General features: G+C 35.0%; 2 protein-coding genes across 3 annotated transcripts in view; both read right to left on the bottom strand.

Moving 5' to 3' along the window:
* The window catches only part of LOC149782047 (rap1 GTPase-activating protein 1-like), a 435,320-nt gene extending 426,913 nt beyond the window's left edge, over window positions 1-8,407 (bottom strand). The window contains exon 1 of the mRNA XM_089933464.1: window positions 8,283-8,407. The gene's annotated coding sequence lies outside the window, so the exon portion shown is untranslated. The remainder of the gene's footprint in view (window positions 1-8,282) is intronic.
* A 38,320-nt stretch (window positions 8,408-46,727) lies between these two features.
* On the bottom strand, window positions 46,728-139,743 carry LOC149782046 (uncharacterized). 2 transcript variants are annotated; one of them, XM_089933456.1, is made up of 17 exons: window positions 139,398-139,743; window positions 125,663-126,005; window positions 114,786-116,011; window positions 78,270-78,418; window positions 75,850-75,990; window positions 74,331-74,391; window positions 72,671-72,755; window positions 68,929-69,034; window positions 67,271-67,331; window positions 61,848-61,981; window positions 60,693-60,810; window positions 56,869-56,932; window positions 56,048-56,110; window positions 54,997-55,054; window positions 54,449-54,504; window positions 52,686-52,802; window positions 46,728-47,064 (listed from the first exon to the last, which is right to left on the bottom strand). In XM_089933456.1, exons 1-17 carry the CDS (start codon window positions 139,434-139,436, stop codon window positions 46,979-46,981), a joined length of 2,907 nt encoding a protein of 968 aa, XP_089789582.1. In that variant the 5' UTR covers window positions 139,437-139,743; the 3' UTR covers window positions 46,728-46,978. The 2 variants fall into 2 exon arrangements, with proteins under 2 accessions (XP_089789582.1, XP_089789581.1); XM_089933455.1 differs by having other exon boundaries at window positions 139,505-139,743.
* Between the last annotated feature and the right edge of the window lie 4,436 nt (window positions 139,744-144,179).

Here is a 144,179-nt window from a genome sequence, read left to right as displayed (position 1 = left end):
AAAAATAGGATTTGTAAATGTTATGCAAGATTTTCACATTTTTCATTTCATTTGTGCATAACTCTTTTCAAAATCAGCTGAATTCCACAATTATGTTTCATAGAATAGACAACTCACCCAATTATATGATAAAAAAAGAAAAATGAAAGAGAGCAAAAAGGCAGTAAGAACAGAATATCATTGAAACATAAATAGCCCTGTTAATCACATGAACAGTACAACTGTCAAAGAAATATATTTTAATTTTAGACTTTTCTTAAATGTGTTCATTTTTGGTACAAATACATCAGGCCTATGTACATTTATTTTCAAAAAATGCTTTCTTCCTGTAAGCTATTAGCAACCAGATTTCCGATTTTATGAATGTAACAAGATTTTCTTCATCATACCAATTTTGAAACACGTGTAGTACAGTCACACCCTATAAGCCCTTCTACTTGACAAGTCATTTAGATTCAACCCGGGGTGGCAGGATCAATGCGGACACAAGTTATTACTGCATAACTTCTTTTAAAAACCGATTAATTTTTTCCGTTTCTCGAACTCATAATAATGCTAAAATATTCTTGATTTACATCATGACAAAGGATGTGAAAATGTGCCCCATTTTTTAGTTATCAAGTGAGTTTCCTCATCTTTTGCCATCCACTGTGACACCATCAGTTTATTATGAAAGCCACAATATTGTATATTTATATTTATATGTACATATGTAAAGTGAACAACATGTACAGTATTCCTTCCTCTCTTCTGAGGTACAGTCTAAACAACATATCAAACTGTTCACAGAAAATAATAGTCTTTTAAATTCTCCAATTTCAATCCAGTCACAAGACAAATATCAAATCTGCTAACAAATCTTAATTAATGCAGCAAAAAAATTATCAGATCAATCAATCATCTCTTGTATCAAATATCCCAAATTTTTCAAATCAATGCAAAATCCAACTATCTACAATAGATGATACTGGTATCAACACAAGCTATTAATAACCCCAATCAAATGCATGAATTCCCCATTAATTGAATCAATAATTTATTTTGAAATATAATTTCCATTATTTCACATTCACAGGGCCTTTCATTTGAAACCAATGTAGGGCAGAGGGCAATATAATGTATACACATCTCAGGATCTTGTAACGATTTGCAACAGGGTCTTTTAATGATTTTTACCTCAATTCTTTTGATAATGAATTCCAGGGCCTCCTTTTATCAATTAACTGGCCGCTGTATCATATGGATTTACACTTTGTCCTTGAGGCATATGAAAAATCTCTTTTTCAGTCCCACAGTTGGAATGGGGTTACTGTACAATGCTAATGGCTGCCATCAATCTGCATTGGACTAAAAATAAATATGCATTTCCTCTTTCTGGCAAAAAAATAAACAATAGGGTCAGTAGGTATGAGAATCACATTTTTAAAGAATGGTTGTTGTTGTTGTTGTTGTTCTAGGGTTTAACGCCATTTTTCAGCACAAGACAAGCTATACATGGCAGCCAGTATAACTGGTAGAGGAAGAACCCTGGAAAACCCAGGGAAGAACCATCAACCCACGAGAAGCTACTGGCAGGCTTTCCCATGTACCCATGCTAGCCGAGCCTTGGAATCGAACCCACGCAGACAGATGTGAGATGGCAGTGATCCGGAACGGTGAGCACTTTAGACCACTCGGCCACTCAGGGCCCCACAAAAGAATGGAAAGAAAAGATTACTATCACATTTCTGCATCTTGAGGCAAGTAACTGCTGTAAAAATTTCCATTTCTAGAACAAAGTTTCTGGAGTGAGTGGAAATTTTGCACAATTTTTAAAGATTTCTCAATAGGATAGGGACCTAATCATGACCCCTAAGAAAAAAACTGGAATTCAAATTAAGACTTCTTTTTAACTGCAGAGTGTTGAAATGGATGTGAGATCTCCATATTCATTTATGAAAAACTAGACACTATTTTACGATTTGTTATTAAAACCGCATTCCAATATGATCATCCATTTGGGAGAATTAGTTATAAGATTTCGATATGTTCATTGTGGCAGCCATATTCAAGGTCAGATCGGCTCTATTTTCATTTAGGACCTATTTTATGTCATGATTTAGTTTTCTGATGAAAACTCCATCACTTTCCATATGGGAACAGTATCAATAACACAAATGTCAAGATGGCTGCCAAGCTTATAAAGGGGGCACTCACCAGTTAATATGTGCTTTTGAGAGAGTGACATATGTAAGGTGAAGTTGTTCGCATTTAAAACATGCACAATGGAGAGAATCTTGGCATACCTCTATGCTACATTAATGTAATGTGGATGATATTTCTTTGGATATTGTACTTTTGGAAATTTTTACATGATTTAAGCACACTGCTAACTAAAATGACTGCTCCCTTGTGTTAAAAAATCAGCCCGAATTAGTCTAAAGTACACTATACATAGCAGCTATTAAAATAGGGAAAATGAATTTTGCCAGACAAGACAATACCAGCTTGTGAAAGTGCAATGAATGAATTGCCAAATATATAAAATGTAAAAAAAGTTATCGGCTCTTTTTTATACAATTTACCTCTGAAGTTCAGGAAGTGAAAATGAAAGGTGCACATCTGAAGTAAGGCCAAGCTGTATACTCTATAACCCAAAGTACACCCATCAATCATACATGAAAATAAAGGGAATTAAAGGTTCTTTGATGTATACCTAAGATATACAAGGACTGTTTTAAATAGCCAGTATAACCAGTGAGGAAAGGCGGGGAAATTCTTTTTAAAATTCTAACCCTATGCAAAATATGAAACTGTAGAGCGGCAAAAAAACACTTTAAACTCGGGAAGAGCATCTCTCTGACATTGATTCAGTGAAGGCATGAGATCAGTCCTGATTCATGTTCCACTATCATCCTCATTCACTCAATATCTGTCACCACCTTGTATCTAAAATATTTCTGAATTTCTTCAGCATAGAATACTTTTTTATGTTGGAAGTACAGAGTTTTATAAATGTTCATGCATCAAGTGTAGGACATTTGCATGAGTTTGAAGAAGATACCAATAGAAGGATCATATTTGTTCGTCCAATCTTTTTTCCTGAGTCAGTTTATTCATTCTTTTACAAGTCTGAAACATTACGCCTGTTAATGGCATGGAGTTTTGTTTTGATATTATGTGGCTTCAAAGGTAGATGGGTATGTCCTCAACTAAGATGTACTCCAAAACTGTTTCATGCGATACGAGGCAAAAGTTGAGTCAAATGAGTCTTTATCCCGGATTTACCCAATGACATTATCCCACAAATGATCAAAGACTCACCTACAAAGTCAGGAGAACATAAGAGATAAACTTGTCCACTTGAAAGCCCTTGTCACATGCTCTGTTTAACATGGATAGCAACTTTGTGATCCCTTTTCAAAAGGAAGAAAATGCAAACTTCAAAAAACATGATCTTTCCACACAAAAGAGAAAAATGGCACCTAAAGGCAGATTGCTATATGTATTCCTGCTCCATTACCTTGACTCTGTGACTCATTATTAATGAAGATAGCTTGAACTCAATGATGCATCTCCTTTATTGATTGTAATTTCATAGTGTTTAACAACTTGGCTATTCAGCGTAAAATCAACAAATGATGACATTGGCCCTGGGCAATGAGGTGAGAAAGCATTTTACAAAAAAAACAATCAATACAGACTTTTCATCTATTTTTCCATCGAAATATGCACTAATGATGTTTACTACAACTGCATTTGGTACTAATGCTGAACCTTCAGAGTAATCAACCATCCTTCAAATTATTACTTCCCTTTATTTTTAATTTCTGAAAGAACATGGCTGATTGATAGCTGAATGATCGAATTGCCCAACTAAATGCACTACCGTATTTATACACATAAAATGTGCATGGGCTAAGATGAGTCACTGCATTGTAATATTTTCATTTTTACCTGTATTTTCCATTCAGATATCAGAGACAACAATTCTACCTTATGCATCAGTGATGGATGGAAAAATGCCCTCGTCAATATTAAAATTGGGTGTCAGACACTTCACATCCAGTACTGATGCATATGAAGGACTATAAATCATGTACATGAGAAATGTCGTATAACACCTCAAACAAAATTTAGAACCCAAGGATATGACTGCATGTACACAAGTCACAATTTGATTAGGTTCCATGGGAAAGGAAGGGGATCAGGAAAGGAGGATAACAAATGAACAAATGTACTGTGTGTGTGTGTGATTTAGATTTTTAATGTAGCTTTAAAAAAAAATCAGTCATATTTCTACGATGTCTGCAGTGTGGCAGTTTAAAGTGCTGTCTAGCACTAGGGCATCATGCCACAGACAATTAGCATCATGTCCCACCCAGTCACATTATTCTGACACCAGACAGACCAGTCCCAGCACTAACCTCCTAATGCTGAGTGCCTAGCGAGGCAGCTGCAAGTATCATTTTTTATAAGTCTTTGGTATGACTCGAACAGGTTTCAAACCCGCAACCTCCCACATTCAAGGCGGACGCTCCAACCATTAGTGATCAAATGTACTGTAAAATGCTTTTTATATGGCTGTCCCATGCTTAACTGTCCTCTATGCAGAATAACTGAAATTTTTGTGCTGAAACATTTTCTTTTTGAATCAGTGACCTTGACCTGTTGACCCCAAAATGTATAGGCTTTACCTTACCAAGAGTAAGCCATCCACAAAGATTTCTCCAGATCTTTGATGTAGAATTCATTGTGGAAACCAGACCATTTCATCTTAAAATTAATAGGTTCCTTTCTTACCCCATTTACAAACAATTAACAAAGTTTGAGGTATGTGATGTAGAAATGATTTTATTATGCAGAAACCATTTTTATTCAGTAACCTTGACACCTGACTTCTTTTAATTCCACAATTGAATAATATTTGCCCACCCCAAGTACAAGCCATTAAGAGAAGTTAACTAGATGTAAATGGTGGAGAAATCAAGTAATTGTGTTGAAACTATATTTCTTCTTTCAGTCAGTGATGATTACCTTTGACCTTTTGATCCTAAGCTCTATAGGATTCTTTCTTATCCCAAGTGCAAGCCATCCACACATTTTAATAATAGTACATAGTAAGCAACTCAAGTTATTAAAAAAGAAACCAATTTGGTAACAGACAGGCTGAAGGACAAATAGCTGGATGGATAACATAACATAATAGACTCCATCTTATCAAGCAGATAAAATCAAGATGACGACGCTCTGCAATAGGTTTCTTCCTCTTGATCTTTTTAATGCAATTTATACCTTTTTAATGCAATTTATACCTTTTTGATGCAATATATACCTTTTTGATGCAATTTATACCTTTTTAACGCAATTTATACCTTTTTGATGCAATTTATACCTTTTTAATGTAATTTATACCTTTTTAATGCAATTTATACCTTTTTGATGCAATTTATACCTTTTTAATTCACAATATTTAGTATAAACCAATCCCCATTATTGAAAAGAATACAAGTTTTTTGTTGTGGGCTTGATGCCATTTTGTCAGCAAACAACAGGATATGCATGGCAGCCATTTTTACTGGTGGAGAAAAGAACCTGGGAAAACTTTTGTAAGAAGCAACGACCCACGTGATGCTATTGGCAAGTTTTCTCCTGTACCCACTTTGGCTGAGCCTACGACTCGAACATACATGGACAGAGGTGAGAAATGGCAGTGATTGATAAAGGTAAGTGCTTTAGACCACTCTGCCAACCAAGGCCCAGGAAAGAATGCAAGGGCTAAAGTACTGAAACAAAATAAATGAATGGATGAATGAATTAATAAATGAATAATTGAAAGAAAGAAAATAACATGCATGATTAATAAGGTAAACAAATGACAACTGTCAAGCTTTCAGTGTTAATGCAGGCAGCAGGAGTAAAGAACCTTCCACAAAGACATATCATAACAAGCAACCTGGGCTGATTCAGACAGAATTCAAACCCAAAACCTCTGAATTTCAAGATCAAATCTAAACCACCACCACCCCTGTCCCAATTTCAATTCAATGCATAATAAAGCAAACAATCACTTCCACCCTCCCCAGCAACAACAACTTAAATGCCCAAAAATACACATTCCAAATCCTCTCCGTGAAAAATCAATTCTTCCCAAGGGTGATATTGACCATTCAAAGAATGTAATCGTCATCGACTGATAGGTTTTTATGTTGATTATAAAGAGTCAATGAAAACTAACAAAATATTTCTTTCAATCTTCAGAAAATATTTTAAAATGTACACAAGTGCTGAAAACAAGCTTTCTGCCCATGTATGTTTCATCAGTGCTATCTTATCTCTGTACAGACTGTTCAAAAATGTAAATTTTTAGTTAACTGGTAGAGAAATAGCTTCTACCTTTTCCCTAACTGTTTTGCATTGTTATCTTTAAATCTGGAACATTACGTTAGTCTGTATTATATAGCCAGGAAGTGACGTACCATAGAGAACAATACGGAAGCCTACTTAGGCTTTATGCTAATAATTGTATAAATTAAACCAATGGGATTGATGCAATTCCAGTGGTACTTTACCTTTTCATATGGTATACGGTTCAGGTCATATATTTACTACATTTATCCTCTATGTTGTAGAAGTGTGCATTTAACCAAGTAATACATCATTATTTCAAATGAAGAAACATGCAATGACAGGAGTTATTGAAAAAAAATACAAATAAAATTTAGATTTAAAAGGACAGTTTTAACACGCAGAGATCAAAATGGGGGTCAGTATGGAAGAAGCAAATAATAGCAGTGATCTGCTTTCCAAATCAGTTGAAAATAGACAACTGTGTTATGAAATCTGACATTTTAGGCTGGTGAGATCATGATAAAAACTGGTTAAATGAAAATTTTATTTCAAACACAAGTTTTAATGTGCGGAGATCAACATGGCAGACAGTGGTGAAACAGCAAATGATGGCAGTAATGTGGATGCCAATTTTGATGAAAAAATGGACAATTTTGTGGAATTAAATTTAAGTTTTAGACAGTGCAGATTGTGATTTTGACATTAATGAAACTGGACAGAAAAGATGATAAATGGTCAACAGAAACTTTGATTTCAAAACTGAATTTTAAGATGCAGAGATGAAAATGCCAAACAGTACTGAATGGTAACTGACGGCCATCGCATGGATGCTGATTTTGATGAAAATATAGACAATTCTATGGGGGAATTTGATATTTAGGCAATGGAGATCGTGATCTTGACTACATTGAATGAACTTAGTGGATGATAACTAGATAAATGCTAATTTTTTTTGATGATGAAGAATCTGAAGCTTTTCATGCTGACTGCTCATAAAGTTTACCCACATACCAATGTTGGACATTTGAATATTATTAACTGCATTCCTTGAAATGGACAAAACAAACCCAACAAAACTGTGATGCATTTACCTTAAAATTTATTACTGAATAAAAAATACTAAAACAAAATGAAGAGCTTTGTTAACTTTCCAATAAGGAGCTTTTCTGCTTTCTTTCCAATTCTCAAGCACGTAAATTAATAAAAATTATAAAAACCTTGGGCAAACTTGATGGATTTTTACTATTTTTTTCATGATCTAAATCAGCATAAAATTCCCCCCAGTTTAAAGGAGGTAAAATGTATACTACAGATAGAAAAATTGGATTGAAAGCAAGTTATAAAAAAATTAAGCATTTTGTAATTTACCTATCTTTACTTTGAACATAGTTTTGTACATCTAAACATTTTGAATAAAAAAGATAATGACCTGAAAGAAAATGTATTGCTTTTTAAAATGGCATACGACTTTAAAGAACTATAACTTGTCCTGTAAAACAAGTTTGGCAAATATCAATACATTCTCTAATGCTGATAAATGAATAAACAACTTTCAGATTCTAAAAAAGTTTGCCTGTGTGATTGGCCTTCAGTATGAAATGCTGTTGTTGTTGTTGTCGTAGGGTTTAACATTTTTCAGCACACAATAGGCTATACATGGCGGACAGTATTAATGGTGGAGGAAGAACCCGGGAAATCCCCGGAAAGAATCACCGACCCACAAGAAGCTACTGGCAAGCTTTCTCATATACCCACATTAACAGAATCCAAGACTCAAACTTACGCAGACAGAGATGAAATGGCAGTGATCCGTAACGGAGAGAGCTTTAGACCACTCGGGACCCTAGTATGCAATGTATTGGACTGATACAGAAAAATCAATTATGAGAACGTGATCAATCAAAATGACCACATTATCAAGAAAAAAAGGCAGAAAAACATAATTCACTTACTTGCAATCCTTACTTGTAAAAAATCTCAAGAAACTGGGCACTCTTTGAAATACTTCTCCAATCTATTCAATGTGCCCTGAAATAAAAGAATTTAAACCTGCCACGATTTCTCACTGGTAACAAAGCACCTGACAATAATGCTGTTACATGAAAGCATCAACTGGTCTGATATACAGGTTATTATCAAGGTCAGACAATCTTTACAGTGCCAGATTTAATTTAATAACCTCACATACATCAAACAAATACTTAACTAAATATTAGTTGTTCACAAACTAATTTGTCAGTGGGACATAATTTTGGGGAGGATTTTTGACAGTTCATTGTTTTAGAATTTTTTATATCAGTGTAATATATCTGTAATGAAAAAGGAAATATTTTGGGTCTTTAAAAATCCTTTGTTTTATCAAACAGTTTGTTGTTATACATTTTATTAAAAATAAGTCTTACTTTATATATTTTATAAATGGCAGGTAATCTTTGCTAACTAATGGGTATACAAAATATACTGTTTTCATGTACTTTACACAATTACAAAAAGTTAGCATGCTCATTTACAGCAAACCTCCCCATGGTAATCTTGGCACTCTTGGGGCTGATAGGAAGCTTCGAAGCTTTACCTGTAATCAACTTAACAGGAAAATAATGCCAGGATTCAAGCAACATAATTTGATAATTCATGACAGTACTCTTCAATTCACTAATCTGATGTGAATAAATCTGGAGAAAAAAACAGCCCAACTTTATTTACTTTGTAACAAAAAGCAATGTCACCTGGTACAAAGAATAAAAATTATGTCTGCTCACACAAACACAAATGAATGTAAAGATTTAGTCACAATTAATTTTATTATCAGTACAAATCATCCAAAATGGAGTGATTCAAAACTGTATTCCTTTTTCCAGGATTTTCACACTAAAGGAAAATATCATTGGTGTGCAGATTTTACATGGGAGGTGGGGGGGGGGTACACAAGACCTCAACCTAAGAACAGATGCCTAATAGTTTAAATAAAGGAATTTGCAATAAATAACTTTTAAAAAATAAATATAAAACTTGAAGTAGCTTATCCTCCCCATCTGTACAGTACCAGTGATCATGCCATGACAATGGTACTACATTGTATGCATTAGAACTTCATGTCATGACAATGGCACTACACTGTATGCATTAGAACTTCATGTCATGACAATGGCACTACACTGTATGCATTAGAACTTCATGTCATGACAATGGCACTACACTAAATGCATTAGAACATGTCATGTCATGACAATGGCACTACACTGTATGCATTAGAACTTTATGTCATGATAATGGTACTACACTGCATGCATTAGAACTTCATGTCATGACAATGGTACTACACTGCATGCATTAGAACTTCATGTCATGACAATGGCACTACACTGAATGCATTAGAACTTCATGTCATGACAATGGCACTACACTGAATGCATTAGAACTTCATGTCATGACAATGGCACTACACTGAATGCATTAGAACTTCATGTCATGACAATGGCACTACACTGTATGCATTAGAACTTCATGTCATGACAATGGCACTACACTGTATGCATTAGAACTTCATGTCATGACAATGCCACTACACTGTATGCATTAGAACTTCATGTCATGACAATGGCACTACACTGTATGCATTAGAACTTCATGTCATGACAATGCCACTACAATGTATGCATTAGAACTTCATGTCATGACAATGGCACTACACTGTATGCATTAGAACTTCATGTCATGACAATGGCACTACACTGTATGCATTAGAACTTCATGTCATGACAATGGCACTACACTGTATGCATTAGAACTTCATGTCATGACAATGCCACTACACTGTATGCATTAGAACTTCATGTCATGACAATGGCACTACACTGTATGCATTAGAACTTCATGTCATGACAATGCCACTACACTGTATGCATTAGAACTTCATGTCATGACAATGGCACTACACTGTATGCATTAGAACTTTATGTCATGATAATGGTACTACACTGTATGCATTAGAACTTCATGTCATGACAATGGCACTACACTGTATGCATTAGAACTTCATGTCATGACAATGGCACTACACTGTATGCATTAGAACTTCATGTCATGACAATGCCACTACAATGTATGCATTAGAACTTCATGTCATGACAATGCCACTACACTGTATGCATTAGAACTTCATGTCATGACAATGCCACTACACTGTATGCATTAGAACTTCATGTCATGATAATGGCACTACACTGTATGCATTAGAACTTCATGTCATGACAATGCCACTATACTGTATGCATTAGAACTTCATGTCATGATAATGGCACTATACTGTATGCATTAGAACTTCATGTCATGACAATGGCACTACACTGTATGGATTAGAACTTCATGTCATGACAATGCCACTACACTGTATGCATTAGAACTTCATGTCATGATAATGGCATTACACTGTATGCATTAGAACTGCACATCATCCATTGGACCAAGTGTAGTTAGAAAATACTATTAATTAATAACAATGTAATCAATGAAAGCATCTTGCTGCTCGAGTTACAAAAGGTCACTAAGTACGCATTTGATTATGGTTGTTTATATAGATGTACTTACATGACAGATAGAGCTTTGTCAATATTAAAAAATTCTTATGCTTCTGTAAAAAATAAATTGTGTGAAATTTTCATGTGCTTCCTCTTTCTCCGAGATTCACTAACTAGGACTGGAGACAGAAATCATGCAAGCATCATGGAGACACATGATTGCAAGATTCTTTTTTTTCTATTCATTAATTCAACCTTTCTGCAATGAAAGGGCAACTGCACAATTTTCTTTTGTCAATAACTGCTTCAATGAATCATTGAATCACATGTAAAAGGGGCATAGATGTATATCAGGTTAGTTTTGGAAAAATAAATTTATTACTGCAATACTCATCTTGCAGTAAAGTTTAAGCTGCCCATAAATTAAATCTTTATTTACCTTTCATTATTTCATAGTGACCTTGCAATTTTCAAGCATCTCATGACAAACGGACAAACATTACCAATTCAAGATGTCCCTTCTGCATGCTGTGAGGGAATAAAACTGAATTTGTTCAGTTTTTCATGCTTCTCAGGATGGTGGATTATTATAATGAGAGGTGGAGATCACCAGGTGGTTTTACTGGCAGTGATTTTTTTCTCATTTCTGTATTTTTTCTTTACTTATCCAATAGTAAACAGAATTTTATTTCCAACTAATCCAACCAATGCTTGATTAAATGCACTGTTACCAAATAAAGCTCAAACTAGCATGTTTTCTAGCATCTCTTGACCTTTTGAAATTAAAACCTCAGGTCACAGGTAACCCATTTAGTTCAGTCATAAAGTATTATTACTTTTCTAGGTAAATCTATTCTGTCTTCATGTACCTCCACTCTGATATTTACCTGTAACAACCTTAGGTATTACCTATATTACTAAGGTATTCATTTACACCACTATGCTCTGGGATGTAGAATGAGCCTGATGCACTATCGTGAATGTCATAACATGTGACTAATAACGGAGATGGTACACAATGTACCTCGGTGGTTAGTGGACTGGTCTCATAACAAGACATGTGACTAATAATGGAGATGGTACACATTGTACCTCGGTGGTTAGTGGACTGGTCTCATAACATGACAAGAGACAAAATTTTAACTTAGGTTGTATAAAGTTTACAACATGTAGGCATACAAGAAAAAGAATATAAAATAGTGTGATTTTTTTTAAAATAATGCTTACAACAGAAAACACAATCTAAAAACCTGCATATATTTTTCAAGAATTGCACACTACATTCTATCTGTATTCATTCATTAACTGATTATATTTATAAACGTTAATAATGGAAGTGTGAAACTGAGGAATAAAATTTTGTCTTTCAGCTTGAAAATAAGGACATGATAGAAGATGGTGCAATATTTTTTGCTAGCCAATCTACCAGTTTCAATGGGAAACCTATGACTGGCAGTTCTAAACTTAATTAAGTTTTTAGATACATAATATACATGTATTTTGGTAACGAGAAATAAATCTTTTCTAAATCCAAACTAGTATTTAAAAACCTGTAATTAAGACCTTTAGATGACATATTGATGTTAGCTACCCAAGTTTGTTATGTACTGATCTGTTAGTTGTTGTTCAATAGATTTTGCTAACAAAACTTTGATTTTTCCATAGGAAGCTTAACTCAACATATTTAATATAGAATTGACTTCAAATAACTATTTATTGTCGTAAGAATTATCATCATAGTAAGAGAATAAATACAATATTTTTTCTCCATAAACAAAAACCAATCTAGACCAACAGTTTATCGTTTGACTTTGAAAAAGAGTACAGGTATGAATTCCAACACTGGATTACCCCAGGTAGGTTACCATGCCATGCCCTTGGGAAAGGTGCTTTACTATGATTGCTTTGTCACTAGATAACCTACCCAAGTTGCTGCGCTGTAAAACACCAAACCAAACTTGTAATGTTGGCATCTGTTTTTCATTTCATAAACTGTGTATTATCTATCTACAAGAAATCTTAATAAAAAGTTGTAGTTGTGTTTTATGGCACCTAATGACAAAACTGGTCATATGGTGCTGAAAAACAGTTAGGTTCAAAAGCTTAAAAATTTAACTGCACACATATTTTAGAAATATAAAACCCTTCCAAATAAATAGAGACATCAATTACAACAAAGTAAAATATAAAATTCTGTACAATGCATACAAAATAACTGATAAAAGTAACACATGTAATCCTTAAAATAAAGTCAAAATGTGGTGTATAAACTGCATTTCCTCAAAAAAGTCCAAGATTTTCCCTCTAGGTACATTATACCATTGCTTCATGCTGTTCAAAACAGCCAATTAGCATTTTGTAAGCAGGTATTTACAAATTTTCACTGATAATTAGAGATGCAAAATAAAGCTGGTTGGTTGCAAGATAAAGCTATTTCAATCCGTCATTTTACTTTAAAGAAATGTTTAAAATCAAAATCCTCATAAAAATCTGAAAACCGATTCCAAGTTTTAACAGTCATCATATGTACAGTCATTGTTCCATAATTCATTGAGATTATTGTTTCCCTGATAAAATGATGCTGTTCTGGATTTTAATACCGTTTCTCACTGCAAGATATACATGTCAGCCAATATAACTTGTGGAGGAAGAATCCAGGAAAGCTCCAGTAAGAACTACTGATCCACGGGAAGCTACTAGCAGCTTTCTCACATACCCACACTGACCAACCCTAAGAATCAAAATCATGCGGATAGAAGTGAGATGGTAGTCATCAGTAAAGATGAGCTCTTTTAGACCAAGTGGCTACCCGAGGCCCCCATCCTGGTAAGGTAAAACTTCTACAAGCCAAAACCTCAGTAAACTGAAATCAATTTACTTTGAAAACCAAACTGTCTCAAATGTTTTCTTTCACACTAAAATAAACCCTGTAACAGTAAAATTTAATCTGAGCACATAAATAGTGAAAAGTATTTAAACATCACACAGTAAAATAAAAGCAAACATAAAAATGTATAAAATCCTTATTATTGCTCAACTCAACTTTTAAGATGGACTGGTTTATGAAAATATCCTTGTATCTGATTATGAAATTATCAAACCAGTGTAAATGAAACTTTCTCTGTCGACAATGCATGTTAAGATGCACCACCCAATACCATCTGCGATGTTATTTTAAACAAACTTTAGGTTGTTTTTCTCTTAACTGATTAAGTTTCTCCTTTCTTTAACAAATTTAAAAATGTATAAATGCTGATAGTTATGAATATATAAGTGAACAGTGGTTAGTTTCAAATGCATGATGGTTCATTCTACATCCTTACCATACCAAAAAACTGTTGGCAGGTCTGCCACACAGAACTAATCAACATCGACATAATGTTCTCATACTTAAGTGCTGTCTACTACCAGTTTACAATGTACTGCAAAGGTATCTACTGTTTCCTGCCTCTAGACTGGTTCCATGCATTTACTGTTCCCTGCCTCTAGTCATTCCTTTTTGCTCTCAATAAAGACCAGTATTTCTAGCCACTTACTAAAGGATCTATTCCCAATATCTCTGATAATCCTACCTAACTTGGCTGCCATATTAGGAAGTAAGTGTCAAGACCTACCAAAATGACATTATGCTACCTCTCGATAATTATCTAAAAAGGACAAACAAAAATTGACGCAAATAATTCAGCACATACTAAAATCAATGATACAACAAAACTTTTCACATAGATCAAGTTTCACTTTGTAAATGTTGACAGAAAACTATCCATATCAATCACGCCAGATCTCTGAAGGGATGGTCAAACAATGAGACCAGCTCTAAATTGCAATAGAAGTATGCTCCCAATGCATGCCAAATCTTTGAAGGGATGGTCAATGGGATCAGCTCTAAATTGCAATAGAAGTATGCTCCCAATGCAAAATTTTAACCTTTTTTTTTTTGTTGCATCTTTGTAAGACATAATTATGTGATTAAATTTGGAATGTAACTGATGAATATTCTAGTGAAATTTGTGCCAATGTATATGAAGATTGGTGCTGAATTAAAGGTGCCTTTGCTAGCCAAGGTTCCAATATCATAATCCTATCTACGCCTTGGCAGATCTAACAGATATATATTAGTGCTTTGTCCAAGCAACATCTATTGGATTTCACAAAGCACAGAAATATCTGCTCGATATGCCAAAGTGATAGAGTTATCACATCGGAACCTTGGCTAGCGAAGATGAACTAAAGGTAAATACAGCTTAACTAATTTTTGAAACATGGATTTACCATTTATATTTTGCATATACGGTCAAACTTGTTCCAGCATTCACCTTTAGTCAGCAGTCACCCGTTCACAATGACCATTTTAGTTTCCCTGAGCAAAAGTTCCTATATAAATGTCCCGTATGCAACAATCACCCGATTTCTGCAGACAGCAGCCAGGTGTTTCCTAACCATAGAATAGTTTCACCCTGACTTTATCAGTCACAAAAGCATATCTACATTAAACATTCAGTCTATGCAAACTGAAGGTTTGCTTCATAAGGCATTGATTAGATAAAGGATTAGTATGTGAATTGATATGCAAACATTGCTCTATCTCGCTTATACCTCCAGTCACATCAACAGTGTAAAAAGGTGACAATATGTCAAATTCATAAGTGAGGGGATAGACGATTAAATCAATTCATCTGCTGGACGGTGAGAAAAGCAACTATGTTGTGATCGCGGAAATGGAAGTCACCTTTTGTGCCAGCATGACAGTTGTAGTTCGATATCTTCATCTTTCTGCCTTTAAATTAAAGCTATATCTGAAGAAACAATTTTGTCCTTGAAAAGAGATACATGTTACATCCCTAATCACTAGGGTCCGAGGTCACTCAATGTGCAAAATGTGTCTATAACGGCAGATCACAAGGAATAACAATATATGGCTTCTTTTAATTTTCTGTTATCACATATTTCTCACATAAACCAACTGCCTTTTGATCAAGTTGAACAAATGACTAATTGAAATCTTGTTTTTCAAGCGTGAACAAATTAAGATTGTCATGTATTTTTTAGTCGGTAATCATTTAGTTTAGCGGATGGATTAAACTGAACAGGACACATTTATCTTATGTGGACAACAAAATACATGTATACCCATAATTTTGATTTTCTTGTACACAAAACAATCTTGACAACAACAACAACAATAATAATAATACTGATGACAACGCTATTCAGTGCAATGTATTTGTTCTAAAACCTATTTTAAAAGGTGTACCTGTGCATAGCAGTCACCTATGCAATAGCCAAATTTGCCTTTCCCCATAATGATATTACGTGCATGGTATTTAATCTAAAACCAATTTTAAAAGATGAACCTGTGCATAACAGTCACCTGTGTGCAATGGCCAATTTTGCCTGTCCCCATAAGTGGCCAATAGTGACATGTTTGACTGTACAATCAATTCACATCCATGCAACAGTTTTAAATCACTCTTAACTGATGTGACATTATTAATTTTAAAAATAAACCTATTCATGAGAAAATGTGGCTTTTAAAACCCCAGGGCACAATATGTGTGGAGTACTCTCCCCTTATCAGAACTCGTAATGACAAGATATGCCAGTGCCAGGTAAAATTTCATTAACTGAGTGATTAAAATATTTTATTCCATACAAATATTTGCATCTATTATATTGTATTACACAATTTTTCACTTGTGTAATTACTAAATTTAATGCAAATTATTATTCAGCCGTGTTTTAAAATAATCTTAAAACTGGTGTAAAATAAAAATTATCAACAATTTAAGAAAAGGTTCAAAAGCTGCAGCAGATCCTGGAAGATCCTAAAGGGGTGGGGAGCATAACCAAATAGTCAAGAGGTCTTTAAAATAAAGAGGTGGGGTGTGCCTCCTTATATGTTCTTGATTTAATGTTTGCACCATGATCAACATCAGATTATTCCGTATACGTGTTTCTCAATTAGAGAAATTACATGGCTAATAATGTAATGTCGAAATTATCTGGGTTTAATGAAACTCAACGTTGTTTTGGAACAATATCTTTCAAGATCCAATATAATTCAGCTGATCTGGCGTATACGACTAACGGCGGCGTTGGGGATTCAAGTGCGTTAGAACCGAGCACAGGCCAAGATGCGTAGTCTAAGCAACTCTTTACTATGGAAGAGTGTGTCAAATAGGCAGTGCCGACGTAATCTTACACTTGCAGAATAAACCATAATAAGAATACAATTTATGCAACACTTTTTGAGTTTGAAGGCACTTTTCCACCAGGTTAATTCGCCGACGTTTATATATTTGAACATCCATACGAACAAACATATGTACGCCATTGTGCACGCGCTCTATCTAGTTATCTAGTGCCAAGTAGGAGCACATGATCTGCAGTCTGTCGCGAAATCTCTCAGAATATAGGAAGCCGGAATCAGGTCACAATTAGTACTTCCAACGAATGTAGTTCTAGCCTATTTTCAGAAAAATTTTTTTTTTTTTTTTTTTTTGCTCTCTCATTTTGGTGGTGATAGAAGAGTTACATTTATGCATTTTTGTAGGGATTTAAAGGTAATTGTTTATTCTTGAGAATATGAGCTCAGGGTGTGGTTTTCCGTGTGTATTTAGGCGACAGTGCACAGTGAGTAAGAAGGCCTTGGTGATGATCCGGAAGTGAAATCTGTGTTCTGTTTACATGTTGCTCTGTTGACAGTCCAGCCTCTCAAAAATTGCAGGTCAACCTTTGACAAGCATTCACTGTGAAGTCATCTTTGAAGGTAGTTTAGATTAACATATGATTTGTATTGATTGTCACTCAGTGGAAAGGTCAGTATTGAGAAACAAATGCAGAGAACATATAATAAAATTAATTGTGTTCTATGTCCAGCCAACAATTTAATTTTCGGGTGTGAACAAGTATTTTCAGGAGAGTATACAAGTTTCTTACAGTATTTTATGTGCAAGAAAAATAAACAAATGTCCTTTCCCCATCCCCAAATATAAGTAAATAACGAAGTTAGAAACAACAAACAAATGTCTTTTGCTTCTTTTTACATCTATTTTAAGCAAATATATTTGAGCAAACAACTAGAATAAATAGTAGATTTCAATAAAATCTGACAGCTACGATCATGGAAAAGACGTAGGCCTAATTCTTCGTTATATTTTATTTTTTTCGAGGACTAATTAGTTCTTTGGCTGGGCGGGGGGGGGGGGGGCTCGTCCTCATCTTTGGGAATAATTATCACAACAATAACAACAACAACAACAAAAACAACACCGCATGTATTCATTCCCTGAAAAAGCATCAAGCAGGTGTGTCCATCATGTTGTTGTAAGTGTTGCACACTATTTAATTTTTTCTGCAATTAAAATACTTCTCACCTTGGGTTAATTTTAAGAATGTAGAGAGACAGAAAGACAGACAGACAGACAGAGACTGAGATTATATGTTTGCTGGTTGATAGCTTTTGTGCATCTTATTAGTATTGTTGTCGTCATAATTACATGTTATAATACAACAGGATGTCACTGGTTGGTACTTAACTGGTTTGAATGCAAATACGTTTATCTGTGCTAACGCGGGTCAACATATAAAATCAAATTGTATACACTGTAGATTTTTTTTTTAGCGACCCTGACCCCACCCACCAAAATTCGTGGTCTCTCAAGACAGGTGGTCTCTCATAGCAGCGGTGTTTCAAGACGGGTTTTACTGACTTTCCAATATGTCCCCCTCCATATGCCAGTGTTTTAAGTCTTTACGTCACTGATGCGTTCAGCGCCAGTGCATTCTCAGAGCGCATAAACTAGCGAGCGAACGGTTTTCCAAAATCCCTACATCCGCACGATTTTGGAACCAAACCTGAACGAAACCCTTTACGTGCGCGCGACCAGCGACGACATGGGTACGCAAATCGTGACTCTTACATTTGATATTAGAGACGCGCGCGCATTTACTGAATTTTTGTCGCAAGTAAATTGATTCCGTGTTTGGTTCTGCTGAGAATGCACTAGCGCTCAGGTTCTTTATTTGTGCAAGTGGTCGTCTGAAGTTTACTATTTTCACCAAAAGTAATCTCGAACTCCGCCATGGTAATGGTTTTATCTTCACCTGCCACCGAGTATAACTTATTAATTGTACTGAGACTGCTTTGAGTGGCCGCAAAATTTCTGATCAAGCATGCACTCGATTTAAAGAAAATTATTGTTTCAGCAACCTGAGACACTGTTCGCTATCGATGTAGCACTGACAGCAAATCCTATCGGCGTGCCTATAAGAATCTCCTTGGCTGCGATACACCGAGGTCAATAGTTGCTACAACTCAAATCTGCGACAACACATGCATGCGCGTTTGTATTTTTTACTTTTTTTTTTTTTCAAGTATGGAAGACTTTTTTGGGCGATTTCATCTCGCAACTGTTGTTCAGCTTCCATTATTTTATGCGTTGGCATCTTTGAGGGTCTATCATTATTCTGTTAATTAACTGCTCAACAAGCTGGTCTTGCCCAGTCGCATCACGGTTATATGCAGACATACACGCACTTCCAACTATGCATTTTTCTTCACTGGTAAAACTACCATGTAATCATAGAAAATATTCAAGGGAAATAGTTATGTTTCCTGCGATCGTGCGTTCCGGGTGCTGTACACAACGTTCGTCTAAAACGCCATTAATTATGCTCTTGTATGGTACAATAAATGATCTTTCTCGCCCTTGAACTGTTACATGGACAAGTGATTTGAAACCTGAAGATGTATTCAGCGACCGGACGTTTTTGCTTGCATGTCAGATAAATTGGTACATCAGTATGGCCCATAAGCTGATTTCTGTTTGGTCTTAGCAAGATCGTATTCAGTGCATTCGAGGGTTGGTTAACAACAATCTGACGCAGATATTCACCGGCAAGTACAACAAAATCACCATCGATATTGGTACGCTCTCCCAGCTGATCTAGTAAATAATGATACAACATCATCGCGAGGCTCTTCAGGATCCATCACGTGTATATGAAGATAAATCTTAAACACAAACGCCAAAGACAGTTCAGAACCCTTTTAGATGGATGTTAAGTTCTTCGAAATAGCTTAAAACTCCGTCGACTAATGGTAAAACTGCTGTAAATATTAACTTTTCTTGAACATTGTTTTCTGTGATGGACTCGTCCAAAATTTACGATTATTTATCAATATTGCCCTTGTACACCGCCTGCCTCATGACCCGGTTAAGACAAGCAAGTACGATCCCGATGAGCATACCTTTAAGATGTAAGATTTGAGCTTGTCAGTATCATCTGGGGACCCCGAGTGGCCGAGTGGTCTAAAGCGCTCACCGTTAAGGATCACTGCCATCTCAACTCTGCGTGGGTTCGAGTCTCGGGTTTCGCCAATCTGGATATGTGAGAAAGCTTGCCAGTAGCTTTTCGTCGGTCGGTGGATCTTTCTGGGGTTTTCCAGGGGTCTTCCTCCACCATTTATACTGGCCGCCATGAATAGCCTATCTTGTGCTGAAAAAAATGGCGTTAAACCTTACAACAACAACAATTCATCACTGACAGCATTGTAAATAGTTTGCTAATTGCTAAGTCATCACCCCACCCCCACCCCATCTTTCGCTGGTTAATATTTAACTGAATGCACCCGATGAATTTTACTATGCATATTGCTTGGATTAACTATGAACTGATAGCACACCAGCGGTCTTAACGGTCGCGTATTCTTTCGTTGCAGCATCAGCATCGTCGATAGGTTCTTGTATTTATCGGATTCAATTTTCATTCATAGGTTTGGATAAATTACAACAGCACGTCAGAGTTTATGATCCCATGATTCTCGGTGATTTCGGTCAGGTTTTTCGCGATTGCGCCTCGCAGCTTCGAGAGGAAGTGGGATTTACAATATTTATAATGGCATATTCTGCCACAAATTTCACATCGGCAATGACATACGCCTTTGCACTTGTTACGTCCCTGCGCCTTATATATATATATATATATATATATATATATATATATATATATATATATATATATATATATATATATATATATATACACACACACACACGGGGATTCAATTAGATTTTGGGAAGCTCCTTTTTTATCAGTCTTCTTCGTTTTATTGCCTCGAGTGCAAACAACATTATCTGAACCTGGGGATGACAATCTAGATGTTAGGTTAGAATTTTTCGAAGTCTATAAAGCGACATACAACTGTTTAGTGTTATATAAATTCGAAATTGTAAATCAGTATTCTGTAAATAAAAAGGCATGGGTCCTTTTCCATAACCATCATAGAATATATTATTAAATCTAAATAAAAATTGTCCTCAAGTCGGACTCGGCCCAAAAGAGTTAATATTTTCTCTAATCGGCTATTGCACCAATTCGAATACAGCGGAACTTTGCACATTTGTGTTCAACAATATCGAACATCCAATAGCGCTGGTATATTTCAGATATGACTCTTTTTGTATTCATCAGACTCAGCAATGACTTCGGAGAATTTCGCTCATTGCCAGCACGACTCCACTTCAGCGGCGTTGTACATTATTTCGTATACCTCAAGAAAATAACAAATTTAATCAGAACAAATTAATAACTGCAATTCCAATTCAAGTTAGATTATATCAATAGAATTTAACAGGTGTGTCAAATTTGGATTTATTTCATCATCATCATAACGAGAGGTGAAAAGAGCGCAATGTCCACGACCGATTTGCATCACCTTCCTGTCTGGACCGTATATCAACATCTCCTAGTCCATCCTTCATAAGCCGTATGCTTTGCCCCTTCATGGATTTCCTGGTCCTTTTATTCTGACCTCGTCACTCTTTTCCCTCGGATTTCTGTCTTCAGACTGTCTAGTCTTTCTCTCAGAAAGCTGTTTCTTACTGCTGTTCTCTTTCAGAACTTGTGCGTCATAGCACTAAAACATGTCTTTATTTTTACAAGACGACCACCTGGTCCCTTTCTTGTTTCACGAGGAAAGCACTGTTCTCTTCAGGCTCCCCGGAGTTGACAAAGTTTCCTCTTCCGGGAAATTTTCAGACTAAAGAATTTCGACTAAGGTCGTCACTTTAAAGTATAATTGTTCTAAAGTGTACACCCTAATTTATTCTGCCCAATCGTAGGCAGCGGTCCCTAATTTTTCCCAAAGAAATAATTTCTATCATCAGATTTAGACAGCTCAGAATCTGTGAATGACAGTGCGTAACAATTTCCTTTTGAAAAATGATAAGTGGACTTAGGTTCCTACCAAGCGGTAAGGGTTGGTAGCTCAAATGTTTACTTTCTAAGAACCGTGTTAAGATACCCCGTTCAATTTCACTGAGCTGGAATGCTGCCCCTTTGAAGTTTACACTGACATGGGGGGGTGGTGACTGAAGAAAGGTCGAAGTGACCATTCACAAAGACTTTTCTGGCTTAAATGCGATAAAATTTGAATTCTCAATGCATTCAACTCTAAAATTTTCTGCAATTCAAAATTCGACACTTCACAGATAGGTATAATAAAGCAACATATAAGAATATCGTTCACTTGACCTGACAAACATCAGTGGCAATTCATAGATGCACCCCACCCCAAAATGTATGCATGCATTTTTCATGTCCGAAGGCCATTATTTAGAACACTTGATTCTGACAGTGCAAACATAAGCCCTTTCCATGGGTGATAATTTTGAAAAACACTGTACTTAATAGCTTGATGCTATTTAAAAGAGTTGCCATCCAGGCAGTTTTGGAGATATTCTACTTGCCTTGAACCAGCCGACAATTGGTATTTCACTAACTACATGCTGTGAAGTGACTACATGGGGTGTACATGCGTAACATCAGTTTCAAAAACACCAAAAGCCGGAAAGACCAAAGTCACAAATCTTTAATTATTACACAATAATAGCTCAAAAAAGTTACAACATAGCCCTAGATTAAGAGATTTGCCAGGGGACAATATACGATACTGTCCCTACGACTTTGGACATGGCTCTTTACCTTAATTGTCTCGGCACTAAATAACTCACCTGTGCTGTTGTACCGTAAAGCACCAAGTCGAACCAAACCGATATTACAGTATAATTATATTTTTAATACGAAATAGTCACTTACCTCGCAAAATTTGCATTAAATTCTTCTACGAGTATCATATACAACGGCAGATTATTAGATTTACCATAATTCACACGAGAATTTCACAGTCAAGTATCAGGTGCAGCACGCACACAAAAAAAAACACACACACACACACACGAATGTTAATTGCAAGCATGCATGTGCAATGCGGGTGTGAAACAAATATTGACTTGTTTTGCTCACAGTATTGTGACCTTACTGAGTATTTCTGGCTTAGCGTAGAATCCACCGAGGATTATTGTTTTCCAAATCCGCATAACAGAATGAAATTAATAAAATATACACGTGGAAATGGAAATGTGTAGCTTATTGTGCTAAGACCTCTTACTTGCATTGTATTTTGTAACACGGGTCGGTGGGGCCAAAATGACTGAATAAAGTCTGTCTGTCTGTCTGTCTGTCTGTTTATCTACCTATCTATCTATGCTTCATCAAGTTAAATTATGTACGTGATCACCATTTTTTAACGATCGTACAAAGTATTTATGGTTAATTAAACTTCAGAATTTACCTAATTAGTAAAGAGCCATTTATGTATAATGAAATGACTTTAAAAATAAACACTACAGCTAATTAACACAACTAAATAATTGGTGCATTTTCTTTATGCAGACAATATTAGAAAATAACTTGATAGCGTTCTGCAGGTGGTCGTACATAGGAAAAAGAATGGCTTTGCATTTAACCTTAAATGTGTATTCGTCATTTTTTAACAAGCTGTGCCACCCACCCACACCTGTGTCCATCATTGTCCGTTTAGAATCATCCATCTTCTCTAGCCAAGGTCCCGATATGTTAACCCTATAAACACCTTGTTGGATCGAGAATATATTTTTGTGTTTCGGGTCTGTGAATTCAATCAAAATTAAGTTGTTCAGATTGAACTGGAATGATTCATCAATAAGCGGTTTTCGACTGCCGGTCCATGTTTGTACAAATACCTTTCACTCAAATACACCTGTAATGGCTTCTCTCTGGTAAGTAGTCATACTTTCGATGTTAAACTTACAAAAGTATCCTTGTGAAGTCAATCGCTTCACCATTTTCGGCCGGTGTACAATGCACCGCTGTTACACGCTATTGGTTAGATGGCTTTACATGCTAAGGGAGCAACTCATGAAATCCAATAGATGTCGCTAGGACAAAAATATCTGCTCGATCCGCCAATGTGTAGATAGGGTTAACATATCGGAACCTTGGCTAGCGAAGATGAGAAACATCTGCTACCGAGAAATTCAGGCGTGAAAATGAATGAGATAAAAACTGATGTTTCATTAACAAATGTATCTTAGCATAGTTGTCAATATCCCTGTTCCTCTTTTTTAACGTCGAAGTAACATCCCTACCTCTGGCGTCCACCAAAGAGAGACACGGTGGCCGACTGATAAACGTGCTGGACTCGCGACCACAGCATCCTGCTCACACCACGCTGGGTCATCGGCTGTGGTATGCCTCTGGAAAAAACACTTTTATTTTCGTCGGCATCTTGTAACATGCATGTGTTGATGTGCCGTCAAACACTAATGTTCCATGAATTCGATAATATCGAATCTGCTAACCGACGAGAACATGATCTTTAATTACTATCTGAAATGCAAAGCTTTGTGACACCGTACAAAGCCAGTCAATATAAATAAGTTACATTTGGTATAAAAAATATGACCATGATTGTACTACACACGATATCCTTCTATCACGTACACTATTTCAAGGACGCTGTAGTATTTCACATAAATTTGTATTCTCATTGGCAAACAGAAGTAATGGGGGCTCTATACTTGACAAAACTGATCAGTGAATGGAGTCAACAAATCCGGATAATTTATTATTATTATTATTATTATTATTATTATTATTATTATTTAGTAGTAGTAGTATCCTTAGCAATATAAAGATGGGAACAGTATGGATAATAAATTATGCAGTTTTTTCGAAGATTTTACGATTTTGTCCACCTCAAAGACCATCTCATAAAATGATGAAATAATGTTCCATGGCAATTTCTGTGATCGAATTGAATCGAATCCTGTTCTGTACCATTTTAGACTGCATGTTATTTCAATGGGAAATTGCAGTAAAATTCATTGCTTCGCCATTTCAGACTGCAAGCTGTTTGAACCGAATGTTACTAGATTATCAGTCGATCCTGGAGAAGTTAGCAGAAAATGACCAGCGATTAGAAATTCCGCCTGATTCACCACGTCAGCACAGTTTAACGTTTTACCTGTAGAAAGAGAAGATGCTACAATCCACAACTCAGTTTAAAAAAAAAAGAAAGGGCAAAGAAAAACCGAACGGCACGTTCTTTTCGGCGATTTTAGTAGTCAGCTTACAAATCACACTGCGTAGCTTCTCGTGGGTCGGTGGTTCTTTCCGGGGTTTTCCGGGTTCTTCCTCCACCATTAATACTGGCCGCCATGTATAGCCTATCGTGCTGAAAAATGGCGTTAAACCCCACAACAACAACAACAACAACAACAAATCACACTGCAAGCAACTTACGGCTCATTGCATACTCGCATCTAACATCTTGACCCCTCCCTGTACAAGTGCGTACTTTTTTACAACAACAACAACACCCACCCACCTCGCGTAAGTACATTTGACGCAGACTCCGCCTCCCAATTCTATAGAACGGTCTATATTTAATCCACGCAGAAACGATTAAGGATTAATAATATTAACGTGTTTAATAAAACAGTCCACCGACGTTGAATGTCTGACTGCATCAAAGAAATATGCTGTGTAACGTTAAAAAGTTTGTCAAGTGTCCGCTAAAATTCAAACGCCGACTGAACCCAGTCGAATAGGTTATGTATTAGACAAATTATTATCGCGGTTTCACCCCCCCCCCCACTCCATTTCCTATGCGTACTACATTATCATTAAACACCCGCCCCATACGCAAGCGTATGCATTTGGGTTACCCCCTCCCCTATGCGTACGTACTAAATGGACGGCCCCATAGTTCTCAATAGTAATTTTTTGTACACAGAGTCGGCCTAAGGCCGATTAGACCGATTTGACTCAATTTGGACCCGCGCACACGGTGTCCCCGCGCGTTAATAATTTAAAAAAAAAAAAAATATCTATACAGATAAAGTAATTTGAAAGCGATGGAAGCTAAATTAAAGTTCAATAGCACATAAAACTTGTTTAAAACTTTATTTCCAAATGCCGTGCTCACAAGGGTTCCCGCGCGTAAATTCAAGGGGACCCACAAAAATGATCCAAATCGGGCCCCGCGTTTGCTAAGGCCGTTCCTGCATATCCGATTTGTTCTATCTTCGCCACTTTTATGTGCTCACAGGTTGGGTGAAATCATTAGCAGACGTTCACCAGTGCTGGTTAAATATATATGCACACTTGTGCAAGAAAATACTTCATTTTAAATACAATGATATAATAACGAGCACGTGGAACAAAGCAATATATATATATATATATATATATATATATATATATATATATATATATATATATATATATATATATATATATATATATATATATATATATATATATATATTAATCGCAGGCGATATAATGTGAATATGGTCGATCGTACCAGGTCAAGCGCCTGCACGATAATGTTAATGAGATGGTGCAGCATTATCAATATGTGAACTGTGGGCAAAATAATGCGAATGAGTTGGTTGAGTATCATCAATATGTCAACTGCTGTTAACATAATGTGTGTGTGTGTGTGTGTGTGTGTGTGTGTGTGTGTGTGTTGGATTTTTAACGTAGCTTTAACAATTGTGTCATACCTCTACGACGTCTGCAGTGTGACAGTTTATCGTGATGTCTAGCACTGGGACACCATCCGCAGACATACAGCATGATGTCAGACCCAGTCACATTATCCTGACGTCAGGTCGACCAGTCCTAACAATTAACCTCCTAATGCTGAGCCCTCAGCGAGGCAGCTGCTAGTATCATTTATGAGTCTTTGGTATGACTTGTCCGAGGTTCGAACCCACGACTTCTACCTTTTAAAATAGTGCCAATGAGTAAGTGGTGCATCGTTATTATGTCAATTACTGTCAAAATAGTGCCAATGAGTAAGTGGTGCATCGTTATTATGTCAATTACTGTCAAAATAGGACCAATGAGTAAGTGGAATATCATCAATATGTCGGTTGCAGGCAAGACAGTGACAAAGAGTACGCGGGACATCGTAATGTCAACTGCTGTTAAGGTAGTGCCAACGAGTAAGTGGGACATCATCAACATGTCAATTGCTGCTAAGGCAGTGACACTGAGTAAATGGGACATCATCGATGTGTAAATTGCAGGCAGAATAATACTAATAAGTAAGTAGAACGCCATCAATGTCAACTGTAGGCAAGATGGTGATAATGGGTAGTGGAATGCTTTGAATATGTCAACTGCAGGCAAGATGACGATAAGGAGTAGTGGAATGCCTTGAATAGGTCAACTGCATACAAGTTAACGATAAGGAGTAGTGGAATGCTTTGAATAAGTCAACTGCAGACAAGACGAGGATACTGAGTAGTGGAATGTCTCGAATAGGTAAACTGAAGGCAAGTTAACGATAACAAGTACTGGAATGCCTTTAACAGGTCAACTGCAGGCAAGATGACGATAATGAGTAGTGGAATGCCTTCAACAAGTCAACAAGTTAACGCAAGATGACGAGTATTGTACTGCCTTCAATAGGTCAATAGGTGGCAAGATGGTTGGTAATAATGAATAGTGGAATACTTTCAATATGCCAACTGCAGGCAAGATGACGCTAAGGGATAAGAGGAGCATCATCAACATGTCAACTAGAGGCAACATACTGCTAAAGGTCAAGGTCAGGGTGAACCCTTCCCAGGTATGTCTTCAATGCGCGCAGATTTTGGCCCATATGATCACAAAAAGATTCTAAGCAGCATTAAATAGTGCTCAGAATATAAATTGGATTGGGATACTGCCAGGATTCCTACACATATCTATATGTACATGACAAATTTCTGACCTCCCATGGGTCAATTAATTCATGTTTGCGATGAAAAGGCTGGGACGTCTGATCTGTACACAAGAATCAATAGCATTATTTATTAACTTGTAAGAAAGATAGCCACATAATAAGTTATTTATTTCAAGCTCATCTTTCCGCCTTGCTACAGCCATCCGATCCACACACAGTCTGTAACACTACAGACCGACAAGCAAGTAAATGGAGGTATTGTAAATATTTAGCCCTGTTTCATTAATTTTCCATTGCTTTCCATGACAACTATTTTCCATCACTTTTCCATTACATTCAATGACAATTTTTTTCCAGGACAAAATCTGCTTTTATAATTGTTTTTATGAGGATTTACCATGAATGTGTGAACCCTCTCTAACAAAGCCACGCTTTTAGGATTTTTATTTTGAATTGAATTTAAATTAAATCATGATACTAAGTTATGGTCACATAGTTAGATTTTTAAAAAAAATACACGATTCAAATGATTTAGGAGGTTACTCACATCACCTGGAAAAATAACAGAAATAAAAAGTATAGTACTGCATCAATCAACTTGCCTTTCACCAAATTCCGTCAACTAAATTGTTTTAAAAGAATTAAATGTATCTTACTATAATTTTATATGGAATTTATATAAGACATAACAATAAAAGAAATGTCTTTGTAGAACATTATAGGGAAAGAGAAATAAAAACAGTGAATATAAACTTGCGTGAAATTCTATTAAAATGGATTTGATTAAAGAGGTGTTTAACAAACGATTCGTAATGACTATAAATATCTTGTTAGATTCCTCCGCTTGTGTTGGAGATGTTGCCCTTTTTGGATTAGATTAGTACAAATTATCACGTAAACAAACAAAGTCGAGATAGATGTGCAATCTGCTTATCTCAGTTATTAGGTAAATCTAAAGTAGTTGACAAAGCTCTTCTTCAAAAATAAAGTGTGATACAATCCAAATATTAAAATAGGAGAAACCATTATATTATATTTGCAATGGTTTCGACGTGATTAAAATTATATCTCCACTGTTCTACGTGAAGATCTGTAGCGACCAGTTAGGGGTCATATTCTGATGACCTGTGTTATTACCATAATTGTTAATTGCTTCAGCTAATCAGATGAAATCTTATATCTTCACGTTTGGGAGTACGGCTGAAAAGGTAGCCTATTGAAAAGGAACAACGTGTGCCTATCGATTTGATTCACTTTCAAATTTCAAGAAAGCTGCATTTCCATCGGCTGATTCAAAGGTCACCAAAACATGACCCCTAAGCGGTCGCTGTCAGATCGTCACGTCGGACAGCGGATATCTATTTTAATCAGATTGCATTGATTTGAGAAGTGAATTTCGTCTTTTAATCATTTCGTTTTAAATAAAAATTGGGTTTCAGATGACAGTTTTACGAATAAGTCCAAAATCAAACAAATGTTGTAGTATCTAAGTATGAATAATTATGTTAAAGCTTACCGCGATAAATGTAATAAACTGATAGTAAATGACACTCTCTAGTCAAAAGATTAGTTGCTGTAAAATTTTAATGCTAACTACCTTGAAAGCCATATTGACTGTTCGTTCGGCACCGTTCGTTTTCATTTAGGACCCAAAAGATGTCACATGTCTGTTAGTGAAAACTATATTTAAAGGACCAGTCATTGATGAGTAGCGATACAAAGATATTAAATATGGCCACTATAGTGTCAATATTGCATGTCTGAGTGGTACAAATTTCCGTTAGGATTAGCTGGGATGAATGTGTGCGTCAAGTTTCATGACAATTCTTCAAGCACTAACAATAACTAATTTGTACTAAGAGACATGTGTATGGACAAACTGACAAAAGGTCATTTCATAAGTTCTTCCGTTCTATGACCAGTAGAGTTAAAAATTCTCAGTCTACTTATTTCTAAGGTCAAATGGCATCTTGAATTTGATAACATACCAGAAGTTGAGTGAGTAAAGTTTTTTTATTTGTCATTTGGGGTCAAAAATTATAAAACAAAATAAGGTGAATTCTCTTTACACAGAATTATCTCCATTTTTTTTTTCTACAAAAGTAAGACAGTATTTTAGAATGTATTGCAAATATGCAATATAAATGTGCGCCATATTTGTGGGGATTGCTCTAAAACAAGTATCTTTTTTCACAAAAGCTTTATATTGGAAAAAGATTGGATATTATCATCTGTTTCATTTGACCTTTACAAATGAGAAGCTTTTTGAATCTGGAATTATCAATGAGAAATAATCAAATGATGTTAATTATGCACTTTGGTACTGAAACAATAGAGGTTGTGGCTCCTTTCTTACTGAAACAATAGAGTTAAGGTTGTGTCTCCTTTCTTACTGAAACAATAGAGTCAAGGATGTGGCTCCTTTGTCACTGAAACAATGGAGTTATGGTTGTGGCTCTTTTCTTACTGAAACAAAAAAGTTAAGGATGTAGCTCCTTTGTCACTGAAACAATATAGTTAATGTTGTGGCTTCCTTCTTACTGAAACAATAGACTTAAGGATGTGGCTCCTTTGTCACTGAAACAATAGAGTTGAGGATGTGGCTCCTTTGTCACCGAAACAACAGAGTTAAGGATGTGGCTCCTTTGTCACTTAAAAATAGATTTAAGGATGTGGCTCCTTTGTCACCGAAACAATAGAGTTAATGATGTGGCTGCTTTGTCACCAAAACAATAGAGCTAAGGATATGGCTTCTTTGTCACTGAAACAATATAGTTAAGGATGTGGCTCCTTTGTCACTGAAACAATAAAGTTAAGGATGTGGCTCCTTTCTGACTAAAACAAAAGAGTTATAGTTGTGGAACCTTTCTTACTGAAACAATAGAGTTAAGGATGTAGCTCCCTTGTCACTGAAACAATATAGTTAAAGATGTGGCTCTTTTTTATTGAAACAATAGAGTTAAGAATGTGGCTCCTTTCTTACTGAAACAATAGAATGAAGGATGTGGCTCCTTTGTCATTCAAACAATAGATTTAAGGATATGACTTTTTTGAATGAACTACGTTACATTGTTATATTTTCTATCAGAAAAGTACTCTGCTTATCTTGATAGCAAAGGACAACATTTCAATAAACATGAGTCCCTCGAAGGGACTGTTGCTCTACCTTCTGATAGAACTACTGATTCTTTTTAACTGCTGGGTGTTGAAACCATCCGATATTCATTAGCTAAAATATTTTCAAACTGTCCACCGCGAGAGACATATTGGGTATAAGATTGGCACCATTTTCATTTAGGAAAAACAAACCACATTAGAAGGCTTTTTATGAAAACTGCATACTAGTATGACCACCCATACATGCACATCGTTGACAATATTTTCTACATTTTCATCGTGGATGTCTACAGGGTACCGTTTTCACTTAATACCAACCATATATCATAAGTATATTGGTGAAAACCGTATGTCGATATGACTGTCAATTTCGGAGTAGAAGCAGAGAACAGGATCTTGTGTGTGTGTCTGATTTAAATTTTTAACGTAACTTTAACAATTGTTTCAGTCATATCGCTACGATGTCTGCAGTGTGTCAGTTTATAGTGATATCTAGCACTGGGGCAACATGCCGCAGACATGTAGCATGATGTCCTATCCTGACACCAGACCAACCAGTGCTAACACATTATCCTGACACCAGACCAACCAGTGCTAACACTAACCTCTTAATGCTGCGCGCCAAGCGAGGCAACTGTTAGTACCATTTTTCGAAGTCTTTGGTATGATTCGGCCTGGATTCGAACCTCCGACTACCCGCATCCAATGCGTACGCTCTAACCACTAGGAAACCGGAGCGGTCGAGAACAGGATTTTCAAGATAGCCACCAGGGTGGCATACTGGATATCAGATTGTCATGCATTATTTTCACTTAGAACCAGCTGTAGACAATAATTCTTGAATATATTTGTTGTTGTTGTGGCGTAAACCTTATTTCGGTATGGCCCTTCACTTAGTAGCAACTAAATAATTTTCAAGATGGCTCTAAGTGTGTCCCTAGTTAAGTTCATATCAGCACCATTTTCGTTCAAGACCAACTAGATACCATTACAAGTCTTCTGGTGAAAACCCAATGTCAATATAACTTTCCTCTAAGGAACCATATCAGAAACAAGATTTCTGAGATGACTGCTATGATGTCCATATTCGATATCAGATCAGCACCATTTTTATCTAATACCAACAAGACATCATAATAAGTCCTCTTTTAAAAACCCAAGTTCGATATGACATTCCAACTAGGAGGAGTAGCAATAAACATATTCACGATGGCAACTGTGGTGGCGATATTGGAGTTCACAATTTTGACGACCAAGTAGACACCATTAAGAGAGTCTTTCAGTGCCCCCCCCCCCTCCCATGCTGATGTGACTTTGCCATTTAGGACAAGTAGCCTCTCAAGATGGCTGTCGTGTTACCCATTCCGAATTTCAGACTGATGCCATTTTTATTTTGGACCAACTATACATAAACAAAATCTTCAGTTTAAATCCCTATGCCGATATGACTATTCATTCAAGAGGAGCAGCAATAAAAAGATTTTAAAGATGGCTGTTGTGATAGTCGTAATTTGTCCATGTATCACCCTTTCATTTAGGACCAACATGACATCAATAAATTCTGGTGAAAATTCCATTCCAATACGAATTCTTGTTCAGGAGGTGCAGTTATAAGTTTCAAGATGGTTGCCATGGTGCCCATATTAGATGTCAGATCGGCACCATTTTCACTGAGCAATAACTAGACATTAAAAAAGTCTTTCAGTTAAAATCCATGTTGATATGACCATCTATTTAGAAGTAGTAGTGATACGATTTTCAGACTGTCTGCTGTGGCTACATTTTCATGTAGGACAAAATGGAGTATTCACACACCATCCCGTTTGTTTTTAAATCCCTACCGATTTATAAACAAAAGGCTTAAAGGCATATATGATGCAAAAAACATACTTATTCATTAACTGGTGTATAAATTCTACCCCGATTGTCGCCAGGAGGATCAAACACCACCAGCTTGTTGGCGTTTCCAATCAAACAGTCAATTTTTTAGCTATACCTTATTTAACCCAAGTGGACGAGTTCCACCTTTTTATTTATTCATTTAAAAACAAGAAATAATAAACTTGACATTGTAAATATTGGACGAAGACATTATTTTTTATATATATACTGAAATGGACTGCTTTAGAAACCAGAAAAAGACCGAGCAGTCAGTCTGCCTGTTTACATAGCTTCCGTTTGTTTTGAAACGTCATTAAATCAACAGTGTTTTGGACCCATTGGCGACAGTCAAGTTAGAAATTATAAATCGATGAAAGAAATCACTATGTTTTGTGCATTTTATATATATCCGTGATGCTTTTCATTTTTAAACTCGGTCGTGGGGCATACACAAACGGGAGGGTCTGCGAATACTATAGACGTTGGGATGAATGTGTATGTGTGTGTACGTGTATAGTTTTCATGGCATCACTCCTTCACGTATTTGAGGCGTTGAGGTAATAAACTTGTGCTAACGTACAGATAGATGTCTTATGATGGGCAACAGACAGAACTAACAAATGGTCTAGGGACCAGTACATGCTAAAAATGATTTCTGTACAACATCCTTTTGATTTAATATAATGGATGTTCCGTATCAATATTTTTATGGAAAGCTGAGTGAGAGATAGAGAGTGTATAGATCATGAAATTACATATGCAGATATATTCATGTCCACCAGATAGATAGTAAAGAGGTAGAGAAACACTATTTGATACAATACTTTTATTTGAGGACAACTAAATATCTAATAGTTTTTTTCAAAACAATAATTATGAAATCGTTTTTTTTTTGTTGCTACATTTGAAATCTTAGACAACAGCTGATGCAGATTTGATGAATTAGAATCAATTATTTTTATAACCGACATAATAAAATGCAGTAGTCATTCTAAACATTCATTTTTTTTGGTTGTAAATGGTAAGCCCAAGGCTTCCCAACCTTTGCCCCATTATGTCTAGAGAAATAAATAAATAAAAAGTGATATAAATAAAATATAAGAATGATAACACATAGACGGACTGTAATAAAAAAGGCCAATTAGCAACAGCTCTAAACCTTATAATGGGGAATCATAAATAAAGATAAGACGAAGATGATAACAAAATACATGCACTTTAATGTTTCATGCCATCTTTAAAGATACAATACATACCATGCAATTCATATATAGCTAAAACTTCTGTAGTCAAAAGATCTTAGGATTATAAGAGTATCATAAAACGGCCAACTTTTGACTTGGCTTCAATTACCATAATTCTCTAATGACAAGTCCACATCAAAGGTAGAGCACATTCACTGCTAATACAAACACTGCATTAATTCTTATCCCCGTCACCCACCCAGCTACAAATAATAATAATAAGATGGATACCTGGGCTTACAACCGAAAAATTATTGTACACAGCAATTTGACTGCTTTCTCGGCAATCAAAACATTCGTGCTCAAGAAATTTCTGGGTGCTGTTGTTACGGACTAGGATTCTTCTTTCTGGGCCCAGGACACAAGTACATGACCAATACATCTTTAATTTTTCTTAACTGAATTCTAGGACAGTCCATCTCAGCAAATAACTGCGACAAAATAGATAGCAGATATAACCCCGGGTTCAAGAACGCAAGCAAAAACGATGAAAAATACTTTTTGAAAACTCGAAGATTTTCCTTAGATGCAAAACTGCAAGCAGACTCGTGAGATGCTACAGAAGAGCTCACGTTCTGCACCTAAGCAAGGCCGAATGCCCCAGAGAGAGAGACGGGGGGGGGGGGGGGGGCTGAAAAATGACATTAACTCCGAAAAAATACAAAGAAATAAATGAATACTTGGAAAAGATGCGTCTAAAACCACAAAAATCGCCATAACATCTTATATTCAGAAAGGTCTTACTCTGCAATGCTTGCGACAATAAAGTGATATTACAGAAGAAAACAAGTATTTAAAAAAAACGTACTTCTAGTCCATGAATCTGAATAGCAGAAATGTAAAAAAAAAGTATTAGCCATGTATTACCAATGAACAGTCAGATCAATTAAATATAATTATATGAATGATGTTTTCAGTTTCTGAGCAGCAGTGTTTTAAAGGGCTCACAGTAATGAGTTTCACTTTAAACCTGCACCAAGAGTGAAAACAAAAACTATGCAAGTACCCGACAGATGGTATACGACTTTCATACTATATTACGTGTATAGAGCTCTTCCAACTCCAACCAGCATACTCAGATCACATTATGTATCACCAACTATGGGTCTACACCGCTTGCCTTTTGGTACAAGCCATAAAGAAATACATGTATATAATTTCTAGGAAAGTTCATATTCATTTAACCAATTTGAATCCAAACAATTGATCAGACAGGGTCTCCTGTCAACATGTCATTAGAAATGGTGCTTTGCTGCAATTGCCATGGCACTCAATAAATGACGAGTGTTGCCGTGTTGTAAAACATTAAAACAATGCAAACCAGTAATCCTTCCAAATGAATGTGGGAAAAAATGTTGCCCTGATGCAAACCAGTAATCCTTCCAAATGGATGTGGGGAAAAAATGTTGCCCTGAGGCAAACCAGTAATCCTTCCAAATGGATGTGGGGGGAAAATGTTGCCCTGATGCAAATCAGTAATCCTTCCAAATGGATGTGGGGAAAAAAATGTTGCCCTGAAGCATAAGTATTGACCTGGACAGTAAAACCCCCAAAATAGATAACGAAAGCATACCCCCACTTTGTGTTCTGTGCCACAACACAATAGACTGATACTCTTAACACCATGTATATAAATCCTTGTGACTCACACCATGTTGTTCAATAACACTTTTAACACCCGATTAGCTACATCATACTGAGAAAATGCAAATTGGAGCTATGTCTCGCTCTCTAGTACACAGTGAGGCAGGCGACCCTAGACTACAAGTGTCATGCTCCATTAAGTGCACTACTCCCAATTCTTACCTTGAAAGCAGTCAATTATCTGTATCATCAAACAGAACCAGATTTGTACGATTTCTTTCACCGTGGCAAAGATCTGCAACTCATTGTGAATGTATTTTAAACAGAAAATTAGATCTCATTTAATTTTCTAAAACAGAGTCGACCAAAAGTTTGCATGGATCATGCAATAGCAGCTATGCCATAGCATTGATTACAAAAATTGACATTAATTAGATATTTATTCAAAGACTTAATTCCACCACTCCAATAAGAAAATTTCATACCAAATTCTGGGTTCATAGAATAACGTAAAAAATACAGAGAAAGTAACCACATTACAAGGGAAAATTTAAATTATTTTTCTCAATCATTTCTACTATGATTTACAATGAGAAATAATATCCAATGAAATAGAGGAAAGGATATAGAGTTTTGACTATTCATTATTAATTCTGTACAAGACTGTTCCATGACTCTTCTACCATACACATCATCATTGGAAGACAGCCAATAAAATTCTACCATAATTAACAGAAAAACCAGTCTACAACTGAATGAAAACTAGCCACTTTTATATTTTATGTCATGATTAAGTCGTTTCCTTTAATCACACAAATGGCACAATAAGAAAAGAAAAAAAACAAAAACAAAATAAATAATAGTCAAAAAATTTCATAATGAACATTTTCAAAGACTTGTACATACACATTTTACAAACATATATGAACCATTACCACACAACAACAAACAAAGTGCACCAATTATTTACTGTTAATTACTTTAAAAATTGTTAAATTTATTTATGACTGAAACACTGTATCAAAATGTGTAGTTATGCAAAAACAGTTACAAAAATGATAACAGAATTATGTGAAAATGCAAAATTTGGACCGATACCCCAAAAATGAAGTTGCCATTGATTTAAACCTCTTGAATTTATATATTCTCCAAATCTTACACTAAATAAAAGTAGAATTACTTAAATTGCAAAAGTACATTTTGGAGTTGGAGTTCAAATTCAGTTTTGTATCAACTACTTTGACTACTGAGCCAAGCACCTATTTAAAGAATTAAGCTCATTTTTTTGTCTTCATGACAGGAGAATTTGATTTTCAAATAAGCCAAGCACCCATCTGAAGAATTAAGATCATTTTCATGTCTTAATGACTAGATAATTTGGTTATCTAATGGGCCAAGCACTTGTCTGAAAAATTAAAATCATTTTCATATCTTTTTTATGACTAGAGAATTCGGTTATCTAAAAGGCAAACTTCAAAACTCGTAGGCCAATACAAATGCTAAACATATGCCACTGACATCAAATATATTTCAGACCAGTTGATAAAAGTCTTGTAGATGCAAATGATCTGCATTTGGAATGATTTCATACAGCAAATTTAACTTTAAATGTACAACTTTCAAAAATAACAATGAAACTAATAACTGACTAGAGGAAATGTTTTCGTTAATAAAACATATATACAAAACCCATAACTTCTGACCAAATTTTGAAAAATTTGTCTATCAAATAGAAATGGCAAGTATTTTTTTTCAGTGGTCACAAATTGCACGAATTGTTACCACCGAGTCCATGTTGTGATAATAATTTGGCATTATTTAATACAAGCACTACAACTTTGTCACTGATGCTAACATCAAATGTACAATATGTTATCAAATGCGCATTGAATACTTACAAAAACTGTATTTAAAAAACCCATACAATTAATGATATATATGAATATTTAATCTCAAGAAAGAACCCTTCACCACAGGTGAACCATAAACCAAAATTAGGCACAGTATCTGTTCAAAGGAAGTGACAGCTCCATCAAGCAAACTAACAGTCACTTTGCCATCAAAACTGTATTATTTTGGTCACACCCACTCTAATAGTAAGTAGTGTTTAATATTTTCTGATCAAATTTTTTTTTACCCCATGTTTCGTTCACTAATGATAATAAATAATGATGAATATATATATGAACTAAACATGTAAAATAAAAATGGGATTTAGACTGATTAACAATTAAGGTAAAATGTTACTGCTAATACAGACCAGATATAGATATGAATGTTTTTACATGTAAATTTATTTGTATGTGATTATCTTCAGATAAAATTTTTTTAAAAATGCACTTCACTCTTCATCAAATTTAAATTAAAGGCGCATTCGCCTGGAAGGCATGCATATTTAGTGCACTTCACTGTTTGATTTACTTCTTATTTATAGACAACTAATTACATTTTAAAGCTCTTTCTGTATTATCATGTTATAGTATGTTGAAAGTAAATAAATAAATGTAAAAAGACTAGTTAACAAGTACACAATTTTTAACCTTGACTTTCAAACTAATTTGCACAGTATCATTTTATAATGTCACATCCATACACTGTCTCTATTCTTGGAGTGGAGCTACCAAATAACAATTTTTTGTTGTTTTTTTTATATAATTTTTTTAAAGCAAGAGTTACATCCCCTGAACAGGTATTGTACCTTACTAATTCAATACACGTTAAATAGTTTCTATAAATCTCAACCTTTAAATGCTGTTATAATATAATATTAACGTAACTATGGCAATGGTAATAATTATTATTACAATAAACTCATACAGAGTAATACTGAACTATGGTATGACAAGTTTTTGGCACATAATATACACAGTACAAATATCTGTTGAACACTCGATGTCTCAGAACTTTTCCATACACAAAAGTTACATAAACATAAAATATACATGTCAGTGAGACAGATAAATGAATATTTTCAACCTTTTTATATCTAAAATGAACATATTTTATAAACTTGCCTTTCACTTCATCCACACACCAAAAGTTAGCCCCCTTCTTCCTCCTTGGGCAGTCAAAAGACTTGCTCATGGTTGTCAAAACTGAATTTTTCACCAATAAAAGAGGGCAGAAATCTATCTGAGTGAAGTGAAACAGAAAATCTAACACCCTTGAACCAACAAATATGGCAAGACATTATGGCAATATGGCTAAGAAGAAGATGCAGTTTTCTGATCTTACTTTTGGACTTAATTAGAATGGGGACAATAATATTGAATGCATCCATCAGTCACTGGCCTCACAACTGTTTATGGCAATTCATTTTTAATTCACACCTGGATGCATCTTTTTAAAATCTACTGGACTTTTAAACACACTACTCTACTAATCTTAACCACCTTCAAAGAGACTTTCGACTACTGTGAGAAGAAAAAAAAACTCCCTTAAAGCCATGTATAAAACCCTTTTCATGGTTAAAAACCTCCTACTAAAGAGTTAATAAAAATGGTTGCAGATTTCCCTTAAAATCCAGTGCAAGTGTATGAATTAAAAAAATCAAATGTCAGAAGTAATGTAATGGCAATATCAAGCACAAAAGAATACCTAACACAATTTCATCTAAATTTCCACATAAAAAACAAACATTTTGAATGTGTTTAAGGCAACCATTTTGGAAAAAATGACCTTAGTCCAGGAAGGCTGCCTTGCTGAAATACTTGTCTAATAACTGAAATAAAAATGATTAATCTGTATCCCAGCTCTGTTTTTTGGTAATGACACAGTGAAGTGGTCTTCTAACAACCCCAAAAAGTGTGAAAAACCCACACCTATCATATAGACAGGTAAAACCTGTTCTAACGCGATGCTCAGGGTCCAAAGAATGTGTCAAAATCCCACACCTATCACACAGACAGGTAAAACCTGTTCCAACGCGATGCTCAGGGTCCAAAGAATGTGTGAAAATCCCACACCTATCACATAGACAGGTAAAACCAATTCTAACGCGATGCTCAGGGTCCAAAGAATGTGTGAAAGTCCCACACCTATCATATAGACAGGTAAAACCTGTTCTAACACGATACTCAGGGTCCAAAGAATGTGTGAAAGTCCCACACCTATCATATAGACAGGTAAAACCTGTTCTAACACGATACTCAGGGTCCAAAGAATGTGTGAAAGTCCCACACCTATCATATAGACAGGTAAAACCTGTTCTAACACGATACTCAGGGTCCAAAGAATAACATCATAACATAAGAAGGATCTTGTTAACAATTTTTTCGAAAAACTTTCCCACAGAAAATGTGCATTGAAATTTCAATGTCATCAGTTTTAACTAACCTCTAGATCATATACTGTTTGTTTTATTCGCCGGGTTTCATCAGACATCAAATATACTTCAGTTTTTAATTGTAAACATGTGAATATTGCAGAAACGGTCCACGGTGAAGTTAAGGCAACATTAAATGCAGTGCTGGGATTAGAAATCTGCATGGGATACGAATAATATTTAGGATGTTAAAAAAAGGAAGTCACCTTAAATTAAAAAATGGGAGCCATGCTGCCATTGCATTATAAGCTGTATTGCATTATAACGAATCATGTTATTAACGGGTTTTACCTGTAGTTATTCTTGCATTATCAAAGTTTGTTTTCTTTTGTGTGTTTATTATCATTTTTCAGCACAAGCCAAGCAATGCATGGTGTTAGTATAACTGACAGAGAGAGAAGACGGTGAGAACCGACAACCCATTGGAAGCTACCTCCTCACATACCTACACTGGCCAACCTAAGACTTAAACCCATGTGAACAGAGGTGAAATGTGAGTGACCTGTAATGCTACGTGCCTTAGACTACTCGGCCATCTGTGGCACCTTGCACTATTGGAAATGAACAAGCATGCATGACTGGCAGAATGTCAAATGTAAGATTAGAATAATTCTTTTCAACAATATATTACATCTCTATGTATACAACATGCCATAATAATGAACATAATGTATCTAATAATAAAACACTTTTCTTGAAAACAAGACTAGAGATTCTATAAAATCCGAGAAACAGCTAAAATCTTGATGACAAAGTTCAACAGAAATGTCAAAATTACACTGACTATTGACTAGTTTGTACATTCAAAGATAAACTCTACTTTTACAAGGAGCTATGGCAATAAATTATAAAGCACCTGTCAAAATATTTTTTCAAATTGCACAGTCATTTGTGTTAATGTCAATGAAGAATTCAATTTAACAAATTGCATTTTAACATGTGCATTTGATATCCACCAAAACAACTTACCAAAATGAAATTTTAAAATACTGTTATTGCTATTAGCTGTCTCAAAAGTAAAACCATATTAGCACTGAGTGGAAGAATAAATATGATGTACAGAAAATTAGATATATTCATGGGTGATGAATACTCAAAGATTTTAAAGTTGCTACAAAGCACAAATTTTAAATGTCCAACAAATGAAACTTACTGCCAAATAAAAGTGACTTCACAGGACATCAGCAAAAAGGGGTCTGATTTGGTGGTGCTTATAAAACTGGTGCATGATGACAGTTCAAAGAACACTATTAAAAAAAGAGCTGAAAACAAGATGCCCAAGTGCTTGACATAGCTCATCTGAATAATTGACACAAGTCAACTTGTGAATGCAAATTCCCCAATACTGAAACAGTGGTAAAAGTTAAAAGCACACAGTTATTACACTGTGTATTAATGTTACTGCCTTTTTCCTTCGTTCTTGACCACCTGATTGCTTTTTCCCCCAAGGACAGGTAATTTATACAACCCATGGATCTCTGGTCATATTCATATCTCGGAAACGGTTCAAGGCCTCAAAGTTAAAATACATATACTTACTTCCCACTGTAATGGGAGTTAATCTGTGCAGTCAGCATGGATTACTGTATCATCTTTACCTGCCTTCTGCCCCCCCCCCCCCCGACCAAGCATTGTACTCAATGGCAATGCAGTGGCTCCAATGTGGACTCGAGACCAGAAGGTTGCAGGCTGAATTCCCACTATCTGATCAGCCTGAATCCTTGTTAATATACGTGGATCTCACTCATAACTGAACTTGTATGGGAGCTTGATGATACAAGCTTACATACCAAATTAGATCGCAATCTGATCAGACATGTGGCATCCAGAGTATTCACAAACTAAGTCAATCAGACATGTGGCATCCAGAGTATTCACAAACTAAGTCAATCAGATGTGTGGCATCCAGAGTACTCACAAACTAAGTCAATCAGACATGTGGCATCCAGAGTATTCACAAACTAAGTCAATCAGATGTGTGGCATCCAGAGTACTCACAAACTAAGTCAATCAGACATGTGGCATCCAGAGTATTCACAAACTAAGTCAATCAGATGTGTGGCATCCAGAGTACTCACAAACTAAGTCAATTAGACATGTGGCATCAAGAGTATTCACAAACTAGGTCAATCAGACATGTGGCATCCAGAGTACTCACAAACTAAGTCAATTAGACATGTGGCAACCAGAGTATTCACAAACTAAGTCAATCAGATGTGTGGCATCCAGAGTACTCACAAACTAAGTCAATAGGACATGTGGCATAAAGAGTATTCACAAACTAGGTCAATCAGACATGTGGCATCAAGAGTATTCACAAACTAAGTCAATCAGATGTGTGGCATCCAGAGTACTCACAAACTAAGTCAATTAGACATGTGGCATCCAGAGTATTCACAAACTAAGTCAATCAGATGTGTGGCATCCAGAGTACTCACAAACTAAGTCAATCAGACATGTGGCATCCAGAGTATTCACAAACTAAGTCAATCAGATGTGTGGCATCCAGAGTACTCACAAACTAAGTCAATCAGACATGTGGCATCAAGAGTATTCACAAACTAGGTCAATCAGACATGTGGCATCCAGAGTACTCACAAACTAAGTCAATTAGACATGTGGCAACCAGAGTATTCACAAACTAAGTCAATCAGATGTGTGGCATCCAGAGTACTCACAAACTAATTCAATAGGACATGTGGCATCAAGAGTATTCACAAACTAGGTCAATCAGACATGTGGCATCAAGAGTATTCACAAACTAAGTCAATCAGACGTGTGGCATCCAGAGTACTCACAAACTAAGTCAATAGGACATGTGGCATCCAGAGTATTCACAAACTAAGTCAATAGGACATGTGGCATCCAGAGTATTCACAAACTAGGTCAATCAGACATGTGACATCCAGAGTATTCACAAACTAGGTCAATCAGACATGTGCCATCCAGAGTATTCACAAACTAGGTCAATCAGACATGTGCCATCCAGAGTATTCACAAACTAAGTCAATCAGACATGTGGCATCCAGATTATTCACAAAACTAAGTCAATCAGTTGCAAGATCACCTCATTAATTTGCGTGGACGTTGCTCATTACTGAACTAACCCAATGTCCTGCTAATAAAGCCTCTCATAACAAACCCAATCAAACCGATAAAAAAATTTGGAATCGGGAGAGTTCACAAGGTTGGTCAGTCAGATGCACGATTTTATAAATATGCATGGATATTACTTGCAATTAAAATCATTCAAGATGTTCACGATGAAAACTGACATACCAAGTTAAAAAATGTTTAAAACCCATCCAAATCATACGCAAGATCACTTTGTTATGCAAGATTTGATGCGCAGTCAACAGCTGGTGGACAAAGGGCCATGGCACAAGCTCACATGGCCATTGGTCAGGTGAGCTAAAACTTCTAAGTCTCCACTGAATGAGCACTATACACATATACTGAGTGATATGCTGTTTGTATTACAAGCAACTTGTCAAATATTTTTTATAAACCAAGAGGCACACTTACTGATCAAACAAACCTAAAGTTCTTAAAATCTGTCACAGTCAAGCTAAGCTGCCAATATTGTCACTGACAATAAAAAAATGTTTGGATGGTAATTCATTTCAACAAAAACAAAATATCAGGCAACTGAAAAATACTTGTGCTGAAATGTGTAGATTTTTTACTTGAAGTTGCTATGTCTGCTACAGTAACATAATTTCAAGATTGTTCAAACAGAATACAAAATTTCTTAACATACTTGCATGAAATGTATAATTTGACAATAATGAAACTTTTATCATTCTGAAATGAAAACTTTCCCCCCAAAAAAGAGGGAGAAATAAAAGATTAAAAACCCATTCTAGTTAATAATGCGTAATAAGTCAAGCTGAATAGAAGCCAGATCCACAATAGAAAATGCTAGCACCAACCTGGTATTAGTTTGAATACATAATTAATTTTGACACTACAGATTCAAAAAGTCCATGCTGAACTGTATTTCACACACACTATCCTATTCCAAGATTTGACAATATTAAAAAGATACTGAACAATCTGAGGCAATGAGAAAGAAACTGCTTTCAAAGCAAGTGATCCACCTACAAATAGGTGACTATTCATCTGTGCAAAAAATATCACACAGTAAGACAGAAAAACTTGTAAAATACTAAACTGTTATTATCTTGTTTGTTTTGGGGGGTTCAAACCACTATCAACACAATATTTCCAACAATAGGCTACGAAAATGGAAGCATGAAGCCTTTTTCAAGGAAACACCAAGCAGCCATCCATGGTGGGTGGATATCCAACCATTATCCTTGGATTACTAGTACGATGCTTTACAAATAACCTAGTGTTGCTCCCTACACTGTTATTAAATGAAAGCCATTGTATGTTTTACACCTCATTGATTTAAATTAATAGATCTATTTACTAACCCTTCTAAACACAAAAAGTAGATGCAAATCTAAACTTTCATGCAAGTAAATTGGGTTTTTCATAGGATTATATAAGGACCAAAATTAGCAAATACAAGCAATGTTTTTTTCCACATGTGAGATTCAAACACCCCTGAAAACAAACAAAAGTCATGGCAAAGAATATACATTATACATTATTGAGTCTCAATAACGAGTGCCAATGAAATTATGTACATAAAAATGCATGCATCAAACTTGACGAAATTATGGCATATCAAAGAGAAACTTCAATAATCTCCAAGTTATTTAAGATATTATTAATAGTGACACAAATAAATTATTATTATACTCCATTACATATCTGAATTAATGACTAGATTACATTCACAATATACAGTGTTTTATAGTTTAGCAGAACTCCCATATCTAACAGTGCATCTTTTAACTAATGTCTAATGATTTCTATCAATGGTGCCTGAATTGAGAAACTGCTTTGAAATAATATTTTTTTTAGAATTATCTGCCAAATATTATATATTAAGGATGAAGATGGCTAAAATAATTCTTCTATTTCATAAACAATTTGAAATTTAGTGTTTATATGTCTATCATTTGCTACAAGCACTTAAAATAGAGCTTAAATCAAGAAATTCAACAAAACAAATATTGTCTTCCAACAACTATGAAAATCATGTTCAAGTTACTCATAATAACATATACATAATAATAATATATTCTTTTAACCTGGTGCATATTTCTTAAAATACACAGCACATGAAATTGTCAAGATATGATTTTATTGTGCTGCATAAAAAGTTTGAACTTAAAATGAGAACTTTTACAGGCAAACTTCTGTCTTTAACGAGTAAAAATTTTGATAAAGCATTTAAAATAGGGTATAAATCAATTCAAATATGAAAAAGGAACATGAACTGTATGACTAAAATAAACTGTGTTCCAACAACTTTTGAATTAAAACTTTCTTCATGGATAAAAATTTGCAAAAATATCTAATGAATCAAAGCTGTCTGCATGCATTCATCAGACATTATGTAGTCCAGAATTCCAAAAAGGGAAATTTTTTAAGCCATACTTCAAAACTTTGTAAATCAGTGATACATTTTCATAAATAAACAAAACAATATTTATTAAAAAGAATTTTTACAATGAAAATAAAATCTACAATTTTATATTGAAGAAGAGGTACCAAGAGAGTAAGAATTAATGAAAACTAACTTTTAACAATCCAATATTTTGCAGCTAAGATGTTTTCACTAGAATAGTTCTTTTTAATATCTCACTCAACATTTCATTATGTGCAACTTCAGTTTGAGAATACTGGTCATAATATATACAAGGAAAGAGAGTATTGGACCAATCATCAAAAATGAGAGAAGGGAATCTAATGACAAATGACAGTGATTTTAAACGCAAAAAAAAAAACTTGAGTGCTATGAAATAATTTCAAACTGCATAACAATATAATAAATTATATTACTCTCATCATCTCACTATTTGAGTATTTTTCTTTTGCCTAAACAGAGTATCATGTTTCAGAAGTAAAACATTTGCTTGAAACAAATTTAAAAAAAAACACTCTCATATAATCTGTTACAGTGCCTTAAGAACCAACTAAATTTATTACGCTACAACGAAAAACATGAACTAGACTAGTTTGACCATGTAGCAATAAAAAAAACAAATGCAGAAGGGCGTATGGCAGTGCAGTGTAAAGAACTGACAACACTCATTTTATCGAGCCCTTCTATTAATGAGTACACGATCTTCAATACAGCAAAGTGGTATGACAGTGGCTGACTTGCAAGCACAACAGACACCATATGCATGCAGATTAAGATAATAATATATAAGCAGATCAACCAAAGAGATCTTATCTGCTTTACAAATAAGTTAAAAATGTACACTACTACCCTTGATCTACTGATTCATATTTTTGTAGTAGGTACCCATCTTTTTCAATGGATAAGACACATAGATTAATGTTTTATACCTATTCATGTAATTTTTTAACACCGTGTTCAAACATAGGATCATCAGTACATGAGGAAAGAATCCCTTCTATGAAAGGTATGTGTGTTTAATTTCACAGAATATATGGCACCAAAAATTACTGTACAGCCATGACATAATGTAAGGTATATATATATATATATATATATATATATATATATATATATATATATAAAAACAATAAATATTAATTCTCAACTGAAGAAACCTTTTTCCATGCTAATATAGAAGCATAACATTCAAACAACACCATGAATGCCTTTTCTTTTTCAATTTAAATCATGCAAAAACACTATATATGTAACAATATCTAACAAAACTGACAAAATTAACATCAGACTGAATGACACAAAAATCATTGCAGAAAAGCATGGGCGATATATAAAAATTTTGATGTCTGAGTTATCATGGAAGACCATCTCATCTCTATCTTATGAATGTCAAGACTAGCCGCCATGCTGATGTCACTCCACTCCTGTGTCTATTTCAGCTTCAGCATTGGAAATTTTTCTGCGCTTGGCCAAACTTTCTAGTCTATCTTCTAAGCTATCTGTAATCAAAACAAATAAACCACTGTGAATTCAACTATTTTTTGAAGGGTATAAATTTTTATGGATTAAATAGATGCTACACACCATAAATTTATTCAAACTAAGCAATAAAAATCCTTCTGTGGAAAAATAGGACTCCTCCCCCAATTCATGATCCTGGTGGAAAATAGTAGAACTCCAAACTTAATACATGAGTAAGTACCAACAAAAATGGAGGACCCAAGTGGCAGAGTGGTCTAAAAGCCCTTGACTTCTCCGACCATTGCAGTCTCACCCGTTAGTGTGGGTTGGTGGATCTTACCAGGATTTTCCCAGGTTCTTCCTTTTCCAGTTATACTGGCTACCATGTATAGCCTATCATGCACTGAAAAATGACCTTAGACCCAAAACAACAACCAGCAAAAATGCCATTTTTTCAAAAAGTCAAAATGTTGACACCTATGATATAAAAAAAGTATTTGGGAAAAATTTCTGCATTATAACTTTTTTTTTGTAAAGTTACTATAAAGGAACATTAGGTGTGTTTATAGAGTGCTCCCTCACTATAACCCCCCCCCCCCAAATACCACTGCTGTTCTTATAACACAGGTGTTGTTATGGATACCATATACATTTTTTTGATCATTCTAGTTCTACACTGCAGGGAACCAATTATAATGTAATGTCACATCATAAAATACCATATTTGCAGTAGTTCACTTTTTATGGTTTCCATAAAAAGTATGATAAAGAAGGCGCAGTGTATTTTGTAAAATGATATTAAACTGTTTAACTCCTCTGAGGTTAAATTTCATTAATTTCAACTTGACCATGAAATTACAACAAAAAACAGGAGTCCCTTGAATGAGCTGATGCCTTACTAGCCAAAAAGAATTTTCAGGAATCCATAACACTGCCGAGTGTTGAAACCATTCCTGGTATTCTTGTATGAAAAGGGCTATTCCATTTAAACATACATGTAACCCAGGGAAGGCACTTTTAAAAAAATATATGCCAGGGTAGTCAGATACCCCAATAGTTCATAGGAAAACAATACAAAATTCTAACTTGCATCCATGGGTGACTATTCTACATTAAAAGTGCATTTACTGGGTCCCATGTATATTTTACTGGAACAGCCCATATCAGATTTTTTAAAAATCCCCATTGTGGTGGCCATTTTAATGTGAGATCAGCACAATTTTCATTTAGGACTAACTAGACACCATCTGAAGTCTTTTGGTGAAAACCCCACATTAATATGACCATCAGTTGAGAAGAAGTAACAGTAAAAACATTTTCAGGATTGTCTTCAGGGAAGCAGTATTATTTGTGAGACTGGTACAATTTTCCTTAACCAACTTGGTATTATAGGTAGCCGTTTGGTGAAAACCAAATGTCAGAGTGGAATTCCATTGTGGAAGATCAGTGATATAAAAACTTTTGTCATTGTCACCATGGTGACAATACTGGACGTCACACCAACATCATTTTCATTTAGGACTAACACCATAAAAAGTCTTCTGTTAAAAACAGTATGTCAATGAGAACAAACAATAACAAAATTTTAAAGATGGCCAATATATAATACACTTACCGGATGTAAGATCAACAATTTTATTTAGAACCAAACTAGATATAATAAATCGTCTTCTGGTGAAACCTTTATGCAGATCTATGTCTTTCCATTTATGAATAGTAATTACATTTTAAAGATGGGTGGCCATTTTTGGGGGCATATCAGCATCCTTTTCATTTAGGTCCAACTAAGTATGATAAGTCTTCTGCTTTGGAGGAGTAATGATAAGAAGATTTTCAAGATGGCAGCTATCTGATATCATACTGAAACCATTTTCATTTAGGGCCCACTAGATATAAGAAGTCTTTTGGTAAAAAAGCCATGTCGATATTACCATTTATCCTGAAGGAATAGCAATAACAAGATTTTCAAGACTGTTGTCATGGCAACCATATTAGATGACAGATCTGTACATTTTCATTTAAGAAAAACTAGACATTATATACGGTCTTCTGCTTACAACCCCATATGATGATCTGCAGTAAAGCACTGGACTTGTAATCAAGGATGTGGGTTCGTTACTCACCCAGAGCAACATAGTGTAGGATACCTCGGTGTTTTCTCAGAAAGGGCATTTAGTTCCCATGTCTCCAGTATGATATCACTAATAACATGTAAAAGATGTTGTTAACACCAACACTAGCAGTTAGAAGATTTTTAAAATGGCTAATGTGGTGCTGTGGTGGCAGTATTGGATGTCAGAGCAGCACCAATTTCATTTAGGACCAACTACAAATGTGTGTGAGTAAAGGTTCATTGCAATATCCAAAGAACTTTAGAAGCAGTAGCAACAACAAATTTGTGGATGGATGAAAAACAGGCCATCCCATAAGCTATTCTTGGCCATGAACAAAAGAACCAAAAAATACACGAAAATATTCCCATACAATGTACCAGTAAATGAAAATAGAAAATGATAACAATGCATGCCTGTAATGCACACCTGTAATTTTATAGCCCATCATATCTCTATAAAATACAGGGTGTTTGATTTATTTTGGAGGATGCATGGTTCCAATTTCCATGAATCTGTGGTTGCTAAAACAAACAATTCAATAAACCAATGTACAAAGATCTGCATGTAGAGAGATTATAACAATCTGCATGTACAGAGATTATAATAATCTACATGTACAGAGATTATAATAATCTGCATGTAGAGAGATTATAATAATCTCCCATTTAAAGGCCTCATTAAGTATTATACAGCTAGCAACTTTATGCAAAAATAAAACAAAAATCCCTTAAAAGGGGCCAGCTCTCTACTGTCCAAAAAGAATGTTCAGGAATTAAAGACAAGACTATTTCTTCCTTTTAACTACTGAGTGTTGAAACCATCTGACATTTTTCAGTTACAACACTGTGAAATTAGCCAATGCTGCAACCATACTAGGATTTTCAAGATGGCCACTGTAGCAGACATAATGGATGTCTGCGCAGCACCATTTTCATTCAGGAACAACTAGACCTTGAGATGAATGTAGGTGTAAAGTTTCATGGCAATTCTAAAAGTTGTTCTGGACAAGAAGCAATAACAAGGCTTGTTGTAGCTGGAAAGATGGATGTTGGAAGACAAATGACAGACAAAAGACATCACAAGCTCTTTTGGTCTACCACTAGTAGAGCTAAAAATCAAATCCTCTTGTCCCATAAAGTTTACATTTTTAACAACAATACCATACCATAAATGGTAAATTATACCCACACCCAAATGTTTGATAGAATTTTACAAGGGATTCCTAATACGTGTATTCGGGGAGTTACTTCGCTTTCTGACAAGGAAAGATTCCCACCCTTAGCCAATAGTAGCTAATGAAAAAGCACTTACCCAAGTTTAAAATGTGTCTAAAGAAACAGCAATGGACTTCGAATGTTTGTGCGAAAACATCGATCTCCAATAAAGGTCATCATGACCTTGACCTTTTGATACCAAAACCAATACAGGTCTTTCTTGCCTCCAGTAAATGCTTTCCTCTATGTTTGGCCATATTAAATTTTGTATAAATAAAGTCACTGTGAAGAATCCATTTATTTTCCTTCAGTCAACCTGACCATGTATTTGATCTATCTGGTCCAAAATCAAAAGAAATCTTTCTTGCTTGAAATGTATGCTATATACCACATTTAATGAATGTAACTCAAGTAAATGTACTGTGATTATTCTTTTTCATACAGTGGCCTTAACATTTAACATACTCAAATTTTTGATTGCAAAGAAAGCCTAATCCATTGATACATTACAGCCAATTGTTCTCAAGGTAGTATGGGGAATAAGCTTCATGGTGATGCAAATGGCATCAAGTTTCTTCAGCCCAACAAAATTTCCATATCTGAAAAATAATGTAGTTTCCATTTATTTATTCTCGTTTTTTTTTTTTTTCTCTTGCTGCCAGTTTAACTTTTGCAGGACACAATTAAGCATTGCATGGCATAATGGGAACTCTTGTATTTTCACAAATGAAACATATGGATACATTTTTCACATGTGAAAATATAGGAATGAAAAGAAGAAGAAAATTATTTCACAAATAATTTCTACATTTCACTCTTATGTGTATAATAAAAGTTTTTACTGCATCAGATGAAAGAATGTACCTCCAGAGGTACTGCTATTTATAGTCCTTTTCACTATTGTAAGCATACAGCTATAAATAACCGTGACAATATTTTTCTAAATTTTGTATTCTTTATATTTTACAACAGAATTTACATTACTTCCAAAATATTACTTGAACAATTAGTTTCTTCTTTAAAAGTATTCTCTACTACTCTTCAATTATTACCACCAGTCCAAACAATAACTGCAAGACTGAACTATTATCAAGGTTAATTTATTTACCTAAATCTGCACTGACTCTCTTTACATACATGAAAGACCAGTGAACTGATACTTTGTTATACATTTTTCAAAGACCATAACATTTGTTACTAATTTTTGTAACAAAACTATATTTGGTAAAACAGAATGGACACCATCCCACAATCATGCTGTGATTGAAAATCTTTCAAAGCCAAAACTCACAAAAGGTATTGGTTGCCATTCTGTTTCTTAAAGATAATGTATACATGGATTGACAATTATAAACTTTCATAATGTTTAAGCTGTCTGTACTTTGAAGGAAATGTTATTTGCTCATGAGACATTGTCTTGATTGACTCCTTCTCACTAAGAATTCATGGGGGAAACAAAACTGCCAATAGTAAGTTTTTACAAGTGAGAATTTAAAAAAAAATATAAACCTCTACCAATCTAATTGTCAATTTTGTCAAAAATATACTTCCTCATAAATTTTACTTTTCAATTTGGTTCTTCATTACCATACTATATATATTCACAAACAGGTTTCATCAAACTGCAAACAACACAGATTGGGTCTGCCATTACATAATGTGTCAGTAGATCAGGGTCTATATTGTGTGTTCTACTGATTACTTCTAACAAACTGCATAGTCCCAGATCTGCAAGCACATTATGTGATGGCAGATTTGGGTCTATGTTGTTTTCAGTTGGATCTGAACTGAATGTGAATATATATGGTAGTTATTGGGGCCTACTCCACCTTTCAATTAGGTATACAGGTGCACACATATTTTGCATCCCAGATGTGAAAGAAATAATTCCTTCTGAACATGCAAGCAACAGGCACACACTACAAGACCCATTTTCAATTTGACATAGCCTTTATAAATATTCTGCAGAAAGGTTAACTTATTCTGGCTGGCCTAAGTACCAAGTTAACTTATATAGGCTGGCTTATATTAGACCAAAGTGCCAATAGTCTCCACCATGACAATTCCAAAGACTGTGCAGTCTGGTTAAAAAATTAGATTTAAATTAACCTTTAATAGACTAAGCACTAATGAAATAAAATATAGCAAATATTTGAATAGAAGGAAATTGCAACAAGGACCTTTGATTATTGCCTTGTGTGTATTTCTGGCAGACAAACAAAAAATGTTCTTAAGGAAAGACAAACAAGTTTTGTTAAAAAAAATGTACTGGCATTATTTTCCAGAAATCTGTTATTGATAGTTTTTTTGTGTTTTATATTTAAAACTCACCACAGGTTGGCCTTTGCATGAGGGGTTTGTACACTCGAGGCTTATTGCCAGGTACCAACCACTCACTCTGGTTTTCTATGGGGGCACTCAGGTCTGCCCAAGGGGCTATGTCTGATTCTGTAACAAAATATGAAGATAATTTCATCCCAAAATTAATACAACATTATCAACTAATTCTATGACTACATGAAATTGTTCTAGTTTTGTGTCACAAGGCAACCAAATACAACAAATACAACCTAGATTCCAACATCTTAACACCATGTGTAATAAACAGAATATTACATAAGCATTCATTTCACAAAATCTGGGGTTGTGCAAGGGGTAATTTCGGTGACATAAAAAATTTGCCCCAACACACCAAGATGACCATGCCAAAATCCACTCTGTGCAAATTAAGCAGCTTTTGGTGCAAGAAGCTGTGATATTGCTTCCTATGTCATAATTGTGAAACTACATGAAATGAGTGATATCACAAGCTTTTTCAAACTCCTAAAAAACAAAATCTGGGGTTGTGCAAGGGGTAATTTCCGTGACATAAAAAATTTGCCCCAACATACCAAGATGACCATGCCAAAATCCACTCTGTGCAAATTAAGTAGCTTTTGGTGCAAGAAGCTGTGATATTGCTTCCTATGTCATAATTGTAAAACTACATGAAATGAGTGATATCACAGGCTTTTTCAAACTCCTAAAAAACTAACATAGTATCAAAAAAATCTGACTAAAACATATTAAGAGATTAGTGAATTTATCCCATATTTCACCTGATAACATACTGTGATGAGCCGATTTGCATTTGATGGTGCGAGTCACCTATATTTTGTGAATGGTCACCTAACAAGTCAGTTTTTCAGATTCAGGATATAAACTTTTTAATATACTCGTATTATTTTGTGCATTTTAATACTTCATAACTTGCAAAGCCAGTAAATACACATTGAACCGATAGGCAAAATTTGTAAATTTTCTCACCACATAAAATTTCATGCATAATGAGCTATTTTAAAGTTGATTTTAACTTTTCCAATGTTGGTTATACATTATCCCCATTTTTACCTGGACATGGATGATACAGGATTTTATGGCAACTTCAACTGGGGGCTCAAATTATTTACCAGATTATAGCAACAGAAAACAGGAATTTCCATGAAAGATGCATGCAATAATTTATAAAAGAATGTTGTGCTTCATCCGACCAGTTTCTTCCTTCAATCTACGACAATGGATCAATAGCTCCAACTCGATGAACCCAACTAAATTTATAGTTCTAAATTGACAAAGGCCACATAGTAGACTTCCAAAATTTGAAGTATTGTTGGGATAAGTATTTTCTTCAAGTGTTAGTTTCAAGTTTTCGAGATCACAGACAAAAGGTTGCTTTACACTGGGACATAGGAAGTCATTAGAATGATGCTTAGTATCTGACTGGTGGATGTTTATCAATATTTGATTGGCTGATGTTTGAGTTATCAGTATCCGATTGGTTGATGTTCAAGTTATCAGTATCTGATTGGTATGAGTTTCCAGTATCTGACTGGTTGATGTTCGAGTTTTCAGTATCTGATTGGCTGATGTTTATTTCAGTATCTGACGGGCTGATGTTTTGAGTTTTCAGCATCTGTCTGGTTTGTGTTTGAGTTTTCAGTATCTGATTGGTTGATGTTTGAGTTATCAGAATCTGATTGGATGATGTCTGAGGTACCAGTATCTGACTGGTTGATGTTAAAGTTATCAATGTTTTGACGTATATTGATACTCACCTGTCTCAACTTTTGTGTAATCCAACTCTTCAAGCATTCTTTTTATCATTGTGGCCCTGGAAACAAATTTTAATTATTTTTATTGAGGAATGAAATATGGGGACAATAGGTCATAGCTTACATGAATGTTTCAAATAGAAATTTTAAGCTTTGTGCGACTCCAAAATCAACTTGGGAGGTCAAATCTGGGTAAATACAGATTATGGAAATATATATATTTTTTTTACAAAAAAAAGTCAGAAATAGCTTAAATTCTGAAAGGGTATAAAGTACTGCTACTCAGTGACAGTGAAATTTTTTAAATTATTTTCCTGCAAAACTGAGGAAATGTACAAAAATGGGATTTTGAATATATACTATGTCCAAAGGATCATATACTATGTAGAAAAAGAGAAATATGAGAAACATGATGAGAAAAATCTGACATTTTTGGTACTGAAAGCAGGCAGAGAGGGAGGAAGGAGAAAAAGGAAGAGGAGGATGGGTTGTGCATTTCTGAAAAGAACTTTCATTGAGTTAATTGCTAAACTGAGGTATGTAGCACATACTTGATTATGTGCTGTGCCCACTGTTCCTGAAGGTGACGTATATTGTCCTCGTGCCATTCTAAATAAAAGAATCGAAAAATCAAAGTTTACTTATCTACACAATGTGCCAAAAATGTATGTTAAAACATAACTTGAATTACAATTAGACATTTTCACTGCACTGGGTCATCCGCTTGTTTAGACTCAGTTTATGTATATAAGAAAATGTTTTTAGTGATGTTGGCTGTAACTTGATCCAGTATCTGATACACTTACAATATATGTAGAAAAGGTAACATAACAAAATCGTCATGGGTTAAAATACAATGTCTGTCTGTAGATTTATGTATCCAGTACAAAATACATCAATTACCATTCAAATAAAATATTTTGAGGTATCAGAACAAATGAAAACAATTTAACTTTTTAATACCTTTGATGATTCAATAATTAATTAGCCAGCAACTTTTGGCATAAAATATTTACCTTATTTTACATTTTACATTCAATCACGAATGATCACCAAGGCTAGATCATCAATTTATCAGTTAACCAATGGAAAAATCATAGTTGCCAAATAACTATATTAAATCAAGTGCACTCGAGAGCAGACGAAATGGATCATTACACTTTATCACAAATGCACTGTGTAGTTCAAATTATCCTGGTCAGCTCAATCTCATTATATCTGAAGAAAACTAAAGAGAATAAATGTTGCATCTGCTCAAAACATGTCATTGCTTTGTATTTAATTGCAGGTTGTGGGTTCAAACCCGGCCGAATCATACCAAAGACTTGTAAAAATGGTACTAACATCTGCCTCGCTAGGTGCTCAGCATTAAGAGGTTAGTGTTAGGACTGGTCAGCCTAGTGTCAAGATAATGTGACTGGGTGGGACATCATGCTAAATGTCTGTGGCATGATGCCCCAATGCTAGACATCAATATAAACTGCCACACTGCAGACATGGTAGCGATATAACTGAAAACTTCTTAAAGCTATGTTAAAAATCCAAATCACACACACAAATAACACTTAAAATTCAAATTTTTAATTTCTGAAATGTGCTTACCAGCTTCATATATCCACTCCATGTCATCACCAAAGTCTGCATCAAATAGAACCAATGGTATCTCTGAAAGCACAAATCACTATAAATTTAAACTATCATATTACAAACATATTAGCAAACATTTGCATTTATTTTTAATGGAATAGATCTTACTAATAATTTCTAGAAATGAAATTACTTGTGTGATATCACAGATAGTTGACAAATTGATAAAGAATTTCTCCCCGTTACTGTTTTGTATAAAATTAGTCCACAAAAAGTAATCTAAGCATTATAATCTACAGTTAAGACTTTGGAAATGTGATGGTTGTAAATGCATAGATCAAATGCACACTTTTAAAATAAATAAAATGTGGTTTTGGTTTTGTGGATTTATTGCCATTCTTCAGTAGATGATAGGCTATACATGGTGACCAGTATATTTGGTGGTGGAAGAACCTGGAAAGAACCACTGACCCAAAGGAACCTAGCGTAAAGTTTTCTCTCATAACCATGCTGGTCTAGCTGAGGCTTGAACTCGTACACAGAGAGGTGAGATATATGCATGATCTGATGAGGCAAATATCTTAGACCACTCAACTACCCTGGTGTCCCAAGAAGATGTGCACTATTCACTTGGAGATGTCTTGCAAACAACTAAATAACTCATTAAAAATAAACGTCTTAACTGACAATGACCAGGGGTTCTCATAATGATTTCCACAAACCATCAGAACTGGGTTCATTTGTTGAAATTATTTGTACAATAATACCTCATCTCAGCAAATACAGAAGAATACCAAACATCCAATTACAGTGCACAAGAAGATTTTAATACAAACCTGAGGCCATGGTATACTGTGGCTTCCTTGGATTCTTGTCAACATCTAGCAGTTCATCTATAATCTAATTGCAATGAAAAACCAAATTAAACTAAAAGATTACAATTTGAAAAAGCACATGCTTCATAATGTTAATTATCTTCCATGCTCTGATTAGAGGTTTTCTTGGATACTTTTTCATATTTAGCAATGTTTATATGATATAGGAATGAAGGCAAAATGTACAAATTATGTATTTTATTTAAATTTTGGAACAAAACTGCAACAAAAATGTCAAACATATTTCAACTTATTACAGTGATTTTCTTAGGTAGTTGTCTGCATCTAGCAATTCACACATAATCTATACATCAGGGATTTCATTTATAATCTAGAAATATTGGTAAAATTGACAAATGTTCTTACTGTCCCCCACCACATGGGGAAAAGACCCAAAGCAAATAATACTGAGTTATCTCCCATGCATTACTATAGACATAGTTGCACAAAGTGGAAAGCTGAATTAGCTTCAAATTCAATTTCTTTGGTTATATACATATTATTCATAAAGTATAAAACTGTAATAACCAAATGTATCCTTTATTTATTAACATTTAGCAAAGTATATTCCAAAAGCTGCTTCCGCCTCACATTTGGCTAAATGGCCCAATCAATATACAGAACATGACCTTTTCCAAAGACAATTACATGATTACTTCCCTTTAACTTTTATAAAACTTTTAATTCATCAAATACCGTAAATACCATATTTTTGGACAATTTAACAAAAAAAATCAAAGGAATGTAAAGTTTAGTTTAGTTTGATAATCTCTTAATGCTAGAAAAAAGCCACCACTTTTCATTTATTTGCATAACTGTCAACCCTCCAGGATCGCAATTAGTGAAAATAGGGATAAAAATGAGGGAATTTTGACATGAATTCGTACGGCGATCTTCAAGTCCGGGAATATTTGTCGGAACAAATGTTTAGCATGGTCTCCAGCTGATAAAGGTAGATTGTGTCGAACAAGAAAACTCACACACAATGCTTCAGTGTTAGTAGCTTGCAGGTCTTCCATCGATGGCTTAAAATATTCAAGAGCTGCAATGTGCTTTTTGCTACCAATGTGCTTCCTCACATCATCTCTGTCTCCATGCCGAATGCTAAAAGTTGTGGCCCAAAAAGCATGACGTATATCGGTGTTTGATGGCTGAATGCACAGCAAATTTTGGTATATTCCAAACTAAATTTCACTTTTTGAGTAATACGTATCCTTTTCCTTGGTGGTGAAGACATTTTCAAGATGCGATGCCAAACGGTAATTTAAATCAGTGCTGATGGCACATGTGCAGAACAAAATTCCAGTTAGGCCCCAGTTTCTCTCAAAAGTATTTGTAAAACTACTCTTATACATATAGAGTAAAATACACTAAAATGATTGCTACCAGGCCAACTTTATCAATCGGCTATAGTTCTAATAATATCTTGAACAGCAGTACTGGACCGTGTTGGCAACTGCCGATATCACGACTAGCACTTAACGGCAAATCAGTTACTTTGCTAAAGATTTAAATAATTGAGAACTATTGAATTCACAATATTTTGCATGTGGCATGAATCCGTGAATCGCTGAAAAAGTCACGAAATTGACGTCAAAATCATGAGGGTAGGCAGCTTTGCATTTGGGGTACATTTATCCAGTACACTTGTACACATTCATCTAGTACACAATTTCTGTCACCAACCCACAGAACTACAGACATTAAACAATTTCACCCTAATAAAATAACATTTCTGTCACTGGACTCGAGACAAAATACAAATTTTCAGATCGATACAAAAGGAAAATAATCAGTCTAAAAGTAAATGTTAAGCTGATTTCTTCAGGTGCAATTAGAAACCTTTTGTCCTTTTTTAACACCAAAATGTTTGCTTGAATATTACTCATAAAACCGCATTGCCAAGCTTGTGCCAAATGATAAGACTTTTAATAGATGTTTTGTTGCAGTTTTAATGGTTTTCTCATGTATAATTTTATTTTCTGTACTAAAGACAGACAAGGACCATTCTAGTAAATTAAACAGCAATCCGACCAAAAACTTCTAATTTTCCAGTGTATTGTATATTCCAAAGTATAAACTGAGAAAGAAAACTTTCACTGTTCATTATAGAGGTTACAGAGAATACCACGTCATGCATAGTAATGGCATTAGCGAGTTTACTGCATGACTATCAAAATCTTCCAAACAAAATCTCCCCAATGTTGATGGCCCCCCATGACATCACTTTTGGGCAAGTGAAAATTCATGTATGAAGCCCACTTGCTCCACAGATAATAAAAAAAGGGGGCTCATCCTTTTATTATTTTATTGTGTGTGTGTGTGTGTGTGTGTGTGTGTGTGAGAGAGAGAGAGAGAGAGAGATGTTCCAATGTACTTTCCATCCATAACTTTTATACAAAAAACTACTTGCTTTATCCACTGCTCTAAAACTGCATATTAACACTACTATTCTAAAACGAGAGCACCTTACTGTGTATTAAAACTATTTCGAACCATATGCAGCACCAGTACATAGTCTTTCATTATGGCATAAATTAATGTGAAAGCATCAACATCCACTCTCATGCCATAGATTACTATTTAGATTTGTCACATGATCATATTATTTGACAAGGAAACCCATCAGTATGTTGAAGTTAGGCCATCTTTAAATGTAATTTTCAGCCTTATTAGATTTAACATAAGCTTAATTCAAAAAATGTCTGACATTTCACATTAAACAGAGAAAATGAAAGCAAAGTAAATTTTGTTGAAAATTTATGTAGTAGAGCCCCTTTAATCTAGGACGTTGACAGGACTTATAAGGCACACAAATGGATGTCAATGAAATCAACATGTTGAGTTTCTGCCAAGGCAAGCTTGACCAAAAATATTAGACTATGTGCAGGCAATATGAATTTTATGACAATTCAAAACAAAAGGCTCAAGTGTATCTGTGATTACTCGCTTTGATGACATCCATCTAAAATTCACACACAAGGGCACTTGGCCCAAAAACCTTGGTCAGTATTTAAAGATTATTTTTTTCTTTTTCTAATGGCAGCCAAATTGGACGGCTGATTTACATAACTTGGGCAGACTTGCATGGCTTTATGCCTCTATGCTTTCTGTGAAAATCTGGTCAACTTCTGCAGACCGGCTCTTCAAAGTCATTCAACGTTTTTCTATTTTTAGTAACAATGGTTATACTAATGATGGAGCTGATGAATAGTTTTGAGAAATGATTTTTAAATTTTTATTTATAGTAATGTGGCCATATTTAATGTCATTTTGTCATTGCTGATATAAAATAGTGAGTACTTCTAGCCAGAATACTTTCAGTAAAATTGATAAAACTATTCAGCAGTTTTGTAAAGTCATTTACAATTATTTTTTTATTTTTGAAATGATGGTGGCCATAATAAAAGGCAGGTAGGCATCAGCTGTATAAAGCTGAAAGGCGGTCATGCAAGCCTGCCTTGTGCTAAATTTGGTCAAATTCTGTTCTGCTGTTTTGGATATGTTACAAGTTTTTTTTCCTTCTGAGCTTTAGTTATGACAGAGGTCTTTGATTGTGGACAGGCACCTGTAATGGCATCTCTAGTTTGGCAGTACACTGGCATCACTTGTATATAAACCTGGGAAAGGCTAACACCAGGAAGCCACTAGTTAAATTTGTTTAAATTCCTAAGAGCAGTTTTGAAGATGATGATAAAAGTTGACGGGACAACACGACATAAGACCATACCATAAGCTCACTTAGCCTCATGTCCAGGCGAGTTAATAATTCATTAGAAGCCTACCTCTGGTTTTTCTTTGCCTTGGCCAATTAGAAACAGTATTGAGACAATGCAGCGAATCTGGTGCCAAAGGAATGCTTGACCTACAACTGTCAACTCGCACATCTGGTAACCATTTTTCCTATGAAAATGATCATAATACTAACTTCAGCATCACATATTACATAATCCCATTTATTCAACAGTTATAAAAATTGCTGTTGAAAATAGTAAATATACTGAATGATGATTGTATATATTTCTAAATGACTTTTAAGACTAATACAATATTAAGGTCATTAAAATTCTCAATAGTGAAACAGTTCTATAACATTTACCAATCCTGTCTAAAAACACACAATATCGCGAGTGCTTTTAATATACTGTAAAACTGGCATACCATAAATAAAATGGTAATACTGGCCTTGAATAATTTTAAAAAATTATAATAATTATAGATTTGCTTGTCTGCCTTGTTCATTTAATAAAAAATGTCAGCATCATATATACCCAACTGCATACTGCTTGTACAGCAGCATTATACTGTCCATTCTACATGCAATTCACGGATGATCACTTGAAATACTGAAGTATCAAACTTTCTGAAGTGCTGATATATTTAAAAAGATGTGGATCCAACCTAACCAAAATTACCAAAACATTTGCCTAGCATTGCATTTATGTGACAGCTGAGTACAGACTATTCATCTACCTACCATCACATTTAAGTGACAGTTGAGTACAGACTCTTCATCTGCCTACCATCACATTTATGTGACAGACGAGTACAGACTCTTCATCTGCCTACCATCACACTTATGTGACAGCTGAGTACAGACTCTTCATCTGCCTACCATCACACTTATGTGACAGCCGAGTACAGACTCTTCATCTGCCTACCATCACACTTATGTGACAGCTGAGTACAGACTCTTCATCTGGATACCATCACATTTATGTGACAGCCGAGTACAGACTCTTCATCTGGATACCATCACACTTATGTGACAGCTGAGTACAGACTCGTCATCTGCCTACCATCACACTTACATGGCACTCATGTGCACAAAATACATGGATTGGTAATGTAACTGTACTCATTCATGACATCACATTATGTTGGATAAACAAAATGGGTTTACTAAATGACTAGCAATAACAACTGACACTTAATATTACCTTTCATCAAGGAAGATGATATCAGCAGACATAATTTTACGAGTGTAATTTACCACCCCATTGTTTATATCCATCTTACAAAGGTTTCTGTAGTCATGTTCCCCTATAAGCTTCTGAGATGCCACATTCATTTCCTGTAAGAAGAATTTTTTTTTTTTTTAAAATTAGGTGCAACATAATACATTCTACAATTCCTAGTCAGCATTTTCTAAAACCATTAAATTGTACTGTAGGGGCGAGATATGTTCCATCAATTCATTATCTTCTACTATAAACGTCACTCATTGTAATTTTATCTAATCTGGTCTACAGCATGCCATGTTAAGTGGTGCTGATAACCTTAAACATCGAGTGCCATGAGTGACTGGTCTTACTAGCCTACTCCTTTATCAGACCTGCCAATCCAAAATAAGACTTTATCAGTAAGGCAGTCTATATTTTTCTGTGAATTAGACCAATGTTTTGTGAGATGTAATGAAATTATCATGTACTGCTATTGTTAACTTCAATAAAGTGCATTTGAAAAACTTTCAAGTGTGGTCTGATGCAGAAAATGCGATATTATGTTTAATTCTTTATACTCTGGCCTTGATAGCCTCCATTATGGTTTCAGAAATAACAGTTCTAACTCTCATGGAGGTATCAACTCTATGAAATATTTACCACTGTTTTTCATTCATCTCTCCTGCCATGGGCAATAAGTGCATTAACAAGAAATGATTTCCATTATATGTAACTGTCAACTTTCCTGCTTTTTATTCCAAGCCTGGCGCTGGTTATTTTCTACCATACACTAATTATGCAAGGAACTCAACCAACTCCATGCCAACAAGACCACCCATTCTGAAGGAACAGCAGTAACAAGATTTTCAACACTGACATCATGGTTGTTGTGGCAGCCATACTGGATGCCAGAGTGGAACCATTTTCATTGCAGACAAAGCAGACAGCATATGAAGTCTTCTGGTGAAAACCCATGCTGATTTGACTTTCTGTTCAGAAGGATTAACTATAATAATATTTTCCTGATGGCTGCCATGGTGGCCATATAGGATGTATTATTACTATAGTTTTCCTTTAGGACCTACCATACATCAAAATAAGTCTTTCAATGAAAATGCCATGTTGTTGTGACCATCCATTCAAAAGCAGCAGCTATAAGATGATTTTCAAGATGGTTGCTGTGGTGGCCATATTGGACTTCTGAGCAGCACCAACTATACCTAGAGATGAGAGTGTGTAAAGTTACACAGCAATCCTTTGAAGTAGTTAAGAAGTACTGATGACAAATTTGTGCTAATAGATAGATGGACTAATGCTGGATGATGGACTATAGGCTATCTAGTGTATGACCAGTTCTGCTAAAAGAGCACACAACTATTCAGAAAAAAATAGTGTAAATCACGTGACTGGTCAAATTGAACATCATCTTCATAAGCAAAACATGAAATAAGTTTCAAAGCAATGCACTAAAAACCTGCAAGAGTACTTGCATTTACAAAATTCTGTCCTTCAAGGACATTCTGCTCCGAGTCTTCAGGATAGGGCCATCATAATTGCCTGTGTGACTAGGTGTGCTTACAAAATTCTGTCCAACACAGGTACTCTGCTTTGAATCTTCAGAATAGGGCCATCATAATCACCTGTGTGACTAGGTGTGCTTACAAAATTCTGTCCAATACAGGTACTCTGCTCTGAGTCTTCAGAGTAAGGCCATCATAATCACCTGTGTGACTAGGTATGCTTACAAGACTGTGTCATACTTTTAGTCAGCTACATGAAACAAAAGGTAAGAACCTCTACAAAATATGTGGGAGCCAAGTAATCTGTTGATGCATGCGTCTTCATGAGATGAGTCAGCTGCTACCAGAGAAATTACCAACTTATTCAAGAGAATGTATTAGATTCTTATTTGCTGAAATTGACAGCAATCTTTACCTATCCATTGAAGAAGTAATAGAATTGAGTGAAGAAGGCGATAAAGAAAATGAAGTAAAAGGAGCTTGATGGATTAAGAATGACGTAATGCATATCAACAAGAGGCTCTTGATAGGACCAGTGACAAAAGTAACAACTAAGTTAGCTCTGAATGTAAATGAATTCAAAATGTTTTTTTCCCAGCAATTTTGATCAACTGTGCTGAATTTTGAATTTCATTCTGTGCACATTCACAGTAAATTTATTGTCATTATAAATGGATTAATGGAATTATGAATGGATTAGTGGAATTTATATATGAATTAATGGATTAATCATGACAACATGACCAGTACTGGTATTGTCAAGTTACAGACATTTGACCATTCTGCATGAGGTTTTTATTTCTGTATGTTACATGAAATTTACTCGCTTCTGATATTTTTTTTAAGAACACTCAACCCAATTTCAGCTTAAGAAGAGAGATATAAATCAAATAAATAACCAATTCTTTTACGGAAGCAGCTCTGTAAAAATATATCAAATATGGATACAAGCCACTGACATGGGCTGTTTGACTCAGACTACAATGACTTAAGGTTACAATAAGTGTGACTTGGCAGTAATGGTATACATATCTGTAAAACTGTTTCAAAAGTGATAATGTGCAAATCTTTATCAGCTAAATCACAATGTACAAAAGGATGAAAAAGACCTGTTTACAATGTAGTCTGATTTGATGAATTTTTTATATGCTCCAAAATGTGAATTCAAGTTCACACTGAATGTAAAGAAAATGGAGTCACCATGCTACATTCATGTTGGCAAAGAGTGATGTGGACCAACATAAACTGGTGCAATTACTGAACAAAGAAAGTGGACTAACCATGCTACACTCATGCTGGTGAAGAGTGATAAAGAGTGAAGTTCAGTGACATATATCAGTGTGATTCTTGCACTCTGGTATTAGACTCAAAATAGGATCTAACTGGTCAGTTGGTGGATTACTTTACCTATTTGACTCCATTTTCAAGAGTCACAGCATAAGGTAACCACGGATTTGTATTAGTATCCTTACATCCTGTTGATGGACACAACAATGATCCAATATCACAAGATAACCAAGGCATCATATTAACACCCCTACCTCCTCTGTTGATAGATACTACAATAATCCAATATTGTATGATAATCTAGGAATCATATTAATACCACTACCTCCTCTGTTGATAGATACTACAATGATCCAATATTGTATGATAATCTAGGAATCATATTAATACCACTACCTCCTCTGTTGATAGATACTACAATGATCCAATATTGTATGATAATCTAGGAATCATATTAATACCACTACCTCCTCTGTTGGTTGGTAATACAAAGATCCAATAATACATGATAACCCACCATCTCTCTTTTGATAGATACTACAATGATCCAATATTGTATGATAATCTAGGAATCATATTAATACCACTACCTCCTCTGTTGGTTGGTAATACAAAGATCCAATAATGCATGATAACCCCCCATCTCTCTTTTGATAGATACTACAATGATCCAGTATTGTATGATAATCTAGGAATCATATTAATACCACTACCTCCTCTGTTGGTTGGTAATACAAAGATCCAATAATGCATGATAACCCCCCATCTCTCTTTTGATAGATGCTACAATGATCCAATATTGCATGATAATCTAGGAATCATATTAATACCACTACCTCCTCTGTTGATTGGTAATACAATGATCCAATAATGCATGATAATCTAGGAATCATATTAATACCACTACCTCCTCTGTTGATTGGTAATACAATGATCCAATAATGCATGATACCCCCCCCCCATCTCTCTTTTGATAGATACTACAATGATCTAAGTTTTGGTATTAAATAAGACAATTACTAGATTATTTAAAAAATATGTATCCAATTTCGTCAAACTTGCTGATGGCATGAAGGAAAAGCATATATAGCAATATTAACCAATCAAATGCATTTTACAGAATTGATTGTTTGAATTAAGATCCAAACTGTTGGTTTGAAAAGCTAAAATATATCTAAGAAATTAATAATTTTCATCAATTTTTAGCAGTACTGTAATTTGATTTAGTCCGATCTAGATATGGGCTCTAGTCTCAAATGGTCCCAGAGAAAACTCTTTATGTTGCTGATAGTGTCCTATACTTTTCAGGGTATGCTCTTTCCATAAAATATACCTGATATGTCAAGACTGCAACATACTAGCGAATGCAGTCATACCACTCGCAATGTCAGCTCTTTATGATAACATGTACACGAATACATGGATTTTCCAGTCTGTGCCTTGACATATATACAAATGGAAATCTGCAATGAACTGGAATACTTTTTGCATGCTATTATCGCAATATATAAGTGTCTGCAGATGTGCCACTTGTGAAGTGAGCTATTAGGATGACACACGCATATGAATATATCAATATTATTAAACATAACTGAATATATTGACTTTCTAGTGTATACTGTGAAAAAGTTTATATGTAGAAATTTGTAAAAATTGAGTTACCGTCTTCAGCTTAATTTTGCAGTTGAATTGTCTGCCATATTAATTGATGTAATGCTACATCTACTTTCAGCATTATGTTTGGTGTGCCATTTAAGGACATTACAGCTTTATTTGAAAACATAAACAGATCATAGCAAACATGGTGAATATCTAAATATGGCATAGCCAACCTATTTGGAAAAAGGATGACAATCTTGTGTTATCTGTTATGGCAGACAAAGTGTAAACATAGCAAACATTTCATCTCATCATTATCATAAACCAAACTTCCTGAAAATGAACTCTACGTGGGTAGCAGATTTTTATGCAATTCTTTTTCTCGACTTTTCCAACAGTTTTATCTACTGCAAAGGATAAGATCATTGTGTAGCCTGGATTATACTGAGGCAAAGATATCACAGCTAGTGATAACTAAGTCGGTCATAAACCTATCAATTTGTAGCCTGGACGATACTGAGGCCAAGATATCACACCTAGTGCTGACTAAGACCATCGTAAACTTATCACAGGTTAATACCCCCACTGCAGTGGACAACAGGCCTGACTACACCTGTTATACTGTGAAATGATGTGTAGGTTACAACTACACCAGCACAAGATAAAGATGTCTAATACACTCTGCATATACTGTTATATATGCATAACTGTTATATATGCATATACTGTTATATATGCATTTACACGTGGGATTTAAAATGTATATGGCTAATACACTCTGCATATACTGTTATATATGCACTGACATGTGGGATTGAAATAAAATTTGCGGTGTTCCAGTGTAAAGTTGTGTTCTAAATTACACTGAAACAAGTTATCATCAGCACTAAAATCACATGAAACAAGGGACCCATATCTCTACTATACGAGGGTGTGTGTCACACAGTGGTGTGTAACAAGTGTGGGATTCATTTTTGTGTAACGGCAGTCATTTAGTGTACAGCACAGTCTTACCTCTATGTTCAAGTTTCCTTTGGGGAAGAAATACTTGTATGTCCTTTTCTTACAACTAAATCTGAAAGTAACAAAAAATATGTACTGAATCAAACAGTGTTGGAAAATCCCCAAAAGTTCAACCAGACCATACAGGCTATAAGTCTAAAAGTTGCCAGTCTTGTGTACAACTTTCTAGCCTGGCAATACAATTCAGTATCCGAGTGCATTTCTTCCACAGAGGCATTATAAATCTGTTAAAATTTCTGTGGAAAATATAAACATTAGGCTATTATTGTCAAATCTCTAAGAATGCATCTGCTGATAAGCTGTTTTGCTATGATTTACAACAGCTATTCTTAGAATCCATATTTCACATCATATTTTTCTTAAGCTGCTTATTCCCAGTACTTTGCTTTTAAAATCTGTGCAAAAATATTCTATTATTTCAAACATACCTACATTACAAGTCCATGAGTAGTATTTTGGTCTTAAATGCAAGCTGAGAAAATAACTGCTTCCGCCTATGAAAATTTACAATATGTGGACCTTCATGCTTTGTATAAATTTTGGCAAGCAAAAATTTATTCTGAGCTGACAATGAAAAGCCTCTTAACTGAAGCTTTTTCTGTGCCTTAAAACTTGTTCTTTTGTTAATTTTATCTATGTCTGACTATGCTTTTGCAGTGCACCTAAGATTTAAAATTAGGAGTCCTCTCCTTTGATTCTGACAAAAATGTCAGTTAAGAGAGAAGTTTTTGTCAACATGTTCATCCAGTTAGGGACTGAAATTCAATTATCCACTCGAAATGATACATAAACATTTTTGGCAGTCATTTAAATTTTCCAATCACCTGACTGAGTGCTGATTCAAAGCTAATCAGTATTTCTCTTTAATCACAGGCTGTTTTATAAAGAATAATGCCAATTTTGTCCACTGAAAGTTTATGTCATAATTTGTTTAAGCTCATGCAAATGTTATGCTCTCACTCTTCAATACTAATAAACATTTACCAGAAAAAGATTCAAAACTGTCAATTTGTAATTACATACAAATGATGTTAGTGGGATAACAAAACACATACCAAAAAGCAACTTTTCACATGATCAAACTGAGCTCATTTACATATTACCTTTTATATTTCTAAATTGGCTGGTTGAATAAGATTTTGTTATAGGCGAGTAAGCATTTTTAGTACATGTACTTGCTTGACTGGGCAAATAGATTTTTGCAGGCCCCACCCCATCAAGTTTATTTCATCAAACTAGGAGATATTGGAAGGCTACAATTAAATGTATACAAAACAATGATTTATTTATTACACATAACTCAAAACTTTCAACAAATTCTAGGTATTTCATTTTGTATTTCCTCTGACACAGAGTAAAAACCACTCATGCACACATTTATTATTGATATATGAACCAGATATTAACATTGATCATTAAAGACACCATATAAATTCAGTTCAAAAGCAGTGCAACTTCTCTACACTAGCCCCTCTGAAAACTAGATGTCTTGGGAGATCGGCCACATATTTCATTAGTTGGGTTGTCTGAATCATTATTTAAGTTCTTTATTCTGGCTACTCCTATATAATGGCCATAATATTTCAGCCACACAGTTTATGGTAGTATTTCAGTGTATGACATGTTTCTGTGGAAGTAATTCAACTTACCTGGCACTAAAGTTAGGTTCCATAGGTGCCCAGGCCAGAATTCTAATTTCCGGTGGAAGGACTCTGTTCAATATGTGAACATAACGTATCTCTGTAGTCTTCTCCCCTGAAAAAGTCGTAAGTGATAACTAAGTTCCAAGAGTTACAAAAACAAAACAGATGAATTTCAAATTTTACTCCAGGTTCAAATCTCTTCAAAGAGTTACAGTAATAGTTCAACTAGTCAAACCATTAAACATGGTTCCCATGCTTTTCTAAATATAAATTTCCAGGTGTTTTCCAGGATGAAATTAATTTTTTTCAAGATTAACATTTGACCATTAATGAATGGAATTAAAGAACATTTTGGATTATAAAAGATGCATTTTCCAAATCTGAAGATGTTTCTCTTTCAAGACTCTCCAAAACATATATATCAGATAAGATAATCATGTACAAAACCACAAAATGAGTCAAAACAAAACAAATTTAACTATATTCTTATAAATTGGCATTTAAAGCCATTTCAATGTACAGAATACAAATCCTAACTTTACTTTGCTGACCTGCATTATGTTGCTATGTGAAAACAACATAATGAGCATAAATTATTTTGTTTCCTTTCGAACTTTTAATTCCAAAAAATTCTAGGGCAATATATGTGCATGTTATACAAAGTAAACATTTCCTATCACAGTATGAAAGAAAAAACAACAATAAATGCAAAGTATTAGAATTTCATCTTGTTACGAAAAAAGTTTAACCCTGATATTATGTGTGCCAATAAAATCTCAAACAAGATTTTTCAACCAACCTAAGCTCCTTAGACGATTTGGCTAAAAATTCCATCATTTAAAGACATTTACAAAAGGGTTGATTTAAATTTTGACAAAAGACCTTCAAAATTATATACTGTTGGATAAACATGGACTGAATTTTTTGTAAAATCAACTTGTCTTCTTGTCCCAAATCCTGTACTGATACATGGGCTCTTATCGTTTCTTAATATATAATAAAAGGGATGACAATTTCCTATTTCACCTGCGTTCTATTTAAGATCTGAAACCAATGCATCAAGCTACATGTCACTGTAATAGATTCGCACCAAAGTTCAGCTCAAAGATTTTAAAAAATTCTAATCCGGGTTCCTCCGAATATTCCAACCCCATTTTTCATATTTGGACATTTAGGGTGGAGTGTAGATTCAGAGCAATTACAAATAAAAAAATTTGGAATCTGCCACCACCGTAAGATAGCTTACCAGGTGGCCTAGCAAACTTAAACACTGTTATATCGACTTATACCTGCATGAAATCGATAGGAAAATTATTTATTTTCTCAAAAATGGCAAGTATTATAATCGTTATGTCTTTAATCTGCTGACAGACTAGACGAAACTTGGCATAAATTAAACCTGATCTGGTACTTGCCATTTGCGTTGATAGTCACATGACTTCACAACTCTCACACAATGACATCGGAAGTCCAATAGTCACGCAATATCAACAACTCCTTTTTAATGTTGTACAAAATTTCATTTATATTAAATGAAAGTCTGATACTTTTTGTAAAAACCAGAATGAATATATAATTCTCAACATATTTATTCGAGAACTACAAGAAACTTGGCCAGTCTGATTCATCAAGCAGAGTAGTCTGGTTCCCTGCTTCGTATACTCCCTGCATGAGAGAGCATGTCAACATGGTAGTCACGTGATACAACAAAACTTCGGAAGTTGGTCTCGGAATACAGAGAATTTTGTGCTCTTTTGTTTTTGTATTTTTATTACAACCAGTATACGACTTTGATTTACTTTTTTTTCTACAACATATGAAAATGACGGTTGTGAGATTCTGTGTGCTCGTGCGACTAGCAATCAAAATCACTAGTACCAACTCAAATTTCATCAACGCATTAGTTTTATCGTCTTTCAGCAGACTAAAGACATAACGATTTTAATACTCGTAATTTCTGAGAAAATAAATAATTTTCATATCAATTTCATGCAGGTTTAACCTGATTTAATAACGTTTAAGTCTGCTTGCCCATCCTCAAAGCGGGTATGCTTGAACGCCACCATGATGGCCTCTTGTGATGCTAGACTGGTTTTCATACCTTCCATATAAACAAAATATACGGATATCAAACTGAAACAAAAAGTCTACCAGATGAATCTAATCCACTGAGCGTTTGGATTGTCTCAACAAATTTATTTATGGCAATCACCCAAATGATTCGAACTGCAAACTCCAATATTTCTGGTTAGAACTCAATAAATTTAACTCACAATCAGTTCAGTTACAACTCAGTTATGTAACTGTTTTGGGCATCTAGTTGTAAAAGGAAAATGTCCAGGTTTTCCCTAACTTTCGGCACTATTTGCAAAATTCAAGGACTTTTCAGTCAGGAAAAAAATGTTCATTTCTCCTGACTTTTTCCCGATAGCGTGGGAACCTTGATTAAAATAAAAAATTCTTTACATTACAATTAATCCTTGTTATAACATATTTGGGATCCACAAAGTAAGTCGGATATACATGGGATTAATTATTTTAAACTCAAAAGTTCTGCAAATCCAAAATATATGAGCCATGTCATAGGTTCTCAATCTTGATTACACATTTCGAAATTGTACTGTAAATTCAAATAAGTGCAATTACATCATCCTTACTGCACTCAAAATGAAATAAGCATTAAATTCCATAAAGCTTTTTGATATTTCCAACTTTAAGACTTCATATCTTCCCCACAATTATGATTTCAAACTTCCAATGACAGAAACAAACACATTTGCAGATGTCAACACGCTTCTTCAATCCAATTTATTTCATGTGGAATTGTCACATATAAATCCAGTCCATAATCACGAAAATTAGTAGAATCAACAAAAATACCAAAATCTATTCATTCCAGATCAAATGGAAAAGTTGTGGCAATGCACATTAATTCACAATATGACTCCAAATTTTAATTTTAAGTAGACATAAACGTCATTTTCTTTCAAAACTTATGTCTGCACTTGAGTATTTAGTTCGGAATATGGCATACATTCAGTTACTTTGTTTCTTGCAGTGGATTTTGTCAATATAATTAAGCATTAGGTAGAATAAGAAAATGAGCATACAATAAAAAGGTTACTGCATTTGTACGGGAAATTATGAACTCATTTTGTCGGATGGATATACTGCGCTCCCAAGGCTGTGCAGTATTCCATCCCAAAAACTTGTTCATAGTTTCCCATACAAATGCAGTAACCTATAATTGTTCAACTGCCCCCATACAATGACAAACATATACTTATTTTGACCACTGTTTTCCTAATTTACCAAAAACTGTTTTGTTTTAAAACTGTACATATTAATATATCTATGAAATGCAGTGGGTCACCAACACCGAAAAGGTGCTTGTATGCATCCTAGATTTCATACTGTAGCAAAAATAGGCATTTTGTTTCTAAATTTTCCTTCATACAAAGGCAATTTACATAAAATCCTGTCCATGAATCCTTTCTCCCACTCTACAATGGTTTTATCTACATGTCCAATCAAACCTGTCCATAAGCAGTCACCTCAAGGAAGTGAACAGTGTGACTTCTTTCAGCAGGTAGCTGCCTAATACGATTATTTTCGTATGCAAAAATTTCATAGGCTGTGGAAAATGTGTCCGTTTAAGGTCGCTAACTCTTTAATAGGTAACTCTTAAGACTGGTATTCCTACATAATATGCACATCTAACTAAAGCACATCACCATCATTTCATTACCTGGTCTGTCACGGACAGTTCCACCTTCTCTCACTTTCACACCAGTCCCTTCCAACAGGTTGGTTCTCAAGTCAATTGATATAACCTATGGAACAAAAAGGGTGAAAAACAAGGATATTATACAAGCATTCAATAGGTATGAAATCTACAAAACGTGCTGAATAATTTCACATAGCAAGCTGTTTGCAACCAGCAGATTACTGTATTATTAAGGGAGTCTCATATCTTCCAGGTCAACTGAACAATTTTTTAAAATTCTGCAAATGTATATATATGTATGTATGCATGTGTGTGTGTGTGTGTGTGTGTGTGTGTGTGTGTGTGTGTTGTTATCATGCATGGGAGTCAAAATATGTGGGGTACAGATGCACTTTATTAACATAATTTAACGATTTAAAAGCAGTGAAAATATATCTATCATTTGTTGTTTATCAAACTATCATAATAAAAATAAAAATAATAATAATAATGCTTCTAACTTTTAATTAACCATGCATGTTAATATAAACAGCATACTTTGCTAAGTGAATCTGGAGTAAATTGACTTTTTTTTAAATAGGGTACCACCTTTCATGGGTTTATTTGTTGTTACAATGATACTTTTTATGAAACAGTTGGTCTCTAGTTTTCCTAATCAACTAATTTACATGCAAAACAAAAAATTTATATTTTTGACAGAAAAAATCAAACTTGATACGCATGAAAAGGATACACAAGCTCACACTAATATCACAAAGTAACATATACACTTGCTTAGAAGTCCAACTGCAAACAACCCAGAACCTAATGTGCGATTGCATAATGTGTCAGCAGATCTGAATCTATGTTGCTTATTTCACTGAATACTTCCAAAAAACTGCATAGACCATGACCTGCCAGTGCATTATGTGATGGCACATCTGGGTATTCACAGTTAGCAGTTAGCTCTACTTATAGAAACAAAATTCAAAACGGTCTATATATCTTTTCTCAATGAAAACTTACACTAATAACAACAGTGTTAATAGCATTCTTATGAATTTAGACACAGGTCATTCTGTTATGGAAAAGAGCAGCTGAGAAGAATTCCATTAAAATTCTTGTTGGTCAAGTTACTGCAATAATCTCAGATAAATCCAATTAACTGTAAGAATTTTCTAACAAAAACTATACTGAAGGAAATGGGAAACTATATTGATACATTTAATGATGTATACAACAAAAAATAAGTGGGTAAAAACAAATTGCTGGTGGCACTGGTTATCACTTTCTCCTTTGACTAAATTTTATTTTCAACAATTCACACAGAGTGTAAGTAAATAATCATTTGTTATAGTGACATTATGTTTTACACATTATACAGCAATAAAAACACATTATTAAGTACTTGCCCAATGGACTTGTAAACTCCCAAAGTTATTTTTGAATTAAATGTGGTGGTTGGGTCACAGAAGGCACTTTACAAAGTCTTCACCATCCATCAAATCTGATTTGGACTAGCCCAAAAAAGAACTCTTTGAAGAGCCTGGATTACCTCCACCTACCTTTTAAAATAAATTGTCTCCCAATCCCCATTCCTTTTATCTGGGAACAGCCAATAATAATACTATAAAAGCATTCAAAATATTGGTAGAACAAAACATACACCCACACCACCAGAATGACAACTGTAATTGTTTACCTGTCCAAATGCACTAACACCCTTATCTGTTCTGCCACAGCGGTGATAATTGGAGGTTTCTCTGAAAGAAAAATACATATAACCAGTCATTTTTCATGCAATAATCTTTGAGGAAATCACAGTAAAGTGGATTCCTGTATTTATTACACATTCACATTTGAAAAAATATTTCCTGTTATAGGTTAGACATAGGAAACAATCAGCAATGTGTAAAAATATTCTCGTTATAGATATGACATTGAAAAATGAGAAAATAATCAGCAGGATGTAAAAATATTCCCGTTATATCATACATACTTTTGAGCTAATTTAAATATTTTGATGGAACCATTGGCTCATATCAGGTAAACAATCAGTGCCATTTATGAATGGATCAAATCACAATTCTAATCCAGCATCCAATGAAAACCTTTTATTATGCATGAAGTTTGAAACTTCAGTCTCAGCAATCTATGTTACTGCATCTGGGTCACTTCAGCTTTTCTACATTAGCTTTACATCTTCAAGTGAAATAATTGGTCTTAGTGTTTACAATAATCATTAATGCTCAGACAAGAAAACCATCTGAGAGAAATAGCTGCTACAACAGGATCTTTGGTGGGCTACATCATTTTCACAGAACATTAATTATAGTTAAATCACAAAAAGCTTGCCTCAATCTGAATGTGCATTCTAAAGATGGAACTGTCTAAATTCAGCCAAGTTTTTGATGTAATTTTAGTACTGGAAACGTTTTATGATAATGATGTAGCCCATCATGATAATGATGTAGCCCATCACACATGATAATGGTGTAGCCCATCATGATAATGATATAGCCCATCACAGTAATGATGTATCCCATCAAAGTAATGATGCAGTCCATCATGATAATGATGTAGCCCATCACGTTAATGGTGTAGCCCATCATGATAATGATGTATCCCATCAAAGTAATGATGCAATTCATCACAATAATGATGTACCCCATCACGAAAATGGTGTGACCCATTATGATAATGATACAGCCCATCACAATAATGATGTATCTCATCACGATAATGATGTAGCCCATAGGTTTTGGCGACACAATATCATGAGGCAAGAGAGTTAAGTCTGGTGGCTGTGCAGGACTAACATAATGAACAGGTACTATAATGATTAACCAGTAAATTTTAAATGGTCACTGAAGGTTTTAATGTATCACTATGCTGGAGAATGTTTGTTTAACTGTAATCACTTGTAACTTGGATTTGGCTTGAGGTAGTCTTTCAGGTGGAGGGTCATGAAACCCTCCTTCCCAGACAACCTCAAAACACAGACTATAAACTGTGACCATTTACCTATGCATGGGTATATGTTCTAGGAACAAAACAAGTAGTATAGAAGAGCAAAGTGAATGCATGACCACTGCACTTTCCACTATTTATCTGGTAATTCATATTTGCCGTTACTGCCTAATAATTACAGCTACACATACATTCTCCAGTTAATTTTTGATCCAATCAATGTACAAAAAACTTAAGGTACAAAAATTAACCTGGACTCAATAAGACGTGTTCTAAGCAAAGCATCAAACAAAGCTGTTTCTATAGTTTTCTCTGTATCCTCCTGAACTGCATAACCCTGGTAGTCCCATCCTAAATACACTATCTTCAGAGCAACGTGGCGGGTATTGTATCTGCAATTTAGAAAAACACATCATAATCTTCTTATAAACAGCTTGCTGATGACAAAATCTGTAAGCTGCTTTCCATTTCCAATTGGCTAATGTTGCATGCTTGATACTGCGAATTAACTTTAATTCATGGTGTATTGATTTGTATGGATTTTATTTGTACTTGAAACCAGAAATCTGAATAACGAATAAAAAAAATCAAAACCCCACCCCAGATACATAATTCAATTAAGCACCCTTGAAAAGGTCTTTTTTATTTTAAAAGCACAAAAAGTGATTACAATTAAAATAAATTAATTCCAGTATTTTTCTGCCTGATTTGATTACAAAATAGTCTGACTTCTGCCACCTACACTAAGCCCTGATTAGAATTACATAATATAAAGGATATTAAAATTACTTTCACTCTGGTAGTCTCAATCGCAACACCATATAATATACATGTCTGATATATGGAAGCTGATCTCTTAAAAATCTGAATACAATATACCAATTACTGGAATGCTTATGAAGAATTACCAATTTATGCTTTAATGCTCTTGCAAGACTAAGATCAATATAGACTTGTTTTTAAAATGGTTGCCCCAGTTGTAATAAATACAAATGATAGCTGTGTTAATATCTTTATCTTTCAATGTCATTATTATTTGATCTTCTAAACAGAGGCTGTAAATTGTGAAGCAAATATTATCAGAACAGAATCAAACTGAGACATCAATACCTATTACCTTTGTTTCCTGAACAAATACAAATACTTCCTTGTATGTCATCTCCGACTGCAAACTGCATAGACATACATTTACTGGCAGATATGGGTCTCTATCCAGTTTGTCAGGAGTAATCAGAAGAATAAAACAACACAGACCCAGATCTGCCAGCCCATTATGCCACATCAGATCAGGGTCTATGTAGTCTGCAGTTGGACCCAACTTAAAAGCGTGTATATGTAGTATTAATAATAGTTTTGAGCAGTCAGTTGCCCAGCAAAATGATGTTTTGAATGTCATGGTGGTCGAGTATACCATATATTCCAACATAAAACCCATTTCCTCTCTCGGTAAAACTCTCAAAGGGAATGAGGTGCTTATGTAGCACAAAAGGACAATTCTTTTAGAGGTCAATGTCACCAGCTGTTTCAGCCATAAAGATTAATACCTAAATGGCATCACAGGAGTGTGCAACAAATAATGAAGTGAGATTCATACCATTTGCCGCAGTAGTATTACTATATAAATAGAGTGCTAGGTGTAAACAAACTGAAATTTGCTTCTTTTTCATTGTAGAATTGAAATAACTACTTGAAAGTAATATAAATTTAAAAAGATACCAGTTGTCAATATTAAATTGCTCACATAATTCCTCTGGTTTGAGCTCTAAGGTATTATGAAAATCTACAATAATGAAAACATGTACATGTTTGAATAGAAAATAGTTACATGCTTTTATCTGTTGAACAGATATCTCTTTTTAAGTATTTTTTTGTGTGCAAACATTAGCATTTTGCAAAAATAAAAAATTAAGAGCTCAAAATGAATTACATTTTGTACATGGTCATTTGGAAATAAGAAATTAGCAAGACTGTATATATAAATACAAGTGGCTCTACTGTGGGTATTAGTTTACCTGAACAAAGATCCTTCATTTTTAAAAGTATTTTCTTAATTGAGAGATCATGCAAGAACGCAATATAGCCTAGACCAATCCAAATTGATTCAGAAGTACATGAAAGTCACTAATTTAGGGTTGAAACATGATGTATCTTTGCATCTTTGGATTTTCCTCTAGTAGTAAAGCAAAAAAACCAAACCAAACAAAACAATTCACTGATCGCATGTAGTTATTATCAATAAGTTTTTGTAGTGATGTGGATCTATCACTTCTTGTTTTCAGCATTTGATCAGGATTTCATACGATTGTGACTCAGGTGTGTGTTTGTCATGACGGGATGCTACCTGGCACATAATAAATACCCTAGGCGCTGGTGGTATCATTTCTGGATGAACATCTTATCCATTGTGTCTACACCTATGGTGGCGAATACAATTCACAAGAACTGTAGCATCTGAATGTTTAGGGTCTTCATTGTTGTTGTTGTCATGTTACTATATATTGAATACCGGTGTGCTGGTTGTGTATCATATTTGTCTTGTTTGTAGTATTGTAAATTTAATTTATTTGTTCTGTTTCATTGTAGGTTTTTTTTTCTCCCTCGTACCTTTGACGGAAAATAAACCCCACAACCATACTTTTGTAAACAGTCACTATAGTAATTGTTAACTTACTTAGAAAAATCAAACAAACGTTGAGGTTTAGCCTTTTTGCCTGTCTTTACTGCATGACCATCACTGCTTCCCTCCTGATCCTTCTTGATGACAATGTTCTGCAGCTGTTTGACATGAGCTTCCAGCTGCTGAACCCGTTTGATCAGGTCCTGAAAATCAACTAGGAATTTCAGCGAACATTTAAAAAAATTGGGTCCAAGGACCAAGATAAAACAATGACCTAGTCAATTACAATGTTCTGCAAGGGCCTCCAGCTGGTGAAATACTGTCTTAAGATCCTGAAAGCTGACATGAAATTTTTTTTAAATATTGAATTATGGACAAATGATGCAGTAGAACACTAAGCTCAGAAAAATATGACCAAGTTGATAACAATTTTCTTCATCTTTCTTTTCCATATCACCCTCAAGCTGCTGAATGTGTGAAATCAGATCCTGAAAATTGACAGAAACTTCCATCAATGGTGAATAAGCCAGCCATGTTTGTAACACATCTCAGAAAAATGATGGATCTCACATATATCTGCTATTAAAAGAACAAGAAAATTAAGGCAAAGACTTGAAATTTCATACAAACTGGTAGATAAAAGTCTGAAATTAAAATCTGAATTTGTCGATATAATCCATAGCAATAATGATAAAGGTATTAGAGGGCCATGAACAATAGATTTGGACCTTGTTGTTTACATATAACACACCTATCCTGCAATAGCAGTGACAGCAGATAATTTAAGCCACAATTTGTCAACATTTCACCGACAAGATGGTAGAATCAGAGATAGCTATCCTGAAACATCTCAAGACCAAAACCTTGATGAACTAAACTCCACTTGAAAACAAACTGTATGTGAAATACACCTCATTCTTGGATTAAAAAAGAATGCCAGTACAATGAAAATCTCAAAAACTGAAACATCTAATTTAATCCTCAAAGATTTGGGTTATTTTACCCAATTTAGAAGACCATTTTTTTTTCTTTTTAACTGAGGAGTATTAAAACCATCTCTGATCTTGAGAAACTCAATAAATCAATTATTTTTTTAAGAAGTAAGATCAGAACAAAATTCAGTCCTGAAAATTGACCTTGACCCTGATATCAAGAAAATCATTGACCTTGACCCTGATATCGAGAAAATAACTGACCTTGACCCTGATATATAGAAATTCATTCAACTTGTTTCAGAAGATGTAAAGATATATCCATGTGATAAGTTCTGTGAAATCTATAAATGTATTGCTGCAAAGTATAATTATTCCAACTATTCATCCGATATATTCACAAATTGGACCTGATAACAATTCATTCATACTTGTTTGTTTTATGATGCTCACAAGTCAATACAGCTAACAACCCAAGAGTGAAGACCACTGACCTTAAAATCTATGCCAAAGTGCTAAGCAACAGCTTTGTTAATTGGAACACAACTAAATAAAAGGTCTGGTTAAAATTCACTTGTATATATACAAATCTATTTGTACATAAGCTCAATGAATTACACAAAAGCAAGCAATGGATTTTGATCTAACTCCAGGGTTAATCGGCTATGGCTTTTTTTGTTGTTGAGTTTAATTATAATGGCGTGCGCACAACTGTGCCTTGAAAACTCGTTCACAAATATATAGACAGGCTTCATGGTCAGATGTGAAAATTTTTCATTCTGAATCAATTAATATTGCATTATGAGTAATAGTGAAAACCCTATGTCAATGCCATCATTCATACAACAGTAGATGTGAAAAAATTTATAAGATGGCCAATATGGTGCCATGTTGGAGGTCTGATGAATGCCGTTTTCATTTAAAACCTGCTATATATATATAACTATAACAGTGAAAACTAAGTTGACAAGACCATCCATCCAGCAGAAGTAATGTAAAGATTTTTCATTTAGGACCAACCAGTAGATGGTGGGATGAATGTGGTTGTCAAGCTTCATGTCAATTCTTCAAGCAGTTCAGGAGGAGTATTAATAACAAACTTGTTCTAAAGGACAGATTGATGATGGACAAGAGACCATCTCTTTTAATCTATGACCAGTAGATCCAAAGAAGAAAAAAATTGTGGTAGCAAAGTGATTTGCCAGTATTCATGCCATCAGCTCAAAACCATACAATTCACCAAGTTTCATGGCAATCAGCAAAAGGCCCCATGCAAATGATATTGCTCCTCTGTCAGCTTGTGAATGCATGGTAATATGCACTGAAACAGTAGAGTTAATTTCATGCCCCAAGAAGGAGAAGAAATGATTGGAGCACAGAGCTACTATACATCTATAATATCTTGGTCATGTACGTTTTTCCCCAGACATATATACTGCACATTTTTCTCTGCATAAAAAGGACAAATCATTTATTCTCTGCTCAGTCTCTCCCTATCCCTGGGAACAAGGGCCCCCAACTCATAACTTAGAAACTGTTCACAGCCTCAACTCTGAAGTAAATACAATTACTGGTACTCTCTGAGAATAGAGATATGCAAACTGCGACATACATAAATGCACAGATAGGTAATGAACCATATACATGTGTACAGACTGTTTTACAATCTTTGAAAAGAGTGCATCCACAGTATATATTTCCACTTCTCCTCTCATGTACATGTGTAAATCATTTCTGTTACATTTTTTCATAATCTTAAGGATTTTTATTGTATTTTCTTAAACTTACCCTTCATCATGATGTCGAACCATATGTAGCCAGGTAAAAACCCAACTTACATAAAAACCAACATACGTAGAGGTCCCAGGAACGTAACCCTTACATATCTCGGGGAGTACCTGTACTTGGCATTAAATAGTTGTTAATTTGTGCCGTTAACTTAGATTACTAGGTCTGTCCTTGCCCCCTTTGGGCTACAGTCCCATAAGTCATAACTTAAACCTTTCAGACACCCACCAAAAGAGCTGTAATAACTCAATAGGTACGGCATTGGACTCCTGACCTGAAGGTTGTGAGTTTGATTCCCACCATCTCAACATCCTGGATCCTCATCAATATGCACAATCAAATTCATCTGAGATCTTGATGACACAAGCTTACATAGTAAATTTGATCAGAAATATGGTCCCTTGAGTGCCCATAACCTCGGATTATCAGATTAAGATCACCTCATTAATATGCATGGATGACATTTATAATCAAATCCATCAGTGACCTCGATAATATAAGCTTACTTACCTATCTGATCAAAATCAAAACAGAAAAAAGGCCAAAAGAGTTCACAGGTTTAAGATCACTATATTAAAATGCAGATGTTGCTCATATAAACCAAACCCATCCTATATAATATGAAAATAATAATGAAAATAATGAAAATAATAATAATAATAATAATAATAATAATAATAATAATAATAATAATAATAATAATAATTCTTTATTTTGAGAGGGTATCCCAGTTAGTTTTGCAATTCTTTCTTGAGGCTCTCAGCTAAGTACAAAAGAAGAAAAGGCAATTTTAGCAAGATAACAAAGTGATGGGTAATTATACCATATGGATATACATGTACAAATTTAAGGTTCTGTTAATAAAAATTGTAAGACCACCCAGACTGTTCTCTACGATGTATCACACACACACACACACACACACATGTCAATGAATATTTTCAGTTAAGCAAAGATGTACATCATGATCCTAATAAATCCAAATCTGATAAAAATTTGATCAGATAATCAACCTCCTTTGAGCTCATAGGCTAAAATCACCTTATTAATGTGTGGATGTTGTTCATAATCAAGTACATCTATGGCCATGATGATAGAAGCTTCAATACTAAATCTTGTCAAAATTAAACAGAAATATGGTTTTTCGAGTGTTCACAAGCTCAGCCAATAAAGTGCAAAATCACCCAATTAATATGCATGTAGGATGGTCATATAAACTGAACTCATTCAGAATCTCTGTATAAGCTTACAAACTAAATTAGAAATATGTCCTCTTGAGTGTTCACAAGCTCAACTTTTCAGATATAACATCATATGATTATTATCTGTGGGGTTGTTCTGATCAATATTGTCCAGGGCCTTAATGACATAAGCCAAATCTGATTAGAAATGAAGCCTCTAATCTTCACAAGCACCTGCTGACAGATGGACTTGACAAATGGACAGGTGACGTATGCAGACAATGGGCCATACCATATGCTGACCTGACCTTTGGTCAGGTCAGCTAAAAACTGCACTACTACTTGCACAAACTAGATTGCGTTACCATATAATAATCGCTTATAAGTGGAGTCTAGCTAAAAACTGCACTGACCCAGATCTGCCATTGCAGTATAAGAAACAACACAGACCCTGATATGTTGTCTCATTATGATACAGCAGATCATAATCCATGTTATCTGAAGTTGGACTTGACTCAGAAGTGAGTATATACGATATGCACTGCATTAAGCTATTATGACAAATGGCAAAACCTCTGTATAAAAGCTGTGTGAGCAAAGTAATCTGTCAATGTTTAGAGTATACAGAAAATTAAAATGTCAAAATTCAGACTGGATATTTCCTAATAGCAAGTTCAACTTGTTTCTGTACTGGTCTGATGTGACATACAATGTACAACTTGGCAAAGTTGTTAACCCAATGTCTTGGTTTAATTTTTCCATGGTCCCAGTTGTCATGTTTCTAAATTGTTAATTTTCCCACCTATAGTGATGAAATTACAGTGCACTTGGAACAATGAGCCTTCTCCATCCCAAACTTATTGTACCCAAAGTGCAAGCCACCCACAAAGTTTGATCGCTGTGCTGTTAGTGGTCTAGAACAAAAGCTATTATATGAAAATATAAAAATAATAGATAGAACAGGAGAAAAAAACCAACCCATACATAACATGTTCCACCTTATGGCAAGTGAACACACACAAACAACACACACACACACTGGGCAAATCAATGATGATGCAATGAACCAAAGAATACTTCGCCAACTGACATATTGCCTAAGCTGTGAATAGAATTTTTTAAAAACTTTTTTGATTCAACAATGTTGCCAAACTGTACATATATTTTGGGTTTGCTTTGTTTTATTATTGCGGGGTATAATGCCATTTTCTTCAGCATATGATACATGGTAGCGAAGAACCTGGGAAGAACCACTGACTCGTGGCAAGTTATTGGCTAGCTTTCTCACGTCGATCAAACCAAGACTTAAATTAAAGTACACAGAGGTGAGATGTGTGAGTGATCTATACAGGCTAGTACTTTAGGACCACTCAGCCACCCATAGTGCCTATATACATTTTGGGATCACATTACAAATTTCATGAAAACTTTATCCATCAATGACGGTGAAATTATGACAATGTTAATTTGTATGCATTACATTGCAATAGATGATTATCTTAAGGTGGAAAAACAGTTAAAGCAAATACAAATTATCTACTTTTTCTTCAATACCTGTGCATTATGTACATATTTCCTATTTGACAATGTTTCCTATTTGACAATGTTTCTTAACTTTTTAACCACATACACAACAATATAGAGAAAGCTATACTGAAGCTTTCGTCTTCACGCCAAGGATCAGCAAACTGATTTAATCACTACTGACAGTTAACATCATTCGATGGAATGGTGAGCACTGTTATCAGATTGTCCCAGATATGCGGCAGGTTGTAATGGCCCCATCCCTGTTCAGTGTTGGTTTGTGCACACGAATGTAGATCAATTCCTTACCCCCCCACCAAACCAGGATTTTTCTCGATCTAGGAGTTTATTCCACTGAACGAAGTTAACAGATAGTAGAGATTAAATCCGTCTGCTGATGAAGTCCTTAACATGAGGACAAAATCTACAGGTTAGCTTTCTCTATATATTGTTGTGTATGTGGTTGAAAAGTTAAGAAACATTGTCAAATAAGAAACATTGTCAAACATGACTATGATACTACATGGTTAAGCTTTCACCAATGTACTACATTTTTCCTTTGACCTTTTAAATGTTCTGTTTTCAAATTTAGAGGGTGGGGACACAGTGACCCATGTCTATATGATCCTAAGTACAACACTGGTATAGAGCTCCTTCACTTACAACATGGGTCACTGATATGGTTACAATGAACATGCATTATTGAGAGGGAGTACTTTATCAAGACTCCATACAAAATATCAAATGGAGTGATTAAGACCATACAACTTATCAACTGGAGTTGCGTAAAGTGAACAGCAAGGCTCCATACAAATAACAAGTGGTTTGCTAAAGCAACTGCAAGACTCCATACAAATATCAAGGGAAGTGGTTTGCTAAGTAACTTCAAGACTCCATACATCAACTGATGGGTTTGCTAAGCAACTGCAAGTCTCCAAACAATGTATCAACTGGAGTGGTTTGCTGAAGCAACTGTAATATATTAACTGGAGAGGTGTGCTTGTACAACTGCAAGACTCCATACAATGTATCAACAGGAGAGGTTTGCTTGTATGCAAGACTCCATACAATGTACCAACAGGAGAGGTTTGCTTGTACAACTGCAAGACTCCATACAATGTATCAACAGGAGAGGTTTGCTTGTACGCAGGACTCCTAACAATGTATCAACTGGAGAGGTTTACCCATGAGCAGGCCTATTCCAGAAAGAAATATTAACTGTATATTACAACTGTGACATTAATTTTGAATACAATGTTATAGCAACCTAATAATTGGTGCTGGGTATTATTATGTCAACCACTATATTTTGATCTTTGTGCCAATGAAGTTTTAAAAAACATGTAAATGTAGGACGGATCAGGACTAAATATGCTTGGTAACAACTGATTTGTTGGCTAAGGAGGTCAAAATTAACATAAAGGTTATCATACTAATTTGAATCTAGTTCATCCCCTCCACTTAGAGGCTCTGATAAATACTTTGAAACTGGTGTACGAGATGACTGAGGAAACAATCAAACAGAAACAATCCACTGTCCTGTAGGTTTATGGTTTTCTTGGATGCCCTTTCATTTTTTTAAACATCGTATTCAATTAAACATCCACACTGCATTGTTAAAGAGTGATTATTTGAATTAATTTGATGATTCTAAAGCTCATCATTATCACCATAAAATGATGCTATGCACCAGGAGTATGAACATTAGTAAGAGTACAAATCTTGTTATCTCTTCACTTTGAAGGTGCATTCTCTCTTAATATGGAATCAGGCCACAATTAACTCATTAACCCCTGGCACCGCATTTATGCATCAGGAGGTAGTCACCTACTGCTGAGCTCTGTAGAGTCAAGGTCATGCATGATACACTAAAGTGGGTGATATTACAGAAAGGTAGACAGATGTAGCTCTACAATGCTACCAAAAATCTGGACGTTCTAGTTGCACTACAAAATACAGTTATTGTTGTGGGGTTTAACGCAATTTTTCAGCACACAATAGGCTATGCATGACGGCCAGTATTAATGGTGGAGGAAGAACCCAGGAAAACCCTGGGAAGAACCACCGACCCACGAGAAGCTACTGGCAAGCTTTCTCACATACCCACATTGGCCGAATCCTTACAAAATACAGAGGGAAAAACCTAATTTTTTGGACCCAATTATTTTCCACCCAAAATTCGGCTGCGGTCAGAATCTGATTTTTAGTCTGGATTTTTAGACTTTTTGGCCTCAGATCTAAGGCAGACTGGTCTGAATTGCGCACCGACAGGCGAACCTTTGCAAAAAGTAGGATAAGATGGGTATTTGGAATAAAAAGTAGTCTTGATACAAAAAAGATAGGTCCATAAAAAATAATAAAAAATCAAACTTTTACTCTTCTACTCATGCACGAGTGAAAAAGCAAACGAAAAACGATGTTTGTAACACAACTAGGCACTAGGTTAACAGGAAATCTCTTGGAAGTCAATGTATTAGGATGTATTCAGAAATAGCCCCCGAGATGTGTTTCCAACTCACATTTCAGGTGAAAATGACAAAAACCTCCAGGGGTTAATGAGTTAACAGTTTAGGTTCAACGAATGTAGCCCCAGTCTATTTTTAGAGCATTTTTTACTGTCTCATTTTGGTGGTGATACAAGAGTTAGATTTAGGCATTCTTGGTGTGGATTTAAAAGCAACTGTTTATTCTTTAGAATACGAGCTTATGGTGTGGTTGTCTGTGTGTGTGTTTCGGCGGCATTGTAAAGCGAGTATTAAGGTCTTGGTGATGATCCGCAAGTGAAATCTGTGCTCCACTGCACACTGGTTTGTTTACAGTCCAGCCTTTCAAAAAAATGCTGGTGAACCTTCGACAAGAACTTCACCGTTAAGTCATCTCTGAAGGTCTTTTACATAAACATATAATTTGTATTGATTATCACACAGTGGAAAGGTCAGTACTGAGAAAGAAATGTAGAAAATAAATAGTAAAATTATTCATGTTCTGTGTTATCAGTGCAGTATTTGAGTAAAGTTTAAATTGATATAAAAATTTTATTATTAATGATAGACACGTGAAATTTTAATGTTCTGTATACTGACTTTGAAAATATAAGAATGAAATTAATAAAATTAGATTTTTATTTGAAATTTTTTAATGAAATTAAAAATACAAAAAATTCCCCCCAAAATGCACATATATATTTATTTGGAATGATAATAAATGATATCAGCATGTATATATTCCTACACCATATACAAGCTCCAATGATGGATATTTGTCAAATGTTATCAGAGAAAATATCTTTGTAAGTCAAAATGAGACCTTCATTTAAAATATATGAAGACAAAATTATATTTTGTATTGTGTGTTTAGGTCATTCAAACTATTTATTAGGGGTCCAAGCAGTTAATTTACGTGTTTATGATGGGGTGACTTCCTGACTAACACATATCTGATTATATAGCTTTCAGCAATTGTTTATGAACATAGTTGTTGGGTGTTTAGTGAGAGGACAGAGATGAAAACTTTGTACTAGAATCTGCTCAAGTTCTCTACTAAATCATGATATGCTGCCAGAGAATGAAATACAGGTCAAAGGGATAAAATATACTTTCCCTTGGTATACTACCCTTGTATGTAAGAAAACAGCAAAATGATGTAAGTTGAACACAAAATGCATTCCATTTTATTGTTCAGTTTCGTTGAGATATTGATTGATATTGTGGCCTATACGATATTATGAGAATTATAATGATCCATTTTGCTTTATGCATTATTAATTACTAATAATATTTGTTAACTGACACTCTAAAGATTAAATAAAAAATATTCAAACAGATTAGTTGAATTTTACTTTGTACAACTGATCTTAACATGGTTACATATCCGACATGAACAAATACCCATATATTTTAGAATGTTTGGGATCAAAGTTCACATTAAGTACATCATATAGGCTGATATTGTACCTATAGTGAATCTGTAAGGCACATTTCTGGCTGTGTGCACTGAAAACATCCCAAAATGTTGTTTTCATCATGAATATGCCTACGTATGGTAACATATTTCAATTTACTAATGTGACAGTGTGGCATTGTAGCATCAGCTGATATCTGATTCCACTGAATCAATGAGCATAATAATTGGTAACCAACACTCTTAAAAATACACTATAACTGTTCAAACAGATCATCTGAATTATGTTTGCACATTTGATCTTAACAAGTACATTGTATATGTCCCAAATATGCAAATGTCCATCCTTGTGTACATGTTCTGGGGATCAGAATTTCACAATTTAGTTGACGATACAGAATCTATTGGTACCTATAGTTGATCTGTGTGGCCACATTTGGCTGTATACACTTGCATTATCCAGAAGTATTTCCCTCATGACTAAGGCTGCTTATAGTAATATATTTTAATTTTGTACATTGTCACTTGACTTTACTGTATAATGGTATGTACTATTGTACCAATGATCAAACCTCACTGCCCCAACATTGCCTTAAACTCTATGATACATAGTCTACCTGATTAGCTAGAAACTGCATATATTTTAGGATGCATTTATCACTATGGAACAAAGTGTTAAAAGTTGGATCAGTTTGGAAGCTCTCCAGTAGTCCAGTGGTGATAGCAAGGTTTCTTAAGGACATGTGCAGTGTACTGCCATAAGTGAACAAGATTAGTTCACATCAGCACCCTGATATACAGCACCTAAAAGACATGGCTGAGGTCTTCATGAGAGAGGAATCAACTCTGCTGTCTAAAATTTGTCAAATTGAATTTTATAACTTGAATGAAATTTTAATTTTTCAATAAAAGTTAGTTTTTTAAATTCGAATGTTTATTTCAATTTCCATTTAAATTTAATGTATCAATATTTTTAAAATTTCAAACATATTTACAGACAGGTCTTATCAACTACAATTAGGTTTTTACTGCATTTGAAAATGTCATATAATTAAGGAAGATTTAGCAAAATCTGGTTTGGTTTCTCAAAAGCACTTGGACCAGCTCACCATTACGGATCACTGCCATCTCACCTCTGTCTGCGCCGGTTCAAGTCTCAGATTCAGCCAATGTGGGTATGTGAGAAAGCTTGCCAGTAGCTTCTTGTGGGTCGGTGGTTCTTTCTGGGGTTTTCCCGGGTTCTTCCTCCACCATTAATACTGGCCACCATACATAGCCTATCGTGTGCTGAAAAATGGCGTTAAACCCCACAACAACAACAAAAGCACCCTGTGGAACACCAGCACTACACACTTTCTGACAGCTGTCACATGTCTTGTTTGCAAGGAAATTTAAAAAGACTTCATGTATAAAGCTGAAATAGGTGTGGCATGCAAACATACGACTTTTACTAAAATTGGCCATAAAAAATTGGGCCTGTTAGGAATAAGGCCACAATTAATAATTCCGATTCAGTACCTACGAATGTAGTCCCAGTCTATTTTTAGAGCATTTTATCCTGTCTCCTTTTGGTGGTGATACAAGAGTTAGATTTAGGCATTCTTGGTGTGGATTTAAAGGCAATTGTTTATTCTTTAGAATATGAGCTTATGGTGTGGTTGTCTGTGTGTGTTTCGGCGACAGTGTACAGTGAGTAATAAGGTCTTGGTGATGATCCGGAAGTGAAATCTGTGTTCCATTGTACGCTGGTTTGTTTATAGTCCAGCCTTTCAAAAAAATGCCTGTGAACCTTTGACAAGAACTTCATGCTGAAGTCATCTTTGAATATATTTTAGATTAACATATGATTTGTATTGATTGTCACAGTGGAAAGTCCAGTACTAAGAAACAAATGTAGAGAATATATAGTAAAATTAATTGTGTTCTATGTCCGCATGGCCTCAGTGAATGGAACATGTGTAGAATCCTGTTATGTGATTGATTTAAGGATCAAAGATAAGGTGTAAGGAGACACAAAGCATGCATGGCAGTTAGAATTTGTTTGAACAGGGTTTTTTCTCCCATGTGACATGCCAGGACTGAGACTAGTGCCGACATAATGGATGTTGCCATACAAGTTTTGCTCAAGTGGGATTGTGCAATTTTTAAGTTATGTGCAGATAAAGCATTGAACAAGACAGATTAATGTTAAAACCCCACCATCCATGTCAATAGGATTATTTATACACAAGAAGCCAAAATAACATTTTAAAGATGGTCACCATGGCAGCCACAATGGAAGTCATATCATCATCATTTTCATTTAAAAACAACTAGATATCTTAAGAAATCATTCAGTGAAGCCCAATGTTGCTATGGCCATCTGTTTAGGAATGGCAGCTTTAACATGGTTTCTGATATGGATATCATGCCAGCCAAATTTGGTATCATGCTGGTACCATTTCATTCAGGACCCATGATGTTAAGTCTTTTTTAATGAAAACAGATGTCAATATTGCAATCTGTTCAGGAGAATTGCAAATAGCAACAAGAAGATTTGGCACACACGCTAGAGGGTCAACTTTTTTAATTCTAGGCAACTAGGTACCATAAAATAGATTTTAGTGAAAAACACCATTTCAGTATGACCAACTGTACAGGAAGAGTAGTGACAAGAGTTTAAAGACTGCCATTGGTCTGGCCATATTGGATGGCAGATCTGCACCATTTTCCTTTGAGAACAACTAGATATTGTATTGTAAGAAGTAATTTTATTAAAACCCCGTATCAAGAAATAGTGACACGAATTTCAGTATGGACACCAAAGCAGCTATACTATACCAGATGTCAGATCAGCACCATTTTTATTTATGAGCACCAAGACATCACATGAAGTCTTTTCATGACAACCTCATGTTCAGGGATGGCACTGGACTTGCCAATGTCACAAATTGCAATTTTATTTATTTTTTGACTCATTGGTGACATAATATACCATCTGGTATATTCTGGATGCAAACATTGTTTAGCTGTTGAAATTTATATGTACAATCTTTGGTTTGGGATGGAGCAATTCAAAGGCACCAAGAACGGAAGCCCCAAACTAGACTATAAATGCACTGGAATCTATCTATATTACATAAACAAATCCTTTGTTCATATTGACAAATGCATCTTACCAGCACATTTTTACATCATAATCCACTTATGCAAACACCTAGCCTGATAATGTATATTGTGATCAGATAGTCATCCTATGGCCCACTGTATTAGCTACAATCCATCAACCACTGAAGGCTGGAAAAACGACTACAATCAACCAAATGACAATTTTTTGTGAGGTTTAAAAAAATTTAGTTTCACTGAAACTTCAAAGAAAACCTGTTGCCTTTGAAGTACTGATTATTCTGTATAAATACTAAGCAAATGGAAAAAAAGGTCTCAGTCAATGTTCTACAATTGTTTCGATGTCACCAATGCAACAAACTAGCATTTGTTTGGTCCTCAAAAGTCTGCATTTAATTCAATAACACATACATCCTTCACCAAAGTTAACCACCTACAATCTTCAATAAAAACAAAGCACCCATCATCAAAGGAAGTCAGCACCAAACTTAAATAAAAGCAATAGAATCTGATCAGCTGTTACATTTTTGAAAGTGACTAACACTTTTACAGCCGCGAAAGTTTCTACTTTGCAGTAAAAGTGCTTATGCTTGCAACTGCTACCAAAGGCGGCATAAAATGCAAATTAAACTGCAGTATTTTGGAACTAGATATTTGGTCGCAAAGATATTTGTTAAACATTTAAATTTGTTCTCGTTTTTATTTCCTCATTAACATCCTCATCCTCATGATGGCTGTAACAGATGCCACATCAGTGCAGTTTCATTTAGTATGAGCCAGACATCGTAAGAAGTCTAGTGATGAAAACCCAATGTTGATGATGTAACAGCGGTAGAATTGATCAGATTTTCATGATAACCACTGTGCCATCCATACTGGATATCAGATTGATGCAATTTTTATTTAAGATCAACTAAAGACCATAAGAAGCTTTCCACTGATAAAAAAGCAACAAACACAACTTTCTATTCATCAGGGGTAGCAATAACATGATGTTCAAGATGGCTGCAGGGCCCTGAGTGGCTGAGTGGTCTAAAGCGCTCTCCGTTACAGATCACTGCCATCTCACCTATGTCTGCATGCATTCGAGTCTAGGATTTGGCCAATGTGGGTATGTGAGAAAGCTTGCCAGTAGCTTCTTGTGGGTTGGTGGTTCTTCCAGGGGTCTTCCAGGGTTCTTCCTCCACCATTAATACTGGCCACCATGCATAGCCTATTGTGTGCTGAAAAATGGTGTTAAACCCCACAACAACAAGATGGCTACCATCGTGACCAAATTGGATGTCACATAAGCATCATTTTCATTTCGGACCAACCAGACATTATAGTACATGCAAGTCTTCTGGTGGAAATCACATGTAATGTTTGTGTGTAAAGTTTCATGACAATCCTCCAAACAGTTTATGAATATACAACAAACATGTGCTAACAAATGTATGCACAACTGACAACAGACCATCCCATAAGCTTTTCTGGTATACGATCAGCAGAGCTAAACATTGTGCAAGCAGTGAGTCATTCCTATGTAAATCTTCAGGTGATGAAAAAAACCCAACCCAAAGTGTTATGGCAAACCATCAAAAACTGCACTTGTTCTAAAATGATTGTATGCCTGGCTGAAGAATGAACAATCATGAGGATTCCTAAACACAACTACCTCTGCAGAGGAATGGTAATAATTACCACTTGCTTAGGATCCTGTGTGTTTTACAAGGACATTTGGGACAATACACAAAGTCCCCATCAAATGCACTACAAGAATTCATTAACTGTACATTACTTATATAGGAATTTTCATTAGGGATTCTTGAAGTTGTCCTGTGTACAGAGGTATCCTTTGGAGCAAGTTTCACCTGGACTTATTAGTGAATATATCAAAGTAACAGACACCCTCAATATACTGCAGTTGATAGGAACTACTGAAGTGACCTTATAAGACCAGCATAAAATATATCATAATAAGGATGATGTGTCATGACAAGGGATATACACAAAATGGATGTGTCAAGAATGGAAACACAAACACGTACTTTATGAAACATAGTGTCTCACATGTGAATGGCATTGTTACAATGCTATGTATGCAGGTGAGACATGCATTATGAAACAAGCTTTAAACAGAACTATTCAGCCAAGGTTGCAGATAAATAATGCCACTTGTGTAAAAGATGTAATTTAAAAATAATTTCATATACTGGCATCCTACTAGCTCTTGTCAACAAAAAAAAAATTCACCTTCATAAGCAGTGTTTTGGACATGAAAGGACCATAACATTATAATAAAATCAATTCCAGAACTGAAAAATTAATGGGGAGGTTCTTCCCTCAAATAAACAAGAGTCCCTCAAAGGGATAAATGCTCTATTTGTTCCAAAAAATGTACAGGAAATTCAAGACAAGACCCTGTCTTCCTTTTAACTGTTTTATATTGAAATCACCTATAAAATTCTTTAATAATAACATTATCTTCTAATTGGCTGCTGTGAATGTCAGATTGGCACCATTCTTATTTAGCACCAAAACGACGTCATAAAATGTTCTCCGATTGAAACCCCATGTTCATTTGACTTTTTATTTTGGAGAAGTGTCAGCATATGTCCAGTCTGGAGAGTTTTCCTCCCAAGGTGCCTCATGTCCCTCCAGTTATTGATTGAAATCTCCCACGTACTCAAAATTATTATTTAGAAAGCTCCAGAAATTGCTAATTTTTCTCTCACTTCTTACTTCCAATGAAGCCTATTTACTATAAAGACATTTTGTGATCAGGTGACTATATGCATGACACTTGAAATCAGGCATAGGCAACATCCTCCAGGCATGGGCCAGATAAGCAATTTTTAAAGTCACACCATATGATGTAAATTAATGGATAAAAATCAGGCCAAGGGACACATTCTGCCCACCCCTGCTTCAAATGCTAATTTGGCAGGAAATAGCCTAAAAGAAATTGAATTATACTATGCGTGATCATTAGTAATTGAAAAAGACAATAGACATTATTAGATAATGGTTAGTCGTTTAAATAAAAGAAAAAAAAAGAAAGTGGGGGCCCAATTGGCCTTAAAGCTCTCACTGTTACCAATCAATGCCATCTCAACTCTGTGGGTTCGAGTCTCAGGTTCAGCCATTATGAGTATGTGAGAAAGCTTGCCAGTAGCTTATCGTGGGTCAGTGGTTCTTTCTGTAGTTTCCTGGGTTCTTCGTCCACCATTTATACTGGCTGCCATGTATAGCTTATATTGTGTGTTAAACCCAACAACAACAACAAATGCTAAGTGGCATAAAATGGGTCAGTTTAGCTTTGGCATTTAATGTTTGTTGAGGTATCTAATTATGCACTTTTTTCTAATACCAGAATCTAAACAAATAAATTCTCAAATAATAGATGAAAACAGGTATTTCAGAGACTGGAATAAAGTTCAAAGGGACATGAATAGGCACTCTGCTATTTTCTATAAAGTTGACTGTAAGAATGTACCAAATTGGACCCAAACAGCAAACAAAGGCAGGGTAAATGAATACAAAAGTCATCAGCATGAATCATTGAATCATGCATCGTAGAATAGACCCTGAACAATTAGTTTTTTTCCTTTCTCTAAAAGAAACTACTGCCTGAATTGTACTTCAAAAGACTGCTGCAAGGGCCATTTCTAAAAATAGCCTACCTGAAGAGGTTCTATCCTTGCTAAACCAATGCTCATCATGAACTGTAGGGCACTGCATGTAATGTATCCATCAAGGTTATTGGTTTTAATTTGGAAGTACTTTTCCATTAACAAATTTAAACCCAATATCTTGATGCATAGTTGATCTAGAAATTATATCACACCTTTCATAAGTGGATGTTAAAACACCCCCAAATAAGTGAATCTCAAAATAATGTCAGGTTGATGGAATAAATGCTGACACACTTAAATTATCATTCAATTCATTCTTAAATGCATGTAATTCTCTTAGCTACGATATGCTGTAAAATGGTGGTTCATTATTATTTCCCATATGGCTGAAAAAATATATATATGCGTGTTTCCATTTGTCTAACCTTTCTGTTTAATGTTGCACTTTCTTCCCCAAATTAATTTGTGCATCTGAGCTGGTTTAGCCCTGTACTTGATGCTCTTAGTATATTTTATATACTAATCATTATCGTATTTATAATGTTAAAAAACCCCACTCACTACTAACCTACCCTAATTTTAAAACCAGTGCAATTGGAATGGGGGAGGGGTCATACTGGCCTCTTTTTGCATATGCATAAACTCTTTGTATGCTTCTCTCTGTAAAGTTATATGCATGTTGTGGGTTTAGCACACTTTTTCAGCACTCGACAGGCTTTACATGGTGGACAGTATATTTTGTAGCGAACTCAGGAAAAACCACTATCCTGTAAAGCAGAGGTATCAAAAGCGTCCCTTGGACCATCGAAAATGCCCTCATGCGGCCCTTAGAGTGGTATGAGTTTGAAGCCAATGGTTCAGAGTAATCACAAATGTTAACTGACAGAGGTGAGACCACCTTGTTGTTGTTGTTGTTGTGGGGTTTAACGCCATTTTTCAGCACGATAGGCTATACATGGCAGCCAGTATTAATGGTGGAGGAAGAACCCGGAAAACCCCGGAAAGAACCACCGACCCACGAGAAGCTACTGGCAGGCTTTCTCACATGCCCACATTGGCTGAATCTTAGACTCGAACCGCCGCAGACAGAGGTGAGATGGCAGTGATCCGTAACGAAGAGCGCTTTAGACCACTCGGCCACTCGGGGCCCCCGAGACCACCTTGTATGAAGCAATATAGCTTGTCTAGTACAATGGTATTTATATCTATGCAATATCAGAGACTGTATTATACTGAGGTGCATTATAGTGAGTGACCACTTTATCCAACATGTGTCCTTTCCAAGCATATGTCTGCTATATAGATACACCTGCTAAGACAGGTTTCACTTTATAATAAAAGATGCCCTCCCACTGTTTATTCTGATCAAAATTCAATTTATTTTACAAATAGGCAGTTAACCTGAATTACTAAAAGTATGAAGTTGAGTTCATATGAAGGTGGTTTGGTTAGTGAGAATGGTTTCATATTTACTGTCAAGGTCTACAGCCTTGAACAAAAATACATTAAGTAAAAAGTTATATATATTGTTTATCAAATTAAGTAACTATGAAGGAGATGTCCTATGAAAGTGAAAGGGTCTCATAAAAACTGTCACAATCTGTAGACTTGCAGAAATAATACAATGTTAATTGATCAATTAATTAAAATCAATTACAAACTTAATTAGTTTTCCCACCTATGTACATGAACCAGACCCGGCAGATGCAAGTTCAGTCAAGTAAAAATCAACATAACCTCTCTGCTACAGAATGAAAATCTTATCATTCCTACAATTATGTCAATAGAAAATTCCATTCTCACTCAAATAATGTGAATGAAACTGTTCCTTTGCATAAAAAAGTATTAAACAAATAAATCCAATAGGTACCCTGCACAGCTTGTGATCACTCTCACACCTGTTAAAAAACCTGGGTAAGAAGGCACCATAATGTTATGTACATTGATCATTATTCCTTGCTCATCAACCATTTTCAAAATAATGCACACACACCCTCCATACTGAAATCTCTTATTTTACTATGATGTGATGTGTGCAGCTACAATCTAACAAAAGTCACATAATTCTTTTTATAAAGCTTAAGAAAATTGCATGAATGATACAACTGACATTTAAGTGTTGATCTTTGAACCACGGTAGCAATTACCATATACAGCCCTTTTCAAATTCCATAACAGAATGAAAACCAGAAAGAATCGGGAACAATTTGAGGAGCTGTGTTGCAAGAATGTTAGACTGACATTTTGGTGTTATCTTTCAACCACAGAAGCAAATACCATGTACAGCCCTTTTCAAGTTCCATAACAGAATGAAAACCATTAAGAAATGGAAACAATTTGAGGCTGTGTTGCATGATTGTTCAATGGTGCTGCATAAAACATCACTGCTTGCAAAAACATAACCCCCAAAAAACAAATGAATCAACTATGTATGGTGTCTTCAGAGAATCGACAATATATGGTTTTATCATGAAAGCTAGTATGTTTTGGAGGAGGGCACTAACAAGAACAACAAAAAGCTGCATAATAGTAATGCATAAGTATTGCATATTACATGAAAGTCTATCTTGATCATCTCCAATATAGATTTGACTGAAACCAGGAATCTAATGTTAATAGATCTAACAATGTAACTAATTTGAGATAAAAAAAATCCCACTCAACAAAGGAAGGAAACAGAATCATAATTGCACGAAACAACCCGTATCAACAGACAATACGTGAATCTTGCTGCATCACATCTCTGTAGCCCTTGATAGCTGATACTCAAAATCGTTTGGATACGAAAAGGAACAAAGGAAAATCGGTAGTGTAAGATACACAGAGACAACTAGGATCAACATGTTTCCTACTACACCGATTGCGGAGGATTCCCCACCTGGCATCACAGACCATGGCTATCAAAGCTCCCCTGCCTTATATGATGCAGATGGCAACCTGGCCCAAAAACTTGCTCTAGCAGGCAGATCACCACAGATGAGCCAAACCTGAAGGTGAAGAATGCATAGGCTGTTTTGAAGGAGGGTTCCTCCATATTGCAACAGAAAGACCTCCTGTAACAAAGAGGCTGGATTGATATATCAGCCACAATGGGGCCATAAGAATATATGAACAGTGTATATTCTGACTTGCAGAGCTAACGGTAGCAATCAGAAAAGTGGTAAGGCGTACATGAACAATTGAACCCACAGAAAGCTGAATGTATCTACTGCTTATGTTCTCTGTAAATATGTAAAAGGGTAGTCTGTTTTTGAGTCTGGCTGCAAACAAGTCAGCCAGAGGCTTTCCACATATTAAGAAACGGGATACTGTTACAGAGGAGACCATTCTGGCAATTCACATTAGTCTGTTTACTGGCCAATTGTGCAGGGTCAGGAGCAGTTGTAAAGGATCAATGTTGATGATACTTCAAATCTTGGGGGGGGGGGGGGGGGGAGGGTCTTCTCTGCTTCCAAAGGAGCAGATATTGGAAGGCCTTTACTATGGTTAAATATGATCTTCAAAGGAGAACAACATCATGGTGGATGTGAAAAGTTATGCAGACAAGGCTTTGTGACATGAGGTGAATGCCAAGATGTTTTGGTCACAGCCTCCATAGTGTTTGTACAGACTGAAACAAAATCCATTAACTTTCACTGACATTTTACAAACTTCATGACCTACCAACAAGCAAAACTTATAATCTGCGTACATCACATGCAAACAGAAAGCATAGTAATTACCATGCACTGACTAGGAGCTGTAGTTCTCTAAATACTACATAAATTTTATTTTAAAATATTAAATAAAAAATATCTGTATGAAAAAGACAAGAAATATTAACTAGCTTTGATGTAGAGATAGAAGAATGTTTGAAACATTACTTAACTAATGTCGATTACAGCTAACCTTGGGCGGAATACTTTAGCTACAGACAAGTTGCATTTGTTATTGATATTTACTTTAATTTTTCTAAAAAAAGATTAAACTCTTTTTGAAGGAAGAGAATCACAAATTGATGGTTTTCTGTATGCCAGCAATGATGCCAAAATGGCCATAAAGTGTTGTTTGTTTTTGTGCCATGATGCGGTGGGGGGCTTTGAGGTAAAATGTATAAATAAGCTTTAAAGTGTGTCTTTACTTAAATAACTTAAAGGAATGATGATGATAACTTCATAAAGAGAAAAACCCATATGTAACAGCATTAAGGGGAGAAACTGATCCAAATTTTGGAACAAGAATTTTTAAAAGTGCTTTTGCAAAATATCACAGATGAAAACACTTAAAATTTGCCAAAATCAAACAGAAAGTCAAGCTACCTGAAAACTTCATTTTCAGCTTTCTACCTTGGTAATGTTTACATGGTGCAAAATTATTTTATTTTTTAATTACAATTTTAAAAAATTGTTGGTTATCCCTTTCTTTCCCAACAGTAATATTGCGAAGCTATCTGTCCTGGAACATCAAGCGAAACACTGTTTTTTATTGCACAATTTGATTCTATAATGATTATTCACAACATTGAAACTTTTACTTACCAAAAGAACAAAATGTTTCAAGTTCATTTCCACTGGGATAATTTTTAACCACAATCTGAAGTCTGACTTCTCTAGCCAACTGGCTTGAAAAGAGCACATTCCATGCATTGCTTGTGAGATTGAAGTTCAAAAGAAACAAAGTGTTGAATTGTATATCTATGGACAATGACAATCTTTGCTGAAAATGGCGGTTAACCAGGAAAACTTGAACATGCCAGCGCGATCTTAAAAAGTCTGGACCTGCTGGGCAGACTTGCAATCCTTGCAAAACAGTGATGGGTAAACTATTGGTGCTATTAGACTGACATTACACTGTGATATTAATGAACTGCCAGTATATTATGGTGTTATCACTGAACTGACAGTATATGGTGCTATCATTATTGTGTTATCACTGAACTGACAGTGAATCAATGAAATCACAGTGTACGGTGTTAGTGATGAACTGACATGGTATTGTCAATTAATTGACTATATGATGTTGTTATCAATTTTCTGACAGTGAATTAATTAACTTTCAGTGTATGGTGTAAACAATGAATTGTCAGTAAACAGTGTTATCAATAAACCAACTATCTGGTGTTCTGAATGAATAAAAAAAAATATATGGTGTCATCACTAAAGTATCGCCAAACTACTGTGTGAAGGAACTTTTCAGAGGGCAGGAATGTGTCAGAACAGTGGAGATTGTCTTGAAAGACCACCTCTTCTGCTAGAAAATAATGGTTTCTCAAGACAGGTGGTCTCTCATTGCAGGTCACACATTTATATAATCAATAAATCTGTACACGAAGAACCTGGCCTCTCAAGACAGATTTTACTGTATTTAACACAGTCACAATCAACAAAACTTATAAATTGTACAAATTAAATTTTAATTAAAATCTTGACAAAAAGGCACAAGTCAACACTGTCCAGCCATTTCCAAATTTAACATGTCCTTGAGTTCTTTAAAATTTTGAAAATGCATCCACTACTGCAAGCCAGCCTAACCTACTGCATACCTAATGATTTAAAGGCATCCATGAAGCCTGTGGAGGTGCAGTGGGTGCAACAGCATTATCCCCCAAAATTAATCTATTTACAAATGCAGGGCAAGAGGCCATGCTTGTCCCAAGACTGGATACCATGAGCCTAAAAGCCAAAAGTAAATATGTTTCTAATTGTTTATGCTTTTGTTTAAGGAGTCAATCAATGCTTTTTCTATACTTGTCATTGCATCAATATTTGATTGTTAATTGACACTCTGTCCAAATGTGAAAGGTCATAATACAATACGACTCTCAGTCATGTTTTTAAATTGTATCAATAGGTCTGGAGATCATTATCTAAGCAAAGTCTGAGATTGAGTTTCCATATAAGCCAATCACAAACTAGCTTCCAAAATTAGGATATTTGTGACTGACTGATACAAAATATAAAATTATAGTCAGATGATTTTCTGACAGTTCAGCAATTTATGACAAGAATTCCTTTGCTCTAGTTGTTTCTGTCATTGTAGGTTTAATGCCATTTTTTCAGCACAAGATAGGCTATACATGGCTGCCAGTATAACTGGTGGAGGAAAAGCCTGGTAAGACCCACTGAGTCATGGTAAGCTATTGGCAAGTTTTCTCACTTACCTGAACTGGCTGAACTCGAGACTTGAAACAACATGGACATAAGTGATAGGGCAGTGATCTGTAAAGGCAAGCACTTATAGACCACTTTGCAATCTTATCTTCAATAATGGTGATCATCGCTGATGCTGGATGAATACTTATTACAAAGGGCAAGGTTCTGTAAGGCCCAATTTTGGTCTCTGAAATTAGCCCAATAATAACCATAAAGCGCTTCTATAAGAATTTGTTATGGTTACACCAGATCCACTACATATCAACTGCAGCATATGGTACACATAAAATAATGCCAGAGTGTGAAATTAAAAGTTAATTTTGTTCATAAATAGGCCAGTGTTCAGTAAAAAAAAAAATAATCAAATTTTGCTATATTTTTGCCTCCTTGAACTAATAGCGCATTCAAGAACATGTTATATTTTTTGGCATATATCCAAATTTCATACATGTTCTCATCTGCACTCATCACTAACGTGTAGAAAAATGAAGGTAAACTGTAACTAAGACCACCTGCAATTTTCGTCAATATACCATTTTAGGGTTTTACAGTAACACAAAATGCCAATTTATGTTTCTTTAAAAAAACTTTATGTTCTAATGTCATTTGCTATTTATGTGGAAGATCGTAAGTTATTTTTCTTTTTCTGTTTCTGGTTGCATTCTGAGGCATTCTTTAGCACAAACTGTAATCAGTACATTTGAATGAAATGCTAAATATATAAGAGGTGCTTCGGGGATTGATGTTCACAGCAACAACAAAAAATATTTAAAAAAATGAAAAATTCAGTTCCTGATGATGCTAATTTTTTACTAAAATGATCTGTTAACACATTAACCCCTAGCGACGACTTAACGGGGCAGGAGGTAGTAGACTACTGCCGAGCTCTGTAGCGTTATGGTCATGCATGATACACTAAAGTGGGTGGTATTATAGAAAGGTAGACAGATGTAGCTCTACAAAGATACCAAATAATCTGGAATATCTAGTTGCACAACAAAATACAGATAAAAAAACTGCCTTTTTTGGACTCGACTTCTTTTTACCCAAAATTCGCCTGTGGTCGGAATCCGATTTTGTTTTTGAATTTTACACTTTTGGTCTCAGATCTAAGGCAAACCAGTATGAAGTGCCAACCGACAACTGAGCCCTTGCAGAAAGCAGGATAAGATATGGGCATTTGGAATTAAGAGTGGTCTCCATACAAAAATAATGGCTCCATTTAGCCCAATTTTTTAAAAAAAAAAATCAAACTTTTATCCTTCTGCTCATGCGCGAGTCAAATAGCCATGAAAAATGATGCTTCTAACATGACTAGGCAGTATGTTATTGAAAGATGACTGGGGATTTGGTGTTTTCGAGTCTATTCAGAAATAGCTTTCAAAATGTGTTTCCTACTCGATTTTCAGGTGAAAATGACAAAAAGCTCCAGGTGTTAATGTGTTAAAATAGAATGATGGTCAGAAGTAAAATCTGTGCATTTCTTTCATTGCCTGATCATATTAAGTGTGTATGTATGTGTGTAATTTGGATTTTTAATGTAGCTTGAAAGTTTGCTATCATATCTGCAGTGTGGCAGTGTCTAGCACCAGGGCATCACGACACAGATATGTCCAACCCAGTCACTTTATCCTGACACCAGGCTGACCAGTCCTAAAACCTCAATGCTGAGTGCCATACGAATACTCCTGTTGTTATTTTTAAAAATACTGTTTAATAATACTGTCCATATTTGGTGCTGGATGGCTTATCTTGCTTTAATTTTAGTAATGCGACTATATGATGCTGGATGGCTTATCTTGTTTTAATTTTAGTAATGGTGACTCTATATGATGCTGGATGGATAATCTTGTTTTAATTTTAGTAATGGTGACTATATGATGATGGATGGCTAATCTTGTTTTAATTTTAGTAATGGTGACTATATGATGCTGGATGGATAATCTTGTTTTAATTTTAGTAATGGTGACTATATGATGATGGATGGCTAATCTTGTTTTAATTTTAGTAATGGCGACTATATGATGCTGGAAGGCTAACCTTGTTTTAATTTTAGTAATGGTGACTCTATATGATGCTGGATGGCTAATCTCGTTTTAATTTTAGTAATGGTGACTATATGATGATGGATGGCTAATCTTGTTTTAATTTAGTGTGTGTGTGTGCGATGTGGATTTTTAATGTAGCTTAAAAAAAAATTTCATTCATATCGCTACAATGTCTTCAGTGTGACATTTTATAGTAATGCCTAGCACTGGGGCATCAAGCTGAACGCCAAGCGAGGCAGCTGTTAGTACCATTTTTGTAAGTCTTTGGTATGACTTGGCCGGGGATTGAACCCATGACCTCCCACATCCGAAGCGAACACTCTAACCACTAGGCCACCAGAGCAGTTCATTTTAATTTATTAATGGTGACTCTATATGATGCTGAATGGCTAATCTTGTTTTAATTTTAGTAATGGTGCTGGATGGCTAATCTTGTTTTAATTTAGTAATGGTGACTCGATATGATGCTGGATGGCTAATCTCATTTTAATTTTAGTAATGGTGACTATATGATGCTGGATGGCTGATCTCGTTTTAATTTTAGTAATGGTGACTCGATATGATGCTGGATGGATAACCTTGTTTTAATTTTAGTAATGGTGACTATATGATGATGGATGGATAATCATGTTTTAATTTTAGTAATGGTGACCAGGGATTGTCCTGGGCTTCGCCAATGTCGCAAATTGCGATTTTTTTTCCTTATTGGCGACAAAAATATCCCATCTGGCGATTATTTTGGCGACATACTTTTTGGTTATTTAATTTGTACATACAATCATGGATTTGGACTGAATAAATTTAAAGTCAGAACGAAAGGAAGCCATAAACTTGACTAAGCAATGCATTGGAATCAATCTGTTACACAAACGATCCTTTGTTCTTATTGACAACCCTATCTTTACAGTGCATTGTTACATCATAATCTGCCTATGCTGACATCTGGGCTGAGTACTGTATGTTGCGACACAGTCAATCATGCTACCGCACTATACCTACAACTGACCGACTTCTAAAGACGCGAATAGAACAGATATAATTAATTGTATGGCTAATCATTCTGTTTTTTTTTATACATATACCAATACAATAGTTTTGCTGAACCTTCATAGAAAACTGATAACCTTTGAAGTACCGACTACTGTGTATAAATACAAAACAAATGGAAAAAATCTCAATCACAATTACATCTGTCGCCAGTGCAGCATTTTACTCAATGATCTTTTTCTTTTGTCATCAGTCCCGTGTTACGGCTGCAGAGACTTAAACTCCGCAACAAGAAATAGCAAAAAAAAAACCAGTTTTGCATAATTAATAATAATTATTTATTTCTCAAAATACAGGAGTGAAAGAATCCCTAAATTGGGTGTGAATTTACGCTTATATATACGGTCCAATATTGCCAGGTGTTGACTCGTGTAAGTTTCATTCGTGGGAATGGAGATCCTATTTTTCTTGTCGAGAAAATTTATACAGCATTCAGTGATCATTCTTGGGATTTAGGAAGCAATTCGCTACAAGCTTTGTGAAGCTAGCCATAAGGGGGAGGGGGCTGCGGAGAGACTACTGGTGTCACCTGTCAGCACTGAGGACTGTGAACGTGGATTCAGTAAGATGAACCTCATAAAAACTGACATCAGAAATAAGTTCTGCATCTCATCTCTCGAGAATTTAATGAGAATCAGCATGTACAGATGTGAAAAATTAGACTTTGAAACTGCATTCAACAAGTGGGCAGCCCTAAAATCGCGACGGATCTTCATGTAACACTTTGTAACATTTTGTTAATGCTTGTTGTAATTAAAGTATTAACTAATCCATCTTTTGTAATTTTCATTGCCTGTTACATTAATAGACTAAATTAACACTTGGAAAAATGTACACTACTTTTTTTGGCGACACTTTTTGAAAATTGGCGACAAAATATTGAGGTTGGCGATTATTTTGGCGACAGCTTTTTGAAAGCCAGGACCATCCCTGGGTGACTATATGATGCTGGATGGCTAATCATGTTTAAATTTTAGTAATGGTGACAATCTGATGCTGGATAGATAATCTTGATGTATTTTTAGTTTAGGATGACCAAATCAGATGCTGGATGGATCCTGTTTAAATAAACATCAAAAACCTTGATATAACGTGACTATATGATGCTGGATGGCTGATCTCATTTTAATTTTAGTAATGGTGATTATATGATGCTGGATGGATAATCTTGTTTTAATTTTAGTAATGGTGATTATATGATGCTGGATGGATAATCTTGTTTTAATTTTAGTAATGGTGATTATATGATGCTGGATGGATAATCTTGTTTTAATTTTAGTAATGGTGATTATATGATGCTGGATGGATAATCTCGTTTTAATTTTAGTAATGGTGATTATATGATGCTGGATGGATAATCTTGTTTTAATTTTAGTAATGGTGATTATATGATGCTGGATGGATAATCTCGTTTTAATTTTAGTAATGGCGATTATATGATGCTGGATGGATAATCTTGTTTTAATTTTAGTAATGGTGACTATATGATGCTGGATGGATAATCTTGTTTTAATTTTAGTAATGGTGACTATATGATGCTGGATGGATAATCTTGTTTTAATTTTTAGTAATGGTGACTATATGATGTTGGTTGGCTAATCTCATTTTAATTTTAGTAATGGTGACTATATGATGCTGGATGGATAACCTTGTTTTAATTTTAGTAATGGTGACTATATGATGCTGGATGGATAATCATGTTTTAATTTTAGTAATGGTGACTATATCTGATGCTGGATAGATAATCTTGATGTATTTTTAGTTTATGATGACCACATCAGATGCTGGATGGATCCTGTTTAAATAAACATAAAAAACCATGATATAAGGAGGCTCTCAGTCAAATTTAATCAAATCCTGTTTCAATGGCATTTGATTGGATCATACTGAAATGAAATTGTTTAAAGTAATTCTATTGTTTGTACAAGCTGTCATGTTTTATTGCTGACTTATATCACATGTACATATCTGTGGACCTTCATCAGATACATGTATATATATTAGAGGACCTTCATTATATACATGTACATATTAGAGGGCTTTATCATATGTACCAATTAGATTAGAAAGCCTTCATCAGGAACAGATTAGAGAGCCTTCATATGTACAGTTTAGATTACATGTTGTTGTTGTTCTTGTTGTTGTGGGGTTTAATGCCATTTTTCAGCACACGATAGGCTATGCATGGCGGCCAATATTAATGGTGGAGGAAGAACCCGGGAAAATCCCAGGAAGAACCACCAACCCACGAGAAGCTACTGGCAGGCTTTCTCACATACCCACATTGGCCGAATCCTAGACTTGAACCCACACAGACAGAGGTGAGATGGCAGTGATCCGTAACGGAGAGCACTTTAGACCATTCGGCCACCCCTAGATTACATGGTCTTCATCTTATGTATATATTAGAAGGCCTTCATCATATGTACAAATTAGACTGCATGGTCTTCATCATATGTACATATTAGAGAGCCTTCATCTGGTGTACAAATGAGATAAAATGGTCATAATCATAGCTACATATTAGAGGGCCTTATCCTATGTACAGATCAGAGTCGAGGGTCTTCAACATATGTACAAATTAGATTAGATGACAATTTACAGATTAGAGGATCTTAATCATATGTACAGCTTAGACTGCATAGTCTTCATCATATGTACATATAAGAGAGCCTTCATCAGATGTACAAATGAGATAAAATGGTCATAATCATAGCTACATATAAGAAGGCCTTCATCATATGTACAGATCAGAGGGCCTTCATCATAAGTAAAGTTTAGATTACATAGTTTTCATCATATGTACACATTAGAGGGCCTTCATATGTTGAGAATAGAGGGCATTCATCATATGTACAAATTAGATTACATGGTTGTCATCATAAGTACATATTAGAAGTCCTTCATATGTACTGATTAGAGGGCCTTCATCATACATACAGATTAGAGGGTCTTCATGGCAGGTAATCATACTAAGTTAGGCAAATTATACTTAGCCAAAGGCATTTATGCAGTAATCCTCTTGTTTATATATTTGGATACTTTTTTAAAATCTTTTTTTTAATTTAAATTATTGACAGGCAGTCATATATGAAGGTTCATCAGCAGTAGTATATGAAAGATGCTTTTGCAAGAATGCTTTCTTTCAAACCTGGGCAAAACCTTTTCAGCAATTGCTGAGACAAATCATTTAAATGTTAATACTGCTGGTAATAGTGGCCATGTGCAATGGTACTGTTATCTTTTGTACAAAATTGGTACCATTCTTTGACAAATTTGGCTTCAATTGGTTCACTGGTTTTTGAGAAGCTGAAAACAAGCAAATTCGGATTGATGCTGCACAACATCATTATACTAACCTGGGCAAAATAAAGCAGCACGGCGAGTTTAAAATCGGTACATGAAAGGAAACTGTAAGATGCACTCTATTACAGAAGCTCATTTTAATATGAAACAAATATACTTTCTCCTGAATAATATTGGAGACCCATACCCTGGAGAAAAAAAAAATCTGACCAAAATGGAAAACCTGGAAGATCACAGCATTTCTGGTATATTGTTTAAATAAGATAGGGCCAAAGGAAAGTAAAACATACAATACATGCCTAATTACTCATCATTTCTCAACCCTAACTGAAACAACATACTATTTATGTGAGTACAAACTATGTACTTTTTGCTACTGATCATTGGTGCTAGTTAATATACACAGGTGAAAGAGTTTTCAATGTTGACAGGCACATCAAGTTGAGTCATCCATATGGAGGAGGTATATACAGGGGGGTCTCTACTGCTGGGTGCAAGTGCTACATCAAACTGTCAACCATCAACAAGAAAGGCTGGGTTTCTGGGGTCACAACAACAACAATCTGAACCTTGAGCAGGAAAGTTACAGGAAACCAGACTGTGCTGTAAATAATCTGATGGGATACTATCCCAATACTACCTGTCAAAAACATAATTACTTTATTTATAACTATCATCAATCTTTTCATAAAGGACCGACACTGGATAAGATAAATGTGTCATGTATGGACAATGTCCATCAAAAGGTGGAGCCTGGAGTTTTCATTTTTTTTTTAATGCAAAAGTTATATTTTCTGTAGCATTTAGTTGACCTGGCATTAAGTTAGTGGCATGATGACATTACATGTATTTCTTAAGCACAAACCACACGTGTCATGAATGGGGTTTAAAATAAAATTAACAATACTGGAATGTACATGCACAAATTAAATTAAGAAAGTTCACTATGATCATTAATAATGTACATCTCTGCATAGCACAGAATGTTAATTTTGGAAGTGTGTTGTAGGGTTTAATGCCATTTTTCTGCATACGATAGGCTATACATGGTGGCCAGTATTAATGATGGAGGAAGAACCCGGGAAAACCCTGTACAGAACCATCGACCCACAAGAAGCTACTGGCAAGCTTTATCACATGCCCACATTAGCTGAATCCGAGACTCGAACCCACACAGACAGAGGTGAGATGGCAGTGATCCGTAACAGAGAGTGCTTTAGACCACTTGGGGCCATGGAAGTGTGTCTTCTTTCAAGAGTATATCTGGCTGCTATATAAAATGCAATTATATTAATGACTCCTGGAGGTATCCTGTATGAACAGGGATCCATTGTATTAATCTGTCCATAAGGACAAGCTCTACTGTCCAAGAAATTACATGAAAGCAGTAAAAAAGCTTAGTGATGAAATCCTACCCCACCCAGTAATTTAATACGTACATGAGTAGTATAGAGGATGGGGATAGAATCCCCATCCTCTATACTACTACATGTAACATTTTCCATCAAACATAAGGAAGTGATATATCATCAGAATGAGTTTTAAAATTGCATATTTACTTATTGTTTTTGCTCAGATTTTAATTCCTATACCAAATAAAATGCAATAGTTCCCATTGCTTTCAAAAACTAGCTATACAAAAGCTCAGGGAATATTTTAAGGCTGTGAAAAATCCCTTGTCTGGCAGTCTGTGAAAAATGATTTGCAAGGCAAGTAAATTAATGCATACTGGTCCATAATTTTACAGAGTATGAAAGCAAAATTGAATTATTGTTGCATGAATTTTCATTCTCTTTTAGAAGAAAAGTTTAGATTTCAACAAATCTGTTCTGTGCATATAATTTTCCATGGAGTTGTAGAGTAACATTTACAAAGTCAGACATCATGCCAAGCATGGTGAGGCCATCCAGGGTAAATCAGAATGCTGCAGGCCTTGACCTGGGATGGGTACATTGATCATACTGCAGTTGAAATGCCATCAATCAAACACCAGCTATCTAAACATTGTGACAGAAATACCCTCAAGGAGATTGATTGGTTAATATGGCCAGTGTGCCCCATTTCTTCTGTCATGTGATGAAAAGGGCCAAGAAACGCCCACAAATATAATACCCACCTGTAAAGGTACTGCTGTACAAAGACCCGATGGGAAATCTGGAAACTCTTCATCAAAATTTCTTCCAACAGAGCAACTGAGCTCTAAAATCCATCAAATATTTACTTTTACATTAAAAAAATCACTTGTTTACTTACTCAATATTGATTAGAAGTATAAACAGCAAGTTAATGAATTATTTCAAGAGGAAATTAAACCCCCTACAAGACAGATTCACTCATGGAAAATAATAATTTCCTGGAATCCATTATAAGACTATTCTTTTTTAACTGCAGAGTTTTGAAAGCATTTTGATATTCTTGGAGAATAACAAGATTTTCAAGATGCCCACCATATGGGATACAAATATAACAAATACCTTTATTTAGGATGAACCTGATAGTCTTTAGATTAAAACCCCCATTTTGATATGACCATAAACTCATGAGTAGCACTAACAATATTTTCAAGATGACCATCATGAAAGTCATATTGGATAAAAATATCTGCATCACTTCTATTCAGGATCAACTTGTCAACATAATAAGTCTTTTGGTTAAAACCCCAAGTCGTAGTAGTAATAACTAGATTTTAACAAAGACTGCGATATTGAAGGTTAGATTTGCACCATTTTCATTTAGGACCAACTAGACTTCGTACAAAGTCTCTTGGTCAAAACCCAACATCAAAATGACCCTATCTTTATGAGGAATAGTGATACAATTGTCTACATGACTGCCATGTCTGCCATACTGGATGTCTGATCAGTATGATTTTCATTTCAGACCAACTCAAAAGAAATCTTTGGATGAAAAAACAATGCTGATATGACTGTCCATTCAGATGAAGAAGCAACAAAAACGATTTTCATGATGGCTGCCATACCATAGTGGCCATACAGGTTATCAGATTGGCACCATTTTCATTAAGGACCAACTTGAGACTGAGGGTTCCTGCAGACTTAACAAAAACAAATTCCATGACTTTCCAGACTTCTCCGGGGCCATTTCACAAAACTTACGGACCACAATATCTTTTAAATTAGGTAGCACTTGCAGTGTTAGTTTGACTGAAATAACAGACAATTTAACTTTGTTTTGTCAGGTCATCAAGTGATAACTACTCGAAGCACTGGGGCTGGACATATGAAATTTTTATGAGATCTACTTTTAAAGGAACTCGTTAAATGAAATGAAACCATTTATCAATCGTAATTGTGTAACTGTATCATGTACGAAACAAGTTTCTGAAACCCCACTGTCATATATTGCGAAATCCCATGACTTTTCAAGGCCCTTGAAATTTATTTTAAAATTCCAAAACTTTTCAAGGATTCCACAACTTGCTGATACCCTGGAGATCATGTCTTCAGATGAAAATACAAATTCAATATGACTTTCCTTTTAGAAGTAGCAATAAGGTTTTCAAGATGAATACTGTAGTGTCCACAATGGCATTATTTTCATTTAGGACAAACTCGACATCATAAAAAGTCATTTGCTGAAAGCTGATGTAACTATCCATTCAAATAAAAATGAAAAAGGAAAGGCTTTAGCACATTCAGGAAATGAAAACTGAAATCTGCACACACGCTTACACACATAAACAATAAAGGTGGGACTGGTGAAAACTTAATGAAAACCGAGACTGGTGATATTTTTTTGTTCCAAGTGAAAATGTAATATCTGACTAGAATGAGTATATTTCCTTATCTTTTTAAATGCAAATACTGTATGCACGACTAAAGAAAGACCCAACACAGCAAATATAGCAGAGGAGTTGAGATATATTCTGTGTATGTTCCACAAGCTAAATGTTTTTAGGGATAAATGTGAAATCTGTGGCAAAATAGTCTAATGTGGATGCAAAGAATCAGTGAATGTCCATTACAGGCATATACATTAGCCAACACGTTATGACAAGTTTTAAACCTTGACATCACTGATAATTCTAAAAATTGACAGATAATATATGCAATAATTTTCTTCACAAATTCCACCAGTAGATTATGTATGTTCACTTCACAACACCTAACTGACAGGCTGCGCAATCTGAAAAATGATCACTCTTCACATGAGTAACTCTGGAAGACTGAGGGGTGAATATAGCCTGGGGGCAATTTTATCTAAAAACAAGAGCAAATTAATCCAGAAAGCAAGTCTGAATTTTGCCTATTAATTATTTTGACCCCCCTTACAGTTCCAGGATACCTGATGGTCTGTGCTTTTATTTTATTGATTTTTTGGCTACACCAGTGGCTAATGGGGGAAAAATGAGAATGATCTAAAATGTATTCACTACTGAACTTCATTCACTACTTCATTTAGTGTACTAAAATTATCGCTTTTCTTGAGGTAAGAGGTCATGTACACAAATAATAATATTATGTAAATGTCCAATCGACTTCATCTGAAAACTGTATAATACACAAAATATAAATCTACTGAATTTATTGTTTAAAGTAAAGTGCCTTTGCACTCATTAACTCAAGTGACCTTCAATCTCAAACTCTTCAATGCATGAAAAACAAACTAAATTGACTATAATAGCAAATTTCAGATCACTATTTGACTGAACAGCAACTCATGTCATATCTACTCAATACTCCTTCAATTTTTTGTACTAATATAGACTTTGAATGCGCAAGTGCAAGTTGTGCACAAAATGCTTGAGAGAGAGCTGCTTCACCCACTCAGTGACCTCTCCTTTGACTTTAAAGGCCATTACCTCTGACTCCCTCCATTACAACAAAAACTAAAATACCTGCAAATAATGGGCTATTTTATATTAACACATCACCATTACAACTTTGATTAGTCTTCTGTTTCACGGCATATCAACAAAAGCATGTTATTTAGCAGAGAGGAAATTGCTGTAAAATGATGCAAGGATGTACTGTATGAGCTGCACCGAGCTGATCCATTGTAGAATTAAAATTACATCCATTCAGTCACAAGTCTGGCAAACTAATCACTGAGTAACCATGGTTCCTGTCGCCATTAGTAGCCTCTAACAACATGTTCGAGGGCACACTGAGTTTACAACTCTGAACTTGCCCAGCAAAACTTTGAATTAAGGTCAAAGACTACAAATGTGTTACACCTTTACTTAAGATGTCATTTGAGTGATGCATGGTAATCATGTGATTGATGTCTGAATTGTCAAAGTTTTACGATATTTCTTTTCAATATTTGCCACATAATACGCACCAGTAATATGTTGTTTGTGTGTGTGTGTGATTTGGATTGGTAAGGTAAAGTTTTAAAAAATTCAGTCATATTGCTACCATGTCTGCAGTGTGGGAGTTTATAGTTATGTGCAGCACTGGGGCATCATGCCACAGACATGTAGCATGATGTCCCACCCAGTCACATTATCCTGATGCCAGGCCGACCAGTCCTAACACTAACCTCTTAACACCGAGCGTCAAGCGAGGCAACTGTTAGTACCATTTTTTTATATGTCTTTGGTATGACTTGGCCAGGGGATCGAACCCACGACCTCCATCTTCTAAGGTGGGCGCTCTAACCACTAGGCCACTGGAGCGGTTGTTGTTTTTGTAATATTCTATTAAGTCGTATGGTTGCAAAAAATATCTTTGTCTTCCAAGATGGGATCTTATAAACATGGCCAAAAATGGCCCTTGGAGTTATTTCATGCCACTCACAACTACACACGTAAATTGTAAAATAATTAATACTGCTAATTTTTTCTTTGCTGTCAGTCAATTTTGATAAATATCTGTTGTATTGTTTACTTCTTATTTCCAACATTTCAACTCGCTATCTTTCATATGAGCTGCTTTTACTTTATGAAAAGGTTTCAGTGATGCGGCCCGGGGGCCAATATACTTGTCCTCATGTGGTCCCCATGGTGACTTGAGCATGAAACCCTATTTTAAGATATGACTTTCCCATAAAAAAGTGGTCTTCCACACAAAAGTGTTCCTATCACAAAAGGTAACCATGAAACCTACCCATCAAGCTCGAGAACATGTAGGTACACTTTTCGTAATGCCCCGAGAATAAAGTTCTGCAGCAAGAAAAAGGTTACAAAATGACACGCCAATAACAACTGGGTAAATTTATCAGAATGTTGAATCAACCTCTCAGCTACCCATTCCAGCCAGACTGAAGTACAGATACAATCTAGTTCAGGCCTCACCCACCCTGTTAGCATCAACAGTTATTTATGCTTTTAAACAAAAACAAATATTTGCCTCAAGTGTATCTAGATACATATCTTCATACCCATTATGAACTTTTATCTTGTAATGTCTGACTGGTTTTAATACGGGTAGTCTCATCACATGAATTTTATGGGTGAACATCATCTCGGGCTTTTCCATTGAAAAGATAACCTCGTTTGTTGTATAGATTTCACAGGACTCAAAACAAATGCTGATATGTAAAGATACCCTGAAAAATACGATCACCCTCAAAGCCTCAAGACATGAAATTCCTACACACATTTGATCAACACTGAGCCACCAGTAACGCTGTTTATATCTTGCCTGTGAAAAACGTTTTGAGACTGCATGGCTTAAATATTCAGTTCAACCAGAAAGCATACAAATTTGTATGGCAGGGACTGACTGCCAATTTCATAAACCAAATGAACTACCTGGATATACAGCACATATGCTATTTTTTTAAAATTAGCAATGACCACGTGTGCATATTTTCTAAAAGTGGTTACTGACAGAACTTCTTAGCTACTACACATTACACTGCATGACCAGCTGTACAAGTTCTTACCCTACTGCACTGTATTATTACATAATTATACTGGTCTGAACGACATGTCATACATTAGAAATTAGAAATAGTTTTCTTTCAGTAAGACAAAATCTACCATTTCCTTCTCCAACTTGTGTCCAACAGTTCACCTTTACATGACTCCTGCAAAGTTCAAAAGTATTATACAGTATACATACTAAAACCATTCTGAAATATGTTAACACAAATGACAAACATCATTCTGACCTATATACACAAAATCTGCACAAACACTGCAAAGTTATCTTAATTGTCCCCTCATCTTCTGCAAATGGAAGAAACCATTCTATTTTATGTCCTTTACTGTCTTTACCACCAGCAAATGGAAGAAACCATTCTATTTTATGTACTTTACTGTCTTTACCACCAGCAACGCTCCCTGTTGCTGACACAAAGTGGACGTAAAATACAAGTGGCCATAAAATATGACGTCATTAGGCTACACATAAAAAAAGCATTCATACATCCATTTTTCTAGCATACACTCACATAAATTGTACTTGGGATGAAATTTGCATATTGCAATACATTCAGCTGCACTGAAGAAAAAAAAGAGTGAGAACTCGTTTGCCTTAAAGCAGCTTGAACAGGAATAATTTTGTTGTGATTTATAGTTAAGACAACACATATTAAACTTCAATTCCTATTCCTGGATATGTCCGACACTCCATCTCACCATGTACCCACAGCAAGAATTGAAAAATCGCTGCTCTTTATGTGATGGTGAGATGCAACACTTTTAGCTTTGTCTCAGAAGCAAGAGCTGCTGGGCCCTCAACAAATTATTTTGTGCAATATATCATTCATTCTTAAAAATAAAATTGCAAAATGCTCAAACATATATATCCAATCAAATGTAAATACCCTGCTTGCACTTCATCAAGTATGTTCAAGACATATGAAAATTTCTGGAAAAGTGAAAATTTCATCACCTTGTAGTATGAATTATACAAAAGATACACAAATTAAAATAAGGACTATTATTCATATACAACAAAAATGAACATAATTAACTAAAAATTATCCAAATTTATATGTATTTTTCACAAAAACAAAGAGTGGGTCAAATGAAAAGAACACTATGACATGCCATATAATAACTGGAAATGTAGTACTACCTTTCCATTTTCCAGGGAATGACCATCGCCATTGGTGTGGTTTTTACTTTTGCAGCTCAAATCCTCTGCATGCCCATTCACATCCATTCCTTGTTTCTTCTGTCTTTCTCTCCAATCAAGGTGAGTGGGAGGAGGTGTAAGCACCTGTTCATAATTAATTCGCCAGCCATTTTCTCTGATAGCTCTTAAGCCAGCGTTGTCATTCTCCACAATTTTTTGAGATAGCTGGTTCATTAGAAGTGGTGTTTGAAGTACTCTACTTCCAGACAAAGTCCATGGTGATGACAGACTTGTCACTGTCTGACTACATTTAGTAATGTCCTCCCCAACATGCGACTCATTTTGACTCGAATTTTGCAGGCTTGCAAAATCATGCTGTGAATAACTGAGAACATTCTCAGCACTTTCAACAGCATTTGAGATGTTTTTTGACTCCAGTGGTTTCTGAGGTATATGCATTGTTTTTGCCCTCTTTCTAATTTTTGCCCGTTCCATTGGTTTGCCTGAAGTCTGACTAGAATTACTCTGTGGTGAGATGCTAATTGGTGAAGAAGAGTTTAAATTTGGTCGCGGTATTATCATTTCTCCTGGATACTGATCTTGAGTATCGACAGGTTCCTGTTTGATTCTGACAAGCATTGGAGAAAAATTCACGTTCTGATTAATGGCCGAGTTGTTTTTCTCTGATGGCATGGTTGGTATGACTAGAGGTATTCGGCTATTACTCAACGTATCTTTATAAATATCATATGACATTAGACTAGAAGTGGTCTGAGTATCTGAGGAACTATTTGGCAAGGTCTCTGGCAATGTACTTGGCAATCCAAGAGTATAATGATACCTTGTCATCTCATTTGGCATCTCTTCAATCTCATCTGGTACAGTATTTGGCAAATTGCCAGCTGCTGCATGTGCAACAGCTGTAGAGTCTGGAAGCTGTGAGGACGAGCGATTCATGATTTTTGGCAAAATTGGCACGAGTTTCAAAGTATGCTCAGACAAGTCCATGGCAATGTCCCTATCTTTCTGTAGTTCCGAGGGCAATTCTTGTGATGACGGTGGACTGTTAGTCTCTATTAAAGAGATGCTATTGCTTGTATCCAGAGACTGTATCTGATCATGGTCTCCAAGCACCTCTACAAACCAATAGTTCACAAAACCTAATCTCATCGTCAGCTTGATACGGTAGGAGCATCTGTGTCCACGCATTTTTGACTTGTCGCAACCTGCAATACATACAAACAAAAATGTAAACAAATAAAAAAACACAAAGTTATTGATGCGACATAAATTAGGATATAATTCAAATATACAGGTATCTCCAAACTGGGTTAAATGATTAAACCCAGTAAGTAGTGATAACAAGAACTAGCAGGTATTTGGTACCTTTTTCATTTAGCACCAAGAGGATATATCAAGTCTTTTAGTGAAACCTCATATATATATGACCATCAATTCTGGAGGAATAGCAATAAAAAGATTTTTCAAAATGACTGCCATTGTGGCCATATTCAAAATCAGATTGGTACAATTTTCATTTATGACCAACAAGACTTCATGTTAACTCATTTGGCCCCAATCCCATCTGTAGGCGTGATCCGGTTTCTGCATTCATTGGCTGATCCTGCCTGTAGTCGTGGATTGTTTACTGCATTCAATGACCAATACCATCTCCAGGCATGATGAATGTATGTTAGATACATCTCTGATTAGTTAGAAATGGGTTTTTTTCCAAGAACTAAACAACTATTAAACCAATCAGAAATGATTTTACTTTGTGGAAATTTGAATTGTTCAGAAGCCAAGGGTTATTGTTTGAGCAGTTTCACTACATGTGTTCTGTTCATTAAAAATTGTAAATGATGGCAGATGTAAGAGTGATTTTTGATGTGAGCAAAAATGAGGAGTTTCTCGGGTTTGATCTCGAAAATATTGAGCAAGCTGAGGAAAGATATGTTCGGCAGTTGGATATTTTGCAATATTTAGATTCGAACATAGAAGTTTCTGAGATTGAATCGTCAGAAGATGAGGATGCTGACAGCAATGATGATAAGAGTTCTTGTGGATAAACATTGCACATAATTTTGCAAATAGTGTATAAATAAGTTGTGAAAGACTTTGACAAATAGGGAAGAAAAATACATCACTGTGTAGACAAATTCATTTGGAATAAATGGTTAAAATTTCATGGATTTTAACTGGATATAAGAAAAGAACTTAAGGTAAGAGTGAATGCATGTGCACAATGTTTTCAAAATTTTTCAAACAGGTAAACACTCTGGGGCACAAGCAGCTAGACACAGCTTAGTGCTTCTGGGGCATAGCAGCAGAGATACTGATAACAGTGCTGGGGCCAAATGAGTTAAGTCTTTCAGTGGAACCCAATATCATTATCTCTACCTGTTTAAGATTAGTAGTTCAAGCTGACTGCCATGGTGGCCATATTGGATGTCTGAAAGTACTTTTTCCAGCAGACATCATTTTTTCCAAGACCAACTAGACATTATAAGAAGCCTTTTAGTGAAATCATCATGACCATCCATTTATGATTAGTAGCAATAGCAGAATGGATGTCACAGTGGCCAAATCGGATGCCAGAACTTTACCATTTTGATCATGAATCAACTAGGCATTGTTAAATTTATCTATAATTGCAATGGCAGTAGCTGGTACAGGAAAGTAACATTTCCATTGGTCAGAATGTTACCACGTGATCAAAATGAATTGCGTTCATTTCTGTATGAACTGTAAGGAGAACTACTTTTCCACTTCTATAAATAGAGTCACGTGTACAGCATAAGATAAACACTGCCAGTGAAGGCAGACACGAAGTAAGTATTAAAGGAAAACATTCTTAATTATTTATTTTTTAAACTGAATAAATCTGGCTTCCATTGGTTGAAGGACTGGTATTATGATGTCCTTATTACGATCAAGCAGGACATCCCAAGTGCTATATATAGCTATGTAACAGAAAAAAACCAAACATATATTACTACGCTCAATTAAGATTTCTATTTTTTAATGATGCAAACAAAATAACATAACGAATAATTGAAATTTCAATTAATGTTGTTTTTTCTGAGTTTATCGTGGTATAAACTGTCAGTTGCCGACTCACACAGCTTACATAACGCCCTTCGGGCATTACTTGCTGTGTGAATCGGCAACTGACAGTTTATACCATGATAAACTCAGAAAAAACAACATTAAACTCTTACTTCTTGTCAAACCCAAGTCCATATGACAATCCTAAAGTTTTCAAGATGGCCACTGTGACAACCATATTGCATGCCTCAGCAGCACCATTTTCATTTTGACCGAATTGAGATTATATGAAGTCCTTAAGTGAAAACCCCATGTCAATCATCTTTTTCAGAAGTAGTGATAACAAGGTTTTCAAGATGACCAGGTTCATTGTGGCCATACTGGACTGCCCGATTAGCACTGTTTTCATTTAGGAACACAGCTCTGGTGGCCTAAGTGGTTAAAGTATCCGCCTTGGATGTGGGAGATCATTGGTTCAAACCCCGGCCAAGTCATAAAAAAGAAATAAAAATGGTACTAGCTGCTGCCTCACTTGGAGCTCAGCATTAAGAGGTTAGTGTCAGAAATGGTTGTCCTGATGTCAGGATAAGTGACTGGGTGGGACATGATGCTACATGTCTGCAGCATGATGCCCTGTGTTAGACATCACTATAAACTGCCACACTGCGATATGACTGGAAATCAAAGTTATGTTAAAAATACAAATCTCTCTATTTAGGAGCAACCAGTCATCATAAAATGTAATTCAGTGATAATCCTTGTCAACATTACCACCGATTCATGCAACAGCACAATTTTCAAGAGCTAATACTATATTCACACATTTATTTTGAGGACCAGTCAGACATCATAAATCTTTCTGTGAAAACCTCAAGCTGATATTCAGGAGGAGTAACAATGCCAATATTTTCAAGATATCTACCATGGTGGTTGTATTGGATATTACAGGGACACCATGTTCATTTAAAAACAAGCAGGCATCATAAGAAGTCTTTTAGTGAAAAAAAAAAACATGCTAGGTAATGTAGTGAGATCTAGATTTTCAGGCATGCTTGCCATGGCAGCCATATTGGAAGTTTCAGGAAACCATTTTCAGATAGGACCACTAAACTTTGGGATGAATGTGTTTGTTGAATTACATTACAATCCTGCCAATAATTTTTAGATGTAGACCTAACAAAATTGTACCAAGAGATTCCTGATGAATGCCAGACAAAGGTATAAAAGGCAATGCACAAGTTCTGGTCTATGACCAACAGAACTCAAAACGAGAAAAATATATCATGTATGGATCCAGTAAATACTCGTTCTTCCTAACCTTGTTCTTTCAGTTATCAAAAGATAAATTATATTTATAGCTACCAATTTTCATGGATTTTGCTACTGCTATTATTATTTCAAGACCCAACAATGACCAATGAAACTGGATAAAGACAATTAGATTCCCTTTATTCACTCATTCTTGTACCAGCTTGTTCTCTACTGTTCAAAAAGAATATTCTGGAATTCAAGAAAAGACCATTTCTTCTTTTTCTCTGCCAAGCATTTGAAGTCATCAAAAACCAAAACAGTACTTGAAAATAACTTACAATATGCTCTCAACAGACTTGAAGTATGGTACAAGGAAAACAGTATGACATAAAAAACGAAAGCCCTACTAGTTACAACACAACAAAAACGAGCAAGCTAGATAGTGACAAACTCCAGGTTCTATTTGACAATGTGAGCCTCAATATGACCTCCCAAGATAGAATTCTTGGTGTATTCATGGATAACAATTTTACTTGGTCTATTCACATTAAACATATTTCAAAAAGGTTAACTCTTATCTTTGGCTACTGAGGAAAATCAAAACATACATTCCTCTTCAGTATAGGGTCATCTTTTTATAAAAGTTATATTCAGCCATATCTGGACTATTGTAATGTAATTTGGGGTAATATCTCTAATTCAAACAAGACAACACTTTTAAGACTCCAGAAGAGGGCTTGCCATTTAATTCTAGATCAAAGTATAGACAATTTTCAGGATGCAAAGGTTTTAACAATACATGAAAGAATATTTCTTAGAAAGGCCAAATTGATGTATAAAGTATCCAGAAAAGACATTCCTGTCTATCTAAGCAATATCTTTCACCAAAGAGATGCTGATGGTACTCCAAATTTAAGGTACATAAGAAGAAAAAATTACATTATACCAAGGCCAAAGAAGGAATTGTTTAAAAAAAAGTTTTCAATATACTGGTCCACTGGTATGGAACAACATTCCCAGTGACATAAGGCAGGCTCCTAGCATTTCATCTTTTCACAATCAATGTCTTAAATGGATGAAATCTTTAGAAAATTGAACAGTTCTAGTACAAAAAATACCGCCTGCTTTTCTGTAATTTTACATCATTTCCATAGCTGAATTTTTCAATGCAGGATGATATTTTATATTTTATATATGTTTCACTGATGCCTGTGCATGTGTTCCAGGCTTGATACTTTGAATTTTAAAATTAGTTAATTATCTAGTGTCAAGCCAGACTCCTCACATCATGTTGTATATACTGTATATATTGTACATAACAGATAGAAGGCATCAAGGTAGATTAGTTCTGTAACTAAGTAAGTTACCTTCTCTAAATAAAGTCTTTATCATTTATTATTATTATTATATTCTTAAGTGATTGGATTTTCAAAGCAGCTGGATGTAAGACTGACACAATTTTCATTTAGAACAAACTAAATACCATCCATTTACGAGAGTTAGTGACAAAATCTTTATTATGTTCATCATGTCAGCCATTTTTGCGGCCAAAACGGCACCATTTTCTTTCAGGTCCAACAACTCAGTCTTCTGATGAAAACCTCAGAGATCAACATGACTTTCCATTTAGGAGGAGTAGCATTAATGAGAATTTTTAAGTTGGCTGCCATACTGGATATCCGATTGGTACCAATTTTTGTTGATACCAACTTGACATCACCAGTCTTCTGGTGAAAACCTAATGTTTATGTGACTTTCCATCTCAGAGAGGAAGCGACAAGATTTTCAAAATGATCACCCGGGTGGCTGTATTGGGTACCAGATCTGCAAAATTTCATTGAACATTAACTAGTCACCATAAGAATTCTTTTTATGAAAACCCCATGCTGTTGTGACTTTTCATTCAGGAGGAGCAGTAATAGAAAGATTTTCATGAAGGCTGCTGTGGTGGTTATATCTGATGTCAGAGTGCCACCATTTTTATTCAGTACAAATCAGACATCACAAGATGTATTTTCGTGACAATTACTCCAGATACGACCAGTCATTCAGGTGGAGAAGCTATAACAAATTTTTCAAGCTGGCCACAACGGATGTCCAGACAGGTCCATTTCTATGTGGGATAGCTAGATAGCATAAAAAAAGTCTTCTGGTGAAAAACCCAGGCCAATAATGACTTTCAGTTCTGGATGAACAGTGTTAACATTTTCAATATGCGAGCTATTTTCATTTAAGACCAACTTGACATAAAATGTCTTTTAGTGGAACCCCATGCTGACAGGACCAGCCATTCAAGAGATGCAGCAATAGCATGATTATCCATTAGAAGCAACCATAAATCATGATTAGTCTTCTGGTTAGAACCCCATGTCAATGTTAAATACCATTCACAAGAAGTAGCATTAACAAGATGGCTGCTGTGGTGGCATCATAAAAAGTATTTTTTTAGAAGAAAAAACATGCTAATTAGATTATCCATTTATGAGTAGCAGTGATAACAAGATTTTCAAGAAAGTCCATCTTAACCTTAGGATGTAAGTGTGTGTGTGTGTATCATTTCATAGTAATCCTCCAAATAGTATAGGATGTAAGTGTGTGTGTGTGTATCATTTCATAGTAATCCTCCAAATAGTATAGGATGTAAGTGTGTGTGTGTGTATCATTTCATAGTAATCCTCCAAATAGTATAGGATGTAAGTGTGTGTGTATCATTTCATAGTAATCCTCCAAATAGTATAGGAGTAGCAATGACAAACTTGTGTCAACAGACATATAACAGACACATCCCACAAGCTTATTAAATACAGAGAAAAGGGTATGTTGGTTAGTGGCTTTCTTAAGTATGACAAAATTACTTAGATCACGCTGGTCTTCTGCAAGAGAAAAAGCCTGCACAACCAATTTACCCTTCAAAAGGATTTCTGATGTTTCCCTTGTTTTTCATTGACTTTATTATTTGTTTTACAAGAAATGGTGTTTTTTGTGATTATTAAAATTGCATGGCAGTTTTTCTTTTTCATTATTTAATTTGATACACAAGTTGCAACCAAATGTTCATGGTACTATGAAACATCTAGATAAAAGTATTTTAATATCGATTATTTTACGACGAAATGATCATGTGAATTAGAGCTGCAAAGCAAATGCTGATTTTACAAAAGCAGACTCCACCGACATTTGAGTACTACAATAACTTGCAGTGCTCAATGTATGTCCAGGTGTATATAAAATTAACTGGACTCCTAGAATAAGACCAGAGTGACCTCACTGTAATTGGAATGGGGGGGGGGGGGCTGCTTAATATTGAACTTTCTATTTAAAAAAATGAATTTGCTTAAATGTTTAAAAAATTTGGGGTGGATTTTTCATCAAGCATGGTGTTTTCATTTAAAAAATATGTTAACAACTGACTTCCTTCTTAAATTAATGTATCAGTAATATATGTAGCATACAAATTTAGTCTTCATGGCTTAATGAAGTTATGGTAACCCTGTACATTCTCATCTTAAGTGTTGCAATGGATATTCTTTAATCCCATTCAAAACTAGTAAGAAATAATGGTTATACAATTCCAATTACCAAATAATTTAATATATATTGCCAGATCTGTTATCGTCTGTTTTACATATAACCTTCCACTTGAAATTTCTTAGTTCCCCATGATGTTAGACCCTACTGCAACTAGCAAAGTTCTGAGAGACAGAGATAGATTATTGACAAATATTTTCAATGCTTCCTTGGCTTGAACCAACCTTGTTAACCACATCATACATGCATGCAAAATTGTAAATACTGGGAATTAATACTGTCCAACTCAAAACAATAACATTTTCTGTGCCAACCTTTGAAATAATAACAGTATAGGGAAGTTTTTCATGATTTCATGAACTATTGTTTTGTTGTCTCTCTTACAATGACCACATTTTTGGACACAGTGAGTGAATGTATTTTACTGGATCACCACTTCCTCGATAACTTGTAAACCAGTTTATAACCTGCAAGGGGGGGGGGGGGTATGGACCCCATTTTCTTTCTTCTAGAAAATGACAGAATTGATCCTCATTTGTTGAACATGAAGAAAATAGCAATCAGAATTGGTAAAAGGAACAATGACATATTGCCCATTTTATCCTAGAAAAATGTGGTTTGTGTCCAGAATCTTGAATCAATATCATGAATTTCTCAGCGTGTAATAAGAAGTCCTATATTTTGTTCATTTTCTTTACAAAAAAATAATAATTTTGATCAGTGCAAATGTCACTAATGCCTAAAAAATAGCACAGAAATCAGTTTTGTCAAGTGAAATTTGTGTTTTAGTCATATATTTTAATTTGGTTTCAGTGTAATCATCATAAATGTGATATGCCCTCTTGTACCGAATAAAAAAAAATGGTGAATTTACCTTCACGGTTATATCCATGGGCATTTCTGCAAGAATCTAAATAACTGCTGACTGTTTTGATCTCTGATTTGAGGATGTATTTGTTGTATTTTTACCCTCAATTGAAAGCAGACCTGCTTTGTGTTATCATGTTGTGTCTTTTGTACCAAATCAAATACAGGGGATGGAATAAACAAAAAAATGTTTAAAGGCATGCAAACCCTACCTGCATAAGAGCTATTGGTCAGTCATATGCAAGTCAGCTAATTTCAACTGACAACTTGAACACTGTTATAAAATATTACCGTACAAGTGACAATTAAACTACCATTAAACTATCCTAGTAATTCACAAATGTGATCAAAAAGTAGCAAGGCAAGCCAGGTGAAAAGAGTTCCCAGTGAAATCAAAACTGTTTAACAGATATGGTTAACTATAGAGAAGTGAGTTCCAAAAACCTATAGTGAGTTTATGTCACTAATAAAACATTTGATTTTTACAAATCCAATTTCAATGTTGATAGTTGTTTAACTCATTCGGCCCCAATCCCGCCTGTAGGCATGAGGAGGTACCCTATTTTCGAGCTCTGCAGCATCAAGGTCATTTAAGATACACCAAAGTGGGTGGTATTACAAAAAAGCAGAGATATAGCTGGCTCTACAATGATTCCAAGTAATCTGGAAATACTAGTTGCACTACAAAATGCAGAGCAAAAAACCAAATTTTTGGGATCTGTTTTTTTCACCCAAAATTCGCTCATGGTCAGAATGCAATTTTGTGTCTGGATTTTAGACCTTTTGGCCTCAGATCTAAGGCAGACCAGTTTGAACTGCACACAGAGAGATGAAGCTCTGCAAAAACTAGGATACGGTGGGCATTTGGAATAAAGAGTAGTCTCCATACAAAAATGATGGGTCCATTAAGCAAAAAAAAAAAGAAAAAAGAGAAGAACTCCAACTTTTACCTTTCTGCTCATGCGCAAAAAAAATAACTAATGGAAAACGATGTTTCTAATACAACTAGGCATTAGTCTCATGGAAAATATGTTGAAAGCCGATGTATTACGATGTATTCAGAAACCGCCCCCAAAATGTCTATCCTACTCGCATTTCAGGCGAAAACGACAAAAACTTCCGGGGCCGAATTAGTTAATGAAATAAATTTTCTTCTTTAGGAAAAAATTAATCATTGTTTTCTTGTGCAAAATGCAGTGATGTCACATTCAATGTTACACAATGAGGCATTGTTGTTGTTGTAGGGTTTAATGCCATTTTTCAGCACAAAATAGGCTATACATGGTGGCCAGTATAAATGGTAGAGGAAGATCCTGGAAAACCCCCCAGAAAAAAACACTGACCCACGGGAAGCAACTGGCAAGCTTTCTCACATACCCACATTGGCTGAACCCAAGACTCAAACCCATGCAGACAGAGGTGAGATGGCACTGATCTGTAACGGTGAGTGCTTTAGACCACTAGGCCACATGGGGCCCCGGCGCATGATTTATCAAAACCTCTTTGAGTTATGTTTTTCACGATCTTTCTGAGATTGGATATCTTGAAAATAATGGTAATTTTGTACCAAAAACAGTATCATTACAAAAAGAATTCCCAAAGCAATTATACAACAAGTGTTCAGCAATTAAACAGTGCTGCTCCCCCACCCATGGTCTCAACATTTAGCAAGGATGGAACCTTCTTTATTCAGAGGTCCTTTAGTAACCCTTGCATAGTGTGGTCCATATTTGTTGTGCACAAGTTATCTAGGGAGACACGCAGATGCACCCCAATTCTGATGGTAAACTCCATTCACTATACTTAGTAGTTCTGCACGAGCAAAACATATTTTGTAAGACAAGACATTCAAAAGTGTACAAAACATTCATCACTGTAAAATATGGTCCAAAAGTTGAAAAATGCATGAATGCTAAACATGGAGTTTTCAATTCAACTTGACCAAATTTGAAATGATGTCAAAATACCAGAATGTAAAAAAAGATCTGACTCATGAAAGTAAACATGGACAAGTATTACATGATGAATTATAAGTGACCTTTAACAAACCTTTCAAAACGTAACATAAAGCTCAAATCAAATAAATAAAATGTTTGGCAGCAAATGTAAATAATGCAGCAGGATGTATACATTTAGGACTATATGAGAAATGACGAAATTATCTTCCTTAAAAAAAAACTCACCTGGTATACACTCCCCATAACCTCCACACACTCGCTTGCAAGCTCCTGTCCCACTGCAATAAAGTGTCTCCCTGGCAACCACAATCTGTTTGGCATTTTTGGCGCGTCCCGCCCGAACAGATCCATTTTGTAGCACCATTTTTCCAAATTCCGTGTAAGAAAATTGATCGTCCAAGAATGTTTCTCCTTTTACCATGTCAACATATATTTTGTGCACTTCACGTCCTTTGCGTAACATGTTTTTACGATCAAATGTTGGGAGACTGTCTAAATAACTTTTAAGTTCTGCACATGGAACCATAACACCCTTCCACGGAGGCAGCTGAGGTTTATCATCCACAGCCTGTTTTGTTAAGATGTCATTTTTTATATTTCAAACTATGTGTACAAAAATTATAAATTTCAAGTTAAATATACCCAAAAATTACATTTAGATACAATATTCTCTGCTTTATCTTTGGGGCATTTTCTTTCTTAAAATTTGAGGAAAAAAAATGATTATGAAATGCAATTCACGTAGTTGTTAGATTTTTTAAATTTCTTTACAAAGTTAATATTTAAAACACACTGTAAAATCTGGATTTAAAAAACAAAACACCTAGGTGAGAATAAGTGTATATGGAAACTAAGCATACAAGTGTTCCAGTATAACTATGCCGAAAGTGTGCACATATAAGGCACCTTCTATATGAGTTTATTAAAAAAAAACTTGATAATGTAAAATTTGCTCTTGTAGTGACTTGTTTTTCCTTATTTGGTGATTAGCACAACTATCTATATAAAAATCAGGTTCTCTGCCTTTTCTGCTGTCTTAATTAACCATTATTATTTACAGTACATAAAAAGCAAACTGACCATTTTCCACTTGTACCTGTGTCAGTACATGTACTACACTCTGAGCATGCTCAGGGACAATTCTCCCACCCCAAACTATCATTGTCCCCATAATCCCCATATATTGATCATTACCGGTATATATATAATCTCCTTGATACCTCAACCAAGGTTCAACACTGCTGTGTAGCTGGCTCATATCTACACCCTACTACACTGGGTAATAATCAAGGTGATACAACACTGTTCAGTTTAGGCTGCACCATTATACCAATGATTCTTCTTTTCAATCTATGCAGCAACAAGTTACCTAGGTCACTTGTAGGGGCATACAAATATCTCAAGAGAATACAAGTAAATGAACATTATGACTAACTTCAGACAGAATCAAGTTCATCCCAACCACATTTACTTACAAGATGATCCACTGCATTTGCCGATAGAATTATCTGACTGATTTTCATTTTATTGGCCACCAATCGAGAGCACATGGTCAATGATCATAAAAGAAAAAATATGAGGTAGATCTTAGGCAAAAACAATACTGCATTTACATCAATGCCTAAAATAAATTATAATGGGAAAGGTTACTCAAGCATACAATCTGATTAAAATCAGATCTCCACTGTCCTAGGTCAAGATCTGACTGCGACCACTTAGGGGTCAATTTCTGGTGACCTTTGAATTAGCCAATGGAAATGCAGCTTTCAAAAACCTGAGAGTGAATCAAATCTTCAGAACACACTGATGCACTTCAACCATACTGATCAGCCTCCCAAACACAAATATATAAGACTTCATCAGATTGGCTGACAAAATTAGAGATTATGAAAATAATATAGGTCACCAGAACATGATCCCTAAGTGGTTGCTGTCAGATTTACAAGTAGGACAGTGGAGATCTGATTTTGATCAGATTGCTCAAGCATAAGTTCTTGTTGTTCTTGGGTTTAATGCCATTTTCAGCACAAGATAGGCTATACATAGCGGCCAGTATAAGTGGTGGAGGAAGAACCCTGAAAAACACAGGGAAGAACCACCAACCCACGAGACTCAAGCATAAGGTATTCAATCCTAGCAAGCAAGGCACATGCTGAATAGGTTGATAATAATGTGTCAGAATTTTCTTGAATACTAGTTGTCGTTGTTGTTGTAGGGTTTAACACCATTCTTCAGCACAAGATAGGCTAAACATGGCAGCCAGTATAAATGGTGAAAGAAGAACCCGGGAAAACCTGGGAAAGAACCACCAACCCACAAGAAGCTAATGGCAAGCTTTCCCATGTACCCACATTGTCCAAACCCGAGACTTGAACTCACGCAGACGGAGGTGAGATGGCAATGATCCATAACAGTGAGCGCTTTAGACCACTCAGCCACTTGGGGCCCCCTTTAATACTAGTAAACAAGCAACAGATATAGGTAGTGATGACCCCCAATTTTTTTAAATAATCCCCGTTTTTCCCTGGTTGGAGACATTGGACCCAACAGTTTCCATTTCTGGATTTAAGAGTTACAGACAGTCGTACTCAAGTTATAATAAACTAAAAACTTTTACTTTTCATATCTCCTGATAAAAAAGTAGCAAATTAAGTATTTTATTTCTTTGTCTGTTACTAACTGCATTTTTAAATGTTCTATGTAGTATCTAGAAACATTGTGAAAGACAAATTTTTGCTACCTGAACGAGCTCCAATTATCAAGACATTAATCATGCCTTTGAGAATACATCATAGGGCTCAAGGACTTGGATCAATTCAGGGCACATTCAATATCTTGGCTCTATCTGAGCAATTGTTCTCGCAAGGATTCTGTACTATCATTTCAAACATGCATGGAACATTTTTAACTTACTTAAAATTAAATTGTTTTAAATAATTTGAATGCATTCGGAACTTTCTTTACATATCTTCATTTGATTCATCTGGGTAAAAATATGCCAATACACATCTGATGCAACTGTGGCCTTTCATTTTTATGATGTGAGGCTACCAGCTACTGTCAATTCCTTGGGGATTTAACTGAATATGTAAGGTGGTCCACTATTTGATCAGGTAGATCCAACCTGTGCCCATGGATTTGTGTGTAATTCACACCTGATGAATTTAGTACAGCCAGTGCATGAATACTATTCAAGCTCACATCACTAAACTAACTCAGTAATACCCTACACCAGAACAAGTATAACATGGTCAATCTACACTATGTGTACTGTGTTACAAACTCTCATTGATAAGTGTTGCACCTTGTGCAAGCCCATGGGTCATTCTTCCACCACAAACTATCAGCTGTTATGAAAATTTTACAAATCCTCGTTTCTTGTTCATTACAGATGGAAAACAAAGCACATAAAATGCCCCTCTAATTTAAACAGCTTAACCAAGATGCAACACTATATATTATGAGTTGATTGTGAACATTCAACCTTTACAAATAGATGTAATGCAAATCACAAAAGATAAGTGCATACAATAAAGCACATTCTGTCTGTGCTAATTTAAACAATAAGCTTACTATATATATATATATATATATATATATATATATATATATATATATATATATATATATATATATATATATATATATATATATATACACACACACACACTCTCGCATAATTGTCAGTTCCAAATGCAAAAACAAAACAGACCTTAATCTCCTGTTGCATGACATACCATCAGATCAGGGTCCATGACTGTTCTACTGGTTACTCTTACCAAACCGCATGGACTCAGATCTGACAGTGCATTATACAATAGCAGATCTGGGTCTGTGCAGTTTGCAGATGGATTCAACTTGTATATGAGTATATATGGTACATGTTTATTCACTTGTCCAGATTTTTACAGTGTGCCCACTTCATACAAGCTGCTGTTTCTCTTTGATATAAACCCTCTATTTTCTTGCCAGTATCATTGAACAGTAGTTATTAAAGGCACTCCATGAATCTCAAGATTTGAATAACAGTGGCATAGCTAGGCATATGCACTAATGCAAATGCGTACTGCACAACCCAGATTCCTTTTTTAAAGGGTGGAGATGGGGTCAGGAAGCACTATGCAACATTATGTTGCATACATCATCTGGCTGCGTAGTTATGCCTCTAAATTATAAGCCAAACTAATAAAAATGAAGTGCAGATTTTACAATTTAAAAAAACCTTTGACCACACACTATCATGGTGATGCAGAGCTCCATTGTATAGAATTACTGTATATTAACTGCAAGGATAAAGCAAAGAATATGATCTGTAATACTTACCTGAAAGTGAAAGTCTCTACGTATAGAAAAATTAGTTATTACATGACAATTGTTTCTTATTCTAAAAAAGGAGTCATTTATGTCATAACTTTAAAATAATTTGTGACAATTTATTCTTGCAAATTCATTCAGATTTTACTTTGTATATAACAGTAACCTGGCTAGAGAAACGTTCTCATATTGTGTTAATTTATGTTGAAATATCAATAAAAATCAAAGTGGCACCTACCAGTCAAAGGACTGATTACCAATGTTTCGAGGGATTAGATTTAAATATCATTTTTGCATCGGTTCTTAATAATCACAGATAAATAACATGAGGCATGTTGAACAAATTTATTTCTGCAACATCTACCTTTTATTTACGAGAGAGAGAGAGAGAGAGTAAAATTCAAAAGGTGCACTAGCATGATGCATTTCTTGCACAACATAGTTTTATATGGATACAAAAAATTACCATGCAAATGCAATATAAAAAGTAAAACCTCTTTAATCCAGACTTTATGGGATAAGCAAATGATACGATAAATGAATCAGTTTAAAACTTAATGGAAAAAATCTCTTCCAAAAAATCCTAACTACTGACACCATGACATTGTCATAAATAATTGGCATCTAATTATTTTGCTGAAGGGTTGTCAGAGTCAGCTGTCTATTGAATGTCCAGATTTTGCCACCCCAATCATGCCAACCTACATATCACAACCATCAGTCCATGCAAATGCACAAACTGGGATGCTGTAAGCTCAATTATTTAACTCTGTTTCAGGAAATTATTACTTCATATGTATAGTCGCCATTACATGACTTTTTTGTCCATACCACTGTTGCCTCCACTATCAAAACTATTATATGGAAAATGATTGTGGTATGAGATAGTAGCGATGAAAAGAAACTATGTGAGTGAATTGTTGGATATAAATGAGCTGACACAAAGGTAAATAACCAAGCTATCAACCTCTACAAGTCACTTTTCCATGGATTTTTGATTATGCAATATAGACCAGCAAATGCTGCCCTATTTGGTGATGGAAAAATGTGTACTTTTCAATAGACGATTACTTCTCAATGACACCCATTGGTAAAACAATACCAGAATCTCTGACTATAAAATAAACCAAGTCTGGATTAAGAAGATCTCACAATATACAAGTACAAAGCATAACACCTTAAAATAACATGCACCAGGCAGGATTGTTTTGAGATGCAGATAAACAAGTTCTTATTTAATGCTATTCTCTTAATGAATATAGTCTTAATCGGTTAATCTGATGTCCATTACTATACCAATGGTGCATAGCACACGACAATCCAAACTATCTAACAAATTTACTATAGTCAAGCCTGTAGTAATCTGTCTCTTCTAAAATGTGAGGAAACCAGTGAATGATTTTTAAAAAAATGTCTGTTAACGCAACTAATTGCTTAATTAAACTTTAAGGTTTTATAGTATTGACCTAAATGCTTACTACTGCTGTGACAAAACTTTTGTATGCATGATTAGGTTTGCTTAAACATTTCAAGGCAAGCTGAGGAGCAAAGAAGAGAAAACACAATTATTTAAATACACTAGAAAAATATTGCTTAATCTTTTTCAGTATTACTTCAATGAACAGCTCTAAGGTATAGACTAATAAAAATAAAAAGATGGGAGGTCTGATAACAATGGAAAAAGCTTTATTATATGAAATTCTGCCATAAATTTGTAAAAATAGAAGTAGGAGTGGACTTTTCAAAAAGTATTGTTCTCCTGAAAGAATAAAGCATATTTTAAGATGTAAATTGCATAAACAAACTAGTCTTACAGTAGTAGTACACGATTTCAGCCTGATCTCAAATTTTTTTTATAAACATATACTGTTTAATCTTGTGTATTTGCAATAGTTTCCTACAGTGGTCTAATTTTACATGACTTTCAATAACTGGCTTCACAGGGTGATCTAGGATATTTTGCACAATTGCTTCTTCCATTTTGAGATGGTAATGGTTCATTTCGATTAAAACTGTCATTTTCACAGGCCTTAAGATGGCCAGTGTTTTATTTCAATTAAAAAATATTATTTTAGCTGTTTATTTTTTTAATGAGACAGTATGCTATTTTAACTGACCAAGGGAAGAGGTGGTGGGGAAGATACCTCCCTCTTTTTGGATATACCACTTTCCCCATTCCTGCCTTGAATCAAAACATTTGTCCGATAAACAAATTTATATTACACAGGCTTGACTGTAGTTGAGAACAGTAAGATTTTATGTTGCTTATGCCTTTTAATACTCTGAATATCTATTATCTCGGACTTGAATTTAGGCTAGCATACGAGATAAATTTAACTTGTTGCTGGGTTTATTTGTGGTTGTATTTTTCTATCACAATCCATACTACACAAAACACACGACATTTCAATTCTTCTACACATAGTACAAGAAACATATTCAAGTGAAACAGAACTTGGGACTTCAATTTTACACAAAAAGGGACAAAAAAGATTTGTGTAAGAAAAACATTTGAAAAAAAAGAGTATTGAAGAAAATGTTCATAAAATCTTTTATTGTATAAAAATAAATGACAAATGAATTGAAATAACCTACCCATAAACACCATATATCCAAATAACATTGCATGCCTGAGACCTGGGTTCCAGCTACCTTAGATACAGGGTGAGGGGCATCTCAAAACAAATCTCAAGTCATAAGGTTAGAACTTAGGTATCTTCAATCAAATTAAAGTTGAACTTTAAAATAAAAATTCTCCTTTATTCAAAGTCACCCATAAAATGTCCTAATTTTAGAGTTTGCTATTTAAGCCTTAGTGATGATTCGAAAGCAATATTTTTTGCTTCAGTACATTCAAAACATTTCATTCCACTTTGTAAAGTTTAAAACAACCAATATTTTCAAGATAATTTTATTGAACAAAAGTACCGAGGAGGGCTAATGCATTATACAGCATATTTTTTCGGTATCAACTAGTTATAATATTACCACATTTCCATGGTCTATTCTAGAAGTGAAAACATGGACAAGAACCCTTCCTCCCATTTGAGACAAGAGAGGAATTCTTATGAATACAGAAAAATATTTATGAAAAAATATGGATATGGTTTTACCATATCAAGCCAGATTCACACATTCATTTGATATTTTGGTGTGATTTTCTAAGAAATGAACAATCTGGCAATCTGGTGAAAGAAATTAAAGTCTGCATCCCTATTATGTACTGCCAACATTATTCTGACATGTTATCAATATGCATTTTTTTAAAGGAAAACTTTAAAGTGGCAATAAAAATTAATATTTTCTTTGTTTATTCTTGGCTTGTTCCTTACAAAAATTCAACATGAATGCCATTGCAATTTCCACCAGATTTGCAAATTTAAAGCTGCTTATGAAAATAAAATCATGCTTAGCATACTATTTGGTTGATATATTCAGCGTCTAATACTGAACATTTAAATGGGTCAGGGAGCCTCCACTCCATTTGAAAAAAAGGGGAGGAATTTCACGATTTTGGCAGGATTTTCAATCAAATATAAAAGGCTCGAGTTGATTTTGTTCAGCACAATTATGAATTAGTGTGAATTTCAAAACCAAGCATCCTAGAATATACTGATATTAAAAGCATGTCTAAGTAAGGCTGATACAAGCTTAATTCTCTTAACTATATCCTACAAAAAGAAAACTAAATTTTGCAAAAATACTAAATGAATTGTACGAAGCGCTAAATTTCTATCAGTAAAGGCCAAGCAAAAAATGCAGCAAAATTCCTAATGAAAATAGTACTAATGATTAGGGAGAAAAAAAAACAACAATTGTCTAGTGTTATACTTTGAAAAGACATTTCAGACTGGGTGATGGGATTTAAAAAAATAATTAAATTGTGGGGAAAGGAAAACAGCATACAAATGAGAAGCATAATTTCATGCCAGCATTGATCTATGACATATGGATATGTTTTGAGATGGCCCCTCTAACAAAATGCAAGCAGGGTATTTCAATATAATAACAGCAGCAGGGAACATTCCTCATTCCATTTCTATCATGCAGGCCACTATGACTGCCGCATCCAACCAGCGCATTGTTCCAGATATTAAGAAGTCCAGCAAGAACAAGACAAAATTCCACAACACAAGTCATTCTCACATGTTCACTCTCTCCCTCTCTCACACACAGCACCAAAATGCATGCATAATAATTAGCTGCAAGACCCAAGAAAAATCAATATCCATGGGTTTCACTGCCAGCATACACTCTTCCCCTCCCAACTACCCAGTGTACAATGGCAAATGATCAATTTCCCATGGATATTGACCAATCACAAGTACCAAAGGTTTACAGGAAAACACCACCAGCAGCAGTTTGCAACTTTTCTGGATAAATACAAATGTCTCTAACATAATTAGTTTTATGTATTTATACTTATCTATATGGAATAATGATATATGAATTAAATGAAGCAACAATAATAAGGATGGTAATCATCATCATAATCATCACCAATATCATCATCATGCTGTCTTCTTGTAATCAGCTACTGGCTGGTAAAGGAGCCCCTATTTTTTTTTTTAAACATGTACTGTTATACCATTAAATTCACTCTGTCCTGTACTACTTAATTTAAACCTGCAAATTTACAAGATATGATACTCTTTAATCAATGAAAATTTTTGTTTTACAACACTCAAGAATTATCATGATATAAATTCTTAGACAAAATTATTATTTAAACAATCTGCACAGTCTATCAATTACTGAGAAGTAAAATGCATGGTTTAGGGGTCAATGGCAAAATTTTGGCCTTATAATCACTAGGAAAAGGAATACTGATACAGTCATCTTTTCTGGAAGCTAATAAAATATACTGAAAGAGAATACATGAATGTATTCTTCCAGGAATAAGAAATGACCATTTACAGCTGAACACTGGTGAAACAGATCTGTGCTTATAAGGTGTAATATATGTATACATTTATTTATATCTGCTTCTAAATAAGTACCTAAGCAAGAAAATAACCGTGCAATTTCACAAACAAAAATAATTAAATGACATTGTTAAGAAATTTATAAAATCATTAGGCAAACCCTCCTTTATAATGAGCCATGTCTTAGTGTGAAAATTATCACACCCTTTTCCTATGTTACACCCACCCACTCTTTTATGTTTCTTTTGATAATCACTGGAGATAATTTCTACATCTAAAAGCCCTACCACCCCCACCCACCTCAAACCAATGACCCCTTTGATCCAGCTGTATGGGCAAAGCATCACGCTTTCCTCAAACAACCTCAGTATTCTAATCTCCTGTAGCTAAAATAACCTAAGGCAGTATTCCCTTTCTACTTGTCATTCCCATGTCAACAGTGAATTAATTCATTGTATTGACCATGTACACTTTATGCTATGACTTCTGAACAGGCTTATTTGGATTCTATTATAATGAATTACTTTTTTCCCCCGAAAAAACTTATCTCCAGTTGTGTGAAAATTATCAAATATATTCAGTGGGTAGTGTGTAATAGCATTACCAAAACAACTTTAATTCTCTTTGGCAAAGATCTGGCCAATAATATCCAATAGGTATTGATTTCTATTAGAGTTTATCTGGCCAATACAATGTTCTTCCTCATGAGGGGCCCCCTAATCAGAATCCACCTTGCCCAACACCCCCACCCACTTATATTTTTACCATTCTGTTCTCCTTTAGAAAGGCCATCCCTTTTATAAAAACAAATGACCAGCACAGAAGGGTTGGCCTCATGAGCTGGAGGGGGGGGGATCATACCTAAAAAAATATCCTAGGCTGTGCTTTCTTTATAATATGAAGGTTATCAAGTGACTATGGGAACTGAGATCAGTTAAAAACAGGAAGGTTTTCTATTTACTTTCTTTAGCAACCATAGGATATATTTGTTTCAAAGTGAAAGAACTGAAAACCAGTTGAAAGAGGTTGGGGTGGGGAAACTTTTTTTTCTCTTCTGTCCAAACCAATGTCAACAAGAACATTAATTTAGTACTCAAAACAAAACAAAAAACAAAATTTTTAATCTAATTTGCATATTTAGGAGGAAAATACTTAAATATACTAGCAAAGCTGCAGTCACTTCATATAATCAAGTTATGTTTCCTGTGTGGGGCCTCCAACACTCATGGAAGTAGGCACTTGAAACAAAGAAATTCCCCAGGCTAGCTACATGTATAACCAGAGAAGCTGAGCTACCCTTATTGACTCCAGAATATTGGACTTGGATTATCTGCAGGCATGCTGACCCCATGGATACTATTGCTGGGAATTTGCCAGATGTGCCCTGCCTAGCCTGTGTTATCACTGGCTCTACCTCTATCCTGGTACACCCTCCACAAGCCTACACCTTGATAAAAATAGACAGGCCAGTGCTTAATAGTCCTCTACATGTAGAATTTACATGATAAAAACTAATTTTCCTGGTATATTTGACAATTTTGGGTTTCTTCGTATTCTATTTATCATTTTCACCATCATAATTAAAAAATATTGATATAAATTCAACTGCAATAAGGCAGTTTCGATACTCTATCTCCCAGGATTCTTATTATTATCCTATTGATGTAATGATTTAAGAAAGTTACAGGATAATGATTTTTAATAAAGAACCCCACCCACCCCCATCCCAAAGGGTATAGTCCTAAGCATTTTCCCAGATTTCAATAACACTGAGAGAAAAAAACATTATGGATTTAACAAATTCAACTTGCTTTTGGTAATTATTATTAATATTTACATTTAACATTTTATTCAAACAACATTCCTCACACAGACAATAATCATAGCTTGAGTTTATCTTGGTCTTAATTAAAAGTGTTAAGCACAGTGCCTCAGTGATTAGCATTACAGTTTTGCAACCAATTCTGGTGTGGGTTTGAAAGTGACCATCAGATTTGCCTGGGTCTGCTGCCATGGTGTGTCCTAGGGGAAGACAATTTACTGTAATTGTATCTGCACTTAATAACCTATTTGTGTTGTTATTCCACACAACACCAAATCAACAATAACAACAACAACTTAGTTCAAGTGTTTTGCTTTTAATCATAACAAAAACCTCACCTTTTTCTTTTACATGTGGAAAAGGAGGTTTGCATTTGTATGGCTGCTCTATTGGTACCTCTGTATAGTTTCATTTCCATTTCAAAAGTCAATGACTGTTTAGCTATAGGGGGATTTCAGAGGCTCCCAAGGGATATTATTCATGCCTAATCTGCTGAAAAAAACAATGTTTATTTTCCTTTCTCACTTGCTTCACAAGAAGTTTTCTCTTCCTTTAAGTGCAGCTATCAGTACAAAATCTTTTTCAAATCCAACATCATCATAATAAAAGATCAATCAAGCTCAGCTCGTGTGGTAAAAATCACCAAATCATATTCCCACAGCAATCATAATGATAAACATAACACCTCATTTATTTTCATTTCAAGTTCATGAAATATTTACTGTTTTTAAGTTCAAACACACCATCCAAATCCTATGTTAATAACAAAAAATGCAGATGTCAGTAACACGGTTAACTTTTTTTTAAATGTTGTGCAAATATGTATGAAAGAGTCATGATGAAATGGACTCATCAAATACATAATTTTGGGACTCAAAGAACATATCCGCAATTTTGTTATTCAAAAAATCGGGGTAGGATTCTTCTACTTTTCTAATTTAATATCCTAAGTCAACCATAATAGTTTCACATGTATCGGTATATATATGCAATAGTCGACAAAGTATTCTGCCTACTACTAACGTATGCATACATTTTTTAAAAATGTCAAATTTAATACAGGTCTTTTGGGGGGAAGTTATATCAAAATGTCAACTGTCCGTAACGCACTCATCATCTATACTCATGTTAACACTAGTCCAACTGCAAACAACACCGACATGACCCCGACCTGCCCTGGAAGATCAGGGTCTATGTTGTTTGTTCTACTGATTACTCCTAACAAACTGCATAGACCAAGATCTCCTAGCATGTTATGCAACAGCAGATCGGGTTCTCTGCAGTTTGCAGTTGGACTCCTCCACATATAAACCAGTATATACTGCAAGTACATTCATGAAATGCACTTTAAATAAACTTGCTTGCACCAGTGCAGGAAAAGATGGTTATCTGTGAATGCATATTAGCTACTCTTTCATATAAACCTTACAAATTTACATTGTTTCCATTTCATGTTACAATTTACAACTGTGTATATACTTAATGACAGCAAACATGTCAAATAGCTTGAGGTATGATGAGATTAAAGAAAAGAATTTTACTTTAAATATGACTCAATTCTTGGTAAATAAATTTATCTGATCTGAAATATATCATTTATTGCTAAATTATGTAAATTTTAAAAGTTAAACTGCCAAAAGCCAATCAATATTGATCCAATGCCCTCCATAAATTGATTGACACATGTTGTTGTTAGTGTTTTTAAATGGAACCTATGTCTTTCCCATGAACACACAGTGGCAGCCAACCATGTCAGGCCTGGGCGGGTATCAAACACATTACACATGGATTACAAATCTAATGCTCTGCCAAATAAGCTTCTATGGCTGGTCAATTAAACATTGTGGATGTGAAGCATTTCTTCCCCTCCCCATGCATCTCTTTATTCTATGTATTATCTGAGAATGCTTGAATAACAATGTGTGAGAAGGTCATGAATCTTTTCATATCATTTATTTAAAAATGGTTTTGGTATTTATTGCCCTGTAATGTTTAATTATGATTAGATTATGGCATATTTGTATTTGTGGGAAACTGCAAAATGTTGGCAGCAATTTTTTTAATACTTTTTACTGGAAATATAACTTCAATTAAGTAAACTTTCTAACCTATAATGTAATTTCTTTATACATTTATAATACATAATACTATGCTATTAAAATGTTACAAAGATACACAACTGAAGTACTTTTAATTATCAAAAGCCATTATGAACCAGTATCTTGTTTTGTCATGTTCACCAGCAAAATTATAAATTTTGGGGTAGTCAGACTTTAAGCTACAAGGATGCACTTCTCTATCTGAAAGAAGTGGGACTTTATTAATCCGTTGAGACAGAGAGAGAGAGAGAGAGAGAGAGAGAGAGAGAGAGACTTGCATTTTATACAAAAACGAAATGCACCATACACTTTATGATTTCCCCCAAGTAACCCCATCGTTTAACTAACGGTTGTATTAGACAGTGGAGAAAGGATCCTTTTGTCGTTTTAAGCGTCACATAGATCACGCATTATTCTTCTTATTAACAGTTATCTCTTTTATGGCGGTGACCCCTTTGTTCCAGTGGCCTATCTGCTTGTATACGTTACGCCTGAGTGAGTACAGTAATGAAATGACTGCGGCGAAAGGCGTTACACTTCGCCGCCCCTTATAACGGGAAACACCCGCCGACAATGGGGCCCCCAAACCGTTAAATTATATCAACAAAAACCAAAATATCAGCAAAAATGTTAGTAAAAAATAGTCTAAAATATACAAGCATCATTTTTCATGCATAAGCCTGTCTGATCAAGGCCTAAATACCAGCAAACAACACATGGGTATAATAGAGGCATGCTCGCGTACTGAAACTACAAATCACATATGGTGGCGAGTTGGCCTCATGCGTTTAAAGCCCTACCCCGTTCATATCTGCCTGTTTTTCCGTCTTTCTCCGCATTGCTGTCACCTCAAAAGCGAAAGGCGATCCCTGAACAATGTCTACATCGGGCTGTGTTGGGTACTTACATCTTTGCACATGGCTGCTAGCTCTACGGGTGTTTTATTCCTGCTCATCTGTGCTGTGTGCTGGGTTTCGGGTGCTGCCATATTTGTTTCCGTCTGGCACATTAATCATGTGGGCGACCTCTAGCGGCGGGGTAATCTATCCACCCAATCTATATATGGCTAACGGCGCTATCTCATAGGGGATTCCCTACTGATGGAAAGGGGGTATATCCACCACTACATCAAATTGGGTTTAGTGCGGTTAGTTATAAACATACATACATGTAAAAACAATAAACATGTCAAATGAAGTGCGGTACGTGGTCTGCTGATAGAATAAACAAGTTTTCACAACTAGAACTAAGCTAAATATAGAGAAGACGAGAATCTTTCCCACTGTACTTTTAAATCGGCATGTCTTGAGAATTTATGAATCCGTTTTAAAAAATAATTTAATTTTTTATCTTTTAACTTACAAATGGGATATTAGGCTCTAACAAAGTAAATCAATTGGTAAAGAAATTGCTCGTCATAAATCCCTGAAGTAAGGAGTGAGTATTTTTAATTACAGGTGATATTTTCAGTAAGGAAATCACTTGTTGGAAATCCCCAGCATCTCTTTAATTGGGGCCCCCAAGTGGGGGATTTCGTATCCTTGTGCAACGCAATTTATTTTGCGTAATAGTACATATGATTGTGCGCTGGCGATTTCGAATTCGTTGGATGTAAGACTTTGATTCGAATAAGTACACCGTTTCCTTGGAAGACTGATAAATTCCATTATTTATCTGGAAGCAGTATAGTACATTTTATTAGTACGGTGGAAATAATGGTTCCACATGAAGTTTAAACATGAATTTATTTTTCTCAAAAATCAGTATAATGTGTGTTAGTTATGGTAGGATTTTTTTGATGTATTTAGAAACGTGTGTTTTAAGCAAATCAGTCGCAAAATATTTATCGCAAGGCTACTAAAATTCTAAATATTTCGCGGAAATAATTTTCACTATATGCAAAAAGTTCTGCAAGTGGCAAGTTCAACATGCAAGTAAGGTCAAATGATACTGTAAACGAGTCGATTCTTTCATCTTGGTGGGTACGTGTAACAATTATTTCGTTTGTTAATTTTGCCACCGATCCCTGTTGAACTTAAAGTGTAACTTAACGAGTCATTTTATCCCCAATTTTGTTAGATATGAAAACGTGGTAGACATTTTTATATATAAAAAGCTACTACGCATGTTATGTATGCGTAACAGGAAATCGGTCTATTTATAAATATTCCACAGCCCAAATCGTTTCTAATTCTCTAATACCGACAGTCTTGTCAAATCTTATATTTGAAAGGAACTAAAATATACAAATGGAGAGGCTGCGAGTTGTTGTTGTGGGAGGGGCATAGGGGTATGAAACCGCGAATTTTGTTTTATTTTAAAAGAATGGTGATTGAAAATAATAAAAAAATTCTTCAACCAAAAATTATAACAACAAAAATTGATAACAAGATGACATATTTTGTGTTCAAATGAGATAATGTTTAAGATAAACAGTGGACAGTAGTACTATAAAATATTTCGGACTGATTTTTTGTGAACAAGAAAACTAACTGTACTGTAGTCTAGTCCAATATACGTGTAGTTAAGAAATTGTTGCATCAGTACTATTCCACGTAACTGTAGATTTTTCTTTCTTCTGTACCTGAACGTTTGAATAAAGGACATGTTTGTATCCTTGAAAGAAAGAGCTTGTATTACAGACACACGCACGCACATGCATATTAACATGTTTCCGATAATATTCAAAGACTGTAGGTTTTGAAATTGCTATTTCATGTACTTTTAGAATATTAATTCATAGATATCAGTTATTACAGTTATCTTTGATCACACACATGAACATCGTGGAAATAGGAAATGGGTTCACATTTGCAAGTTTCCGGATTATTGTTCACTACATTAAACAAAAACGCACTCTACAGAATCATTTTTATGTAGTGAATGGAACTGTAATCGTGCGTTCTTTTGTATTATTTTGGATTTAAAAGCGAAAATCCGCATAAACTTACTATCTTCGTATTTACCATCGCATACATGCTTTTCAAAAGAAAAAAAAGAAAGAAATTGACGGATGGGCATTTTATTACGAACTTGATGATTGTTGGTTCGTCCATTAAAAAAAAAAAAGAGAGACGCTCAGCTCTGTCCTTTTGTACACTTTGTTCATTTTCCAACAAATAAACAATCTGTCATTTCATTGTTTTGTCGCCATAGTTATCGCATTCGTCGTTATCGTCATTGCCATCATGGTCATTTAAATATCAGCAGATGTGGCATTGTCGCAACATTAAAATGTCATCAGGAAAACGAAAGAAACATTGCTCTGAAAAGGATTTTTTCAATTTGAATAAAATTAGGTACATACATTCATGCTTGGGCTGGGATCGGTGTTTGAATAACAGTATGTACACATTTCCATGCCTGAGTTTGGTTTAGTACTTTATGGCACATCAGCAAATGCAAGGTTATATCGTGCCAAGTCAAGTAAGTACCTTGCATAGTGACGCACGACGGTATTCGATCCAGGCTGATCTGATGGTTGGAATCGAACCTGTATGCCTCTGATCACGAGTCCAACACTTTAACCACTGTTACATGACTGAGTATATCTACATATATTTCTCACAGCTTAACTGCTGCAGTCCTGAAATTCGCCAGATTTTCATAATTTATAATTTATATTTCATATAATATACAAGTAAGAGCTATAGTAATAGATAACGACTTTAATTTCCCCATCTCATATCCATTCAAGGGTCTATAGTAATCTAAATCTTATTGACCAATATATATGTGTCAAGTTTAGAGCGAAAGTAGATTAAGAAACGTACACTTTATTTCCTTGAGCTAAAATATCCATTATTTTCTAACTTCATGTATGCGATCGGTTAAATTCCTGGCCCGATAGTTACAAAACTGTATGAATGTAACAATTTAGCTCAAGAATCAGAATAAACTGTTTGCAATCACAATTAGAGACCCCAATTATCGTTGAAATTTTACAGGGGTATAGGGATAAAAACAGTACGATAATACCGAATTTATGTCGAAAGTCTGTTCTAATATTGATATTACATAATATAAAAATTAAGCATGAATTTGATTGGTGTATTCGTCCACCTTCTGGACCATGCGGCCTGGCTATACTAAATCTATCATATTATGCATCGTTTAATATCCTCAAACACATATTTTTACCATAAAAACGGGGGGGGGGGGGGGGGGCGGGGAGAGGGGGGAGGGGGGCCGGCGGGATGAATTACAAAAACTATTTTCGTAGGCTTACTGCATTTACGGATTTCCAGTTTATCTCAGAATCTCAGTTACTTTGTGAACTTTTGGAAATGGTCATTTCGAGATTTGTCAAGAAAATGGACGCCACTGAGTAAAATAGAATGTGCTATTTCTCTGAACAAAATCTATAAGAAAAGAAAAAAAAAAAGAAAAAAAAAAAGAAGCGAAACATCAATCCAAAACAAAATAGAATGAACAAATTAAAAAGCAACATAATATTTACCGTCTTTATGATGTTTTCATGCATACCATAGACAGTAGATTAGTCTCAGTGTATAATTGATCCCAACAATCTTAATGTATGGAAAGATTCCATCAGTAATTAAAAATAAATATTAAATTCTAAAGAGGGTACAGTTTTACATGAATCTAACAACACGGGAGGAGAAGAGGGAGGTTGCATAGCGTTTTATATTTTTACACAGTGATACACAGCCCAGGTTCTCGAATAAGTACTCAGTCATATACCACGATAAATTAAAATTTCTATTCGTGGCTAGTTATTCTTGCTATCACCAGGAAACGTTTCTCAGGGTGGAGTAACTTTCTGTTGTTGTATTAAACGAAATTATTTAGACTAAAATTTGTCTTGTCAGTATTGTTGAATGTAGAGCTGCATTAAAAAGAATAATATATGCTCTATATGAATTTGAACCGTTTGTGTTGAAATGTTACACACGAAGAAAACTGTTTCCAGTTACGCTGTGTAAATACGCAGAAACAAGCTATATAGAATCATTCTTAATTTTTAAAAAATATTGGAAATGTCGACACAATCATTCACAAAGAGGCAATGAGATTTTACTCAGTTCTCATTACTCATTTCTCACGGAAGTCTTCATTATTAATACAACTTAAACAATGATGAATCAAATTAAAACACCGATTATTCAGGAATTGTTTTCAGATATTTATATATAACGTGCAAATTTATGTCAATGCGTTTCCAAATTAGCCAAGATTTATAGAGAGAGCAAAGTTGTCCGTAGTTAATTTCGTCTATTTTTCTTCTTTTTTAATTGTTGTTATTTTTAGTTTTATGGTAAAACAATATTTGTAAAGGGTATATCGTACTCGGACAAGTGGAATACAGTGATGCTCGCAATTGAACCTGTGTACCCTTTTTTTGTTACATAATAACATATTAAATTTAGATTTTTGTCCTTTTTAATATCGTTAGTTTTCGGTGTTGTGACTCGTCAAGATGAAACAGGAAATATTAAAGGGAAATAACTCAATCCAAAATATTTATGGCTTGCGAGCTTACTCCCCTTTATCATCAGTTTCTGTTGTCATTGGCATCATCTTCATTTACACTGCTATAGCTTATAGTACTGCTTCAGAAA

This window comes from Sinohyriopsis cumingii, chromosome 15 (genome assembly GCF_028554795.1).
Source record: "Sinohyriopsis cumingii isolate HCF-2022 chromosome 15, ASM2855479v2, whole genome shotgun sequence".
Lineage (NCBI taxonomy): Eukaryota > Metazoa > Mollusca > Bivalvia > Unionida > Unionidae > Sinohyriopsis > Sinohyriopsis cumingii.
This window is presented reverse-complemented; position numbering and strand designations above follow the sequence as displayed.

Bases quoted from the DNA above. Each gene is read 5' to 3' on its own strand.
- LOC149782046 (XM_089933455.1), bottom strand. From the start codon at position 139,606: ATGTGCCAGACGGAAACAAATATGGCAGCACCCGAAACCCAGCACACA. The intron at 61,982-67,270 runs GTAAGACTGTGC...TTCTTCTTACAG, and splicing joins AAGGAAACTTGAACATAGAG to GAAATGAATGTGGCATCTCA. The intron at 55,055-56,047 runs GTAAGCACATTT...TCTTTTATTTAG, and splicing joins GGAGTGGATATATGAAGCTG to AATGGCACGAGGACAATATA.